General features: G+C 40.1%; 1 protein-coding gene and 1 pseudogene across 1 annotated transcript; one reads left to right on the forward strand and one right to left on the reverse strand.

Moving 5' to 3' along the window:
* Positions 1–9,724: 9,724 nt before the first annotated feature.
* LOC115760383 (cholesterol 7-desaturase) lies at positions 9,725–113,844 on the forward strand. The gene is made up of 6 exons (XM_030701677.1): positions 9,725–9,995; positions 84,033–84,426; positions 84,495–84,801; positions 113,260–113,365; positions 113,421–113,594; positions 113,662–113,844. The coding sequence occupies exons 1-6, from the start codon at positions 9,813–9,815 to the stop codon at positions 113,818–113,820; spliced, it is 1,323 nt and encodes a 440-aa protein (XP_030557537.1). The 5' UTR covers positions 9,725–9,812; the 3' UTR covers positions 113,821–113,844.
* LOC115760419 lies at positions 99,113–99,593 on the reverse strand (annotated as a pseudogene).
* Positions 113,845–144,179: the final 30,335 nt, after the last annotated feature.

Genomic DNA, 144,179 nt, shown 5'->3' on the forward strand with positions numbered 1-144,179 from the left:
TGCCGAAAATTTGACTTGCATAGCGCCAGACTGGGGCCAGGAGGGTTTTATAAAGCAGCACCTTATTGCTCAGAGAAAGCTTGCTGCTTGCCTTAAGGAGCCAATCCATACTTTTTAGTTTTTGACGTACGCTGTGGCATGTTGTTGCGATGTGTTTGCTCCAAGTGAGCCTGCGATCAAGGTAGACTCCCAGGTAGCGATGGCCGTCTTTATGATCAAGAAGTTCGCCTTGGAGGAATACTCCTGGCGAGGTATCTCTCCGGATCGCGAATGTGCAGCATATCGATTTTTGCTTGTTGATGGCAATTCGCCACTTTGATGCCCACGTCTCAAACTCGTGCAGGTATTCTTGTAGTTGGTCAGTGGCTTGGTAAACACAGCTGGCTTTTGAGAGGATTGATGTATCGTCGGCGAACGTGGCGAGGTTGAAGCTATCGGGATGCTCCAGTGTCGTCGGGTCCACCGTCGGCATGTCGGCTGTATAAACAGTGTAGGGCCACGGAGCAAGGACACTGCCCTGGGGACTCCAGCTTGGATTTCCTTGACTGCAGAGACCGTGCCGTCGACTACAACTACAAACTTTCTGTTTTTGAGGAAGCTGTGGATTATGTGAAAAAGAAAGGGAGGAAGCAAAGTTTTTATTTTGAACAGGAGTCCTTTGTGCCACACTCGGTCAAACGCTTGTTTGATATCAACAAATGCCACGACGCAGTACTCGAGGTTCTCGAAGCTGCCGAGGATGAAATCCACCACTCGGTGGAGCTGCTCCGGTGTCCCATGCCGTCTTCGAAATCCGAACTGATGCCTTGGTATGATGCGCTTAACACAATCCAGTTCCGACACTCTGACCATTAATGTTCTTTCGAATATTTTGGAGAGGTCACCTGGATATGAATACCAGTGGTTCAAAATTCTGTTGTTTTGATATGTCACTATATACTATTCTAGAAGCTACATGTTAAGTTTAGGACTCTAGCTCTAATTATTTACCAAAATTGGACAAAAAACATGATTTCGATATCGATTTTTATAGATTACTTGGAAACGGAGCAAGTTATCGAATATCGGAAACAAATTCGATCTGCGCAGGCAGAGCTATAAATCAAGTTAATAACCCAACTTTTATTGCCAACCAATTTAAGCCACAATTGAAATGCAATTGACTTTTTCAGAATACACATAAATTTTATGGTACAATAAAATATACTGTAGAAAATTTCATAAAGATCGGTTAAAAAATACCAAAGTTATATGCAACTGCACAATTGGCAGCAGCTTTTAGAATTTCTGTATACTTGTACACACACACACATTCATACGCGTCTGTTTCGCATTCTAGCAGCAGGTAATTGCGACTTTTTTCTGTAAAGCTATTTTAGTTCCATTTTTTATCATAAGCACTTAATTATTGGTGTGGCTGCTAAGTAGGGGCATAGCAAGTGGTGCGGTCTGTCGCGAGTTCGAGCCCTACCGGGGAAAGTATTTTTTTTATTTATTTTTTTTTTGCTGGTGTGGCTGTTGAGTAGAGTCGATAGCAAGTAATGCAGTCAGTTGCGAGGTCGAACCCTGTCAAGGGAACTTTTTTTTAAAATTTATTTCGTGTTGGAATAAGAGGATTCAGGGTATTCCCTAGTCGGGAGCTCCCGACTAGAACCTCTTACTTGTTTAAGCATGTACATATTTGAATTTTTTTTAAATTATGCTTCATGTTTTACTCAACCTTACACCCGACCGTTTTCGTGGGAGTTTACTTTTAAGTGATAGCCTTAGTTCACTTGAGCTTTATGTAAATTATGTTAGGAAAAGTGAAATTTTGTGTCATAATAAATAAGTTGAAGTGGAATTTTAACATGTAATAATTTGTTATCCATGAGCCATGCGTTACCGGAGTATTGAGGTATTGTAACCCATGTGTTCTAGTAATCACCGTCAAGCGGCCTCGGTGATGATGGTAGTGTGGGCAACCGATGTCGCATTAACATCAGCGCTGCAACAACTACATCATCCACTGACCTTTTTTGCAAACTAGTCTCTGTTCTGTAATTTTTTCAATCTTTCCTATTTATTTTATGTAATCGAGTAGGTAGCAAAGTGATACCTTATATATCCCACACCAGCTGACGTCATAGAGCCGGAACCAGCGCGTGCTTAGCTAGTAATTACACGACCATCAACTCGTGTTTCTATGAAAAATCGGAATTTCGTTGCTTTGCAAGTTTTACTATTAAACTTGTCCTTTATGACCTTTCGACCTTGAATATTAATGCGATGATGTTATAAAAACGGCTGCAAATCGGAGAGAACGCTTTGTGTTATTCGACAACTAAAATCGCTCTCAGATCGAATGACAAAAGCTTTTTTGAGCTCTTGCTCCGCCATCAACCTAGCTTACTCGTCGACGACCACCAGCTCTTCCGCGACGAAGTTTAGGAGGCGATGGTGCCACTTGTGCTCGCATAGCGCTTGAAAGGGCCTGGAATTAAGGGTGGCTTTCACTAGGACTAGAGTCGCCTGTAGCTCTTCGGTTGTTAGCAGCAGGCTGTCTATCTTTCGTAGAAGTAGATTTTTTAAAGACTTCAGACTTGCTTCCCATATACCCCCGAAGTGCGGAACTTTTTGTGGTATAAACGCAAATTCGCAGCCGCTTTTTTATGCCTCTTCCTTGATTCGAGCTCGTAACTCCCGAAACTGGCCACTTACTCCGACGAAGCTAGTCGCGTTGTCGCAATGGGCGGTCTATGGGACTCTTCGACGGCCGACGAGCCTTTGAATAGCCATTAAAAATGTATTGTGAATAAATCAGAAACTAGTTAATTGAATAGCTTTGGAGGAGTAGCAAACAAATAATGCTATGTACGACTTTTACGAAGGCTTTCCACGCATTCAAAAGGTCCTGCTAATTGGGTTATAAAAATCGACGCCACAAAGAGAAAACGGGCGGAGCGCGCCTAGTCAATCTGCTGATAAATTTTCCAGGAATACTCTTTGGCCAGCATAATAATGCAGCATACAAATGCAGGTATCTAATAAAGCTACTAGCAAACTACGAGCTTTTATTGAGAAGTAGCGGAAATTTGGCGTCATACGAAAGAGGAGCGATTGCAAGTCGTCCGCTACTCGAACAAAACTCTTCAGCGCGCGCGCCTTCGAATTCTCTCTATGTTATCTTTGAGTTGAAATTTTTGGATGACTTCGACTATTTTTTCAAATGCTTCTTTCATTTCGAAACTTACGAAACTTACATTTCTGCAAAGTTTTGTCTATCGAGTCATAAGACTCTTTTTGGCAACTTAGATTGACAGCAAGAGTTTTTTCATGACTTGTCGCAGTGTAACGCCCTAAAACAATCCAGCCAACAAAAGTTGATGGCAGAATTGGAAAATTCGGACATTGTTTCATATGACCGACAGAGAGAAGTTCAAAGTACTTTTCAGATCAACATGTCGACTTTCCTGTGGCTTGTGAAGATATGGATCAGCCAATTGCGGGATCTCAGCGATTTTCCAACCACTGACAATGACCTAATGGTCAGGCTATGTCCCGAAACGTTTCTCAATAAATACAGATCTAACGATCGCAGCAAGTGACTCGCAATTTTCCTACTATATGGATCTGTCTTTTTACGTAAGTATTTCATTGAACAATCGTTGTGGGAGCTCTAAGTAATGTTCGAGTACTGTTCTACCCAAAATTAATACGCATGAATAAGCATACGCTGCACTTATTTGCCTTACATCTGGCAAAAGTGTGCTCGTTCCAAAAGCTTTAACTGATTCTTCAGCAGAAATGTGTTGATACTTACGCAGTCACTCGATAATAAAATGATTGCGTAATCGAGTCGTCTATCCGTCAATCTCAAAACTTATAGGATGTACAGACATGAAAGGAACGTTAGTCCTCCTAGTGTCCCTGCAGTTCGCGTTTTTTCCGATAATCGATTGCTAGTCCTGTTTTTAAGCGATCGATAAAAATCTATACCAAATCCAATTTTTTGAGTAAATCTTTTAGGCTTTAAGAGCTTTAGCCACCAAACATAACATATAACATCTAAAAGAGTATATATTGCTACTTCCATGGGGGATTCAAAAAGTCCATTAAACCTTCCATTTTTTCGCAATACATCAGTGATTTACAATAAGAAATAATCAATCACATATAGTTATACCTTTACACTAATAACAAGGAAGAGTGCTCTTAGAGGGACCATGTATTTTCTTCTTTTAAATTGCTTCCAATTTGCGCTAGCTGCCGCCAGCACTTGACCTGCCAATATAAATAAAAGCACACGTTTTCTCTAATAACTTCTGTGTTTCTTATATCTGACCGGACGAATAAATACATGATGGAGCATTTGTATGTGTGTGTCTTTTGCTACCGCCGGCACAAAAATGTCTACCAAAAAAACCCGTAGGCAGCGCCAAACTATTGCAGAAAATATCTCTGGCTCGTGATAAACGCATTGATATACAGATCTTAGAGGCTCGGCGTTTATCTGACGCTCAACAGTCTCTCTCTGTGCAAATCAAAATAAACACAATATAGCTATAAATCAGATAAAGAAAACAATTGTAACTAATCACTAATTAAAGCCACTGTTATATTAGCTGTTGTCACTAAGCCCTACTGCGTCTCGCATTTTTTGTAAGCAGCGCTCGCTTCATACACTGGAAACGCACCGTTAGAATTAGTTTATACATACAAAAGTCGATCGCACCCAGCTGCACAATTTGCTTTTTCGTCGGGGTTCATTTTCGTTTTGTACTTGCAGCCGAGCAGAAGTGTAAGAGAACAGAAGCGCGGGTGGAGCACGAACGTATTTCTCATAAACTTGTAAAATATAGATTGCACATCGAATCGAATCGTACATCGAATTGAAGCGTACAGCGTACAGCGAACCATCAAAGGAGGAGAAGGAGCTGGGTGTAAGCTAATAGAAAGAGCTATTTGGTGGTCGTGCAACCCAACTGTGTCTTAAATGACCAAGAACGAACCTGAGTCAATGTCTGTGGCTGTGAGCATTTTAGTTCCAGAACATAATGCCGTACAGTATGCGTTAAAAAAGGGGAACTGTGCCGAACTTGGACTTACCAGAGCAAAGTATCGGGCCATAGTTGCTTTAGTCTTTAAATCATTTATCTATGTTTCCCATCCTACCGTATAGCAACGTAAAGGCTCAGCTTATCATTGGTTTAGACAATATCAAAATAACTGCACTCCTGGAGATAGGAGAAGTATAACCACTGAAAGAGTTCATCATGAACACGATGCATGACTACAAGCAGAAGGGGGAATTATCCGCCTGCTGAAGGATAGTGAGTTAGTAGCTAGCAAGACATCGTGGTTTCATCCTATCTTTACAGTCACCAATGCGAACAAGAAAATGACGCGCTTAAGGCACACAAGTTTTTCTGGCGTGATGGAGATGTGATGAGGAGGAGGAGCGTGGTCATGTCTATTTTCGACCCGTTTGGGCTGCTAGGATTCTGTAAAATGTGTGTCAAGATCGTCCTTCATAACATATAACGCTCCAACATCGAATGGGATGGCGATCTCACCAACGAAGACGAAGGCTAGATTTATTTTCAAAGTTGATTGCTATCCGCATTCCATGGTGTATGAAGTGGATGAGCCGATCCCAGACTGTTCAGATGCATATATTCGTGGACGTCATTATTAATGCTTACGCTACAGCTGTATTTTTCCGGGCTAAACTTGATGGCCAAGTACATTGCAGTTTGGCAGCCTTGAAAAGGAGAGTAGCACCCTTGAAGCCCGTGTCCATACCTCGCATGGAACTGATGGCCGCAGTCTTAGGTCTAAGACTGGCCAAATGCATCCAAAAGGAAATGTCGGTACGCATACATAGGCGAACATTCTGGACGGATTTAAAAGATGTGCTCTACTGGATCTGGTTCGATTATCGAAAGTTCCAACAATTCGTAGCACTTCCCAACGCATCTATTTTAGAAGAATCAGATTTGGACAGCTGGCGTTGGGTCCCATCAGCTTCAAACGTAGCAGACGATAGCACGAAATTCATAGCTCAACCAGGTGGTTCAATGGACCACCATTTTTGTATCTAGAAAAATCGCAGTGGCCACATACGGAAATAGGCTCTACAATAAGCATGTTGTATCATGCTGAAGAACAACCCAATTAACAACGGATCTGCAGCGCTTCAACAAACTAGAGAAATTGAGAGCCGTACAGCTATGCGTACTGGATTTCCATCTGATTGTTACTAAGAAGATCAGATTGGACAGAGGACTAGAGCTGCAGAAGATGATGCTCCTTAAGCGCAGCAATGAAATGGATGTGATTTTTATTTGGATATGCCAAGAAGAGGAGTTTTATAGTGAAAGTACCCTCTTAAAGTCGGGGCGCCGTTTTACCAACCGCAGAAGCCTGCTCTTCATAGATAACCCTTCTTATATAGATGACCCTAGCATTATACGTATTAAGGTAAGGATAGGCAATATAGACGGAAATGGAGTCTGCGTAAAACGCCCGATAATTCTGCCAAGACGATATAAATTGACGTATCTGCTGGGTCAGTTTTATCACCGTAGATATGCGAAACGAAATCTTCGTAAGTGAACTGTGTCAGCGGTACTGGGCTTGTGGCTTGCGAGCTTTGGTGAGATAAGTCTCCAATGCTTGCCCAGCGTGCCGCATACGACGCGCCCGCCCACATTCGCTAGAGATGGGCGACCTGCCAATTGGACGATTATTGCTCTTTACTCTACCGTTCACATATACTGGAGTGAATAACTTGGGACCCTACGACATTGTCGTTGCACGGCGTCTCGAGAAGCGCTGGGGTGTGCTGATTACATGCCTTACGGTGCGCGCCGTTCACCTAGATATAGTAAGAGAGTAAGATATACATTTGATTTGTGTAGTAGAACGGTATCGCTGTCTTTTTATTCGCTCACACTACGGGAAACTGCTTTGACTTACTCTCTTCCATATGATTTGTGCTATAGAAAATTATCGTTGTTTTTATCTCGCTTCCACAACAGGAAACTGCTTTGGCTTACTCTCCGTGCTCGAAATCGTGTGTGTATGTGTCCGCACATGCAAAAATGCGCACAAATTCAATTATTGCCATATGTCTTCCTTTCTGAAGGGACGAGTAATATGAAATAATGCATTTTATCAGTTTTTTGACTTGCTATTCACGCACACTTGCTTATTTTGTATCCGAGGTGTGCTCTACAAAGTAAATACTGTCGGAGATTCTGAAGCACTCTGGGCTACGAGAGAGGTGCGTACGGCGTACAGCGAACCATCAAAACCGTTGTTACTTTTCGACGCTAGAAATTCCTGGCAAATAGTCATTATATTATTGAAATTGTCGTCTTGATAATATACGAATATTTTAAAAATAATATATAGGCATAATTGCAAATTTCATCAAGATCGGTTAAGAAAAACAGAAGTTGTTAAAGAAAACATGTTCTTATATTGCCATATCTATCCCTATGTATGAACGCAAGGATCTCATAACCTATAAGAGATAGACACTTGAAATTTTAGATGTAGGTGCTCCTAGTGCCTGTGCAGATCGAGTTTGTTTCCGATAATCGATAACTTACTCCGTTTCCAAGCAATCGATAAAAATCGATATCGTTATTCTGTTTTTTGGGAAATTTTGGTAAATAATAAGAGCTAGAGTCACCAAACTTGACATATAGCTTCTAAAACAGAATATATATATGCATTTGATGCTGGAAGAAGAGGGTTCAGGGTATCCCCTGATCGGGAGCTCCCGACTAGAACCTCTTACTCGTTTTTACATCTATTTTTATTACTGCTCAAGCAAAAGAGCTCGTAGCTCGAGCTGCTTCTGGTCTTGGTAGTAGATTGATCATGGTTCCCCTAGAATTATCCCCCTTCCGAATTACTATCGTGGTAATGAGCCATATAAAATCGAACGACCTAAAATAAAAGTGCCCAAGTAACGGACGGAAAGTGCGTTTCGCAAAAGCTTTGAAATAATTTAAAGTTTAAGTAATAGGTGCGCTCGTTAAGCGAAAGTATCCGAATTCGATTTATATAAGTTTGATGTTGTAATATACATTGTTGTAATGACTTGAGACTTTACTAAATTGAGCATCTGAAGTCCATCATTTATATAATAATCTGCAAAATATTGTGTAATGTGAAGGAATCAAGAAGCCTGGGAGAAAATTAAAATAAACAAGTAAGACGTTTTAGTCGGGAGCTCCCGACTATTGTATACCCTGAACCCTCTTATACCAACATTAAAGGCAGTTCGCGCAACGCTCTCTTTTAAAGTAATAAAGAGATAGGTTCCCTTGGCAGGGTTCGAGCTCGCAACTGTCCGATTTACTTGCTGACGACTCTACTCAACAGTTTCCCCGGTAGTGCTCGATCTCGCGACTGAGCGCACCACTTGCTATTATGATAAAAAGGAACTAAAATAGCATTACAAAAAAAAAGGATTTACCATGCTGTTAGAATGCGAAGCAGACGCGCATGAATGTGTGTGTGTGTGTGTGTGTACAAGTATACAGAAATTCTAAAAGCTGATGCCCCATTCAATTGCGCAGTTGCATACAACTTTGTTTTTTTCTTAGCCGATTTTTTTAAATTTTCTACAGTATATCTTATTGTACCATAGAATATTTGTGTATTCTCAAAAAGTCAATTGCAGTTAAATTGTGGCTTAGGTTGGTTGGCAATAAAAGTTGGGTTATTAACTTGATTTATATATCTAGGGTGGTAGCGGGGAGGTGGCGATAGGTATAAAATGAAAGATACTTGACATATATATAATATTCTAGAAGCAACATATCATGTTTGGTGACTCTAGCTCTTATTATTTACCCAATTTGCTCAAAATACTGGATGTCGATATCGATTTTTATCGATTGCTTGGAAACGGAGTAAGTTATTGATTATCGGAAACAAACTCGATCTGCGCAGGCACTAGGAGCACCTACATCTAAAACTTCAAGGTCGGACGGACGGACGGGCGGACAGACAGACGGACGTGGCTAGATCGACTCGGCTATTGATGCTGATCAAGCATATATATACTTTATGGGGTCGGAGATAATTCCTTCTGCCTGTTACATACATTTGCATTTTGCACAAATACAATATACCCTTTTTACCCATTTTCAATGGGTTCAGGGTATAACAGGCCTTCAATTTAAGCGCGACAAATCAATTTTAATGTTATAGTAGATATTCACGGAATTTGCTAGTCGCTTAGAGTATAACCACTAACCATAGAACAATATTTTTGTCATGTAAACTGAAATTTTCACACAAAAACATTTTATTCTTTGTTCAATTCATTTAAGAGGTGTTTCACACTTTTCGAACAAATCCAATTCTCCTTGATAGACCTTAAATATATTTTCAATTTAAGCTCGAAACTGGTAGAGGCTTTCATCTTGAGCACTCCTAAATATACATATATGTATGTACATATGTATGTCTTACTTGTTTTTATAAGAATTCATATATTTAAGGTCGCTATCTGTAGAATTGCACAAACTTAAGTTCATTCCATTTAATAATGTTATAAAGGACCCGTTAAATACAACAAATGTTTTCTAGAGTATTACCTTTGCAGCTACCCAAGCAAAGAGACTTGCTTTATTTATTTTAATATAAACGTATGGTATTTATCCTACAATTGTATTTGTAACTTTCTATTATACTTGCAAACGACCTTTTCGGAGAACATCGCTATGCGCATTTCAATATTTGGTTTTTTATTTAAAGACAGACAGAAATGAAGCTTAAGCAAAGCAACAAGCAACAAAGATCTAAAAATGAATTATCTACAACACAAGTTTTTATTAGTTCTGTTTAAATTTAAATCGCTGCAAAATTATGATCAATCCCTAATAATAGTGTCAACCGTTTACTTGAAAAGTTTTGTAGTGATCAGCTTAGCAATTTTGCTAACATTTGTTTTTTACTGGGTTTTTTGTGTACCCATCAATTGGACTAAGGTATGTATGTACATACATACATATGTATGTATTTAACTCGATAAGGCTAATAAAAACTAAGATTGGGTATTTTATATTTCTCCGCTTCCAATGTTGATTTTCTCATATACATATGTATTTTCTCTGAAAAATGGCCATCGGTTTGTGTAAAAATCTTTCTGCAAACTGGTGTACTTGGTATCTCCAGATAAAAATGATTTTGCTCTAATAAAGAGTTGTTAAGTCCTGAACCCATAAAAAATGGGTTTGTGCAAATATTATTACAAAGTAGAGGCACCCATTCGGAGCCCTTGAAGTATGTACATATACATACATATGTATGTTCGGCATCAAAACCATGCTCGAGTGTCTGTCCATCTATTCTTATGAAAGAACGCATCCATCTCAGCATCTATAAGATCAACACATTAAATTTGGAATGCTCAGGTTGTTAATGTGTTACCGATATTAAAATCCTGTTTTTTGTACTTTTTTATACTTTTTACATCATTTTAAGTCAAGGGGAACAACTGACTGTTTAATACTGGCTTACAGCACTAACCATACAATGCATAGATATACCAAACTGCATTTTAATCGTATCAAGATTTATCGCAACGAGTGAGCCCTACGGACGTCTGAGACCATTTTAGTGTGCCCAGTAGAGTAAAACTGCTGAGAGTGGCAGCCGAACGCCGGCTTCGAAAGCCTAACGTTCAGTATGAAGCCGCATCTCGCTCAGCGGACAATGTCGCTGCGGCTGATACTATTTTTACCCTGAACCCATTAAATAGGGTATATTGTATTTGTGCAAAATCCAAATGTATGTAGCAGGCAGAATGAAGCATCTCCAACTAGATAAAGTATATATATTCTTGATCAGCATCAATAGCCGAGTCGATTTAGCCATGTCCGTCTGTCTGTCCGTCCGTCCGTCCGTCAGTCTGTATGAACGCAAGGATCTCAGAACCTATAAGAGCTAGAGACTTGAAATTTTAGATGTAGGCCCTCCTAGTGCCTGCGCAGATCGAGTTTGTTTCCGATAATCGATACCTTACTCCTTTTCCAAATCAATATCAACATCCTGTTTTTTGAGCAAATTGGGTAAATAATAAGAGCTTGAGTCACCAAACATGATATGTTGCTTCTAGAATATATATATGTCAAGTATCTTTCATTTTATACCTATCGCCACCTCCCCGCTACCACCCTAGAGCTATAAATCAAGTTAATAGCCCCACTTGTATTGCCAACCAATTTAAGCCACAATTTAAATGCAATTGACTTTTTGAGAATACACAAATATTCTATGATACAATTAGATATACTGTAGAAAATTGCATTATGATCAGTTAAGAAAAAACCAATGTTATATGTAACTGCGCAATTGGATGGGGCAGCTAGCGAATACTTCAAGAATTTCTGTATTCATCGGGAGCTCCCGACTAGAACCTCTTCCTCGTTTTAAAATATATGTATGATAGTTTTAAATCCTTACAGCCCAAAAACATATGTGTGTATGCATGTGCCTCGCTCTCACTCATTGCTTTGTGCACTTGTGTGCATCTCTTTCTCCCTGCATAGCTTCCCACAAAACCCCGAGATCTACAAATATACATATGTTTGTTTTGTCTGGATGTGCGCACAAGTAGATCACTTCAATTGTGTGCCTATTGTGCCTGTGGTCGCAAAAGGTACTCACATTCAAATACTCTATCATGTATTTTTTCGTCCAGTCATTCATAATCAGAAGAAGCTGATTTATATTTATTAAATAAACAATTAATTGACCTGAATGAAATATTTATATTTATTTTCTGTTTACTGTTGGGACCTATTTAACTTACCCTTACAACGAGCATGGAAAATATAAATGAACAGGCCAAACCCTTTGATAATATCACAGAACTGCTTACTTGAAAGAATGTGCGTCAATTTTTATTTTTTTCTTTAAATTCTTCAACAAGCCGACGATGAACCAGTCTTGCAGAAATACGACTTAGATATTTTTGTATTTTAAGCAAAATAGGTCCCTACAGTAAAAAGCAAATAAATATAAATATTTGGTTTAAGTCAATTAATTGTGTATTAAATAAAATTAGATCAAATTCTTCTCATTATTCCTGACAGGACGAAGAATTACATGATTTGAATGTGTGTGCCTATTGCTACCACAGGCAAAAAACGTACATAATTGAAGAAATAACCTCTGGCTCGCGAATAACGCCGTGATCTACTTGTGCGCGCACATTCACACAACACATATGTTTGTAGATCTCGGGGTTTTGAGGAAAGCTATGCAGGAAGAAAGAGATAAAGACAAGTGCGCAATGAGCTATAAGTGAGAGCGAGGCACACTCTGCACATGCAGAAACACATATGTTTTTGGGCTGTAAGGATTAAAAAATAGCATACATATATTTAAAAAAAAAACAACAGCCGCAGCGACGATGCGCGCTGAGCGAGATGCGGCTTCATTCTGAACGTGCGGCTTTCGAGGCCGGCGTTCGGCTGCCATTCTCAGCGGTCTTAATCTGTCTGGGACACTAAAATGGTCGCTGGCACCCTCGGGGTTCCCTCGTTGCAATTTATCGTCACCCGATAAAAAGGCTATTTGGTATGTCTATGCATTGAATTAGTGGTGATAGTCATATGTATGACTATCGATTTCCGATATGCCACGCCCTAATGAAAGTAGTTCAAATTGCATTCATCTTTTATTATTTTCACAGTCTATTCTAGCTTTTAAACTGTGAAAAGTATTGATTTCCTGATTCGCCACGCCCCAGTGGGTGTACCGATTGAATCTTAATACCTTTTCTATATAAACGATAATGTTACAGCCAATGGAAAATCTTGCAGAGCTCACAGCGTTAAGAAAAAGAGTACGCTTTTGGTTATGTATTTAGCGTTTGAAGTAAAAATAAACGATAAGCTGAGAATTTTGCACTTTAATGAATGGTATTGGCAATGAGCATTTGCATTTGGAAGGGACGCCTGTTTCGCCTTGTGAAGGTAAATATCTGTTGCCTACATATATGTAGATGAGAAAACCAGTAGAATTGCATATGGAAATTAATAATTTTTGGGACTAAATCGGCCATTGAGTTTGCTTGTTCAGTTACTCAGTCGAGACGATTCTAGAATAGAATATGTATGGTCTGTTACGAGTTCGAATACGACTATCACATCTGAACCTGTGTAGATAAGAAAATTTTTTCCTTATTTTGTATCTAGAATATATAGTCGATCAGAAGTTGTTATACTTTGAAAGCTTCTCTAAATAGAATAATGTTGCATGGCGTGAGCATGAAAGTTGCCAATTAAATAATCTTCGAAGGTTTTTGGTTTTTTTTTGGATCGTCATTATTTGTTTGATTAAAGAAACATGGTGCAATTCATTCATGCCTGTTATGATACCAGCTATGTTTATCTAATTCCGCATGTGTGATTTGTGTATTGTTTTGGTTACTAGTGATCGATTGCGATCGAGAGTATATCGATTTTCGTTGTTGTATTAGGCATCTAGACGCGACATTACACTTCGTCAACGCAACATGTTGTATTTGGTGAAGTCTCACGAATACCTGCGATGACGGCATGGTAGCATAGTCTTGCTGAAGTTGGCTGGGGTGGTAGCTTGGACATTCATCACCATCCAGTGGCAAGTTTAGCAAGGCATATTATCTTTAACTTATCGAGCTTTACAAGAATGGCTTTAAGGAAAAAACGTGCACTTGATCTAAATATTTGGAATCCGTATATATGATGATGGCTGCATATTTCTTGCGTCACCCATCCCTTTTAAGGAAACCAACATTCCAGCTACTTGAGGAAATAGCATATTGACAAATACAGAATTTACATTCCCAATCCCTGCAACTCCTGCATTTTTGTCGTTGGTTCATAATTTTCGGATAATCTTTTAATTCATATCCACAGATATGAATTTAAAAAATATCTTTGTCAAAATTAAAATTAAATAAAATAAAATAATAAATGCAGATACTCGACTTTTACAACATGTCTTTTATCTGGAAAGCAATAGCTAGATGCCTCACATTATTCTCTGGGGATAAAAGTGAAAGATTTCTATATGCGAAACACACCCCTGCGCCCAATTCACTATTATAGGTATAAGTAGGTGAAGCTCGGTTATTATCAACGATCACAGAACAACTTCGGCTACAGGCCGTATATTGGGCAACAACAGACTCCATTCAATCAACACCGTCACCCGCTACCAATAGGTCCACCAAATCAGACAGCAATAGAGTTATACCAAAGACAATATAAACACTAAGATGAGTAACGCCATACAACAAAATGCTACTATGCAGCTTGATTTTTGAAAATTGAGAACGAAAACGAAATCTGTAGCATTGCGCTATCACAGCCGAGAGAACGAAAAAGCTAAAAATAGAATGTGCTCTCAGCTTCGGCTCTATGAGGGCCGTGCAAGCAATTATGTTTGTATGCGCGTGAATATACATACATAGAAGCATATTTGAATGTGTTGCTTTCCACTGCTCTGGCAGTCTCTGGCTGGCAAAGAAACAATTTTCGTAGTTTTTAAGCACAGATCACGGCCTACCCAAAATATCTGTTGATATATGAATGCATTTTGTGTACTGAGGTTGGCTCCGTACAAAATATGTATTTTTAAGTCGATGCAAATATTTATGTAATTTTTTATATTTGAAATTATTAATTAAATTATTATTATTTTTAAGTAATACAAAAAAATTAAGGAAATAAAAGTGCAAATTTGTTGTTTTCAAAGATACATTTCGAATTATAAAGAACAAAGTCGCCGCTCGAATTAGCTACCGATGCAAAATCGGTACCCAGGGAACACCGCGAGGAGGCCATTATAATTATAATGGGGTCATAACTAAATATGACCTTCGAGTCGACTTGAAATTGTAGTGGCGCTTGAAGCAAGAACAATTTGTTTGAGTTTAAATAAACAGCCCAAAAATAGACAATGTAAATCCAGCCAACGTCTTGTACCTTGCTTCCCCTAGTAGATCTCGCCATCTATGGCTCAACCCGGGCGTAATATCGCTTGTAACGAGTGAAAGAGAAAAAAAATAGTAGAGAAATGTTAATTTGATAATTGGAAATGGCGTCTGTCCTGGTGTCGCTGTAAATAGCTTTCCTTAAGCCGATCGGAGCTCAGATCTTTCTTTTACCTTTGGTCCACCGTGGAGAATGGTTGACTCACAAAAAAAAAGTAAGAAAGTGCGCCTATTTACAATCACGCTTAACCTCTGAGAAACAGTATTTTCGGAAGCATCATTTTTAATAGAAGTAATTTAAAAAAAAACAAAAAAGAAAAAAATATTCTAAGTGCCCGCATTGATGAACCACTTCTCAGCCGCCAGTTGGTCGCAAATTAATTGAGAAAACAAAAAAATAAAAAGTGCCAGACCCAATCAGGGGTAAGTTAGATTTTTGCTAGACATTTTTTTTGTTGAACCAAAAGACTAAAAAGCACTCATATTTCAACCTGTCTATTGCAGGTATGGCGCTTCGTAATATTCTCATCAACAAAATATAATGAGATATTATAGTCTTTCGACTTTCTGCAAGTAGCAGCGGCAAACATTTCTTTTTTGCCTGCCGAAGCCCAAAATATGCAGAGCGTCTGTAATTGTCATCTTTAATTCGCCTTGTCGCAAATAGCTTAATCAGCTGCGTCCAGCTTTATCGCATCGTCAAATCTCGTTGCTTCGTTTCGTGCTCTCTAGCCTGCTCGAAAATGGGAGTTCGAAAGACGAATTAGTAAGAGACGATCGCCGTCGCCGAAACTCCAAAAATTAGTTGGAAATCGTTCCCTGGTGGCTGACGTCGTCAAAGCAAGCTACGTTTATCTTGGTCGCGCAATAATTTTTTTTATAGGCGAAACGAAATCTTATTTTTTTAGTGTTATATTTTTGATGGAAAAATGAATAATTAGCTTAGCTAACAAAAAAAAAGTGAAAAAAAACTGAATAAGTCCTATTGTGAACGCCATGGGCGTAGTCAAGTCGCCTTAAGCGCATAATTTAAAATTTTACATTAGGTATGTGCGAGTTTCTTTTTTTTCGGCAAAAGAGTGCAACCGCATGGTCAAATTCTTATTCCGCATTTTTTTTTCTTTAACTCCGTTTTTTTTCTTGCCCTACATATTCTTTCCATTGGCCTATTTTTATCTCTCCTTCTCTCCTTCCATGCTCCGAAATTCGGATCGCCATATTTCTGGTGAGAGCCAGATTTTAAAGAGAAAGAGAGAGAATACAAGTCACATGAAGTTCGAAAAATAATTTTGTTATCTAGTGCCTTCTTTTTTTATTTTTTTTCTAAATTTTTTTTTTGTGTGCAATTCGAAGTGATTTTTTTTCAGCAGATCATCGCACATTACATCGATGGAAGCGCTTTCGGAGATGGAGTGAATGCATGTAAGTGAAGCAAAAAATAAAAAAAAAAACTCTAAAATTTTTTTTTTCTTTGCACTTAATTTCCGAGAAAATCAAAAGAGAATGGCCTAATAATAATGTAATAGAAAATTTAATGCCGCGTTTAAAAGAAAAAAAAAATCGGTAAAGAGAAAACGTTAAGAGAATAATCTATTTCAAGTGAGCGTTACAGCTTTCGCTAAATGAATTAAAAATTTAAATGAATTTTTGTCGAACAAAAGGAAAAGTTGAAAGGAATAGTTTTTACTTTTACCAATTTGGGTCATAGACCAAATTAGAACCTCACCTAGAAAAATTCTTTATCTATGTGTAATATAAGTCTTTTATAATTTTTTTCTTTTTTTTCTATTATAAAAAAAAAATGTTTAATGGCTAAGAAAAATTTCGATTTAATTCCCCAATTCACCACAAAAATAAATATGTGTCACGAACTTATAATTATGCTAATTTGCCTTATTTATGTTGGAGCCATGCGTCGTCGGAATGTTAGGGTAATGTAATCTGTGTTGTTTTAGGGAACACCGACCATTTGTCTGGTCAAGCGGCCCCGGTGATCATGGTAGGGTGGGCAACAGCTGTCGCATTGATACCAGCGCAACATAATAACAACATATACAGCTACGGTCCCTAATCAATCTAATACAATTTCAGTAACTCTGTAGATTTTTTCCTAACCCCCGTAATTTTGTTTGTGCAATCGAACTAGACATTTTAATAGCACGCGAAATTTTTATATATAATTATAAGAGCTTGCGAGCAGGTAGCTTAGCCATTAATGAGTCAACTCAGCCCAGCCGACTTCACTGTGCCGGAACCAGCGCGTGCTTCGCTAGACGCTACACGGACATCAGCTCGCTTACATATGTTCTATGTTACAGTATATATCATATATTTATATATTTGGCGCCCAACTAAGGGGCATGAAGCAGCCACTCTGGCTGGTCCCGACTAACCATTATCTTTACATTTGTCAACAATACCTGATAATACACAGCTAGTTCGATTTGTTTCGTCACTACCCCTTATCGTGTTATTTGCAATACGTTTTTCTTTTGGATCAGCTACAGCTTTAAATTAGTGTAACTGCCAAGACTTATTATAGCGAATAACACATGTTTTGTTTAGAGTAACTGGATGCGTTTTAACTTTAAGTTGTTATAACTCCGTGATCTATAATTACAAAACAATGTAAATCCCAGTATGATTGTTTGGTCGTGCGTAGTAGACTTTGGATATTTGTTATACGCGGAGAAATGTGCAGCGGCAATCCCGATTACTGCTACACCGATTCAATTATACCCTTCTGTTGCGCTATGGAGTTAACACTACTTTCATATTAAGTCGTTACCTAGGCAACAGCTATCCCTTGCATCCTAATCTTTTTTTTCTTATGAGAGAGCTTCTGGAGCCTTAATGACGTGTGTTATACGAAGTGGATCAAACTTTTATCTTTTGCCTTTTTGATCTCGTACTGGTCACATCATAAGAGTAAGCCGGATCTCAACCTAACCATTATCTTTTGTTGAGAAAGCAAGAAGATTGTAGTTACTGCTGGAGACAAGTGTACTTGGTGTAGAACTGGCACTTGCCGCTTAATTATTAAATTTTTGTTTTCTCATCCCTATACCCTTCCTTGTATTAGTTGATCAGTTTTGAAGCTGATGCAGATTATAACCTTTCATGAAAACGACTGCATGGCATCCACACATTTTTATGAAATATTGTTCTATATTTTCGATCTGTTTATCGATCTTGCCCCTTTTATTTTTTTTTTATTTTTATTCTTGTTAGTATTTTATTTTAAGCGTAGGTCGGAAATGTCAATACATCGCAGTTGCGAAAACTTAGCAGCTGCTTCGATTAATAAGGAACAGTGCTATATTTGCCTTAAAACGATTAAGATTTCTACACAATTAGTAGCTACCAGTTGCGAGCACACATTCCATCGTGCAAGCTATAATACTAGAGTAGGAAAGAAAAATATTTGTCCTGTTTGCAAAACAACAATTTCACCGCCTAACCCAAGTGTGGTAGACGACGCCCTCGCAAAGCAACCGTCGATAGTTACTATGCCAATTGGAACCCGAAGTCAAGGGCCCCCAGAAGAGATTTTGTCCCAAGGCACCATGTCGAAGAATCCTCGTCCGCCAAGTGTCCCGCCTTTGGCAGCCGAGCCAGATGCATGCTCTCGTGTATCCCCCACGGTAAGCGAGATACAGCAGTCAATTTCTGATTCAATGGCAGCAGCCACAGAAAGACAAACAGCCTCCCTGACCTAAACTTTACAGTCAGGATTCCAAAATCTTTTGTCTGCTTTTACAGCTCAACTAGGCAGCTCCACAGCTCAGCAACCAACTTCGAACATGAGTATTGTCGATCATCCTCAGCCCAGACCGGCTAATTCTATACGAAACGAGTCTAGAACTAGGAGTTCTCCAATGTTAGAAAACTTGCGTCCAGACCGGCTTAGCCAAATAATCAGTAACTGGAAACTAAGATTTTCTGGTCGATCGGGCATGGGTATAGATGAGTTTGTCTATCGCGTCGAGGCGTTAACAGCCGAGACATTAGATGGAAATAATGAGTTGTTGGCTCGTCATATAAGCCATCTATTTGAAGGCAGAGCTAACGATTGGTTCTGGTGCTACCATAAGAGAGTCCCTATTATCGTATGGTCGGAATTATGTGTCGCTTTACGTGCTCAGTTCAAATAAGAGCGAACTGATGTTGACATACGTGCGGCAATTGATCGTCGTAAACAAAAAGAGGGTGAGTCTTTCGATGACTTTTACGATGCAATTATTATATTGACCGACAAACTGTCTCTACCCTTATCGAATTCCTCCTTGCTGGAATCGTTGCGCTCAAATTTGCTGCCAGAAATTCAGCACGAGCTTCTTTATGAGCCCATACATTCTATCGCGCAACTTAGACATTTAGTGCAAAAGCGGGAAGGTTTTATTCAGTCAATTTCTAAAGCTCGAGTGTTTGCACCCCGCCCTGCGCCTCGTCGCTCATTGCACGCTATAGAGGTACAAACTGAAAGTGAAGCAGAGTCCGATGCGATAGTCGTTCTCGATAATGATGTATCTGCCATCAATCTAGTCTGCTGGAACTGCAGGAAATCTGGCCATGGGTATCAAGATTGTGTCGCCGAACGCAAAGTGTTTTGCTATGGCTGTGGTCAGACAAACACATACAAGCCAACTTGTACCAAGTGTAACAATGTGCCAAAAAACTACCTGTCTCGTGTACCATTGACCGGTACACGCAAACCAGTTGCATCCAAGGAAACAAATACCGACTAGAGGGTGAAGTAGAATCCTCTAATCAATCTTTACCCGACTTGTCATTTAACCCAGAATTTACCTTACATACTCGTTTGAAATCTCAATCTGTTAATAAAAATACTTCTGTAAGTCGCAAGATATTACGAGCGCGATTACGTCGAATAAATTTCTTTAAGCGATGTAAGATCGAGAAACAAGCTCTCTTGTCAGCAATCATGTGCACCGATTCAAGGCCTTACGCTGAAGTAACCGTATTGGGAAAAACTGTTACAGGATTATTGGATACCGGTGCGTCGATAAGTTGTTTTGGTGGTAGTTTCGCTGTGGAATTGTTGAATACAAATGTATGGTATAAACCGATTACTTCACATGTGAAAGCCGCCGATGGAAAAACCCAACAAATATTGGGACGGTTACGCACAGAAGCTTATTATGGTGGAAAGGTTAAACGAATTACTTTTTATATAGTCCCTTCTCTTGTTCAACCGCTTTATTTGGGCATAGACTTTTGGTCAACGTTTGAGCTGTTGTCTCCATGCTTGTTAAGGCCAGCCTTGCAGCCAAGTATTGCATGCCTTGAGGATCCGCTGCGAGCTTTAACTGCACACCAACAGCAACGTTTTGCAGAAAGTGTGAAGCTATTTCCTTCATTCGCGGAAAAAGGGTAAGGAAAAACCACCTTACTGTTTCATGTCATAGATGTAGGTAACGCAATTCCTATCAAACAACGACACTATTCCGTATCTCCTCAAGGGAGAAATTAATGTTCAAAGAAATTGATCGTATGCTTTCCCTTGGCGTTATTGAACAATCGGAGAGTTCTTGGTCTTCCCCAGTAGTGCTCGTTTGTAAACCAGGAAAGCTTCGTCTCTGTATTGATTGCAGAAAAGTTAACGAGGTTACTCGAAAGGATGCTTATTCGATGCCCCTAATTGATGGAATTATAAGTCGTCTTCCTCAGGCTGAATATATTACCAGTCTCGACTTAGAGACCAGTTCTCGTGACAAAACAGCGTTTGTAGTACCAGGTAGACCCCTTTACCAATACACGGTAATGCCATTTGGTTTGTCTAACGCCCCTGCAACGATGTCCAAATTGATGGATAGGATAATTCCAGCTTACTTAAGAAATGAAGTGTTTATATATTTAGATGATCTTCTTATAGTGTCTGATACATTCGACCGTCATCTTGCCGTGTTAAGTGAACTAGCGGGAAAAATAAAGGATGCCGAGTTGACAATTAAAGTTGAAAAAAGCAAGTTTTGTCTAAAGGAAGTTAATTATCTTGGTCATGTTGTTGGTCAGGGTATTATTCGGATGAATGCTGGTAAAATAACTGCCATTACCGAATATCCAGCGCCTCGCTCGCTTAAACAATTGCGTCGCTTTCTCGGTATGACTGGGTGGTACCATAAGTTCATTCGAAATTACGCTTCTATAGTTTCGCCATTGACTGACGCCCTGACAACTCGAAAAAAGTTTGAATGGTCAGAAGCGGCAGAGCAAGCTTTCCAGGCGCTTAAAACTGTAATGTGCAAGGCCCCTGTGTTGCATACACCTAACTTTGAAGCTCCCTTCTATATACATTGTGATGCTAGTCACACTGGTATGGGTGGTGTTATCGTTCAAATTAATGATACAGGTGACGAGGTCCCCATAGCATTTATGTCGCGGAAGTTGAACAAGTGCCAACATAATTATTCAGTTACGGAGAAGGAATGTCTAGCAGTAATTTTAAGCATCCGCAAGTTTCGAGCTTACGTCGAAGGCCATCCATTTACTGTTATTACCGACCACGCATCCCTTAAATGGCTCATGAATCAACCAGATCTCAGTAGTCGTCTAGCTCGATGGGCTCTCAAGCTTCAAGGATATACATTTTCTATACAACATCGCAAGGCAGTAAGAATATTGTACCGGATGCTTTATCCCGTACTCACACGGAGGATTTATCGGCTTTAGATGTCGATGACTTTATTGATATGCAGTCTCCATATTTTAAATCCCAGGGTTATGAGTTGTTGAAGTCTAAAGTTTTGCAGAATCAGACTCAAATGCCGGACGTCAAAGTTATCGATGGCTTTATTTATCGAAGGTCCGAGCATGCCTCAGGAGACAGAGTTGCCGATGACATGGTTTGGAAATTATGGCTACCCAAAGAATTGGTTCCCCATGCTTTGAAATTAGCTCATGATGATCCCTTAGCGTCGCATTGTGGAATGAATAAGACACTAGAGAGATTACGACGATATTATTATTGGGCAAATTTAGTTTCAGACGTGAAAGAGTATATCAATAAATGTGAAATTTGCAAAGCGACTAAACATCCGAATCGTGTTTTGAGACCTCCTATGGGAAAAAGTGGAGAAACTTATCGATTCTTTCAAGAATTGTATGTTGATTATCTTGGACCGTATCCCCGTTCCAAGGCTGGTCATATTGGCATATTTATTGTGCTCGACCATTTCACAAAGTTTCCTTTTTTGAAACCGGTTCGCAAATTGACCGCAGATGCTATTCTACCGTTTTTGGAACAAGAGTTGTTTCACTGCTTCGGGGTCCCAGAAGTGATTGTGTCGGACAATGGTGTTCAATTTAAATCACAAGTGTTTATTGATTTACTTCAAAAGTATTCGATACACCACTCGTACACTGCAGTTCACGCACCTCAAGCAAACGCATCCGAGCGTGTCAATAGATCTGTTATAGTAGCCATGAAAGCTTATATAAATCCTAATCAATCTAATTGGGATGAAAAACTCAGCAGTATCTGTTGTTCACTGCGATCCAGTTGGCATTCAGCTATTACCCATAGTCCGTATCGCTTGGCTTTTGGTCAGAATATGATTACCAATGGGTCAACATATAAATTATTACGAGACTTGAATTTACTAGAAGATCGAACAGTGCAATTTAGCAGAGATGATTCCTTTGATTTAATGAGAAATCAGGCTGCCAAAGCTACACAAAAGCAGCACGTACGAAATGAAAACTCCTACAATCTAAGGTGTAGTCCAGTATTGTTTACTGTAGGACAAGAAGTTTTTCGAAGGAACTTCCAACAGAGCAATTTCTCTCAAGGTTTTAGTGCTAAGCTAGCTCCTACTTTTATCAAGGCAAGAATACGACGTAAGCTTGGTAATAGTTACTATGAGTTGGAGAACCTACAAGGGAAGATCGTGGGAAAATACCATGCGAAAGACATAAAACAATAATTAAATGGTGAACAAAATATTCGCTCCAAGCGCGGATCGCACTTTGGTGGTTTCAAATAAATAAATTATGTAAGCCCCCCAAAGTCCGATTTTGGCGGAGGGGAATTGTAGTGGCGCTTAAAGCAAGAACAATTTGTTTGAGTTTAAATAAACAGCCCAAAAATAGACAATGTAAATCCAGCCAACGTCTTGTACCTTGCTTCCCCTAGTAGATCTCGCCATCTATGGCTCAACCCGGGCGTAATATCGCTTGTAACGAGTGAAAGAGAAAAAAAATAGTAGAGAAATGTTAATTTGATAATTGGAAATGGCGTCTGTCCTGGTGTCGCTGTAAATAGCTTTCCTTAAGCCGATCGGAGCTCAGATCTTTCTTTTACCTTTGGTCCACCGTGGAGAATGGTTGACTCACAAAAAAAAAGTAAGAAAGTGCGCCTATTTACAATCGCGCTTAACCTCTGAGAAACAGTATTTTCGGAAGCATCATTTTTAATAGAAGTAATTTCAAAAAAAAAAAAGAAAAAAATATTCTAAGTGCCCGCATTGATGAACCACTTCTCAGCCGCCAGTTGGTCGCAAATTAATTGAGAAAACAAAAAAATAAAAAGTGCCAGACCCAATCAGGGGTAAGTTAGATTTTTGCTAGACATTTTTTTTGTTGAACCAAAAGACTAAAAAGCACTCATATTTCAACCTGTCTATTGCAGGTATGGCGCTTCGTAATATTCTCATCAACAAAATATAATGAGATATTATAGTCTTTCGACTTTCTGCAAGTAGCAGCGGCAAACATTTCTTTTTTGCCTGCCGAAGCCCAAAATATGCAGAGCGCCTGTAATTGTCATCTTTAATTCGCCTTATCGCAAATAGCTTAATCAGCTGCGTCCAGCTTTATCGCATCGTCAAATCTCGTTGCTTCGTTTCGTGCTCTCTAGCCTGCTCGAAAATGGGAGTTCGAAAGACGAATTAGTAAGAGACGATCGCCGTCGCCGAAACTCCAAAAATTAGTTGGAAATCGTTCCCTGGTGGCTGACGTCGTCAAAGCAAGCTCCGTTTATCTTGGTCGCGCAATAATTTTTTTTATAAGCGAAACGAAATCTTATTTTTTTAGTGTTATATTTTTGCTGGAAAAATGAATAATTAGCTTAGCTAACAAAAAAAAGTGAAAAAAAAAACTGAATAAGTCCTATTGTGAACGCCATGGGCGTAGTCAAGTCGCCTTAAGCGCATAATTTAAAATTTTACATTAGGTATGTGCGAGTTTCTTTTTTTTCTTTTTTTTCGGCAAAAGAGTGCAACCGCATGGTCAAATTCTTATTCCGCATTTTTTTTTCTTTAACTCCGTTTTTTTTTCTTGCCCTACATATTCTTTCCATTGGCCTATTTTTATCTCTCCTTCTCTCCTTCCATGCTCCGAAATTCGGATCGCCATATTGCTGGTGAGAGCCAGATTTTAAAGAGAAAGAGAGAGAATACAAGTCACATGAAGTTCGAAAAATAATTTTGTTATCTAGTGCCTTCTTTTTTTATTTTTTTTCTAAATTTTTTATTTTTGTGTGCAATTCGAAGTGATTTTTTTTTTTCAGCAGATCATCGCACATTACATCGATGGAAGCGCTTTCGGATATGGAGTGAATGCATGTAAGTGAAGCAACAATTTAAAAAAAAAAAAACTCTAAAATTTTTTTTTCCTTGCACTTAATTTCCGAGAAAATCAAAAGAGAATGGCCCAATAATAATTTAATAGAAAATTTAATGCCGCGTTTAAGAGAAAAAAAAATCGCAAAAGAGAAAACGTTAAGAGAATAATCTATTTCAAGTGAGCGTTACAGCTTTCGCAAAATGAATTAAAAATTTAAATGAATTTTTGTCGAACAAATAAAAAAGAAAGGAATAGTTTTTACTTTTACCAATTTGGGTCATAGACCAAACTAGAACCTCACCTAGAAAAATTCTTTATCTATGTGTAATATAAGTCTTTTATAAATTTTTTCTTTTTTTTCTTATTATAAAAAAAAATGTTTAATGGCTAAGAAAAATTTCGATTTAATTCCCCAATTCACCACAAAAATAAATATGTGTCATGAACTTATAATTATGTGCTAATTTGCCTTATTTATGTTGGAGCCATGCGTCGTCGGAATGTTAGGGTAATGTAATCTGTGTTGTTTTAGGGATCACCGACCATTTGTCTGGTCAAGCGGCCCCGGTGATCATGGTAGGGTGGGCAACAGCTGTAGCTACGGTCCCTAATCAATCTAATACAATTTCAGTAACTCTGTAGATTTTTTCCTAACCCCCGTAATTTTGTTTGTGCAATCGAACTACACATTTTAATAGCACGCGAAATTTTTTTATATAATTATAAGAGCTTGCGAGCAGGTAGCTTAGCCATTTATGAGTCAACTCACCCCAGCCGACTTTACTGTGCCGGAACCAGAGCGTGCTTCGCTAGACGCTACACGGACATCAGCTCGCTTATATACGTTGTATGTTACAAAATGTAATTGTAAATTTTAGCCCTCTTTTATTTCTTAATTGGAGAATAAAAATAATATTAATTTAATTTAAAGAAATTATGTAAATATTTGCATCGACTTAGAAATACATATTTTCTGCGGAGCCAACCTCAGTACACAAAATGCATTCATATATCAACACAAATTTGGGATAGGTCATGATCTGCGCTAGAAAACTAACAAAATTAATTTCTTGGCAGCTAAAGCCAGAGCAGTGAATAACAACACATACATACATACTTTATAGTTCTTATGCATGTATAATTCACGCATACAACGAAAGGTGCACGCACGCTATTGGCTGAGACAAGAACTTTTCTCGAGCATACACTGTTCAAAAAGAAGACTGAATTATAAAAGTTCTTCAATTTTCCTGTAAAATTATTTGTTAATATCTAGGGTAATATATAATTTAAATAAAGCATGCATTTCATGGATAAAGCACAAGCACTTTGCGTCGATCGTAAGCTCTAAACTTTTTCGCTCAATGTACTTCGAAAACGAAGCAACGCAAAGCAGCATCGACCAGCTTTGCTGAAGGCAGGCTGGCGACTAACTTCGTAGCTCGTGTCAGCATCAGCAAGCCGCGACTTCGGCATTCGTTCGTCTGGTCTTTGGAGAACGAACAACCAGTCGGCAGGCATGCCGTACGAAGCCTCAAAGGCCAGATGAAAGGCCAGGCTAGAAATTTTGCGTCGCATTCAAATGTATGGGCGTTACTCATCTTAGTGTTTATATTGTCTTTGGTTATACCGTAGCATGAAGTGGAGATGGGCAATATCCCGAAAGACTAAGGTATGAAGAGAGAGAGAATACCCAAGGCAATGAACGCCAGGAACAAGTGAAGCATGACTCTGCTGAAGCCTACGCCACGGCATCTTAATACGAAGAATACGAAAAGGCTGTCGCACAATATGAACCCTGTGTAACTATGATATGAACTGAGGAATACATTAAACGCACGGAAGTCAATGATTAAATATGGTATTATATATATTATTTTTTAGGAAATAAGCGACTCCACGCTGCCATTCTTCGAAGGCAACGTGGGGAGAAATCAATAATTCAAAATTGTTACCTTAAGTCATTCGACTCCATTCTAGGAAGCAAAAGGTTTCGTGACTTAGAGACCCTAATAGACTCACCTTAGAACGTGATGATAGTTAAAAATAAATAAAAATAACTATCAAAGAAAAAACAATTTGAGGCAGTACAGACAATTAAAAATCCGAACAGACCACTTAGATAGACAAAGATAGAATTAGAAAAACTTGAACTAGAACCAAGTATCTCGGAATTGTACTGGATAAGAGGCTCAGCTTTCGGGTGCACATCAACTACCTTCTCAAGCAGCTTCAAGATGGCCAAGGCCAACTGGCTGCTTAACTCCAACAGCCCATTGCCACTTTGCTGCGTCGTAGTGGCGCCACTTTGGAGATACTGCATCCAGGTTTGGAGTATTGCATCTCGGACAAATCGAAGACGGATTCAGAAACTCCAAAACTTGGCCTTGCGCGGAATGTCCGCTGCTGACTGGTACCACAGAAATTTAGCCTTGCACAAAGACCTCAAAATGGCGACCATAAACAGTCAAGTCGGAGCATTCGCCAACCGGTACAACGAACGCTTGCAGCGACACGGCAATCGGGTAGCAACATACCTAGCGTAGGGGTATGTAGTCAGGAGGCTCAAGACGCCCCAGAGTTTCTCGACTACCTACGTCACTAAGCAGCCTTATTCAAACAAGTCGTCTTTGATGTTTGTGCACGATAAAGCCTGATGAGCCAACCGGGCTTGGCGAAATATCACTAAAGCCAACTGTGTTATAGAAAATGTGTGCTATTTTTTATTCAATACAATAAAAAAATAAACAAAAAAAATTACTTTTCAAAAATGACCATTATTTGACAAATCGTCTCCAAATCAATCAAAATCGTTTATAGCGGGTATTGGTTTAATTAAACTTAATACAAGTAAACGAACTATATTTACTTGGATGATTGTATAAAAATTGTTAATAGATTTAAGCTCCTAATGGCTTCACAAACTGCTGGACATAGTCAACATAATAATGACAATTTATCGATATACTTCCAGTAATACGCTCACTTTCTGAGTTAGAACAAACAGATCTGCAAGCGAAAAATTATTGAATAAGTTTAGAATGATGAAAAATAGTACTTTCAATTTTAAAATGAGTATTGACCATTTTAGGCAATATTCCTCAAGTACAACAAGAGTACAATGCTGCTAATTAATTCAAAATATATTACATATATTAAAAGAGAGTTAAGAGCTACTAACTCATAATAAAGTTAATTCACTATAAAAATCTGTTAGCGACTGATTAAATAATGAAATTCCAAAGGAAATTCCAATGGAGTGATATATAATATATATAACAGTACGTTAGGCGTATCGAAGCTGATGTAGTATTTGAAAGTTGTCTAGTGCTATGTATAATGAAAATTTTTTAGGCGTGGTGGTAACTACTTGTAATGCTTAAGGGAGTCTCCAGTGCCTAAGAAGTCAACTACTTCTCCATTCAGCAATTCGAACTATCGTCAACGCTTCGGGATAAGCGAATGAGAGCTGCTAACTATCGATGATGAATCATTATAAATATCGAATTTTCAATTTAGCGGAGACAATGTTTATTTACAATTTATGAAACTCATAGCTTCTGTCCACTGAACACATTTCTTAAACATTTCTGAAAATCATGACCTATCTCAAATTTGTGTTGATATATGAATGCATTTTGTGTACTGAGGTTGGCTCCGTAGAAAATATGTATTTTTAAGTCGATGCAAATATTTATGTAATTTTTTATATTTGAAATTATTAATAATATTATTATTATTTTTATACCCGGAACCCATTAAATATGGGTATAAGGGTATATTGTATTTGTGCAAAATCCAAATGTATATAACAGGCAGAAGGAAGCTTCTCCGACCCCGTAAAGTATATATATTCTTGATCAGCATTAATAGCCGAGTCTATCTAGCCATGTCCGTCCGTCCGTATGTATGAACTCAAGGATCTCAGAACCTATAAGAGCTAGAGACTTGAAATTTTAGACGTAGGTGCTCTTAGTGCCAGCGCAGATCGAGTCTGTTTCCGATAATCGATAACTTACTCCGTTTCCAAGCAATCGATAAAAATCAATATCAACATCCTGTTTTTTGAGCAAATTGGGTAAATAATAAGAGCTAGAGTCACCGAACATGATATGTTGTTTCTAGAATTTTATATAAGTAACAAGATCCCGAGTTTCGATATAAAATATTTATTAGGCTCAACTGAGCACTTGAGTTTCAAATTAAGAACTAACTTAAACATAGTTCGGCTCCTGACAACGTAACCCATGGCTCGCGGCAGCGCTGGAGCATAGCCCATGGTTCGTGGCAGAGCCGGCAGCAGAACGCTGACTTGGCGCCTCGTGACCGTTCTTGCGGCGATCACTCGACGCAGGCATGCGGGTGTCAGGTTCCGTTGGCAACTTAGTTGCACAAGCGTCCGGTCCAATGACCTGGTCAGCACAATTTGTCTTGCGCTTGTTAACTCCTCCCGGGGCTAAGTGGGAGCCGTCCTCGGATTTCCCCAAATGTGCTGTTTGTTCTATTCGGCGTTTAAGGGCCAAGTGTCGACGAACTATCCAAAAGCCGAGATAACACAACAAGGCAAGGGCAAGAGTAAGACAGCAGCTCAACAGCGGCTTTGACATCAGCTCAGATTGGAGATCGCCGATTCGTTGAAGATTTCTCAGACTAAGGTCATGGAGGAAAGGCAAACTCAGGTGTTCTCGATGGCTGGTCACATTGATTTGAGACGTGACGGACACCGCAGGTTTTTTCCTGAGGACGCCTCGACGGTTTACGTATCGTGTGCCATTCAGGGTAATGTAGTCGTCGTAGGTTGCCAGGTGTGTGCCAGAAACCAGCTGACTGATGCCATTATTATCTTCGACCTTGATGGTTGCGTCATTGATAATAATAAGGCCCTCGTCAACCACTGTAATCGGTTCTAGATGTCCAGGGCGAGTGGCACAGTGTGCAATGGAGCCGGACACCAGTTGTTGGGCGCAAGTTGTGTTCTGCAACCTCTTGCAGTAAGTGGAGCTTGTAGCGGCTTTGCACCCAGAGACGGCGAAAGATTTGCACACCGCAATCGGCTACCGTGCTGTTTTCTAAATCTAAGATTATTTTTTTACGCTGAACGGGAAAAACATTAATTTTTTTGCAGACTAACTTAGGTTTAGGATATTTGATCAAAAAGTGTAACATATCGTTATTTTGAAAGGCTTTAATATTGGCTACACCTAAAATGTCTGCTACGCTAACATTTGTGAAGTGCTCATTTGCTATTTCTTTGACGTCTACGCTGTCCAGAATGAGGGGGCTAATTATATTTACTTTTGCTAGTGTTATGGATAATATTAGGTCTTCCAAGTTAGTAATAATTATTCTATTTTTCGCTAAAATGGTTGCATATAAATGTTCATAATCCGCGTCTTCCTTTTTATGAATTGAGTTCAAAGTCTTTGTAATTTCATTAAGTCGTGTTTGAAATTTGGTATTTATTTCAACTTGTCTGTTTTCGTTTTCTATTAACTGTCCTTGCCGAAACTTAATCTGTTCCCAGTCGTCAAAATCCGGTGTACCGGCCACTACCTTCAGTGCAGTTCCCAGCAAGTTTATGCTACGAGCGTGTCTGTGGTAAACCTTCAGTGTGTCTATTAGTGATTCTATATGTCCGAGGTCGGTGCTGAGTAGGTTTTTCATATGGTCCTTTCTAGTCTCGTCGGCGTAGGTTTCGTATGACGTAATGTTCGTTGTATGTCCTAGGTACTCGTCCCAAATAGTCACGTCTCCGTCCGTTACGGGAATGTAGTCAGCGTGAGAGTAGTCAGTAAGTCTTGATGTTGCAGTCGTTAAAGTCATTAACGTCAGTTTCAGTCCGAGCAAATATCCCAAGCTGTAACGAAATTAAAGTGTGATATATCTAAGTTTTAAACCAGGTAAGAATAAAATGTAAAATACAAAAAAAGTATTAGGTAGTCAAAATAAAAGGTAAAACCAAAAATATAAAGTAATTCCAAATAAAATGTAAAGTTTAAAAAAATATTAAGTACGGGGATTATTTTAGGCTGTCTTTATGGACCACCCTCCCTTTTATAAGAACCGTTGTGCCCAGATCTGCTTCTATTATTTCTTCTGAGCATAAGGGTGATAGTTTATTTCCTAATCTTTTATTTGATTTCAACAATACCTTCTCCCCTACTTGATAGGTTTTATGGGCTCTGTTTTTGTTCGTTTGTTCAAGACTTTTTTCCTGTGCTAATTTAATTTTGTTTTCAATGTGGGCTGCGAGTTCTATGGGAGTTGAGTGAATAACTTCTATTGGTTTTTTTCCTGTCACGGAGTGTATTGATCTGTTATATTTTATAGTCGCAAGGAGAATTATGTCCACAGTGTCTATTAACTGTTTTTCTAATTTCAGGCAACGACCTATTTCTCCAAGCGTACTATGAAAACGCTCGACCTGTCCGTTAGAGGTACTATGTAAGGGAGGCGCATTTGAAATCTGAATGTCAAAATTATTTGTTAGGACTGATCTAATAGTTTCCGAGTTCAGCGATTTTTCGTTATCGCAATATATTGTTTTTGTCTTCGGAAACAGGTTTACTAGTTGTAAAATCGGGGCTTTAATATCTACGATTGCGCGTGATTGAATAGCTTGCACCACTGCAAACTTAGAAAATTTGTCAACACAAGTCAAAAAGTATTTCCTATCTGTAGAATAAACATCAACATGCAGTATTTCGCCTGCATATGACGGTATTGGGTTTTGCCTATTGCTTGTTTGACGGGATGGCGGTTATATTTCCCTATAGCGCATATTCTGCAATTTGCGGCTATTTCTGTTGCTAATCGCCGCATTTTTGGGAAAAAATAATCCCGAAGTATCTGTTTCACATTTTCTTGGGCTGCGCGATGAGCTCGATTATGTTCTACAGTGGCGATTTCTCTTTGTTCTGTGTTGTTGGTAATATCTGTGACAATATTCTTGCAATATCTGAACACGGTGGAGGGAAACATTTCGACTAGCCTGTGTTGAATAAAAGCTAGTATAGGCAATTCACAAAGTATTGCATTGACGACATCTGCTTTTATTACGTCTTGCAAAGTTTGCAAGAGAGTGTTTCGGTCAGAGAAATTAACAATGTGCCTAACCTTTTCCTTGAAAAGAATAACCGTTTTTACTGTGGGTATGCTACTCTCTTCAATGATTATCTGATTCCGAAAGCAATTAACCGGTTTATCAGTTGCCTCGATAGTGTATGTCAGAGACTCTTCGCTGTGCATTGTGGCAGCGTCTGAATCTATAGAGTCTTCGAGGGAATTTACATTCTGGCGGGACAGGGCATCTGCCACGAAATTCTCTTTGCCTGGCTTGTAAATAATGTTGGTGTTATGCTCGTCAATAAAGGCTTTCCAGCGTTTTATTTTCGCATTTGGGTTTTTGTCTGACGCTGCGAATGTCAGGGGTTGGTGATCCGTGAAGATATTCAAGTTTCTGACTCCGTACAAATAATTTCGGAGGTTTTTTAAAGCCCATACAATGGCTAGAAGTTCTCTTTCGTTTGTGGCAAAGTTTTGTTCATTATCGCGCAATGTTCGCGAAATCAGTGTAATGGGGCGCCCGCCCTGAGACAACACAGCTCCGAGACCATGGCCTGACGCATCTGTCGCTAGGTCGAATGGCTTTTTGAAGTCAGGATACGTTAGTATCACATCTTCGGAAGCTAGTACTTCTTTCAGCCTGTTAAAAGCTTCGAGTTGGTTTGGTGCCAATTCAAGGTTAACTTTTCTTGAATGGTTGGCACTAATCTTGCCGTTTTCGCCTTTTAGGACGTCCGTTAGGGGTCTCGCGATAGAGGCAAATCCTGCTATAAAGCACCTATAATAACTAGCCAGTCCCAAAAATGACCTGAGACCGAACAGTGTTTTTGGGGGCTGAAAATCCTTAATGGCCTGTACCTTTGCAGGTGATGTTTGTATTCCACCTCTGCTCACAATGAATCCCAGATACTCTACGCTCTTTTTGAAGAACTTAGACTTTTCTTGGGAGACCCTCATGCCTGCGTCACGAAAGTTTCTCAAGACCCATTCAATGTGTTTTATGTGGTCTTCCTTATTTTTGGAGAAAATTATTACGTCATCTACATAGACGTAGCAAGTTTTCCCAATTTGATCCCGGAGAACATCATCTATTGCTCTCTGGAATATGCTTGGAGCATTTTTTAACCCAAAGGGGAGTCTGCAAAATTCATACTTCCCATTGTTGACAGAAAATGCAGTCTTCTCTCTGTCCTTTTCCTTTTGGTGGAAGCCCGATTTGAGGTCCAATGTTGTGAAATATTGGGCGTCACCCAAGTTAGACAGTATTGTCGAAATGGTTGGGATCGGGTACTTGTCGTCTGTTGTCTTTTGGTTCAATTTACGGAAATCGATTACTAATCGCTTGAGTTTATGGCCTGTTTCATCGACACCTTTTTTGTCGACGACACACAGAGGGTTGTTGTGAGGCGATTTGGACGGTCTTATAATGCCATTCGCTAGAAGTTGTTTAACTTCTGCATTGACAAATTCGGATACGCCCATTGGGTATGGATACAACTTGGAATACACTGGTTCGCCATCCGTACGGATAACGGCGACAGTGTTTATGTTGTAGGGTAGGGACTCATTAACGTCTGCAAATGCCATAATCGTCTGGTCTATCATTTTATTAAAAGATTCCCTGACTGCGGTGGGAACGTCCGCATCATCGATTTGTATAAAATTTACATTTTGGCATTTAGAGAAATTTATCGGTTCCGAACCGTGGTCGTACCTTAAAATATTTTTTGTAAGGTCGATATTTGCATTTACCTGTTTTAATAAATCGAGGCCAATTATGCCGTCGAATTCCTTAAGGTCTTTCAAAATAAAGAAATATGTCCTTACGTTAAATAAATGAATGGGCAATTTCTGCTCAATTTTTGTGTGTCCGTGTAAGGACTTTACTTGAAATGGTGTGTCAACGGGTACAAAATGTGATAATATGTTAAGGGGTTTTATATAATTTTTGGATGCGCCCGTATCAATAAGGAGCTTAATGGTATAACCTGCTACTGTACGTGTGATGTACGGAAGCAGGGAGCTACCCCTAAAAAAATTACAAGTTTCAGCCTCAGACAAATCATCGTCAACTGCTGTTGCTTCCAATTGTGAATGATTTTCGTAATCATCGTTACTTCTCTCTTGAGGCAAATGGTTTAATTTTTGCTGACTTCGCATTGATTGGTCACTATATTTTTGGGATTGTTTGCCATTCTGTGCCTGAGTTGGCTGCCTAAAACGCGAAGATGAGTCTACCTCCATCGGTTCAGGACCTTGTCCCTGTGTTTTCTGATTGTGAAAGCGTTGCTTTGAACTACCTGCTTTCTGTTGTCCCTGTTTTTCTTTTTGCCCTTTCTGGACTCTTTTCCTGAAAATTATAATCGTTTTCCTGCTGACGTGAGCCCTGGGAACGTTGGCCAATTGATTTGTGAGATTATTCCTCAGTGTGTTTTGCATAATTTGCCATAAAAATGCCTCGTTCGTTACTTGATTCTGCCTCCTGTGCTAATGCTAGGGCTGTTGGCAGATCGCGCGGCTGAGCCGGAAAAACGGCCCACTTAATTGACTTTCTAAGTCCCGAAACGAACGTGTGGAGCGCGTCGATTCTATATTTTTCGTTTAAAATCGTTGCTGAGGCTGGGTCATAAGTCATGAGTGTTTTGTTTGTTAGTAGAGTTAAGTTTCGTTCTACGTCCTCATAGTATTTCAAGAGGGGCAAATCACCCTGTCTTAGGATACTAAGGTTCTGTTGTATCACATGTACCGGTGTTTTGTCGGCATACGTGAAATCTAATCTTGCAATAATTGCTTTAAAATTAAGTACTGTGTTAAAAGATGCAAGCACTGCATCTGCTGGGCCTCTTATTTTGTTTCGAATAATGGCTATGGCTTGATAATGCCTAGAACTCCCATTGTAGGATTCAAAAACTTTGTAGGCTGTGATAGCCGCTTGTCTCCATGAGACGTAATTGTCCTGTTTCCCGTCAAATTCAGGAAGAGACTTTACTATGTCTAGCGGTTCGTCGCAACTTTTCCCTTGAATAATTTCGGTAGCTTGGTAAATTTCTACTTCTGGCGCGACCGCCCTAAGACTATTTAACTGTTGGGTGACTGCTGCTAATTTTTGCTCAAATAACTGTGCTTGACAGGCAAGGCTTGCACGCATCTGCTCTTCCATACTTTTTAGCTGTTGTTCACTCATATTGTTATTTGTCCTGTTTTCTCGGTATGAAGGTATCAGTTCTTCGTCGCTACTGTCTGTCCGTCTTCTAACTCTAAACATCAAGTCCCAGAATATTTGTCGAGCAGTGAACTTTTTATATGGTATTTTATATGTTTTTACGGGACTTGTAAAAATAATTTATTTATTTTTTTTCTATTTTTTGTATTTATAAAAATATGTACAAAAAAATTTTTTATTTATAAGAATTTTACACAAAAATTTTTTGGTTTATAAAAATTCTGCACAAATTTTTTGATTTATAAAAACCTTATGCAAATTTTTGATTTGTAAAAAATTTTACACACATCAAGTTTCTAACCAAGTTAAAATAAACAGAAAATTTTTTTTTCAACTGGTTCACCCTAATTCTGGACACACGTTGCTAGACAACTTTTATACTTTATTTTTAGCAGACAAAATGAGCACTCCACTTACATAAATTTCATATTTCCGCGTCTGACAAAATGCTAGCAGCTGTTGGTGGCCGATGCGGGGTGCAGCGCAGTTATGTAGTTTTTCGTTGATTATAGCTTTCGCTGGTCAAATGTTGAAATTTCCTTTAGTTTAGTTTTTTAGAGTTTGTATAGCGGCGTTTGCAATACGATTTTTTATTTATTTATTTAATTTAATTTTTTTGTGTTTATTTGTTAATTGTCACCGCGGCGTTGGCATCACGATGCAATTATTACTGATTTTCGATTTTAATCGCGGGTACTTCGACCGTTGGGCGCCACTAACAAGATCCCGAGTTTCGATATAAAATATTTATTAGGCTCAACTGAGCACTTGAGTTTCAAATTAAGAACTAACTTAAACATAGTTCGGCTCCTGACAACGTAACCCATGGCTCGCGGCAGCGCTGGAGCATAGCCCATGGTTCGTGGCAGAGCCGGCAGCAGAACGCTGACTTGGCGCCTCGTGACCGTTCTTGCGGCGATCACTCAAAGCAGGCATGCGGGTGTCAGGTTCCGTTGGCAACTTAGTTGCACAAGCGTCCGGTCCAATGACCTGGTCAGCACAATTTGTCTTGCGCGTGTTAACTTATATATGTCAAGTATCTTTCATTATATATCTATCGTCACCTCCCCACTATAACCCCAGAGCTTTAAATCAAGTTAATAACCCAACTTTTATTGCCAACCAATTTAAGCCACAATTTAAATGAAAATGACTTTTTCAGAATATACGGTTAAGAAAAAACCAAAGTTACATGAAACTACGCAATTGAATGGGGCAGCAGCTTGAAGAATTTCTGTATATGTATATGTACACACACACATTCATGCGCGTCTGCTTCGCATTCTAACAGCATGGTAATTGCGACTTTTTTCTGTAATACTATTTTAGTTTCTTTTTTTATCATAAGCACTTTATTATATTATTTTATTGCCAACCAATTTAAACGTAAATAACGGAGTGGAGATAGCCTGCAGAGAAAAATTTGCAATTAGAAATTTATATCAATTGTCTATAATTATAAGATAATACATACCTGTTAAAGTGAAGTTAATGAGATTGTCAATGGTTGAAAGATAAATGCAGTAAGAAATTAGATTAATTGTTATAAGTTTTAAAAAAACGCAACCAATTTTACGCACATACTGAAGAAAAGAATGTCCGGCTATGTTTTAATTGATGGGGAGAGTGGGCATAACAGCCGACACGGGCAATTGCATTCCTTCTTGTGGCCAAATTGAGGGAGACGAGTAGGTGATCATCTGATGGTAGGGCGGGTACGATGGGTCCGGAACCGGGACCCGATCTGGAGAAGTAAAGTGGATAAAAAGTGATGGAGGCAGAAAGATTATCAGAATGTCCATGAGCATGAGAAGTTTTTCTTGTAGTGGTTGAAGCGGTAAGTCACGTTCGCATGTTGGCGAAACGTTCGCGACCGTTCATCGTAGCCTGGTGGTAGCCGCAATCACAATATAACCTGTGATATAAGGTGATATTAGTGTAGGGGTTGTTGGAGTTTGTTTATTGTTTACTATTTGTTTTGTCTAACTCTGTGTGGCGTATGCTCGCCGTAGTTATATAAGCTTCGGAGCCAGGCTACCCAGGACGATATAGATTCTATCCTGCGCCTCACCTGTGAAACAGCATACATTGAGCGCCCAGAAGTGTGACAGAAGCCAAATAGACTTCAAGGTAGCGTTTTTTGAATGTCGTTCGTCAGTCAAACTGATAAACTGAGCATTTGACGAATACTCCACTGTCGAGATTATGCGTACACAAGTTAGCCTGTGTTAGGATTTGTCTTCTTACCCCCCCAAGTATTTGAAATTGATTAGAATAAAAAAACATAAACAAATTATTTTTGTGAGTTATTTTTGTGGTCGATGTGTATTTAGTTATTATTCATTATAAGTAAGATTTGTTAGTGAATGTTTAGTAATTAATTTATTTAATGGGGATTATTTGTAATTTTTTGTTTGTATTAGAATTAATAGAAGAGAGGGGTACAGTTTTTGAAGGGATTAGTATGGCTAAGGAACAGGTATCTGAATAGGGTTCAGAAGCTGTCGAAGCGTTGGCACTGCCACCGCCACATTCAGCAGGAGATCTGGTGAGACAGCCAATGAATTTCCGAAAATTTGCTGAGCGACAGATCCCGGGGGATGGATTTTGTTGACTTGGAGAACAAGGTAGACCTGCACGCAACCTGGAGTTCCCAAAACCGATGAAGGACTCAGTGCTCACATCGGCAGCGAACGTGGCTATATCTCAAGCCCACACGTATCTGCATGCTCTGCCATCTGGCATCAGCGAATCCATCCGCGAAGAGATGCGAACAGGCTTCATAGGGATGATGAAGGGCATCATTGACGTGCTTAAGCCACGCCGAGACATGTCGCGCCGGGACCACGAACGTGCGCCATCCCGAAAGAGCGAGAAGGGGTCCAGCGCGAGGCATTTCCACCGCCTGTACCAGGACCGGAGAGAAGGACCGGAGAGCGAATGACTTTCAGCCGGAGGAAGCGTATGCCAACGTACAAGAATCAGCGTACCTGAAGCTCGAGAGACGGAGCATGATGTGATGCAGGAGCTATAACAAACCAGAGAAGACCGCGACTGGTGAAAATTATAAAGCGTGGTTTGAAGGAGAGTCTGTCAAAATATATCTATGCTATGGATGTACTCACCGTGGATGAACTGCGCCAGCAGTGCCGAGAAGTGGAAAGGTACATTCGTCGAAGAAGCCGGACTGGGTACATGCAGCCGTCGCGTTACTCGCAAGGAGAAAAAGCCGAAAGTCCACGAGGTGGAGGAAGCATCAAATCGTGCGGAAACCCCGCCTAGAGATCTGGAGGAGGTCTTCGTGCGAGGCAGGACATCTTCCCGGCTAGTGTGCAGGTAGTTCGTAGGGACCAACTGGCACGAAAATGCATCATTTCATCGCATTGTACCAGCACTCGTTTATAGTCAGAAAAGTCACCGAAAAATTATGCATTCATCCCATCGTAGTCGCTATTTGCTTTCGCACGTTGCTGCATGATTTCGTTATCTCAGCGACGGTGCGTTTCTTCACTCGCATTTACGTGAGAATGAAGGAATGCTCTATAGATCAGGCCACAACATCGTTATAATTTAGATGTGGTGAATAATAAATGTGTTTGTATTTGTGTGTTTGCGGAAATTGAAGGAAGGTAGAAGGTTCGATTGCCACGCTGTGTTCTTTTCATATTCGACAGCAGAACAATCAAGACGCATATTTTGAGGGAACATAAATCATAGCAATTAAAAGTGAAGTGGCTGTACACAGTAGGGCACATCGAGCCAAACTCTATTTAAAAGTCTCCAGTGCTAATAGATTTCGCGATCAGCAGTGTTCCGCCACCAGGTGATATTCGCTTTTAATTAATCAAGTGCGTAATTCTTAATTAATCCTTTTTTAGTGGGTAAAATCTTAATTAGCTACCGGCCAGCCATTGCGCAACTACGCTTTCGTGTATTCATATATATATATACACATATTAACACTGAGGCGTCACCGGCACATTGCGACTGAGTCTACACCCCGCGACCGCGTGTTTAGCCATTGATAACCAAGCTAATTGCTGAATTATGAAAGTAATATTAAAGTTGCTGCATAAGAAACTTAATTTATTTAGCCAAATCAAGATAGTCAAGATCTATCGTATTTTGTAATTTTTGAAATCGACCATTTAAAGTAACTTAATAAAAAGGTAAGAATGTTATACTTAAGCTAAACGGAAAACTAAGTGCCATGACAATTAGGCAATGAGTGTACGGTATATCCCAAATTATTTGTGAATAGATAAAATAATTTGAATTGCTCCACAGAATTGGAATTGAATGAATTGGGCCCAACGTACGCATCGATGGATTTATTTGTTTAATTTTGTGAGTATGCAATGGCCACATAAGCCAGCTAAAGAGTTTGAAATATTGGATAATAATTGTAAATCGGCGACCTTCAGCACTAGCCGACATATGAAATGCATGTTATTTGAAACTACCGTCTCCACGGCCCATTATCTATTGTCAAGCAGCATGATTTCTGTTTTCGATCATCTATTAGGATTACGTTCAGTATATAGATTCTTTTGTAACCACGACACAGTGTCGACCGAGCGTTAGTGCTCTTAATATAAGTCTCTTTTTTATGATCTTTATACATTGGTTTCAAACACGTCCTATATGAAGCAAATAGGCAATAAATAATATGAAAATTGGAATTAATATGCTTAACTAAAACTTTCGTGGTTCGTCGCCAGTACCTTATGAAACTAAATATGTGCAAAACAATCAATTAACCGTCAAAATGTTCGAAGGGGTGGCCGTGACTTTCTCCGTGCCACCAAGGTAGGGTGGATACAGACCGTAGGGCAACTAACATCTTTGGTACCCTACAACCAAATCGAAACTCTTAACCGTCGACGACTGACATAGCACCCGTTACCATTCGCAGCTACGACATTGTTGGACTCTTAGTTTTTGACCCTTTCTTTTAGTTAAAGTGCACTTATCATTGTGGTAGTGTGTAGCATAGTAGGATGACGAAAGTACCCAGACCCCATCCGACAAGCTAAGTCTAAAGAAGATGACTAGAAGTGCACGACTTCTGATTCCACTATGCACAAGTAGACGAGATAAAGTCTATCTTCTCAGTACGCACACGCTTCATATGTCTTTAGAGACTGCCTATCTAAAGCGCGGAAGATAAAGGTGCGGAAAGCTGGACTCATTCCGCTGACAATGCGAAAATTGTCCGGGAAAACCAAGAGGGAGCGCCATGATGGCGGGACAGACGCGTTCGGGGATAGCGACCGCCTAGGCCAATAGTCAGTGAAAAGGACCAGGATAAGACTATTTATAAGGAGATGAACAAATGAAGAACATTAAGGTTCTTGCCATATGGAGAACAGTTTCGGGAGTCGGCTTAAAATAAAATGTTTGGTGAGAGACAGCTGGATGGGATTACGCTGGCCACCCGAAGGTGGTGAAGGCTAGGACGCGCTTTCGCAGACGCAGGATGAGGAGGCGCCAGGTCATTGAAGCTGTGAAACGGGAGGATAGCCTAGACCCTCGCATATTCGCCGAAGTGGAGGTCGTTGGGATCCAAATGAAAGGTTTGTGAGACACAGAAGCCTCAGTCAGTCTGCTAGGAAAAGGATGTCGAGATAAAGTAGAAGAATTAAGGCTTACAGCCTTATATTTCGGTAGTCACAACCGCTGAAAGCGAGGATAAATCGATCATAGGTAGGGTAGAACTCACAATCTCGTACAGGGCCAGCATAAAAAAATAACGTTTTTTATCTGCCCGTACTTTAAGCAGCGAGAATATTTTGGGATTGATCTCTGGCGAGCATTTAACCTGGCCATTGACATTTTGGGCCCCGAGAACCTAATCTGCACGGAACACCAAGGGGAATAGCTCTTGGCCGTGTCGATAACGCATAATACGGAAGAAGACGAAGAATTTGAATGAGAGCCGGCTTCATGGGAGTTGTTTTGGGAAGAAAGGATAGAATTGGAGGCGGTAAAGCGGGATTTTTTGTCTATTGAACGTAGAACGGATTAGGGGCGACGGACTTGGAGAAGCACACTATCGACTAAGTGGAAGGTGCCCAACCGTTCAAGGATAGACCCTACCCATTATCACCAGCGATGCAGAAAGTAGTGGATGACGAAGTGGACAAAGTGTTGAGTTTGGGGGTTATAGAAGAGTGCAACAGCCCATGGAGTAACCGCACAACAGTAGTACGCAGACCGGGGAAAAACTGTTTTTACCACAATCCACGCAAGCTTAACAATTTGACGGTGAAAGACGCGTGTCCACTACCCTGTATAGAAGGCATCCTCTCTAGAATAGACCAGACCCACTACATCTCCAATGTGGATCTGAAGTTCGCGTATTGGCAGGTCGAACTAGCCGACAAAATGCAAGATTTCTCATCCATGGCCGCACCACTGACCGAAATATAAAAAAAAAATGTTAGTATTGAGTGACGAGGCAACACAAGCCGTTGAACAGTTGAAGACCACACTGACCACGGCCCCGGTCCTCGAGCACGCGGATGACGCATCCAAAAGTTAAGAGGTGTTCAGGTCGTATTCGAAACGCAAACAAGTCTGAGTGTCTAGTAGTGGGTCGTCTTCTATCAAACATGACTTATCGAGGCACTACCAAAGCAATCGACTTTTACATAATACCTGACCTCAAGCAAGACGTATATCTTGGCGTCAATTTTTTGAGGTATTTTGGGTTGTTAAGTCAGATAATGGACGATAGGAAGGACATACAAAAGCTCGATGTTGGTAGAGATGATGAAGACATACCGGAAGTTCACATTTTGAACAAACATCAACAGCAAATTTTAATGAATGCTATACGCAATCGCTATGCTATCCCATAGTTTGAAAAGGAAGGATTAGGGCGTACTGATTTGATCGAACATACAATCGCTGTTGGCAACACCACCCCTATTAAGCAGCGTCATTGGCCAGTCTCTCCAGCCAAGGAGAAGGACATGTTTGTAGAGATTGAGCACATGTTGGCATTAGGTGTCATTGAGAAGTCCAAAAGTCCGTGGAGTAGCAACTGTGTTCTGGTTAAGAAAGGGTCTAAAGTTCGTCTATATTTAGATTCTAGGGAAGTCAAAAATTCACCCGAAAAGATGCATATCCGTTTCCGCATATCGACGGGATTCTAAGCAGACTTCCTCCTGCTCGTTTCATTACGGGGCTAGATATGAAGCATGCCTTTTGGCAGATCCATTTAGAGGAAAAGTCTCGCGAATATACGGCGTTCACTATTCCGAATCGTCCTCTGTATCAGTATAAAGTGATGCCGTTCGGATTGTGCAACGCCGCGCAGACGCTATGTCGTTTAATGGATCGTGTGATTCCACCCCACCTCCGAATGAGAGTTTATGTCTACTTAGACGATCTGCTCCTTTCAGATGATTTCGAGTCTCACATTATTCTCTTAGCCGAAGTGGCTCAGGGTTTCAGAAAAGCAAACCTGACATTGACATTGCTAAATCGAAATTTTGCATGAAAGAGATTAAATATCTGGATTTCATTATCGGCGATGGCAAGTTGGGTACTGATCCTGATAAGGTCAGCGCTATTCAGAACTTTCCAGTTCCCTTTCGGGATGGTACCGACTGTTCGTAGAAAACTATGCTAGCGATAGCGAGCTGACTGATTTATTGAGAAAAAGCAAGGCTTTTGTTTGGAATAGTTCAGCTCAGGCTGCATTCGACCACTTTAAGGCAAAGTTAACATCAGCTCCTGTCTTAAGTTCCCCAAACTTTTCTAAGCCATTTTTGCTAATATGTGATGCAAGTCTGCATGGGCTTGGATGCGTTTTTGCTCAAAAAAGCGAAGACGGCACGGAATTACCGATAGCATTCATGTCGGTGAAGTTGTCGAAAGCGCAGCGAAAATATACAGTGACAGAGCTAGAGTGCTTAGCGGTGATCAAAGGCATCCAAAAATTTCGAGCGTACATAGAAGGGCACTACCGATCATGTTTTGTTGTTACAGAAAGATCTTTCTGGCCGACTAGCGCAATGGACCATCCGTTTACAAGGATTTTCGTTTTTGATTAAACACCGTAAGAGCTCGCAAGACATCGTCGCCGACACCCTTTCGAGACGCGATAAAGATGCAGTCAATGAGCTTTCAAATCTTGGTCCCATCGTAGATTTATCGTCCGTTGAATTCAAGTCGTTGGAGTACAGTAAATTGATAGAGCAAATTAAGGCAAATAAATCGAGATTACCAGATCTTAAAATAGTAGACAAATTCGTGTATAAACGAATGAAACATGCGAAAGGAGATAAAGCTCAAGAATCTGATTCATGGAATCTTTGGATACCCTCTGGACCAGTGGCTGACGTTTTACGGCGCACCGCAGAACTGGGAAGATGATTGAATGTCTCAAACGATTTCTCTTTTGGCCTGGAATGGTGTCGCAAATCAGAAGTTATGTGTCAAATTGTACAGCTTGTCGTTTTACTAAAAACCCAAATAGTGTTTAGAGACCACCACTGGGTAAACCAATGTCATCAGAGAGACCCTTTCAGAAGTTGTATATAGATTTTTTGGGGCCGTACCCTCGCTCCAAGAACCGAATAATCGGACTCCTGATTGTGGTTGATCACCACACGAAATTTCACTTTTTGCACACTTTGAAGAAGTTTATTGCTCCTCAGATTTGTACATATTTGGAAAAGTTTATATTTTATACTTTCAGCGTCCCTGAATCTGTACTAACGGATAATGGATCACAATTTAAATCTGGATATTTTAAGGCATTCTTGACTCGGTTTGGTGTCTCGCATATTTGTACGGCTATACATTCGCCTCAAGCCAAAGCGTCTTAGCCGGTCGGTTTTGGCAGCCATTCAAGCGTACATAGGCACTGATCATTTAAGATGTGGGACCTTCATCTAGATGAGATAAGCGGATCCCTGAGAGCTTCCATCCATCGTAGCAATGGTTACTCGCCATACTTTTCATGTTTTGGCCAGAATATGATCCTCGACGGTAGTCGCGCCCTTTTGCGTAAGCTGAATCTGGTGAGCGACGATACCGTCTTAAATCGGCCTGATTTGATGCAGCTAGCGCGTAGAACAGCGAAAACAAAGATAGCCGAAACCCATGATGCAAATGCTCGGAAATATAACTTACGAAGTCGTGTTAAAGAAGTGAGGATCGGAGATAGTGTATAAGCGAGGAATTTTGCCCAGGGCGATGCCAAAAAGAAATTCAATAGCAGACTAGCACCTGTCTTTAATAGATGAGTCAGGAAAAATGTTGGGTGTATATCATCTTAAAGATATACAAACTTGAGTCGGGACTACCAGCTGTTCCTTTTTCAGTTAACGCATAAAAATTCATCATTTCATCCCATTGTAACAGCACTCGTTTATAGTCAGAAAAGTCAGCGAAAAATTATGCATTCATCCCATCGTAGTCGCTATTTGCTTTCGCGCGATGCTGCATGATTTCGCTATCATAGCGACGGTGCGTTTCTGCACTCGCACTTACGTGTGAATGAAGGAATACTCGATAGATCAGGCCACATCATCGTTACAATTTAGATGTGGTGAATAATAATTGTGTTTGTATTTGTGTGTTTGCTGAAATTGAAGGAAGGTAGAAGGTCCAATTGCCAATTTGGGAGTTGCAAAAGCTCTATGGGAGTGGAAAATATCAAAAGGGCCATGGACTTCTTAAGGATCACTACAAATTAACACTGAGGCGCCACCGGCACATTGCGGCTGAGTCTACACCATTGATAACCAAGCTAATTGCTGATCAACTTCTACTTTGGCGTCCCTTTTTGATCAACGGAGTGTCTCTAACAAGGAATGGGACCGCTTAAGTGTCCGCAGATCGAGATCGGATATAGGTTGATAGGCGATTGGTTGGAATTTTTGCGCACACGCTTCGATCTAAATGCTAATGCCTAAATATTTAAAAAGCTCTTTCGTTTTTCTTAAATTATGAAAGTAATATAAAAGTTGCTGCATAAGAAACTTCATTTATTTAACGAAATCAAGATAGTTTTTGAAATCGACCATTTAACTTAACTTAATAATGCTAGAATGGTATACTTAAACTAAACGGAAAAACTAAGTGCCATGTCAATTAGGCGATGAGTGTACGGTATATCCCAAATTATTTGTGAATAGATAAAATATTTTGAATTGCTCCACAGATATTACCACCATGCTAACGATGGACCCAACGTACGCATCGATGGATTTATTTGTTTAATTTTGTGAGTATGCAATGGTCACATAAGCCAGCTAAAGAGTTTGAAATATTGGATAATAATTGTAAATCGGCGAACCTTCAGCACTACCCGACATATGAAATGCATGTTATTTGAAACTACCGTCTCCACGGCCCATTATCTATTGTCAAGCAGCATGATTTCTGTTTTCGATCATCTATTAGGATTACGTTCAGTATATAGATTCTTTTGTAACCACGACACAGTGTCGACCGAGCGTTAGTGCTCTTAACATAAGTATCATTTTTATGATCTTTATACATTGGTTTCAAACACGTCCTATATGAAGCAAATATGCAATAAATAATATGAAAATGGGAATAAATTGGAATAAAACTTTCGTGGTTCGTAGCCAGTAGGGCAACTAACATCTTTGGTACCCTACAACCAAATCGAAACTCTTAACCGTCGACGACTGACATAGCACCCGTTACCATTCGCAGCCACGACATTGTTGGACTCTTAGTTTTTGACCCTTTCTTTTAGTTAAAGTGCACTTATCATTGTGGTAGTGTGTAGCATAGTAGGATGACGAAAGTACCCAGACCCCATCCGACAAGCTAAGTCTAAAGAAGATGAGTAGAAGTGCACGACTTCTGATTCCACTATGCACAAGTAGACGAGATAAAGTCTATCTTCTCAGTACGCACACGCGTCACATGTCTTTAGAGACTGCCTATCTAAAGAGCGGAAGATAAAGGTGCGGAAAGCCAGACTCATTCTGCTGACAATGCGAAAATTGTCCGGGAAAACCCAGAGGGAGCGCCATGATGGCGGGACAGACGCGTTCGGGGATAGCGACCGCAGAGAAGCAGCAGAGGGGCACCTACCTAGGCCAATAGTCAGTGAAAAGGACCAGGATAAGACTATTTATAAGGAGATGAACAAATGAAGAACATTAAGGTTCTTGCCATATGGAGAACAGTTTCGGGCGTCGGCTTAAAATAAAATGTTTGGTGAGAGACAGCTGGATGGGATTACGCTGGCCACCCGAAGGTGGTGAAGGCAAGGACGCGCTTTCGCAGATGCAGGATGAGGAGACGCCAGGTCATTGAAGCTGTGAAACGGGAGGATAGCCTAGACCCTCGCATATTCGCCGAAGTGGAGGTCGTTGGGATCCAAATGAAAGGTTTGTGAGACACAGAAGCCTCAGTCAGTCTGCTAGGAAAAGGATGTCGAGATAAAGTAGAAGAATTAAGGCTTACAGCCTTATATTTCGGTAGTCACAACCGCTGAAAGCGAGGATAAATCGATCATAGGTAGGGTAGAACTCACAATCTCGTACAGGGGCAGCATAAAAAAATAACGTTTTTTATCTGCCCGTACTTTAAAGCAGCGAGAATATTTTGGGATTGATTTCTGGTGAGCATTTAACCTGGCCATTGACATTTTGGGCCCCGAGAACCTAATCTGCACGGACACCAAGGGGAAAAGCTCTTGGCCGTGTCGATAACGCATAATACGGAAGAAGACAAAGAATTCGAATGTGAGCCGGCTTCATGGGAGTTGTTTTGGGAAGAAAGGATAGAATTGGAGGCGGTAAAGCAGGTTTTTTGTCTATTGAACGTAGAACGGATTAGGGGCGACGGACTTGGAGAAGCACACTATCGACTGGAAAGTGCCCAACCGTTCAAGGATAGACCCTATCCTTGTGGACAAAGTGTTGAGTTTGGGGGTTATAGAAGAGTGCAACAGCCCATGGAGTAACCGCACAACAGTAGTACGCAGACCGGGGAAAAACTGTTTTTACCACAATCCACGCAAGCTTAACAATTTGACGGTGAAAGACACGTATCCACTACCCTGTATAGAAGGCATCCTCTCTAGAATAGACCAGACCCACTACATCTCCAATGTGGATCTGAAGTTCGCCTATTGGTAGGTCGAACTAGCCGACAAAAGCTAGGGCTTGCTGCTTACTGCATTTACCATACCAAGTAGGCCACTATACCAGTTTCGCGTCATGCCATTTGGTTTATGCAATGCAGCCCAACGTCTGGTTCGTCTGATGGGCGAGGTAATTCCGAAAGAGTTACGGTCCAACATCTTTGTGTACTTAGACGATTTGTTAGTTATATCTCCAGATTTCTTAACGCAAATACTTAAGGGAAGCGAACCATTCAATCGGCACAAATCTAAGTTTTGCTTCAAAGCATTTAAATATCTAGGATTTACTATTGATGGAAACCGAACGGGTTTAAGCTATTAAACAAATCCCCGTGCCTCGGTCGCGCAAATAAGTTCGCTCATTTTTGGGTACATTAGGTTGGTACCGGCGCTTTATGCAAGATTTCTCGTCCATGGCCGCACCACTGACACAAATATTAAAAAAAGATAGCGGAAAGTTTGTATTGAGTGACGAGGCAACACAAGCCGTTGAACAGTTGAAGACCACACTGACCACGGCCCCAGTGCTCGTGTACGCGGATGACGCATCCAAAAGTTAAGAGGTGTTCAGGTCGTATTCGAAACGCAAACAAGTCTGAGTGCCTAGTAGTGGATCGTCTTCTATCCAACGTGACTTATCGAGGCACTTCCAAAGTAATCGACTTTTACATAATACCTGACCTCAAGCAAGACGTATATCTTGGCGTCGATTTTTTGAGGGATTTTGGGTTGTTAAGTCAGATAATGGACGATAGGAAGGACTTACAAAAGCTCGATGTTGGTAGAGATGATGAACACATACCGGAAGTTCACATTTTGAACAAACATCAACAGCAAATTTTAATGAATGCTATACGCAATCGCTATGCTATCCCATAGTTTGAAAAGGAAGGATTAGGGCTTACTAATTTGATCGAACATACAATCGCTGTTGGGAACACCACCCCTATTAAGCAGCGTCATTGGCCAGTCTTTCCTGCCAAGGAGAAGGACATGTTTGTAGAGATTGAGCACATGTTGGCATTAGGTGTCATTGAGAAGTCCAAAAGTCCGTGGAGTAGCAACTGTGTTCTGGTTAAGAAAGGGTCTAAAGTTCGTCTATATTTAGATTCTAGGGAAGTCAATAAATTCACCCGAAAAGATGCATATCCGTTTCCGCATATCGACGGGATTCTAAGCAGACTTCCTCCTGCTCGTTTCATTACGGGGCTAGATATGAAGCATGCCTTTTGGCAGATCCATTTAGAGGAAAAGTCTCGCGAATATACGGCGTTCACTATTCCGAATCGTCCTCTGTATCAGTATAAAGTGATGCCGTTCGGATTGTGCAACGCCGCGCAGACGCTATGTCGTTTAATGGATCGTGTGATTCCACCCCACCTCCGAATGAGAGTTTATGTCTACTTAGACGATCTGCTCCTTTCAGATGATTTCGAGTCTCACATTATTCTCTTAGCCGAAGTGGCTCAGTGTTTCAGAAAAGCAAACCTGACATTGACATTGCTAAATCGAAATTTTGCATGAAAGAGATTAAATATCTGGATTTCATTATCGGCGATGGCAAGTTGGGTACTGATCCTGATAAGGTCAGCGCTATTCAGAACTTTCCAGTTCCCTTTCGGGATGGTACCGACTGTTCGTAGAAAACTATGCTAGCGATAGCGAGCTGACTGATTTATTGAGAAAAAGCAAGGCTTTTGTTTGGAATAGTTCAACTCAGGCTGCATTCGACCACCTTAAGGCAAAGTTAACATCAGCTCCTGTCTTAAGTTCCCCAAACTTTTCTAAGCCATTTTTGTTAATATGTGATGCAAGTCTGCATGGGCTTGGATGCGTTTTTACTCAAGAAAACGAAGACGGCACGGAAATACCGATAGCATTCATGTCGGTGAAGTTGTCGAAAGCGCAGCGAAAATATACAGTGACAGAGCTAGAGTGCTTAGCGGTGATCAAAGGCATCCAAAAATTTCGAGCGTACATAGAAGGGTAAGACTTAATGGTCATTACCGATCATGCTTCGTTGTTACAGAAAGAACTTTCTGGCCGACTAGCGCGATGGACCATTCGTTTACAAGGATTTTCGTTTTTGATTAAACACCGTAAGAGCTCGCAAGACATCGTCGCCGACACCCTTTCGAGACGCGATAAAGATGCAGTCAATGAGCTTTCAAATCTTGGTCCCATCGTAGATTTATCGTCTGTTGAATTCAAGTCGTTGGAGTACAGTAAATTGATAGAGCAAATTAAGGCAAATAAATCGAGATTACCAGATCTTAAAATAGTAGACAAATTCGTGTATAAACGAATGAAACATGCGAAAGGAGATAAAGCTCAAGAATCTGGTTCATGGAAACTTTGGATACCCTCTGGACTAGTGGCTGACGTTTTCCGGCGCACCGCAGAACTGGGAAGATGATTGAATGTCTCAAACGATTTCTCTTTTGGCCTGGAATGGTGTCGCAAATCAGAATTTATGTGTCAAATTGTACAGCTTGTCGTTTTACTAAAAACCCAAATAGTGTTTAGAGACCACCACTGGGTAAACCAATGTCATCAGAGAGACCCTTTCAGAAGTTGTATATAGATTTTTTGGGGCTGTACCCTCGCTCCAAGAACGGAATAATCGGACTCATGGTTGTGGTTGATCACCACACGAAATTTCACTTTTTGCACACTTTGAAGAAGTTTATTGCTCCTCAGATTTGTACATATTTGGAAAAGTTTATATTTTATACTTTCCGCGTCCCTGAATCTGTACTAACGGATAATAGATCACAATTTAAATCTGGACATTTTAAGGCATTCTTGACTCGGTTTGGTGTCTCGCATATTTGTACGGCTATACATTTGCCTCAAGCCAAAGCGTCTGAGCCGGTCGGTTTTGGCAGCCATTCAAGCGTACATAGGCACTGATCATTCAAGATGTGGGACCTTCATCTAGATGAGATAAGCGGATCCTTGAGAACTTCCATCCATCGTAGCACTGGTTACTCGCCATACTTTTCATGTTTTGGCCAGAATATGATCCTCGACGGTAGTCGCGCTCTTTTGCGTAAGCTGAATCTGGTGAGCGACGATACCGTCTTAAATCGGCCTGATTTGATGCAGCTAGCGCGTAAAACAGCGAAAACAAAGAAAGCCGAAACCCATGATGCAAATGCTCGGAAATATAACTTACGAAGTCGTGTTAAAGAAGTGAGGATCGGAGATAGTGTATAAGCGAGGAATTTTGCCCAGGGCGATGCCAAAAAGAAATTCAATAGCAGACTAGCCCTGTCTTTAATAGATGAATCAGGAAAAATGTTGGGTGTATATCATCTTAAAGATATACAAACTTGAGTCGGGACTACCAGCTGTTCCTTTTTCAGTTAACGCATAAAAATTCATCACTTCATCCCATTGTACCAGCACTCGTTTATAGTCAGAAAAGTCAGCGAAAAATTATGCATTCATCCCATCGTAGTCGCTATTTGCTTTCGCGCGATGCTGCATGATTTCGCTATCATAGCGACGGTGCGTTTCTGCACTCGCACTTACGTGTGAATGAAGAAATACTCGATAGATCAGGCCACATCATCGTTATAATTTAGATGTGGTGAATAATAATTGTGTTTGTATTTGTGTGTTTGCTGAAATTGAAGGAAGGTGGAAGGTCCGATTGCCACGCTGTGTTCTTTTCAATTCGACAGCAGAACAAGCAAGACGCATATTTTGAGCGCACATAAATCATAGTAATTAAAAGTGCAGTGGCTGTACACAGCTTCGGATTTTTCAGGGCATATCGAGCTCAACTTTTTTCAAAGTCTCCAGTGCTAATAAATTTCGCGTTCAGCAGTGTTCCGCCACCAGGTGATATTCGCTTTAAATTAATCAGGTGCGTAATTCCTAATTAACCCTTTTGGTTAAAATCTTAATTAGCTACCGGCCAGCCATTGCGCAACTACGCTTTCGTGTATTCATATATATATACACATAAATTGAGCGTGGCTGGTCGGTCATAGCCAATTTGGGAGTTGCAAAAGCTCTATGGGAGTGGAAAATATCAAAAGCGCCACCGGCACATTGCGGCTGAGTCTACACCATTGATAACCAAGCTAATTGCTGATCAACTTCTACTTTGGCGTCCCTTTTTGATCAACGGAGTGTCTCTAACAAGGAATGGGACCGCTTAAGTGTCCGCAGATCGAGATCGGATATAGGTTGATAGGCGATTGGTTGAAATTTTTGCGCACACGCTTCGATCTAAATGCTAATGCCTAAATATTTAAAAAGCTCTTTCGTTTTTCTTAAATTATGAAAGTAATATAAAAGTTGCTGCATAAGAAACTTCATTTATTTAACGAAATCAAGATAGTTTTTGAAATCGACCATTTAACTTAACTTAATAATGCTAGAATGGTATACTTAAACTAAACGGAAAAACTAAGTGCCATGTCAATTAGGCGATGAGTGTACGGTATATCCCAAATTATTTGTGAATAGATAAAATATTTTGAATTGCTCCACAGATATTACCACCATGCTAACGATGGACCCAACGTACGCATCGATGGATTTATTTGTTTAATTTTGTGAGTATGCAATGGTCACATAAGCCAGCTAAAGAGTTTGAAATATTGGATAATAATTGTAAATCGGCGAGCCTTCAGCACTACCCGACATATGAAATGCATATTATTTGAAACTACCGTCACCACGGCCCATTATCTATTGTCAGCATGATTTCTGTTTTCGATCATCTATTAGGATTACGTTCAGTATATAGATTCTTTTGTAACCACGACACAGTGTCGACCGAGCGTTAGTGCTCTTAATATAAGTCTCCTTTTTATGATCTTTATACATTGGTTTCAAACACGTCCTATATGAAGCAAATATGCAATAAATAATATGAAAATTGGAATTAATATGCTTAACTAAAACTTTCGTGGTTCGTCGCCAGTACCTTATGAAACTAAATAAGTGCAAAACAATCAATTAACCGACAAAAGGTTCGAATAAGGGGTGGCCGTGACTTTCTCCGTGCCACCAAGGTATGGTGGGTACAGACCGTAGGGCAGCTAACATCTTTGGTACCCTACAACCAAATCGAAACTCTTAACCGTCGACGACTGACATAGCACCCGTTACCATTCGCAGCCACGACATTGTTGGACTCTTAGTTTTTGACCCTTTCTTTTAGTTAAAGTGCACTTATCATTGTGGTAGTGTGTAGCATAGTAGGATGACGAAAGTACCCAGACCCCATCCGACAAGCTAAGTCTAAAGAAGATGACTAGAAGTGCACGACTTCTGATTCCACTATGCACAAGTAGACGAGATAAAGTCTATCTTCTCAGTACGCACACGCTTCATATGTCTTTAGAGACTGCCTATCTAAAGCGCGGAAGATAAAGGTGCGGAAAGCCAGACTCATTCTGCTGACAATGCGAAAATTGTCCGGGAAAACCAAGAGGGAGCGCCATGATGGCGGGACAGAGGCGTTCGGGGATAGCGACCGCAGAGAAGCAGCAGAGGGGCACCTACCTAGGCCAATAGTTAGTGAAAGGGACCAGGATAAGACTATTTATAAAGAGATGGACAAATGAAGAACATTAAGGTTCTTGCCATTTGGAGAACAGTTTCGGGCGTCGGCTTAAAATAAAATGTTTGGTGAGAGACAGCTGGGTGGCATTACGCTGGCCACCCGAAGGTGGTGAAGGATGCGGAGGCGCCAGGTCATTGAAGCTGTGAAACGGGAGGATAGCCTAGACCCTCGCATATTCGCCGAAGTGGAGGTCGTTGGGATCCAAATGAAAGGTTTGTGAGACACAGAAGCCTCAGTCAGTCTGCTAGGAAAAGGATGTCGAAATTAAGTAGAAGAATTAAGGGTTACAACCTTATGTTTCGGTAGTCACAACCGCTGAAAGCGAGGATAAATCGATCATAGGTAGGGTAGAACTCACAATCTCTTACAGGGGCAGTATAAAAAATAACGTTTTTTATCTGCCCGTACTTTAAGCAGCGAGAATATTTTGGGATTGATTTCTGGCGAGCATTTAACCTGGCCATTGACATTTTGGGCCCCGAGAACCTAATCTGCACGGAACACCAAGAGGAATAGCTCTTGGCCGTGTCGATAACGCATAATACGGAAGAAGACGAAGAATTTGAATGAGAACCGGCTTCATGGGAGTTGTTTTGGGAAGAAAGGATAGAATTGGAGGCGGTAAAGCGGGATTTTTTGTCTATTGAACGTAGAACGAATTAGGGGCGACGGACTTGGAGAAGCACACTATCGACTTAGTGGAAGGTGCCCAACCGTTCAAGGATAGACCCTACCCATTATCACCAGCGATGCAGAAAGTAGTGGATGACGAAGTGGACAAAGTGTTGAGTTTGGGGGTTATAGAAGAGTGCAACAGCCCATGGAGTAACCGCACAACAGTAGTACGCAGACCGGGGAAAAACTGTTTTTACCTCAATGCGCGCAAGCTTAACAATTTGATAATGAAAGACGCGTGTCCACTACCCTGTATAGAAGGCATCCTCTCTAGAATAGACCAGACCCACTACATCTCCAATGTGGATCTGAAGTTCGCCTATTGGTAGGTCGAACTAGCCGACAAAAGCTAGGGCTTGCTGCTTACTGCATTTACCATACCAAGTAGGCCACTATACCAGTTTCGCGTCATGCCATTTGGTTTATGCAATGCAGCCCAACGTCTGGTTCGTCTGATGGGCGAGGTAATTCCGAAAGAGTTACGGTCCAACATCTTTGTGTACTTAGACGATTTGTTAGTTATATCTCCAGATTTCTTAACGCAAATACTTAAGGGAAGCGAACCATTCAATCGGCACAAATCTAAGTTTTGCTTCAAAGCATTTAAATATCTAGGATTTACTATTGATGGAAACCGAACGGGTTTAAGCTATTAAACAAATCCCCGTGCCTCGGTCGCGCAAATAAGTTCGCTCATTTTTGGGTACATTAGCTTGGTACCGGCGCTTTATGCAAGATTTCCACTGACACAAATATTAAAAAAAGATAGCGGAAAGTTTGTATTGAGTGACGAGGCAACACAAGCCGTTGAACAGTTGAAGGCCACACTGACCATGGCCCCAGTGCTCGTGTACGCGGATGACGCATCCAAAAGTTAAGAGGTGTTCAGGTCGTATTCGAAACGCAAACAAGTCTGAGTGCCTAGTAGTGGATCGTCTTCTATCCAACGTGACTTATCGAGGCACTTCCAAAGTAATCGACTTTTACATAATACCTGACCTCAAGCAAGACGTATATCTTGGCGTCGATTTTTTGAGGGATTTTGGGTTGTTAAGTCAGATAATGGACGATAGGAAGGACTTACAAAAGCTCGATGTTGGTAGAGATGATGAACACATACCGGAAGTTCACATTTTGAACAAACATCAAAAGCAAATTTTAATGAATGCTATACGCAATCGCTATGCTATCCCATCGTTTGAGAAGGAAGGATTAGGACGTACTGATTTGATCGAACATACAATTAATGTTGGCAACACCACCCCTATTAAGCAGCGTCATTGGCCAGTCTCTTCAGCCAAGGAGAAGGACATGTTTGTAGAGATTGAGCACATGTTGGCATTAGGTATCATTGAGAAGTCCAAAAGTCCGTGGAGTAGCAACTGTGTTCTGGTTAAGAAAGGGTCTAAAGTTCGTCTATATTTAGATTCTAGGGAAGTCAATAAATTCACACGAAAAGATGCATATCCGCTTCCGCATATCGACGGGATTCTAAGCAGACTTCCTCCTGCTCGTTTCATTACGGGGCTAGATATGAAGCATGCCTTTTGGCAGATCCATTTAGAGGAAAAGTCTCGCGAATATACGGCGTTCACTATTCCGAATCGTCCTCTGTATCAGTATAAAGTGATGCCGTTCGGATTGTGCAACGCCGCGCAGACGCTATGTCGTTTAATGGATCGTGTGATTCCACCCCACCTCCGAATGAGAGTTTATGTCTACTTAGACGATCTGCTCCTTTCAGATGATTTCGAGTCTCACATTATTCTCTTAGCCGAAGTGGCTCAGGGTTTCAGAAAAGCAAACCTGACATTGACATTGCTAAATCGAAATTTTGCATGAAAGAGATTAAATATCTGGATTTCATTATCGGCGATGGCAAGTTGGGTACTGATCCTGATAAGGTCAGCGCTATTCAGAACTTTCCAGTTCCCTTTCGGGATGGTACCGACTGTTCGTAGAAAACTATGCTAGCGATAGCGAGCTGACTGATTTATTGAGAAAAAGCAAGGCTTTTGTTTGGAATAGTTCAACTCAGGCTGCATTCGACCACCTTAAGGCAAAGTTAACATCAGCTCCTGTCTTAAGTTCCCCAAACTTTTCTAAGCCATTTTTGTTAATATGTGATGCAAGTCTGCATGGGCTTGGTTGCATTTTAGCTCAAGAAAACGAAGACGGCACGGAAATACCGATAGCATTCATGTCGGTGAAGTTGTCGAAAGCGCAGCGAAAATATACAGTGACAGAGCTAGAGTGCTTAGCGGTGTACAAAGGCATCCACATAGAAGGACAAGACTTTATACTCATTACCGATCATGCTTCGTTGTTATGGTTAATGAGACAGAAATATCTTTCTGGCCGACTAGCGCAATGGTCCATTCGTCTACAAGAATTTTCGTTTTTGATTAAACATCGTAAGAGCTCGCAAAACATAGTCGCCGACACCCTTTCGAGTCGCGATAAAGATGCAGTCAATGAGCTTTCAGATCTTGGTCCCATCGTAGATTTATCGTCTGTTTAATTCAAGTCGTTGGAGTACAGTAAATTGATAGTGCAAATTGAGGAAAAAAGCGAGATTACCAGATCTTAAAATAGTGGACAAATTCGTGTATAAACGAAGGAAGCATGCGAAAGGAGATGAAGCTCAAGAATCTGGTTCATGGAAACTTTGGATACCCTCTGGACTAGTGGCTGACGTTTTCCGGCGCACCGCAGAACTGGGAAGATGATTGAATGTCTCAAGCGATTTCTCTTTTGGCCTGGAATGGTGTCGCAAATCAGAATTTATGTGTCAAATTGTACAGCTTGTCGTTTTACTAAAAACCCAAATAGTGTTTAGAGACCACCACTGGGTAAACCAATGTCATCAGAGAGACCCTTTCAGAAGTTGTATATAGATTTTTTGGGGCTGTACCCTCGCTCCAAGAACGGAATAATCGGACTCATGGTTGTAGTTGATCACCACACGAAATTTCACTTTTTGCACACTTTGAAGAAGTTTATTGCTCCTCAGATTTGTACATATTTGGAAAAGTTTATATTTTATACTTTCCGCGTCCCTGAATCTGTACTAACGGATAAAAGATCACAATTTAAATCTGGATATTTTAAGGCATTCTTGACTCGGTTTGGTGTCTCGCATGTTTGTACGGCTATACATTCGCCTCAAGCCAAAGCGTCTTAGCCGGTCGGTTTTGGCAGCCATTCAAGCGTACATAGGCACTGATCATTCAAGATGTGGGACCTTAATCTAGATGAGATAAGCGGATCCTTGAGAGCTTCCATCCATTGTAGCACTGGTTACTCGGCATACTTTTTATGTTTTGGTCAGAATATGATCCTAGACGGTACTCGCGTTCTTTTGCGTAAGCTGAATCTGGTGAGCGACGATACCGTCTTAAATCGGCCTGATTTGATGCAGCTAGCGCGTAGAGCAGCGAAAACAAAGATAGACGAAGCCCATGATGCAAATGCTCGGAAAAATAACTTACGTAGTCGTGTTAAAGAACTGAGGATCGGAGATAGTGTATAAGCGAGGAATTTTGCCCAGAGCGATGACAAAAAGAAATTCAATAGCAAACTAGCTCCTGTCTTTAATAGAGCCACAGTTGTTCGAGAGCTTGGTCAGTCTTATTATGAATTAGCAAATGAGTCAGGAAAAATTTTGGGTGCTGTCAATTCGACAGCAAAACAAGCAATACGCATATTTTGAGCGCACATAAATCATAGTAATTAAAAGTGCAGTGGCTGTACACAGCTTCGGATTTTTCAGGGCATATTGAGCCCAACTCTTTTCAAAAGTCTCCAGTTCTAATAGATTTCGCGTTCAGCAGTGTTCCGCCACCAGGTAATATTCGCTTTTAATTAATCAAGTGCGTAATTCTTAATTAGTGGGTAAAATCTTAATGAGCCACCGGCCAGCCATTGCGCAACAACGCTTTCGTGTATTCATATATATATATACACATATAAATTCAGCGTGGCTGGTTGGTTGTAGCCAATTTGGGAGTTGCAACAGCTCTATGGGAGTGGAAAATATCAAAAGGGCCATGGATTTCTTAAGGATCACTACAGATTAACATTGAGGCGCCACCGGTATGTTGCGGCTGAGTCTATACCCCGCGACCGCGTGTTTAGACATCAAGAACCAAGCTAATTGCTGATCTACTTCTACTTTGGCGTTCCTTTTTGATCAATGGAGTGTCTCTTACAAGGAATGGGACCGCTTAAGTGTCCGCAGATCGAGATCGGATATAGGTTGATAGGTGATTGGTTGGAATTTTTGCGCACACTTCGATCTAAATTCTCATGCCTAAATATTTAAAAACCTCTTTAGTTTTGCTTAAATTATGAAAGTAATATAAAAGTTGCTGCATAAGAAACTTTATTTTTTTAACCAAATCAAGATAGTCAAGATCTATCGTATTTTGTAATTTTTGAAATCGACCATTTAAAGTAACTTAATAATGTTAGAATGTTATACTTAAACTAAACGGAAAACTAAGTGCCTTGACAATTAGGCGACGAGTGTACGGTATATCCCAAATTATTTGTAAATAGATGAAATAATTTGAATTGCTCCACAGATATTACCACCATATCACAACCGCTGAAAGCGAGGATAAATCGATCATAGGTAGGGTAGAACTCACAATCTCGTACAGGGGCAGCATAAAAAAATAACGTTTTTTATCTGCCCGTACATTAAGCAGCGAGAATATTTTGGGATTGATTTCTGGCGAGCATTTAACCTGGCCATTGACATTTTGGGCCCCGAGAACCTAATCTGCACGGAACACCAAGGGAATAGCTCTTGGCCGTGTCGATAACGCATAATACGGAGTTGTTTTGGGAAGAAAGCATAGAATTGGAGGCGGTAAAGCGGGATTTTTTGTCTATTGAACGTAGAACGAATTAGGGGCGACGGACTTGGAGAAGCACACTATCGACTTAGTGGAAGGTGCCCAACCGTTCAAGGATAGACCCTACCCATTATCACCAGCGATGCAGAAAGTAGTGGATGACGAAGTGGACAAAGTGTTGAGTTTGGGGGTTATAGAAGAGTGCAACAGCCCATGGTGGAACCGCACAACAGTAGTACGCAGACCGGGGAAAAACTGTTCTTACCTTAATGCATGCAAGCTTAACAATTTGACGGTGAAAGACGCGTGTCCACTACCCTGTATAGAAGGCATCCTCTTTAGAATAGACCAGACCCACTACATCTCCAATGTGGATCTGAAGTTCGCGTATTGGCAGGTCGAACTAGCCGACAAAAGCAAGCCCTTTACTGCATTTACCGTACCAGGTAGGCCACTATACCAGTTGCGTCATGCCATTTGGTTTATGCAATGCAACCCAACGTTTGGCTCGTCTGATGGACAAGGTAATTCCGAAGGAGTTACGGTCCAACGTCTTTGTGTACTTAGACGATTTGTTAGTTATATCTCCAGGTTTCTTAACGCAAATACTTAAGGGAAGCGAACCACTCAATCGGACTAAATTTTGCTACAATCTAAATTTTTCTTCAAAGCATTTCAATATCTAGGATTCATTATTAGTGGTCACACGCTTCGCATGGACCCCGAATGGGCTAAAGCTATTAAACAAATCCCCGTGCCTCGGTCGCGCAAATAAGTTCGCTCATTTTTGGGTAAATTAGGTTGGTACCGGCGCTTTATGCAAGATTTCTCGTCCATGGCCGCACCACTGACCGAAATATTAAATAAAGCCAAAATGAAATATTATTTTAAAAAAATGACAAAAAAAAACAAGTATGAGGTTGTAGTCGGGAGCTCCCGACTAGGGGATACCCTGAACCCTCTTCTTCCAACATCAAATGCATATATATATTCTATTTTAGAAGCTATATGTCAAGTTTGGTGACTCTAGCTCTTATTACTTACCAAAATTGTCCAAAAACAGGATATCGATATCGATTTTTATCGATTGCTTGGAAACGGAGTAAGTTATCGATTATCGGAAACAAACTCGATCTGCGCGGGAGCGAGGAGCATGTACGTTTAAAATTTCAAGTCTCTAGCTCTTATAGGTTCTGAGATCCTTGCGTTCATACATACGGACGGACGGACGGACGGACGGACAGACGGACAGACAGACGGACATGGCTAGATCGACTCGGCTATTTATGCTGATCAAGAATATATATAATTTATGGGGTGGGAGTTGCTTCCTTCTGCCTGTTACATACATTTGGCTTCCGCACAAATACAATATACCCTTATACCCATTTTTAATGGGTTCAGGGTATAAAAAAGATAGCGGAAAGTTTGTATTGAGTGACGAGGCAACACAAGCCGTTGAACAGTTGAAGACCACACTGACCACGGCCCCAGTGCTCGTGCACGCGGATTTTTTCAAGCCCTTCTTCGTGCAGTGCGATGTGTCTCAATTCGGTGTGGGGCCGGTGTTATTTTAAAAAGACATTGAGGATCAGGAACGACCCATAGTCTTTTTTATAGCCAAGTTGCACAAACACCAACGGAACTATTCCGTCGCTGAAAAGGAGTTCTTTGCGTCAATACTGGCCATAAAACAGTTCAGACCCTATATATATATATATATTCACATGCATCACTAACCACGCCTGCTTAAAATGGCTGATGTCCTTAGCGGGAGACTAGCTCGTTGGCCATTGCACCTGCAAGGCTATGACTTTACCATCAGCACCGTAAAGGCAGTGAGAACGTGGTAGCCGACACTCTATCGCGCAATGTCGTAGCAGTGGGAAAAGTTCCAGTTCGAATCCGAGGAATATCAGGCGTTGCTCGAGCAAGTACGTTCAAATCAGGACAAGCTACCAGTGCATGGGGTTCGTCAAATTGGAAGACAAGTTAGAAGGCACCGTGGGGCAGTTGAGGGTGCCAAGCTCGTTGACAGCCGGCTTAATAGCAAAGACTCATGTTGATGAGACGACTGGTCATGGGGATGTCGTGAAAACGATCGAGACCTTTCGTCGGCAGTTTTACTGGCCTGGCATGGCTAGTCAGGTAAGGGATTGTTTAAGACAGTGCATGACATGCAAGGAAGTCAAGGCACCGAAATTCCGCATGCAAGGGAGTGAACAGAAAGAGGTTATGACCGAGCGACCATTCGAAAAACTGTATATTGATTTCCTGGGATGCTTGGATCTAAGTGGTAGTCGACCATTCTTCAAAATTCACTTTCTTTAAAGCGTTGCGGGAGGCTACGGATCTTAACGTAGTTGATTTTTTAGTTAGCGAGGTTTTCTATAAGTTAGGAGAACCCGAGGTCATCTACTCTAACAACGGACGACAGTTCATATCAAGTACATTCCAAAACATGATCTCTTCGGCATCTCGCACATGCGCACTGCGAGCGAGTTAATCGCACCGTGTTGTCGGCGCTTCAGGCGTGTCTAGAGCAAGATCACCAGGAGTGGGACCTCTACCTTCCGGAAATAGAGGTGTCCATACGCAGTGCTACACGCACAGCGACAGGAGTGACTCCTTTTTTTGCCGTTTTCGGACATCATATGTTCCCAAACGGGGCATGCTACAAATTAGATCGTTAGTTAGATTCTCTGGGTGATCATGAGATTTCTCATTTGCCCCCAGCAGACAAAATGCACCTGATTAGACAGGGAGTTCAAAGCCCATACTACACCATGCTTACGCAAGAAGTCATGGCAGTACAACGCTCGAGCCCGAATGCTCAGGCGGAACCCGGCAAAAAAGTCTACCGAAGAAATTTTGTGCTGAGAAAGTTCCATAGTTCCAGAGAAGTGCGTCGAGTAAGCAACAGCTCGTACCTGCTGGAAGACTTGAAAGGGAAGCCCCTAGCAGTGTTGCATGCGAAGGACATACGGGTGTAGACCAAGGTCGTGGTGTGCCTCACGCTGGGGGCGGCTCAGTTTAGGGAAAGGGGTAGGCCTGCTAGGCTGAGCACAGACAAAGGCAGGAGATCCGACTCCGAGCCCATTGCTTTCAATGTCCCCGTCAGCGACTTTGTGTTATTGGGAATCCTTGGGTGATGTTGCATGGTGAATCGGGTATTGATGTATTGGTGCGAGCCCTCAACGCCTTAGAGTTCCCCAACTGTTGTTGCGGTGGCAACGCCAAACCTGCGATCCACGGCGCCAAAAGGGGCTTTTGCTATTGGCCACCCGATTAGCTCTTAAAGAGATTAAAGGGAGCGGGATCGCCTGGCCTTGGATATGCCCTTGGCCTTTGTTAGGGCCGTTGACCAAAGAAAATGCAGCTGTGCAGATAAGCAGCTCCGGTGCCCGCCTCGTAAATGCATGTGTGTGCCGCAATTCGGCACCGATTATGTTGCCTGCCAAATGTACAGCCAGGAGTTCGATTTGGTAAGCGGTGAACGACAAGAATTATGTGCGCAAGCGCAAGTTGGAAAGAAAAATTAAAACCTAATTTGAATAAATGAGCATTGTGTAAGGCCAAAAGAAATGGTACAGTCATTTTATTTTAAATTAATGGTATCGGAAAATTTTCGAAAAATTAAATCCTATATTATAAAATAATGCCATGCAACGTAGAGTATATATATATATAGAAATTTATATATAAATATATATATATATATAAACGGCCGACACGGGCTAATGCAGGCCTTCTAGTGGCCAAATTGAGGAACACGAATAGGTCATCGTCGCATGGAATGGCGGGTACGATGGGTACCATTGTTGTTTACATTACTTGTTGTCACAGCTGTTAGTATTTTTCATCTGTAACTGGTTCCGGCTGTTTAATGTTATCGATTTATGGTTCGTTTTGGATTGTATTTTTTTATTTATTTATTTATTAATGGTCGACAAAACGAGTGTCTTCCTCATTATTCAATAGATTATACAATAGATAATAGAATTATATGCTAAAAGCCTAGGTAAAGAATACAATTTTCTGAATAGCATCTCCGACCGATGGAGGTGTTTTATTTGCCAGTCCGGCCAGCTGTACTTCTTTTCACAGCTAATTTTGTCAGTGAAGCTATTAGAGCCTACATCTAAGCAGAAGGTTGTAAGTAGGAAAAAAGTGCTATTAAGTAAAATTAAAAATAATCTTAATTTGCTATATTAATAAAGAAAATACAATAAATAGGAAAAATGAAAGTAAGAAGATTGTTAATAAAGTAAAGCAATGTAAGTTAGATAAAGAGTGTTAAGTAGGTAGGACAAAGAGAAAAGTAATGGGAAATCAATGGTGAGGGAAAATTTTTTCAGCCTGTCCGGCAAGCTATGCCCCTGCTCATGGCACGGAATGGTCGGCGACTTCCCGAAGGTATCCTGAAAGCAACGATTTTATTAGGGGAAGAGAAAGTTCTGCTGAGAAAACGTGATGCAATTTGCAATGTGATCCCAATTTAAGCCTTGTAAGGCAAAAAGCAGAAATTGCTTCTGAACAGATTCAATACGATCCTGTCTATTGTTATACTGTGGAGACCAGATGCAAGAGCAGTATTCAAGGATAGGGCGAACAAGAGAGATGTACAAAAGTTTTGTTATAAAAGGTTGGTTAAACTCTTTAGACCATCGTTTAATGAATCCAAGTACACCTTTTGCCTCATTAACGATGGTATCTATGTGAAATTGAAACAGAGTTTAGAATCAAAAATAACGCCTAGATCCTTAACTGTTAGTATACGTTGCAAAGGGATATTGTCGATTGTATAAGTGACAAGATAAGGTGTAGAACGATTAAATGTCATAAACATACACTTTGAACAATTTAGATGTAATTGATTGGCCGAACACCAAAGTTGCATAGCGTTCAAATTGTCTTGAAGACGAGAATGATGTAGGGGATTAGTGTATGATAGAAAAAGTTTGACATCGTCCGCATACAAGAGTACACGGGCATGTGATATAAAACAGGGGAGAGGGGAGAAAGAGTAAAGAGTAAAGGTCCAAGATGACTACCTTGAGGAACACCAGAAGTAACGTGAACCCGTTTAGAGGTAGTCAGCCTCAGAATTACTCTTTGGGTCCTACCTTTTAAATAAGAATTAATCCAAAGCAAAAGAGACAGAGGGAAACCTATTCGGTCAAGTTTAAAAAGTAAAATGTCATGGTGCACAGTGTCAAACGCCTTACTGAAGTCAGTGTAAATGACATCAGTTTTCATTTTCGAAAGGAAAGCATAATTTTCCAAGGAAGCAAACTCAAGCAGATTGGTCGTAGTTGACCGATTCTTTACGAATCCATGTTGAACAGGTTAAACAACTGATTTGCAGAAATGCTGCAAATTCGAAGTGATTATTTTTATACCCCGAACCCATTAAAAATGGGTATATTGTATATTGTATTTGTGCAAAATCCAAATGTATGTAACAGGCAGAAGAAAGCATCTCCGACCCCATAAAGTATATATTTTCTTGATCAGCATCAATAGCCGAGTTGATATAGCCATGTCCGTCTGTCTGTCCGTCCGTCCGTATGTATGAACGCAAGGATCTCAGAACCTATAAGAGCTAGAGACTTGAAATTTTAGATGTAGGTGCTCCTAGTTCCCGCGCAGATCGTGATTATTTCCGATAATCGATAACTTACTCCGTTTCCAAGCAATCGATATCGAGATCCTGTTTTTTGGGCAATTTTGGTAAATAATAACAGCTAGAGTCACCAAACTTGACATAAAGCTTCTAAAATAAAAATATATAACATCATTTGATGTTTGACGAAGAGGGTTCAGGGTATCCCCTAGTCGGGAGCTTCCGACTATAACCTCTTTCTTGTTTCAAATAATTTAGGAATAGCGGACAGTTTTGCAATGCCCCTGTAATTTTGTATATCAGACTTCCCACCTTTCTTGTGAAGAGAAATGATATAAGATTCTTTCCAAAGAGATGGAAAGACAGAAGTTTCAAGGGATAGATTAAAAAGCTTTAGCAATGAATAAGGAAGGGAAGAACTACACTCCTTGAGTAAACAACTAGGAATATTGTCCGGCCCAGGAGAGTAAGAAGATTTTAAAGAGTTTATAGCTAATAGGAGAGAGCAGTGTGAAATAATGGAAGGAGGTATAGAACTAGCGGAAGAATTAGTATAAGGAGATAAGAATTAGTATTAGGACAGACTGAAGAGTAAGTTGATCGGAAAAAATTAGCAAAGTGGTTAGCAGAATCAGTGTCATTGCTAGCTTCATCCATCCCAAGAGAAAAGGAAGATGGCAAACTGGAAGTTTACAAAATTATAAAACTGTCTCGGATTTTGGTCAAATTGCCTTTTACAAAGAGTTAGATAATTCTCATAGCATTGAGAATTAAGAAAAAAGAGGTTCGACTTGGCTATGGAATATTTAGCCAAGTCTGTACACGAACCAGACTTTATAAACTCTTTTAAGTATTTAGATTTAACATTTTTTAGATGTGATAATCTGGGAGTAAACCAGGGTGATTTTGAAAAAGTAGTCGAAGGAATTGACTTAGGAATACACACATCTAAGAGGGAGTTTAGGGTGATAAAAAAAAAATTAATGGCAGTATTCATATCAACCGAGTCATATAAGAAGAACCAATTGGTTACATAAATAAGCTGATTCAGCAAAGAATAATTTCCTTTGCGAAAGCAACAGCGGGGCTTATTGGCTGATGAGCACGAAATGAAAGGATTACAATTAAGCATTGCAATCTCTAAAGTAGGATGATAGACATCCTCAGGAAGATATAAAGGAGGGGACCTAGACTCATTAGAAATAAGGTAGTCGTTAACAAATACAAGGTCAAGTGTTCTGTTCAAATGATTAGAAATTGAATTGATTTGAAACAACGAAAGATTAAGCATGCAGTCTACAAAATCGTGCTGTGCTGAGGGCACTAGATAATTTTCAGCAGTGAATAATGACCAAGAGATGTTCGGCAAATTAAAATCACCCAACACCAAAAATAGGTCATTATCACGCACATGTGAAGAAACTTCTTTAATACAGGTAATATGTTTCATATAAACTTGAATATCAGAAGAAGGAGGGACATAAGAGCATGTTACAAAGGTATTCCATGTAGGAAAAGACACCTTAAATGAGACAGTCTCAGCGTCAGTAGGCGTACTAAAACAGAAAAGTTCTGACTGGAGAGTGGCTTTGACAGCAATTAACACCCCACCACCTCGAGTCGGCCGATCATTTCTATACTAAATAAAGTTATTCGATAAAATCTCAAAATCAGATATGGTTGAGTTTACCCATGTTTCTGAAAATGCTATCCAATCCGAATCGAAGGAAGTGCTGGTCATGAAAAGATTTTTAAGCTTTGAAATGAGACCTCTAACATTCTGATAGTGAATAAAGCTTTGGTCAGAAGATGAAGCTAGTTTTTTGGGTAGAAATGGTAACCTGTATTGAAGGGATTGGAAGGGTGACAGGCTGGTTACGCTTTTTATACCCTGAACCCATTAAAAATGGGTATAAGGGTATATTGTATTTGTGCAAAATCCAAATGTATGTAACTGGCAGTAGGAAGTTTCTCCGACCCCATAAAGTATATATATTCTTGATCAGCATCAATAGCCGAGTCGATCTAGCCATGTCCGTCCGTCCGTATGTATGAACTCAAGGATCTCAGAACCTATAAGAGCTAGAGCCTTGAATTTTTCCATGTAGGTGCTCCTTGGGCCTGCGCAGATCGAGTTTTTTCCTATAACAATCGATAAAAATCGATATCGATATCCTGTTTTTTGGGCAATTTTGGTCACCAAACTTGACATATAGCTTCTAAAATAAAATATATATGTATATATATATATAGTGACATATCCATAGTCGCACCCACCCTTTAATACAACTTAGCTCATAAGCAGAAGTATAAACATTTCCAATTCTTGTAAACAAAGAGCCTGGCGATAGTATTGACATTGGGCAAGATCAAACTGTCTCCCTTTGGTAGACATAAACAATTCACCCTAAAATCACGCCACTGTCAATGTTCTCACCATAGCATTATCCCACGCATAATTGCTGACGCAGCTCAAACTACACTCAATTATGAGTCGAGCGAAGTTTGCTTAGCGACGGCAATGGTTAGATAAATTAATTCAGATTCGGTAACCAAAGCGGATTGTACTCAACAAAAGTAACCTTCAGTGAAAATAATAAAATGAAATATATTTTTTTACATTAACTGAACGCGTAAAACTTAATTGGCGCAGCCGGTAGGATACGTCAGAAAAAAGTGAAGATCGCTAAAGGATAATTAATTCCCAGATCTAACGCACAATCGCAACCGAAATTGTTGACGGTGTGTAATAAACGTTTTCTCGAATACGTATCCGCACAAGAACCTTCGGGTCACTAGTAGTCTAATAACATTGACCCTTTGGTCAATAAAGCTAATACAATAATAACGACTGGCTTTGCATATCTTTTGATCCCTGCAATACGTTATTACTAGGTCTTTTTAAGACACACACAAAAAAAAAAAACTTTTAAATCACATAACCAATCACAAACAATAAACTAAATTAAATGTACAAAGTACAAAAACAAAGTGCAAAGAAATAAAAGTGCAAAATCAAAGAACAAAAAAAAAACAAAAAAAAAAAAACTTCAAAACTACAAACTCAAAACTATTTAAAATCATCCAACAAATAAAAACAAAAAAAAGTGTATTACACTAAGATGACCATGGAATTATCAGAACAACACCTCAAGCAGGCGCTCTCACAACTGAGACAGGTGACAAGTCGTGACGGATCAACGGAAAATCTCAACGCTTTCATTAAGAGAATCGATTACATCCTACACCTTTATCCGACCCGAGATGTTAGACAACACAGCATCTTATACGGAGCCATCAAATTACAAGTCACTGGAGATGCCCAGAGAATTTCACAAAGGACAGCAGCCAACACTTGGCAGGAGCTGAGAAACGCATTGATTGAAGAGTATAAAGTGCAAACACCATTTGAAGAACTCCTTCGACGCTTATACAACACAAATTACCAGGGAAACGTCCGTAAGTTCATCGAGGATCTCGAAAATAAATCTTTTGTTATATTAAATAAGTTAGCATTAGAAAATATACCTAGCAAAACGACACTTTACACAAATGCCATGAATAGCACAATCAAAGATGTAATTACAAAATAATTACCAGATAGGCTTTTCATGATGTTAGCCACATACGACATTACGTCGACACAAAAATTAAAGCAAGTAGCTCAAAGAGAGGGATTATATGAAAACAGTGTAACTGATAAACCTAAAACTAGTAATGTTCAGGGAAATCAAAATAACAATCGTACGAACATGGGAAATTATCAACAAAATGCTAACCCAACCACCAGTTCAAGTGGCTATTCCAACACGAATCAGAGTTACCACGTACATAATAAACAGCATAATAATTCCGAAGACAATCAGAAAGCTCAACACGAGTTCCAACAGAAATGAAATCAAGGTAGATCCCAAAATCCCTTAAATTATCAAAATCAGTCCCATTCACTCTTGAATGCGTAACAGTGGGCAGATGAAAATGGATACATCCGAAAATTTTCATCAGCAAGCCTCGGAACAAACAGAAGAAATCCATTCATCAAATTGATAATGAATGACGAAGTTTTAAAATGTGTCATTGACACAGGTTCAACAATAAATCTAATGAAAACAAACCGCTTAAATTTTCCTATTTACAATGATACATTAAAGGTTCCCACCATAAATGGTGTTATCGAATTAAAACAAAGTATACGATTAGGAGCAAGCAAAATTTGTCCGAGTGAACAAAAATTTTATATTCACGACTTTTCAGAGCATTTTGATGTTCTGATTGGGAGAGAATACCTTGAAGCATGTCAAGCAAAAATGGACTATGCACAAGGATCCGTAACCTTAGGAGCATTTAACTTTTGTTTTAGCTATAATGACGAAGAGGTCGTAGAGGACATGACCGCACAAGAGTGTCTTTATCCGCCCTCAACAGAGGACAGACCATTTAATAACGAATTATTAGAAAACAATGAGTTTAGGCTAGAGCACCTAAACTAGAAGAAAAAGAAAAAATTAAAAAAAGTTTTACATGAATTTCGTGGTATCCAGTACCATGAAGGTGACAATTTGACTTTCACTAGTACAATTAAACACAAAATTCTAACAAAACATGAGGACCCAATTTACAAGCGTCCATACAAATATCCTCAAATATACGATGAGGAAGTAAATAAACAAATAAGCGATATGATAAAACAACGATATGATAAATTGTTCCAAAGAAAAACGATGCATCTGGAAAGCCAAAATTCCGATTAGTCATAGATTACCGCAATCTCAATGAACTAACTATAAATGATAAATACCCTATCCCGATCATGGATGAAATATTAGACAAAATTGGAAAATGTCAATATTTCACAACCATTGATCTAGCCAAAGGCTTCCACCAAATTCAAATGGATCCTGGTTCAATACCCAAGACCGCATTTTCGACTAAACGTGGCCATTATGAGTACACTCGCATGCCATTTGCTCTTAAGAATGCACCTGCAACGTTCCAACGTTGTATGAACAATCTCTTAGAAGATTTATATTTTAAGGATTGTCTGGTCTACTTAGACGACATTTACCATTTTTCCACTTCATTGGAGGAACACATTTTGTCCCTACAACAAGTATTTCAGAAGCTTATAAAAGCTAACTTAAAACAGTTGGATAAATGTGAGTTTATGAGAAAGGAAACTGAATTTCTCGGTCACATCATCACAACTGAGGGTATAAAACCAAATCCCAACAAAATACAAGCAATTGTCAAATTCCCAATTCCAAAAACCCCAAAAGAAATTAAATTATTTCTAGGATTATGTGGTTTCTATAGGAAATTTATACAAAATTTCGCTAATATAGTAAAACCATTAACACTTATATTAAAAAAAGGAACAAAAATCAATATAAATGACAAAGACTACATATTAGCGTTTGAAAAGGTAAAAGTACTCATAACATCCGACCCAATTTTAATATACCCTAATTTCGAAAAACCATTTTCATTAACTACCGACGCGAGTAATATGGCAATAAGGGCCGTCCTTTCGCAAGAACATAAGGCTATATGCTATGCAAGTAGAACTCTCAACGAGCATGAGATAAATTATTCAACGATTGAAAAAGTATTATTAGCAATCGTTTGGGCCACTAAATACTTTAGGTCCTACCTTTTTGGTCGACAATTTCAAATCCTTAGTGATCACAGACCACTCGTCTGGTTAAATAACATGAAAGAACCTAACATGAAATTACAACGATGGAAAATCAAGCTAAACGAGTTTGATTTCCAAATTAAATACGTTCCAGGAAAAGAAAATTATGTGGCAGATGCTCTGTCCAGAATACAATTAAACGAAAACTTCTTAGGCGAAGATACTATTAGCACAAGAGCAACCATACAAAGTGCTCAAGAAGACAACAGTAACCATTTACAAATCACAGATAGACCCCTTAATTACTATAATCGACAAATAGAATTTGAAAAAGGAACCGCGAACGAATCAAAAGTTACGAATTACTTTCATAAAACCAACATAAATATTACATACAAAGACATGACTAACGCGCATGCCAAAGAATTAATAAAAGTATTCTTATGCACAAAGAAAAGTGTGCTATACTTCCACAACGAAGCAGATTTTCCAATTTTTCATGAAGCCTACTTCGAAATAATAAGTCCAAATAATTCAACAAAGGCAATGAAAACTAGTAAAAAATTAATAGATCTTCAAACATTCGCAGAATTCAAAGAACTAATATTAAAAAAACACAAAGAATTATTACATCCAGGAATTGAAAAAACTATCAGTTGGTTCAAAGAAACCCACTATTTCCCACATTATCAAAATTTAATTCAAAATCTAATAAACGAATGTGAGATTTGCAACATTGCAAAAACAGAACACAGGGATACAAAATTAACTTTCGAAATAACTCCAGAAATCGCTAATATCCGAGAAAAATATGTAATGGATTTTTACATAGTAGGTGATAAACAATTTTTATCTTGCATTGATATCTATTCAAAATTTGCATCATTAATAGAAATAAAAAGTAGAGACTGGTTAGAAACCAAACGAGCTATAATACAAGTATTCAACCAAATGGGTAAACCCATCGAAATAAAAGCAGACAAAGACTCAGCTTTTATGTGCACAGCTTTACAATTATGGCTAAAATCAGAAGCAGTAAATATTAATATAACCACTAGTAAAAATGGCATATCCGACGTAGAACGATTTCATAAGACAGCTAACGAAAAATTAAGAATCATTAACAGCGACTCTGACGTCGAAAATAAACTTACAAAATTTGAAACTATACTCTACACGTACAATCATAAGACAAAGCACAAAACGACTAACAGAACACCAGCGGACATATTCATATACATACGCAGGTACACCAGAGTATGACACTCAAGCTAATAAAGAAAAACTAATAAATAACCTCAACAAAAAACGAACAAATTACGAAATTGACACGAGATACGAACATTCACCATTAGTTAAATCAAAGACGACAACCCCGTTCAAGAAGACAGGAGAACTAAGACAAATCGACGACAAACATTTTGAGGAAACAAACAGAGGCAGGAAGATAACACATTACAAAACCAAATTCGAAAAGAAATAGAAGTCTAATCAAAGCAAATATAACAATTACAGGTCAACAACAGATTAATGTTATTAATGCCCATAACGGCTATCTCATATTTAAAACAGGAACCATAGACATTCCGACAGATTGCGAATTCCACTGTTTAACGGTTAACATAACAAAAACCGAAGAAACTTTTAACAACTTAATTGAACAAAGTAAAGAATTTAATAACCTAATACAAATCGAATACCTAGTAGAAAAACTAAACAGAGAAATAAACGGCTTAAGAATAGCCAAACGCAGCAAAAGAGGTTTAGTTAACATAGTAGGAACAGAATATAAATACTTATTTGGAACATTAGACCAAGAAGACAAGATAGAAATTGAACAAAAAATAAGCAGCTTAACGAATTAAATCACATAATAGAAGCTATAAACAAAGGAATAGAAATTATGAACGAACTAGATCAAGAGAAACAAAAAGGAAAGAAATTAGATATCCTTATATTTAACTTACAACACATTACAGAATATATAGAAGACATTGAGATGGGTATGTAGCTCACAAGACTAGGCATTTTTAACCCGAAATTACTAAAACATGACTATTTGTTGCATGTTAATTCTGAGAAATTGTTGAATACAAAAACTTCTACTTGGTTTAAATCAGGTATTCCTTGAGAAATAATAAAGAGCACGGTACTCGAAATAATTCCATACCCGGATGATAATAATAACATTTTGACAGAAATAGCTCATGAAAAATATTTTACCCAAGACAAAAAAGTTTATAGCAAAGAAACAAAAAATTAAATAATAATGAATGTTTGACAGGAATTTTAAACCAAATAACATCAGAATGTAGTTATACTAAAACTTTACAATATTTTCAAATCAATATAAATATAATTCTAAATTGGAATTTACCAAAAACTATATTAAACCATAACTGTATAAATAACGAAATAACAATAGAAGGAAACAATATAATAAAAATCTTTAATTGTTCCCTGCAAATTAATGAAATTTCAATTTCAAACAAAATGTTAGATTATACTCAAAGCATTTACGTAAGCAATGATGTTATAAAATTAGAACCACTTTCGTTTGTACTTACAAACGAAACAAATTATAAATGAACAACAATGTATTCCAGATAATTACAATAACCATATTTGTAATCATATTAATAAGTTTAACACTGTATTTAGCATATAAGTTTAAAAGCATACCTAAGAAATTAATTATAAAATATAACAAACCAAAAGCAGAAGAAACACCTACAATAGTAGAAGATACACCAATTGTAAAAGAAGAAAATGTTGTACTATACCCAAACTTAAACACCTGAGGACAGGTTCTTTTCTAATGGTTGGGGGAGTGACCTATCCATAGTCGCACCCACCCTTTAATATAACTTAGCTCATAAGCACAAGTATAAACATTTCCAATTCTTGTAAACAAAGAGCCTGGCGATATCATTGAAATTGGGCAAGATCAAACTGTCTCCCTTTGGTAGACATAAACAATTCACCCTAAAATCACGCCACTATCAATGTTCTCACCATAGCAATATCCCACGCATAATTGCTGACGCAGCTCAAACTACACTCAATTATGAGTCGAGCGAAGTTTGCTAAGCGACGGCAATGGTTAGATAAATTAGTTCAGATTCGGTAACCAAAGCGGATTGTACACAACATAAGTAACCTTCAGTGAAAATAATAAATTGAAATATATTTTTTTACATTGACTGAACGCGTAAAACTTAATTATATATATATATATTTGATGTTGGAAGAAGAGGGTTCAGGGTATCCCCTAGTCGGGTGCTCCCGACTAGAACTTCTTACTTGTTATGCTTGAACTCGTGAACAATCATGTGTGGATGCCAAAATTTCGGATCACAAATGATTGGGGGGGACATATCATGAGAAACATTTATTTTGAATGATGATATTTCACTAGGGGTGGAGAAATTAAATATGGTTATCGACACGCTAGCAGAAGATTTGCTAGCAATATAGGCTGCCAATGACTCAGAAGTGGTGTCCGACGAAAGTCGAGACAAAAAAACTTACCTACGAGGGGTAACTACCGTTAAAGTAGGCGCTGATGGGGCTGCAGGTAATACAGGAGTTGGAGGAGCTAAAGAGGCACCATGATTGTTTTGCACAATCTGGCCAAGATTGCGCGCTGATCTACCTTAGCGGCCAGGAGCCGACGGGGCTGAGGCAGTTTGATTAATTGGGACGGGATCAGGTTCTGGCTCTACTGGGACTACTACAGGGGTTGAAATAGGGGTAATTGGACAGTCGGTTGGAGAAGGAGATAGGGACAACATTGGAGATACTTCCAAGTTGCTAGGATAGGACAAGAAAGGCGTAGGTGTCTGAACAGACGTAGAGGACAATTGCAAAAGTTGAAGCTCCAACCGGCGATTGGTTGGGGACTCGAATAATATTTGCCAAGCAACTCGAAACTCGAGTCAAAATTACTCGAGAGCTGCTTAGCCACATTATTCAATTTTAAGAATTGATTTCTCACAGAATTATACATTCTGGAGAAATCAATTTGCTTGTCGATGCATTCTGGGCACGACCAACGCAAGCCACCGTAGCCCTTCTTGGCAATTGCAGCGATCTTGTCGCAATCACGCCCAGTGCAACCTGCACATTTAGCATGCATCATATTCTCACACAGCCAGCAATTAACAAATTGCAGCAGTGCAGAATCATCAGCCTGCTTGAACGTGCACGGTTTCTTACAGCACGACATAATTATTAAATGCGTATGCAAGTTGGGAGAGCGCAGAGCAAAACGAAAACGGTGCACAAGATAGAGCAAGTCAACACTCAAAAAACAATTATTCGTACACAAACAAATTTTTTTGGAGCGAAAGCAATAGAAAAAATTTGCGAGAACGCGATGCACATGCAGAAAGTATGCAGCGAACACACACACAAACAAGTGTATGCACAGGGGCGCACCAAAGCAAAAGAATCAAAACAGGCAATAACAACAACACGGAACTGACGCCGCTTTTTATACCCTGAACCTATTAAAAATGGGTATAAGGGTATATTGTATTTGTGCAAAATCCAAATGTATGTAACAGGCAGAAGGAAGCATCTCCGACCCCATAAAGTATATATATTCTTGATCAGCACCAATAGCCGAGTCGATCTAGCCATGTCCGTCCGTCTGTCCGTCCGTCCGTATGAACGCAAGGATCTCAGAACCTATAAGAGCTAGAGACTTGAAATGTAGATGTTCCTAGTTCCCGCGCAGATCGAGTTTGTTTCCGATAATCAATAACTTTCTCCGTTTCTAAGCAATCGATAAAAACCGATATCGATATTCTGTTTTTTGGGCAATTTTGGTAAATAATAAGAGCTAGAGTCACCAAACTTGACATATAGCTTCTAAAATAGAATATATATATGCATTTGATGTTGGAAGAAGAGGGTTCAGGGTATCCCCTTGTCGGGAGCTCCCGACTAGAACCTCTTACTTGTTATAAATGCAATAATTAACAGACTTACGCTGCACAACAGATAACACTTTGCACAATTTATGAAAGCTTTTTAAATAAAGCACCGAAAAATGCAAAATTTTAAAACAAAAAGCAGGAGTAAAGCGCAAACATATATAAAAATCTTGGAGCACAATTAAAGCACGTCAATCACTCTAAACTGAGAACTCTCTCTTGTGTAGGTCTGTTTTGCTAAGTTAAATTAAGTTTATTTTGTAAAATCTTCACTCTTCTCTTATTCTTTTCTTATATCTTTATTTCAAAACTTTTCTTAATGTCCATTCAGTTCAACCACTCAAACATTACTGGCGTCTCTCCTCTTTTTATTGATGTTGTTCTCTTTCCAACATCTATACATTCACTTATTCTATCGATACATACATCGCTTAATTTTTAGAACTTAAGTATTTATTACAATCTTTACATTCGGCCAACCTGACGATATTACTTGATCTCGATTTACATACTAGCGGATAATACTATGTTTACACTACTAGCCCATGGTTTAAGCGGTACAGGCTCTACGACACTACGATATGGTAATTGAGTCATTTGGCAGTTGTCAATGTCCACTATTTCGTAACGATCATTTTCAAACACGCTACTGACCTTATATGGACCACGATATTTCGGAGCAAACTTTTTATTGTTACCAGGTGTTGTATCCACATTAAGAATTGCAACATGATCGGCTCTCTATAGGAACTCTATATTTTTTCTTATACATGTCCTCATCTCTCAATTGCGATTGAGCAATATTTTCACCTGCCATCTTTCCCATAGACCCCAAAGCTCGCTGCTCTATGCTATTGATCCATGTCTCCAAATATTCGGTAAGCTCATCTACGATGGGTTCTTTTTGATCGACTTCAAATAGTAGCATACTAGGCATTTTTTTGCGTACTACTGTGGACGGCGTTGTTAATGGCATATTCTACTCTATACATTAACCTACGTCAATCTGACTGAATCAGCGGCTCCGACAATTTTCCAAGCATGGGAGTCAATACACGGTTTACTCGCTCAACCGTTGCCACCTTAATATGCTCTATGTCCCGTTTTGTCAAAAATATACTAAACTCTTAAGAAGAAAAACACGTGCCACGATCCGATATTATTCATTTAGGGCGACTATAGAATTCAAAATATGTCGTCAATGAGTCTCTGGCCTCTCGTGTAATTGTGCTGTTCACCGGAAAGAGTTTGAAAAGCTTTGTAAATACGCCTACTATCACTAACAAGTGTTTTCTTTTAGAGTTTATACTCAGTTTATACTCGGTAAGGGCCCTAGGTGATCGATATGTAGGGTATGAAAGGGTCCGCAAGGTTTGGGTATACTATGCAGCGTCCTGTTGTGAATAGTCTCTGGCACCGAATGCAATATGCATCTATTTTGCATACAACACCGCCGACTAATTCGATACCAAGAACATCAACATTCTCTAACAACTCAAGGGTTCTTACTATGTCTGGGTCTCTCATCTGCTCAGATTGCAATATTAAATCAATGTCTCCTTTCGTCACGCCTACCACGCTAACAATTGGCAAAGCTTGCAGTATTGATTCTTCTTAAAACAATTTCAATTTTTTTCAATATGTCTGCTACTAACTTTTTGCTCTACATCTTTTTTTTTATTTTCCTCTCTCCCCAAGCCTCTTTAGTATCGATCATATGATCATTGTTATAGACATCACTCAAATTATCACTATGATCATCACTACTTTGTCTATATTCTCATTTCTATGGTCTCTACGGATAACTCTATGCTTGTTGCTACGGTTATCTCTACGGCTAATTCTATGCTTATCACTACATTCTTCAGTATGGCTTTCACTACTAAATCAGCTTGTCTACTCAATGCGTCCGCGTGCGACATTTTACTTCCGGGTATAGTGGGGATTTCTAGTTAAATTTTCTGAATAAGTTCACTCGTTCACTAAATCGGTCATTTAGTTCAGTTATTCAGTCGGTCTTGAATTGAATAGTTCAAGACCGACTGAATAGCTGAGCAGAATTCATAGTCGGTTGTGAGCTATTCGCTTAGTTCAGTTATGCAGTCAATCATGAACGATTATATTTCTGTTCAGTTATTTTTCATGTTTCATGAAAAAATATGTTATACTTTTTACTTATTATACTGTACCATTGACAATAGATACTTAAAAGTTCTAAGTTACAACTCAACAAATCAAAAGTGTAATTAAAATCCCGCTATCTTTTATGTTTATTAAGGACTAAACATCTCAAATGAATGTATCGTTCAGGAACGGCTGAACTACTGAGTTGCATACATCGTTCATGACCGACTGAACGAGTATCAAGAGCATGAACGATCATGACCGACTAAACGAGTACAGAATACATCGTTCATGTCCGACTGAATAGCTGAACTAGTGAACCAAATGACCGATTAAGTTCAGTAATCACTTAAAAAGTTCAGTAGTTTATTTTAATGACCCGCTCAATCAAACTTGGTCTGAACTAAACGACACATCTCTACTCCCGCGTCTATGCTCGATATGGTAGTCATAATTTTCCAATTCCAGAGACCAACGAGCTATCTTTGGATTAATAGCTTTTCGACTACGGGCTTACACTAAGGAATTGCAATCAGTGACTATCTTAAAGGATCTATGCTCTAGATAAACCCTGAAAAGGCGTAATGCATAAATAATGGCAAGACTTTCACAGCGATTGTCCCAGATTTGGATTCCTCTTGCGGCATTTCTGTGTAGCCATTAACCCCTAGCCGCGGGCACTGTCGATACGGTGCTCCAACAATTGAAGCAGGCTCCATCGGGTCTTTTGGGCTGCTTTCAATCAGATATCCAATGCCCCAACTGACGGCAGTTAAAGCACCTTATTTCTTTTTGAACCAAAGATGTCCTCGGCTTAGGATTTCTGGTACCTTCAGCTCGAGCAATAACAACTGCTGGCAATTCTCGAAACTGATCGTAGATGAGGAGCTTTTTACGAACTTCATCCAGCAATGTACAATACCTCATTGATGCAGTGGCGCCTGTTTTATCTTGCAGACCGTTGACAATGAACTGAATGACGTCACTCGTTGCCAACTCAGAGAAGAAGAGTGCTTTCTCCTTTTTTATTTTTCTTGCCTTCATCTGCTTTCCAATGTCCCAAGCTGGCACTCTATGGATTAACTCCTCTCTCATGTCCTTCCAAGTTAATATTCCAGTATTGTGCATATATAATTGGGCAGATCCGGCCAGTAAATGTTTAGCGTAAATAAATCGCTTCATCGAGTATACATTTTAGAGGTCTATAATATCCTCGAAACCACGTGTTAACATTGACACAGGGTAGTTATTGTCACCAGAGAAAGAACGTACCAAAGCTTCAACATCTTTGATACTCAAAGCATCTATTTGCACTGGATCAGTGCGAATTGCGGTGGTTTCCAGTTTCTGTACTGCCATCTGCAGCTCGGCAACTCGCTTTCTAGCAGAAAAAAGTTTTTCCAAACGGTCCAAATGTTGCTTCTCGGTCTCATAGTTTTCCGTTATTCCGCATAATTGGTTTGCATTTGCGTAGTTCAAGTTTTGTGCTGTACATAACAGTTGTTCTTCCATTTTGTTTCTTCCCAGAATTTCATCGGCCGGCGCCAAGTTGTCGGCGTTGCTTGTCTCGAAATCTGGCAACAAGGCCGCATCGATCTGACTGAATGATTGATAATCACACACAGCCCATACCGTAAAAGCTGGGCAGCTTTTACTGTATTATTACATTGTAATTACTGTAATTACCATATGTGAAATTCCACCCGCATGTGAGAAAAAAACGTGAAAACTGTGGGTCAAAAATTTGGTGGGTGACCTAACGCGCTTAAAATAATATCCAAAGATGACGTGTTTCACATTTTTCGCTCGGTGGATAGTGCGATTCAAGGATTTTTTAGATTCAGTTAAAAGTTTTGTCTGATTTGCTTCAAATTTTTTTTTAAAGCTCTACATTATTTTTGTTGCAGTTTTAAGTTGTGTACGATTTGATGCAAACTTATTTTAAAAACTCCACATAAAAACTTATAAAGTACGTGTTTTGGCGATTTGTGAAATCCCACCCACGACAGTGGTTAATTAGCAAGAAACGGTTGTATAAACCATTTTTGTTTACCATTGCCTCATTTCATAGATCTTTGTTCAAATTAACTTGACTGGTGTTTCACACTTTTCGAAAAATCCATTCCTCCTTAGTGGTAATGGGGGTCAAATATTTGGTGGGTGACATTCCTGTTCAAATTTATTTCCAAAGATCGAAGAATCACTTGAGACGTGTTTTTCGCAGAATCCAAACTACTTCGGTAGAAATCCGATTCAAAGATTTTTTGATGAAGTTTTAAGTTATGTCCGATTTGCTTTAAACTCATTATCAAAACTCTATTAAAAAAATTATTGAGTACGTGTTTCAAAGATTTGAGAAATTTCACCCACAACAGTAGCTACTTCACGAAATACCTTTGTATAAAGTCTATTGTTTAGCATTCTATCGGCTACAAAAATATTTTTAAAGATCCAAAAATCATCTGATAGATACTTCAATCTTTTTGGAAAATGCATTCCTACTTGGTTTAAATGGGGGTCAAAGATTGTGTGGTTGACCTTTCGTGTTCAAATTTCTTTCCAAAGATCATTTGATGTGTGTTTCACACTTTTCGCAGAATTCAAGCTTCCTCGGAAGAGATGCGATTCCAAGATTATTTGGGCGACGTTTTAAGTTCTGTCCGATTTGCATCAAATCGTAACAGTGTTTACTGACATTTTCAAATTAATTTTCAGAACTTATTTGAGACCCCTTCGCAAAGTTCAACGCTATTGGATCAAAAATGCGGGTCAAAGGTTTAATAAACAAAAGTTTTTTATTCAGCCTCAAGATTGTTACCACTAGCTTTCTTAAACATATTTTTAAATTTAAGTGGAGATCAGGATGGGTAGATTTCAATTTTTAGCAAATAACGTTCCACGGACAAGGCCGGGAAATACCCGCTAGTGCTGTTCCTATAACAGGCTATAACGGCCTTCCCGCCGTCACGAATAATCGCGTAACACTACACTAAATCTGCACATCTAAACAGCTAACTAAGTTTACTAATATTAAGCCGGGGCGAATAATTTCTTTGCACCTCACCACCTTTTTTTGCTCAAGGTCATGGATTCTGAGAATGGCGTTACGTCTCCTGCAATATGTGGGGCACAGAAAGGTATCTAAGGGTCCTAGTCGAAACCCGACCTGGACTATGGGATTGCTCTTAAACTGCCCATGCGATCCTGTGTCTAAAAGACCTTATGAGCTGTGTCCCCGGTTTTTTCGCCTCTTTTAACCACGTCTGCAGCCTGTTTCTTCACAACGGGACTTCTACGAAAGCGGTCTAGTGCCTTATTAATAGCGCTCGTCACTATACGTATCCCATCTAATTGCCTAGCATTAAACATCTCATATTTCTATATAATTCTTTCATCTTTCTTCAGGAGCTTAGTGCTTGAATAAATTTATATTCTTATTCCTACAAAGTTCTTCCGGCCTATTGGCTATTCCTTCTTTTGGGCGCACCGCATCCCTGCGAGTTGCCTTCCGTTTTACGCTCCTCCAACCGTCTTCCGAGTATTTAAGACATTTGCGAGATATTTTGTCTGAATATTAAACTAAGCACTTTACATTCCTTGGATGGACAGTGTCTAAAATCGTGGCTTGTGCGGCGCAGTCCCACAGTTCCAGCAGACGGGCCAGTTAGAGCGTCTATGATCAGAGTGTACCTCTTCCACGATTTCTTCGATCTCCTCTTCTAGCGCACCATCGGCTTTTGTCCTAAACCTTATCGGCGATGACACTCGTCAAAACGGGCTTTCACTTAATTGGCCTTATACCACAGCTAGTCGACTGTGAAAATGTATATAATCTTCCGCCACCTTCTACAGGCTTTTAATCGCATTGACCACGGACCATGAAACCAAGCCCTTCGCATAAAAGGCCGCTCCCCTCCCTCGCCTCAACTACCTCCCCAGCGTAGGGGAAATTACATAAGATTATCTAGATCACAATCCGTCTCGGGGCTGTTCATTCCATACTCTGGCCTACTATGCGCTGGCTTAGGTGAAAGAGGTAGCCCTTTTAATTGAGTGATATTTACATTGCGCTTGGGTATGGATTAACGAAGGTTGGCCGTTGTGATTTACCCTACCCGATGGAGTTTCCGAGTGCTCAACTTTTGTGCGGCTGAAACTCTTAGACGAAGCTTTTTTAATCCCATGTCTTGGTAGTAATGCCATCTAGTCTGAGCTACGCCATCCAAACGAATACCGACTCCTAGGTTTGATAGCCGATTGCTCAGGTAATCCCTCTCATGAACGACCGGCATCCTAGAATCATTAATCATTTATCTACCAATCCTTGGCGTAGACTTAAAGCTTAACGCAGAATGACAACAGAGTTGTCCCTGTTGTTCATATCACAGATTATTACCAGGCAGGCAAATCGCTAACAATAAACAAGTAAGAGGTTCTAGTCGGGAGCTCCCGACTAGGGGATACCCTGAACCCTCCTTTTCCAACATCAAATGAATATATATATTCTATTTTAGAAGCTATATGCCAAGTTTGGTGACACTAGCTCTTATTATTCACCAAAATTGCCCAAAAAACAGGATATCGATATCGATTTTTATCGATTGCTTGGAAACGGAGTAAGTTATCGATTATCGGAAACAAACTCGATCTGCGCAGGCACTAGGAGCACCTACATGTAAAAGGATCAAGGATCTAGCTCTTATAGGTTCTGAGATCCTTGCGTTCATACATACGGACAGACGGACGGACGGACAGACAGACGGACATGGCTAGATCGACTTGGCTATTGATGCTGATCCAGAATATATATACTTTATGGGGTCGGCGATGCTTCCTTTTACCTTTTACATACATTTGGCTTTCGCACAAATACAATATACCCTTATACCCATTTTTAATGGGTTCAGGGTATAAATAGTGATGACTCAAAAGCCCCTCTACGACAAGAATGCTTCTGGATAAACCATGAGCCGCTTAAGCCTTCAGATACTAAACTATTTTACAATAAGCGAATGCCCCGGTCATTGATTAAATTGATCAGCATTTTAATGTGACATGTTAGAATCAAACAACTTTTAATAATTTTGCAATTGCGTATGGACACCACTTCAAAAGTTATTTCGCCAAGTTTTTGAAGGTTTTCCGTTCTCCAGTATAAGTTTTAAAAGTCCAACTTTTCACATGGTGCTCCATTTCCAAAATACTATTTATTTTGTAAATCAGAAAAATCTATTTCCTGTAGCTGTATATCATGAAGTTCGATGTATTCCGAGAGTTTCTGGGCATGTACATCTTAAGCGTCTTGTCCTCACATTGGCCACCACCACATTATCGAATTAAATTAATTTATTGATATCATCATTCATTAACCCTTCTACTTGGTTCATAATTAATAAAGAGTACCATTATACGCGAGTACGATAGAAAAGTAATAAAAAGCTTCTTACATTGTTACAAAAGTAAGTGAAATTAAAACAAACGGCAACAAAAAATAAATAAACATATAATACACAAAATACACGTCAAAATATACACAAGGACGTCTCTAATGATAGAATTGATATGATATCGATTTTTGTTTCTCACTTTTCGCAGAATACAACCTTCTTCCGTAGAAATGCGATTCAAAGATTTTTTTTGTAAAGCTTTAAGTGGTATCCGATTTGCTTTAAACTTATTTTCAATGCTCTACATAAGAACTTAATGAATACGTACTGTAGCGATAGAGCGAAATGTCACCCTTCAAATGTTTGCCCCCATTTCCACCAAGGAGGGATGGGGTTTCCCAAAAGTGCGAAACACCCCTCAAATAAATTTGAACAAAGATCTTTGAAATTGAGTTTGAGGCCGATCGGAAGGTTAACAAAAAAGTTTCATATTCAGCGTTTTCGACCTGTACTATTCTCTCATATCTTCAAAAGTTAAATGTTGGAAAGGGTATTAAATCTTCGGCGTACCGAAGATATCTTAACTTTCGAATATTCGTTGGCTGGCTCGATATCCGGGCTTAAAACAATTTTATTTAATTTTTGTTTCCGATATATTTCGGTTACACATCGGCAAACCGTCTTCAGGGCACTAGCACCACGATACAGAAAACAATTAACAATTAGATTACAGATAAACATTAATTTGAACATTTTACATACAATTTTTTACACGCTGCGCTTTTGGACGTGGAGATTCAAACTGAGGCTGTTTGGCTGTTCAAAAGATGTCTGTACAAGTGAGCGCAATTTTCTGTGTCTGTCTTGTAGTTTAGTCGTTTGTTGGTGGGTGTGTTAATTATGTGTAGCCTTTCCCATTGCTGTAAGATTGTTGTATCCTCACAATTTGGCGTGCGATTGCTTCTCATGCAGTGGGTCATTAGTGCTGTTTTCTGTATATTATTTTGATGTCTTAATTTGAAGTCCAATTTATGTTGACTGATCCTTGTTTTTAGTTTCGATTTTGTTGTACCTATGTAAACACTATTGCACTTGTTGTTGTTTTCCCTGCCACATCGTATTTTATAAATGACGTTACTTTTGTTAATCATGGGGATTTTATCTTGTTGAAGATCTTCTATAATGTGTTCGTAGGTTTGTGTGCTACTTTTATTTCTTCTTTGTTGTAAAAGTCTGAGTTTGTGAGACGTTCTGATCGTCGTGGAACATACATTAGGGATTTGTATATTTTGTCAGGTTCTCTTGGCTTATTCCTTTCAATTTGTCGTCTTTATAATAAAGTTTTGGTTACGTTTTGTGGGAAGTCATTTTACGTCAAGAGCTTATTAATTTCATGTTCAATTTCTTTGTGATATGTGGTGTCCGATATGTTAATCATTCTTTTTATACAGCCTTGAGCTGTATTGATTATCATACTCTTTGTGTGGTTTGAATTGAAGTTAAGTAATCGTCCGGAGGCTATGGGTTTCTTACATCACTTGATTTTGAGTGTGTTGTCCAATCTGTTAACTATAGAGTCCAAGAATGGTAATATTCCGTCCTTTTTAAATTCCATGGTAAATTTTATATGTTTGTGAAAGGAATTCAATTTTTTTAGAGTTTTGTGTGTTTTTTCTGTTATGGCAAAAAGGTCATCTACATATTTAGTCAAAAGTCTTGGTTTGATTATTAATCTATCTGTAATGTTGTCCAATAGTTCCTCCATTATTATGTCTGCGATTAATGGGGAGGCCGGTGATCCCATTGGCATTCCTTTAAGTTGTGTGTATATTTTTTCCTCGTATTTGAAATAACGGGTTTCCTGAATGCAGAATCTTACTATGTCCATAAATAGTTGTTTTGGTATACTGGTGTGTTCTTGTAGGTTGCTCTATTTTTTCTTATTGTGTCAAGCGCTAATTCCTTCGGTATGCTGGGAAGGAGACTACGGCGAATGATACTAATGTTTCTTCTTCTCTGATGTGGGAATTTTGAACTTTGTCTTTGAAATCTACCGCGTTTTTAATGTTGTATCTTTTTGTAACTTTCTCGATAATATTAATTTTGATATGCATCTGTTTATATGGAAGAACCAGGCGTGCAAGTTCAAGATTTTTATTTTTATTTTTATGTATATATGGAAGCATATGGATAATATTACAGACTGGCAAGTATTATACACTAGCAAAAATATGCGTTGTAAAAGTAAACGAGCAGGAGTAAACCAGATTAGAAATTCACGGCTAATTGGGGCAAAGGAATTACCCCCTCCATATCCAAATGGTTGGTATGGGATTCTTGAATCATCGAAACTTAAAGCTGGAGAATCAACACATATATCTTGTCTGGGAGAACATCTTATAATCTATCGATCTCAAGGAAATAAAATTTATATTTTGGATGCGTATTGCCCTCACTTAGGAGCTAATTTGGGCATTGGCGGGCGAGTTGTTGGGGATGATATCGAATGTCCCTTTCATCAATGGAGTTTTAGAGGGAGTGACGGAGTGTGTACCAATATTCCGTATAGTTCTTGTGGTAAGTCAAATACAGAAAACATGTTACTGCTCTAGAACAAGTGAATGTTATTTATTTATACATTTCAGTTCCGCAGGCTGCAAAAATAAAGAAATGGACCTCCACAGAAGTAAATGGATTTGTATTTGTTTGGTATAGTGTCGAAGGATCAGAAATTCCGTGGACTATTCCAAAATCAGTCGAAGTTGAAAGCAAAAAATTGATTTACCACGGGCGGAATGAGTTTTATGTACACTGTCATATTCAAGAGATACCAGAAAATGGTGCTGATCTGGCACATTTCGGAGCGATTCACAATGATAATATTGTAGCTAAATACCGCAATCGAATACAAAATATTCTTCGCTGGATTGGATATCATCAATGGCAAGCAAGGTACATTTTACTATAGAAAAAATATTTTTAGTCGAAAGCTTCATTCACATCGTACTAAACATGAAATAAGTTGAATACGGTTTTTAATGGGGAAGGCATTTTGTTTTGGTTGTTCTTATCGTTGGTTTTATATTTTAAGGGTGATAAAATGCTGGGTGAGCAAATAATCGAATTTTGAAAAAGCTTACATAATGCAGAATTGAAAGTTTCCAAATTACAATGCTGTTTTTTTTTATTAATCAACTAGTTCACAAAGTCCAAAATAAAATGTTCAAGCTTAAGATAAAATTATGCACTTTCTTCATTTTTTGTATCCATTTAATGGTAAAGGTAAAGGTAAAGAAAGGAACACAAAACGAAAAACTAAGAATATCTTCGTCACGCATCAAAAGATTGTGCTGTGACTACATTCGTTTAAACGAAAAGATCGCGAGGGGCAATTTATTAATGTCCTTAATGGACGATGTGATTGAGAGATTGCAGGGCCAAAGAGTGTTTACTACACTCGATCTTGCAAACGGATTTTTTCATGTTACAATTGAGCCCAGTTCGATAAAATTTACATCATTTGTAACAAGTTGAGGGCAATATGAATTTCGGTTTGTTCCTTTTGGAATATCGAACCCCACAGATGTATTTTCTAGATTCATTCACGGAAATCTAGGAGATCTTGTACTGGATGGTGCAATCGTAGCTTATATGGATGATCTTAAAATTCCCACCAAAAATATAAACGATGGTATCCAAAAGTGGAGCAAGTGTCAGTTTCTTTTGAAGGAAGTTGACTTTTTAGGGTATGTTAGGGAGGTAGGGAGGCACAATAAAACCATCTGTGAAAAAAACCCAGGCAGTTCAAAATATTTCTATACAGCATGACCTAAAAAGTTTGCAGCGTTTTCTGGAATTATCGTCGTACTTTAGGCGCTTTGTAGAAAACTATGCGCTGAAGATGATGAAGAGCAACTCGTCCCATTCAGGCAATTGAAATCAGCTTTTTCTCCAGTATTACGTTTATATAATCCGAAAGCTCAGACTGAAGTACATATGGACGCTTCAATGAATGTTTATAGTGGTGTACTCCTGAAAAAAGACTCAGATGATCAACTTATCCATCCAATTCATTTAACTAACCCTCAAAGGAAAAATATCGTTCTTACGAGCTTGAAGTGTTGGCTATAGTCCGAGCTTTGATAAAATGGTGCGTTTATTTACTAACCATAAAATTTAAGATCGTTACCAATTGTAGAGCTTTCGCTTTGACCATTAAGAAACGTTTCGCGTTGGGCATCATTCCTTCAAGATTTTGACTACAGCATTGAGCATCGAAATGGCATCAAAATGAGGCTTGTTGATGCTTTGGCCCGCGTATCCCGTCTTATGCTTAAGGACTCACTGCAGCATAAATTGCAGCAAGCACAAGCGAGAGATGATTGGGTCCGAACTTTGCTAGCTGTCTTGTGTTGTAGCACATACCAAGATTTGGCATCAGGTATGGCATTTTATACAGGGATCCCACCGCTATTATCGCATTTTGAAGACGAATTCATTAGAATTGCGCACAAGTAAGGGCATTTCTAAGCAAAACGAACTCAAAAAGCAATCGAGAAGACATTCTATATTTCGCAGCTATCGTCAGAGCAAATTAGGCAAGTAGAAGGTTTTTTTGGCAGCAATCGACAAAAATGAGTGTTTAGGTACGTACCATGTGAACCATGTCGATCCAATAGAGCAGACTAGTAAAAATTATAACTAAATTTGGCTGATAGTCGACGCAGTTGTCTACTAAGATAACTGCTGCAGGCAGCAGTGTTTGGATATCCTTATCGCATAATATCGGATAGAGATACAGCTTTCGTTTCAAATTTGTTCAAGGAGTACTGTGAAGCAGAAGGTATACAACATCATACGATTGCTACAGGAGTTCCAAGAGGAAAAGGTCAGGTAGAACGTATACACAAAATTGTAATACCAATGTTGCCGAAACTATGTTATGAAAATCCTTGTAGCTGCTATAAACATATTGATGTCGTTCAACAGACAATCAGCAAAACGCCGCCAAGAAGCACTCAAGTTTTACCATTGAGATTGTTGACTGGTGTGGAGATGAAACTGAAAAGAATATCGGAATTACACAGATTATAAGAAGAAGCTGCTATTGAGGAGTTCAGTACTGAAAGAGAAGAAATTTGAAATAAGAAAACTATTGCGAAAATACAACAGGAAAAAAATCTTTAAACTTAACATCGCAAAAAAAAAGGCTGAAATTTAAAAGAAACGACCACAATATGGCACTGGGTTACAACTTAAGCCTAAAATCTTTGGTCCACATAAAATAGTGAAGATTCAAAACCATGGAAGATATGACTTAGAAAAGGTAGGCGACTTAAGGTCCAGGGAAAACTACAACTGTAGCAGAATATATGAAACAGTGGGAGCCCAATGTTAGTATAGCCGAGCGCAGAAGTTGTAAATAGAACTAGAAGTGGTGGAAGTTATAATATGTTAAATTAAATAGGCGAGTATAATGTTGACATTATACTCATTTCGTTATATCATTAAACAAACAACATATAGACTGGACATCACATAGAAGGAAATTGGGCACAAAAATATCGGTGGCATCTGGTCCAAAATCGCGAGCAAGGGAGTAATATATATATATATTATCACTAACCAAACAACATATAGACTGGACATCACATACTAGGAAAGTGGGCAAAAAAATATTCGTGGCATCTGGCCCAAATCGCGAGTAAGGGAGTAAGATATACATATGACGTATTTTTTATTCGCTTACACTACAGGAAACTGCTTGGCGCATTCTCTTCCATATGATTTGTGCGATAGAACGGCAACGCTGTTTATTTTTATCTGGCTCGCACTTACTCTCAGTGCTCTCTCATGTTTAGGAATAGTTTAAATGTGTGTGTGTGTGTGTGTGTGTGTGTGTGTGTGTGTGTGTGTGTCCGACAAGCATAAATGCGCTCAAATTCAACCACCGATATTTTTGTGCCCAATTTCCTTAGTAGGAGAAGAGATGTGTTCGCTGTTACTCGTTGTTTTTTGAAATACATATTGGAAAATTTAAAATAAATATAAGTTTACGTTTATTCGCCAATTTCAATCAATAAAATAATAAGAACTTAAAGTGCTTGTGAAATCCATCGAATGGCCGTCCATACAAATTTGGTGTCAGGAGTGGGATTGACAGAAATTGTGAAATACTAAAATTGATGATCGAGTACAAACGTATGCAAGACTACTAAATCGAAGCATGACGAGAAAGAAAGGCTATCTTCGACATGCCGAAGATCTGATACCCTTGCAGACCCAGCCTTTTCATAATGCTTATAGAGCTTTGCCCGTATCTAAGAAGCACAGGGAAAATAGTGAATGCCGAGTTTGGTCAAGATATCTAGATAAACAAAAAAGGTTTTTATTAAAAACCAAGTTTTCGACCGATCGTTGCTAAGGCAGATATAAGATATAGAAGTCCGATGTAAATAAGATTTTGCAAAAATGAAGGGAGCATAGTGAAATCTTTAAATACCGTGTTTAATTAAAATATCATGAATGACAAAAAAGTTAAAAGATATCTTGAAAACCAAAATGTTTTTTCATACAACAACTTAATTTTCGACCGATCGTTCCTATGGCAGCTATATGATATAGTGCTTCGATGCATCTGGTTTTGACATATGTACTGCGTGCAACAGAAAAATGGACCTCTGCAAAGTTTCATTAAGACGGACAGACGGACATGGCTATATCGACTCGGCTGTTGATGCTGATCAAGAATATATATACTTATTGGGGTCGGAAATGTCTCCTTCTACGCGTTACACATTTCACGTCAAAATTATAATACCCTCTGCAAGGGTATAAAAATAGTTTCCCCGGTAGGTCTCGAACTCGCGACAGACAACATCACTTGCCACCGCCTCTACTTAACTGCCACTCCAATAATTGAGTCTTAATGAGAAAAATACCAATCAAAATAGTAGCACAGAAAACAATACAATCGCAATTATAATGCTGTTGATGAATACGAAGCAGTCGCGCATGAATGTGTGTGAATTTGCGCTGGTACCGCAAACACGTGTTTCTTAACCGATCTTCATGCACGAAATGAAAGGATTCCAATTGAGCATTGCAGTCTGTAAAGTAGGATGATAGACATCCTCAGGAAGATATAAAGGAGGGACAGAGACATTAGAAGTAAGGTAGTCGTTAACAAATACAAGGTCATGTGTTTTGTTCAGATGATTAGAAATTTAATTGTACGAAAGATCAAGCATGCAGTCTATAAAATCGTGCTGTGCTGAGGGCACTAGATAATTTTCGGCAGTGAATAGTGACCAAGAGATGTTCGGCAAATTAAAATCACTCAACACCATAAATAGGTCACTATCACGCACGTGTGAAGAAACTTATTTAATACAAGTAATATGATTCATATAAACATGAATATCAGAAGAAGGAGGGACATAAGAGCATGTTATATAGATATTCCGTGTAGGAAAAGATACCTTAACTGAGACAATCACAGCGTCACTAGGCATACTAAAACAAAAAATTTCAGACTGGAGAGTGGCTTTAACGGCAATTAACACCCCTCTACCTCGAGTCGGCCGATCATTTGTATCCCAAATAGAATTTTTCGAAAAAACCTCAAAATCAGATATGGTTGAATTTAACCATGTTTCTGAAAATACTTTTTTATCCGAGTCGAAGGAAGTGCTGGTCATGATGATATTGCACGGGGGGAGGAGAAATTAAATTAGGTTATTGACACACTAGCAGAAGATTTGCTAGCAATACAGGCTACCAATGACTCAGAAGTGGTGTCCGACGAAAGTCGAGACAAAAAAACTTGCCTACGAGGGGCAACAACCGTTAGAGTAGGCGCTGATGGGGCTGCAGGTAAAACAGGAGTTGGAGGAGCTAAAGAGGCACCATGATTGCTTTTAACAATCTGGGTAAGATTGCGCGCAGGTCTATCTTTGCCGCCAGGAGCTGACGGGGCTGAGGCAGTTTGGATAACTGGGACAGGATCAGGTATGGGCTCTACTGGAACTACTACAGGCGTTGAAACAGGGGTAATTGGGCAGTCGCTCGGAGAAGGCGATAAAGACAACATTGGAGATAAATCCAATTTGCTAGGTAGCAACAAGAAAGGCGAAGGTGTCTGAACAGACGTAGAGGGCAGACGAATTTATATTTGCCGAGCAACTCAAAACTCGAGTCAAAATTACTCGAGAGCTGCTAAGCCACATTATTCAATTTTGATTTGATTGAATTATACATTCTGGAGAAATCAATTTGCTTGTCGATGCAAGCGCAAGCCGCCGCAGCCCTTCGTGGCAAGTGCAGCGATCTTATCGCAATCACGCCAAGTGAGACCTGCACACAGCAATTAAAAAATTGCGGCAAAGCAGATTCATCAGCCTTCTTGAACATGCAAGGTTTCTTACAGCACCACACAATTACTACAAGAGTATGAATGCAGCAGCGAACACACACACAAACAAGTGTAAGCACAGGGGAGCACCAAAGCAAAATAATCAAAAGAGGTAATAACAGCAACACGGAACTGACGCGGCGCTTAATAAATTCAATAATTAACAGACTTACGCTGCTCAACAGATAACACTTTGCACAGTTTATAAAAGCTTTTTCAATAAAGCACCGAAATATGCAAAATTTTGAAATAAAAAGCAGGGTTAAAGCGCAAAAATATACAAAAATCTTGGAGCACAAGTAAAACACGTCAATCACTCTCAACTGAGAACTCTCTATCCTGAAAAATGAAATTTTCTACTGTATATCTTATTGTACTATAGAATATTTGTGTATTCTCAAAAAGTCAATTGCATTAAAATTGTAGCTTAAATTGGTGAGCAATTTATAGAAACTTATAGCTATGTGGTAGTGGCGAGGAGGTGGCGATAGGTATAAAATTAAAGATACTTGACATTTATATAATATTCTAGAAGCAACATATCATACTTGATGACTCTAGCTCTTATTATTTACCCATTTACCCAAAAAAGCAGGATTTCAACATAGATTTTTATCGATTGCTTGGAAACGGAGTAAGTAATCGATTATCGGAAACAAACTCAATCTGCGCAGGCACTAAGAGGACAGCTAAAATAGCAAGTCTCTAGCTCTTATAGGTTTTGATATCCTTGCGATCATACATAAGAGCAGACAGACAGACGGACACACTGACGGACGGACAGACGGATAGACGGACAGACAGACTCACATGGCTAGATCGACTCGGGAGTTGGTGCTGATCAAGAATATATATACTTTATGGGGTCGGAGATGATCCCTTCTGCCTGTTACATACATTTACATTATTCACAAATACAATATACTCTTTTTACCCATGTTTAATGGGCTCAGGGTATAAAAAGTTGCAGATCTAAGTGGCGGAGAGCGAAGAGCGTACAATAAAGAGATCATAGCGTGTGACTGAAACGTGCGTCAACACATCAACGATGGTAACAGGGTGCATAAACTTGCAGACCAATAACAGAGTGTTATGTTGTTATTATATGAAAATAATAGCCTTATTTCACTATGCTCAAAAAATTTCACAATTTAAAACTTCATTTTTCCATAGGCATGAGTCGGTTGTCGGTAACATACGCGTGGCAAAAGGACCGCTTCTTTAAATGAACTGCTGATCGGTTTGCTTTGATTTACCTAGGCGCCGCAAACAAATTCCTTCCAAAAGTCAAATATTACGACTTAAGAAATGTGAACAGTGGAATTCGTCTATATGTAACTAGTTATTGAGTAAGGAGTGACAGAGCGGTGTGAATTTGATCGGTTAATTGAACGCGGGGCAAGTTATCAAATATCGGAAACAAACGTGTACTGCGCGGGCACTAGTCGGACCTAAGTCTCAAACAGGACGGACAGATGGTCGGACAGACGGACTCATTTTGGTCAAATTTCAATACACGCACGAGCACCAAGCTTAAGTATTCTATCACCATTAAAATGAGTAATGAAAGAAATGGCTAAAATTGAAGCTTATAAGGATGCAGGTCTCCCAATAAGTAAAATAGCCAAAAAGAAAAATACTTAGAAGCCGAAAAGTTATATCCGTATTCCTGCGAAATAAGTTAGGCTATGGTAGAACTAATAAAAAAAAAATTATAGAATAACCATTTTTGTTTTATGTAACTCAGAATTAAACAGATTTGTTCGGTTTGACTTAAATTGAGCGTTAACCACTGACGACGAGGGGTGTGCTAACCTGATGACGAGCAGCATATATACTTAATGTGGTAGGAAATGCATCCTCCTGCCTGTTACATACATTTGCAAAAATACATAATACTCTTTATACCCATTTTAGTTGGGTTCAGGGTAAAAATAAAAATTAAGTTGCGACTGATCACTAACGCAACTATTTGATACAGAGATGCTATCCGGCCGGTTCCATTATAAGTATGTATTGCCTGCGACAGAAGATGGAGCTATGCAAGGCTTAACGACGATTTTAAAAGTGAGAGACAAGTTCGTATAGAATTAGACAGGCGGACGGACGGACATGTCTAAGCTGAGCAATTTATATATCATGGTGTCGAAGATGTCACCTTCCATGCGTTACATGTTTCATGATAACATCTTAAATCCCTCTAAAAGGGTTATAAAGTAAATACCCTTTGCTGGATTCGAGCAAGCATCCCCATCAACCTGACGTACTACTACCGCTGAATTAAAATAGTAACTCTCTTATATGAAATAATAGTATAATAGATTTAGAAAAGGAAGAAACGCCCTAGAAGGAACTTAACCACACTAGCTACAGGAATTTGTCCTTCGACCACTGTTCTTCAATTGCATTTTGTCGGACATATTCTTAAAATTAATAATCATGGAAGGATTGAAAATTGAATTAAAAAATAAGCTCGTCGAGTCGAGAAGTCTTCAGTATTTTGCCTTTGTTCCGTCTAAACTTCGTCTTGTCTTCGAGATTTATTTTCTTATTAATTTTCTAAATTTCTCTAACGTTTTCCATACTCTTTCGTTGTGACTCTATGCTATTAATCCTCTCCTGCACAGCTTATTCAGAATTAAAGCTACTGATTTCTACCTTTCTGTCTTTGAGACTTATAAAAAACTAACAAATTTTTGTCCCTATAGTTTTACTTAACTTTAAAATTGTGATACAAATAAGAATGATTTTTAAAATATTTAATAAAAATTACAGAAAAAGTTTTATAAATTTAAAATTTTTAAAATTATATTACTTTAAATTATATTTCACATTGAACGTTTTGAAATCTACCCGTTCTATCTTGAACATCATTTCTATTAAAAAATATGTTTATAGTGCATCGAAAGAAGAACCAAATTTTGGAATCACAGGTTTCCAACCTTTTTTGAAGCCGAATAAAAAACGTGCGTTTACAGAACAGCATTGTCGATCGATGAATTTTGCGAAGGATGAATTTGTCAAATAATAGCCTCTGTCCACTGGTTTAAGAAATGATCAGCCAAACTGCAAACAAAAAAGTTGTTTTTCCATTTTTGTTTTGATATTTAAAAAAAAATGTTTTTTTTGAGTTGGGTATGATGTGTTATAGCCTCTGTCCAATGGTTTAAGAAATGTCACATTTTCCGATTTCACATATTGGTGTTCCACCGGTAGGCGGTAGCATGTGAGAATCATAAGTATCGCTTCTTTAAATAAACAGCTGATCGAGTTGCTTTAATTTACATAAAGTTGAAGTGAAGTTTTTCTTCCAAAACTCAAAAATTGCGCTCTCGAAGTTAGGGCTCCATTTTAGGTACTCTTTTCGAGATTTCGCCATGTTTAAATTCTAAAAACTGTGGGATTATTCTAATTTTAAATTTCTTATTTAAAGCTGCCGCTTGCCTTCGTTGATATATAAGCTGTTAATATTTACGATACTTTCACATTTTTCACAACATCGATAGAAATCTCGATTAATCATCGCAAAAAACACGAAATGTTCGGGGCGAATTTACACACTTTTTAAAAATGTGCCTTTTTTGAAAGATGTGTGAAATGTGTTTTCTTATGGGGAAACGCACAGGGCGCATTTCACACATTTTGCATGAATGTCACATTTTCAGAAATGGCTGGCTGGCTAACGCGTTGGCAAAGGACTGCTGACCGGGAACGCAGCTGTGGGCAGGACACGCCGCTGGGGGCGGCTTGCGTCTCTGTAATTTGCGTTGTGCTGATTTTTTTGCTGGAAAGCGCACTGCAGGTATTTTTCTCAGATATTGGATCAAAATTTTATATAGGAAGGTTTTTGGTATTTGGTTACAGCACTGATCAAAAGTTAAAATATCCTATTTTGAGAAAGGGTGCTTTGTTGGTCGAAAAATAAAAGATTATAAAAATAAATAAATAAAATTTCATTGTCGAGTTGTTTGTTTTGATTATTTTTGTTTTTGGTTCTTATGGAAAATGTTCTGAAGTAGTCTTTGATTTTTTGGGCAACGGCAGAAGTAGCTGCAGGCTGCCGGGTGTTGTGTTAGCAATTTGTGTTTGCAACCTCGATATCGCTCTTGAAGTACTTTGAAAAAGAGCTTTTTATTCAAATACCTCCTCTATTTGTTTCTAACTCAATGAAACATTGCTAAAGCTTGTCCTTTTTCGCTCGAATGCGGTTGCCCTTTTGTAAAATAAACAAAAATGTATATTCGGCACTTTGACAGCCATTTCTAATTTTTCGCTCTCGACAGGCGCAATTTATTTGTTAAGCCCTGGGGCGGGCTTGTTTAGTGTCACCATTACTGTTAGTGTTCATTTCTTGCCTGGGAAGCCCTGAACATACACAGGAATGCACAAAAACAAGACCGTTATTCGTGGTAGTTCAAGGCGGGCTGAATGAGAATGAGAAAGGGTGAGAATCTGAAAGCCGAAAAATAAACTTTCGCTTATTTAACCTTTGAGCCGCATAGTCCATTCAAGAGCTTTGCGATAACGTATTAAATAAATTCTACCCAAGATCTATTAAAATTAATTAAAAATTGATAATAAACAAGTAGGTACAAAATTGTCGCCAAATTTTCACAGTTTCCGATGGGATGTCCAAAACTTTGTAAACTCATTGAAAATGGGTAATGTATTTGTGCAAATGTATATAACAGGCAGAAGGAAGATAATCCGACCCCATAAAGAATATATATATTCTTGATCAGCATCAATAGCCGAGTCGATCTAGCCATGTCCATCTGTCTGTTTCTATGCGAACTAGTCCCTCAGTTTTAAAGCTATCTTTAAGAAACTTTTCAGAAGTCCCTCTTTCTGTTGCACGCAGCACATGTCAAAACCAGCTGGATCAGACCACTATATCATATAGCTGCCATAGGAGCGATCGGTCGAAAGTTAAAGTTGTTGTATGGAAAACTTTTTTGTCAATCATGATATTTTAATTAATTTAATAAACTATTTTCCATGTGCTTCTTAGTTATGGGCAAAGCACTATGAAAAGGTTGGGTCTTCAAGGGTATTAAATCTTTGGCGTGCCGAAGTAGCCTTTCTTTCTCGTTCATATTATAAACTGTGGAATAATTACAAATTCGTGCTCTATCATATGCTTGTTGTATGAAAATGGGTAAAAAGAGGTAATTCAGCATTGAACAAATAGCTGTTACTGGCAGAAAGAGTCATTTCTGAGTCCATAAAATATTTTTTGGGTTATAAAGAATTTTGTGGTTTAAGGTCTCTGAATAGTTTAATTTCCGAGGCTGATTTATTTTATACCCTTGTTGTAGGTTCCTGCTCCATAAAATTTCTATTTTCTTTATCAGTTTGGCGTATGTTTGATTCTATGCCAACTTGCGTCTTGTTGTTGCAGGGAGAACATATGTCAGAAACGGTCGAATACGATCCCTATATATATCTATCACGGGAACGCTCGGTAAAAAAGGGTTTTTGTTTATCATCAAATCGTGCGTGTCGGCATTTATTTTATTAGTTTTAATATGCTCCTTACAATTAGTTGGGATACGAGGTAGCATCTGGGCATGTGTTTGCTTCCCATCTGAGACTAGAGCATCTGTTAACTTTAATTTTAGTAAGCCCCTTACATATTAGTAAAATCTTGTCAAAATCGGTCAAGTATATCATATAACCGGCATAGGAACAATAAGTAAAAGATCTCCGCTTCACGCAATAGTAAAAAAAAAAGAACTGCATTTGTGGTGAAGGTGAGATGTTACAAAAGCTTAAGGAATATCAATCTGGTTATACCAATGCATCAAGTATTAATATAAAACTCGATATGTTTTAAGGTAGGTTTACAGTGATATGTTTTAAGGTAGGTTTATATACCTTCGCACACTGTATAAGCACACTTCTTAAATACACAAGCGGGACACCATCGGGACCGAGTGTATATATTTTCTATTAAGGTCAGTTAATTTAGGTTCCTGCAAATCTAGCTTCATTTAAGTGATTTTTGAATTTGCGTCAACCATTCAAAATTAGAATGTAAATGGCCTATGTTCTGTTTAGAGAACCAAATATCTCAAATATATATTGACCCACTTAATTCATTAACTAGGATTTTAGATTCCTGCCTAATGTAGAGTGATTATCTATTATATATTGAACTGCAACATCTGGAATTGTGAATAATAATTTACCTTTTCGAGTCTTATTGCAATAATTTCATGTTCTAGCATATTTAAGGTCTTTTTAAAAATCCGGGACTTCTATCAAACTCGCCTACTTCCTGGATACCTAATTCAATGCCTAAAACTGTTGAGCGTAAACAACTTTTAATGGCTTGCCACTGACAAGTATACTTCAGCTTGTAGATAAGAGGTCTGCCATGGACACAAGTTAAAAGTTGAAAGGGAAAACACGGCCTCCAATTTTTATATCACCTCAATAATATAGTAGTTAAACATTTGTTGCTGCGTCAATAACTAACTACATTTCATGGGCTTGCCCATCAAAATGTTATTGATCTTTCATATTAGCTGTCTTACCTTTACTTGGATTCTCTTGTTCTCGATTTCGATATTATCGGCTTAACCAGACGCCTTAGATTCTTCAAGAGTTGCCTTTAAATACAGTAATATTAGTATAAATAGCAGCTAAGTTTGCTCTTTGTTAGAAACATATTAATCATCCCATCCGGAGATCTATTTGATGTGTTTAAAAGTTTCATATAGTAATCATTGGTCGTACTTGGCAACTTCAGTATTCCATATGTTGATTCATCCTCGCCAATGATCTCTTCATTTGATTTTTTTTTTTACATTCATTCAGAAGTATTGTGCACAAGAATGATTTCTTATTGAACTATCAGTCCATGTGCCTATCAAGGCATTAAAACCAGCTAATTCAAACTTCCGCAATGCTGATATTTAAAAGCTCAACGATGTGTGGTGTGTGTTGCTGAACGGGAAGAGCTTAGTCATATTATTGGGAGACCTTTTATAGTCATCGACTTAATAGATATTCTACTAAGCTCGCAAAACTATTGGATTGATATTAGCAGACAGTGGCAGTGATAATCAAATCCTTGCTTCGCACTGGACCACAGTGCAATCGTTAATCATAGATGAAGTGATACCCATCGGTGCTGCCATGAGAGGGATACGGAGAGTAGGTGGGTTTTTAGTGTATGGATTAGCTGGGATAAAGCTGGACAAATGGCGAAAACTTGGCATGGTTGGCAGGGTGGTGAACGTTATTGTTTTGCATGATCCTCATTCGTTGGCTGGGAGGTGAGATGCATTTCCTGGCCTTAAGGCTCTCAACCCCCAACAAAGATAGGTTCAGACCGTTGAGGATTGATGATGTGTGTTTTTCATGATGTGTCATTCGCTTTCAAGGCAGAGTCTGTACGTGTCATTTATTACAGTTTTAAGCACAACCTTAAAGGTACTTGCATAATCTTCAATTTCCTGATAGAAAATTTGCGACAATCTGATGTGTGTTTTGGTCATGCACAGACATTCGTCAGTTATTTTCTAGTCATAGCCACTTAGCTATCATTTGCTTTGCTTTTCTCTTATGGCATCGCGTTGCTAGCTCTATGCTAGTCGGTACATGGCTTGGCACCCAATTGACAATGCAACACAAAAGAATTTTTATAACATTATAACAAATTAGAAATTTAAAAAATCATTAAATATGTAATATATATTTGTAGATTTACAAATATTTTAAATTAATTGTTCCGACAATTGCACAATTCTATATATAAAACTGTTTGTCCTGACTTTGCATTGACTGATTGACTTATTGACTGACAGATTGGTAATCAACGCGCAGTCCCCACCGTAAGAGCTAAGAAGCTGAAATTTTCACTCTAGTTACCTTATGTGATGAAGGTGCACGTTACGACGAGGTTTCGGAAAATTCCACGCGCTGGTAAGGTAAAATCGCAAAAAACATTTGTATGAACATTTTTTTTTACCATCCAATCGGCCTTCAACTCATTTTCAAACATCTTTATTCGAATTTATTTAAGGGGTGTTTTGCACTTTTTTTTTTTAATTCATGGTTTTTTGGTGGAAATGGGGTCAAAGATTTGGTGGATGACGTTTTGTCCCCAAATTCATTTCCAAGGATCTGAATAAAAAATCATTTAAGACGTGTTTCACATTTTTCGTAAAATCTAAACGGTGGAATGGGCATTTCAAAGATTTTTTTGGTGAATTTTAAGTTTTGTCCGATTTGCAAAAAACTAATTTTCAAAGCTGTACATAAGAATACAATGAATACGTATTTCACCGATTTGGGTGTGTGGTAAATTGGCGGAAATCGTTTTAATGAAACTTGTTTGTTAACCGTCTGATCAGTTTCAAAAGCCGGGTCATACTCGCTAATTGTCTATATACATATATATATGTATATATATATACATCTAACTGGTATTTCCCGGACTTCCCCGGCTAAAACTTTGTGGTTCAAATTTTTAAATATCAATTGATCCTTTTTTTCCATGGATTAGTTAACTTTACCTTATGATCTTAAACCTCACATCCATAGTTATTTCTTACACAGAAATTTTAATTCCGTGCTGAGAGGCTTGAAACACGTAACAGATTAATTCTCACAAAGATCATTGAAAATGAATTAAGGGCCGCTCAGAAGATAAAAATCTTTCATGCCACCGTTTTCTCCAATTTTTATTGAGAGGCTTATGAAGGACTTCGAAAATAAGTTTAAATCCGATCGGACAAACTTTAAACTTCACTCAACAAATTGTTGATCTGCATTTTCCACTGAGGAATCTTGGATTGTACGATAGTGTAAAACATGGCTCAAAAGAATTTTCATATAGATCTACAGAAATAAATTCAAACCCGAAGCTGTACCCACCAAATCTCTGACCCCCTTTCCAACAGTACACAGTACTTGTGCATACTTGAGAATAAAACGTGAGCTGAGGGTGGCACCAATACTGGTACCTACAGTGTTTAAAGGGCTTATTGGTCAACGCAAATTTATCCAAATAGTCGTCAACTATTTCTGGCTTATTTTATACACTTATCACGGAGCTGGTCAGCTCGGGCACAATGATCATGTTTCTCAGATAGGTCTTCTCTCTGGATTAATGGAGTCTCCTTCTTGACTTTGCGCAGCTTCATAATCAGATATTGACTTACTCTTTAGACCGCAAGAGAAACGCCGGCGGGAATGGCTGTGCATCTCGTTCATTAACTGGCTGCTTGGCATATCTGACAGCTTACCCAACTAAAGGGAAGGTGAACTTCTTGAAGCGGTTCTTCTTGAGTTCTTTTCTTCTTCTTTTATTTATCAACATTTTCAAATAAATCTTTATCAGTTTTTTGGCATCGTCAATGGCAAAGCCAGTTCAGCCACCGCAAAGCGTTTCGGTCGTTTATATAAACACTAACTCTAACAAACAGCAATATTAGGTAAAAACAGCTTCAGGAATTTCACTAACTAAATTAAGTTGAAAAATAAGAGTTAATTGTCGCCCGGAATGTTGTTGCTGATTGGCTCATTGCAAACCCGGATTCAGGATTAAGATTATGAGATTATTATTGTGCGTAAGAACCACACGTTGCCTGAATCAAGCTTGCCAGTTATTAAGCTCCTTCAGAAACTTTAGATCTGGAGGGAAGATGGGGAGACCAATAAAAAGAAATAACACTGTAGTATGGTCTGTGTTGTGTTGGTACAGCTCTGCAAAAGGTTTGGGGTGGACTTGTCGACTAGAGTCAATGTCTTAAGCAGGAGCTTTGAGAATAAAATCATCAGGAAAATACGCAGATATTTTTAGCGGACAGATTCCCGGTTCGGCAACCCCTTAATTTTGACCTTAAGAGTCTTAACTTCTCTTATAAACTTATATTTTGTCGCTAAAAATAAGTTTTTGTAACGACCTTCATATGACAAGTATCCCAAATCAAAATCCCATATAGCCTACTACTTTATTTCACATCAATATGTCAGAGCACACAGTTGTGAATTGTCTATGCCGCTTCATTCCGTACGTCGGCACAGTTGCGTTGAATGACACTGGACTCTGCTTCGGATTCACTTTGCATACTTTATCCTTGCGGTAGTTATAAATATAGCTCAATTACAATTCTATTTGTGTGTATGCATGTGTGTGTATGTCTGAACATGTATACAGAAATGCTTGTGCTGTGCGCTTGTAACTTCGTGGACTGCCAATAATAATTTTTTAACTTCTGTCTTTCTTAACCGATTTTGATGACATTTTCAGCAGAAAATTTTATTGTGCGACAGAATATTCGTATGGCTTCCAAAAGATAACACCATTTAAATTTTACAGTAAATTGGTGGGGATTTTTATTTGAAGTATTTATTTGATTTATAGCTGTGTGGTGGAGTCGGAGGGCTCTCAAATTAAAAATAATCGATGTGTAAATACTGTTCTAGAAACGATATCTCAAGTTTTATCAAACTTTGCCCAAAGCAACACATTTTAAACAATCGCAAGGTTCTAATTGGGAGCTCCCGACTATGGAATACCTGAACCCTCTTATTTCAACACCAAATGCAGCTCGCGCAACGCGCTCATTTGCTTTACTAATAACAAAGATAAATTTAGGAAAAAAAGTACCCTTGGCAGGGTTGGAACTCTGCCCGACAGCCACACCTATAATAAAATCTTAGTGAGAAAAAGACATTTAAATAGCAGCACAGAACACAATACAATCGCAATTGCAATGCTATTGGTAGAATTCGATGCAGAAGCGCATGAATTAGCGTGTGTACATGTATACAGAAATTCTTGAAATTTGCGCTACCTGCCGCAAACACGTGCATAGTCAAAACACATAACACCGATCTTAATGAAATTTTCTGCACATATCTTATTGTACCATAGAATATTTGCGTATTCTCAAAAAGTCAATTGCATTTTAAATTGAGGCTTATTAAATTGTGGCGACTAAATAAAAGAAACTCGAAATGTGTATACTATTCTAAAAGCAACATATCAAGTTTGGTGACTCTAGCTTGTAAGGAAGCTTCTGGCCGGGGTATAAATCCCGGTCTCGCCAGGTTCAGCAAGCCTACAAGACATTTGTTAGTTGCTGGAGTAGAGGGTTTAGGGAGAGGGGAAGTGTTACACACACAAACTACCGCTGGAAAGGTACCGTGAGTGACGTAACGTAGCCTCGTCTCTCTCGATACCCTACACTTTAGGTTAGGAAAAGGGGTGTTGCGGCGAGCGACGGAATGAAGCCTCGTCTCTCGATACTTCAATTTAGATAGGAAATGGGTTATGTCGAGTGGCGTTATGAAGCCTAGTCCCTCTGTATTACGCTTTGCGTTAGGAAAGGGTTATGGCGAGCGACCTAATGAAGTCTCTCGATACTACGCTTTAAGTTAGGTAGGGAAAGTTACGTTGAGTACCGGTTAGCCACGGTACCCAAGGTTAAAGTTAAATAAAGATGGTAACGATTAGCAACTTCTTTACGAGTATTATTTTATTCACTTAATCTTATCCTTATAAATGTTCAACACCACCCTACTATTTCCTGGGGATTTGTATCCCGCTCTGCTACTCCGACACACGTCAACTTACTGTGAAGGTCTCCCAAAAAGTGCCGGCACGCTCGCAAGCGAGCCGTGCCCTTGCCTCGGCCGCTCAACTTCGCCGCGAGCTTTCGCAGCCTCGCTTCGGAGCTTTCGCTCTACGCCGCCGAATCGAAGCTGCGCTCCCGAGGGTGGTGATGAGCAACCGATCAGTAACGCACGGTTTCTGCGGCGGCCGGCGGCTAAGCTCAAATTCAAATATATTCTATTCTATTCCTTATTTGAATAAATGTTTAAGAATACTGATGTTAGAAACGGCTCCTTGCCTTCTTTACTACTAACTGACAAAATAATAAACTATAAATTTAACGGCTCCTTGCTTTCCTACTACTAATACTTATGCTACTTAAAACTGACAAAACAATAAAACTACAAATCTAACGGCTCCCTGCCTTTTTTACTACTAATACTTATGCTACCTAAAATTATCAAAACAATAAAACTACAAATCTAACGGCTCCTTGCCGCGAAACAGAATTTTGGGATGGCCATTCTGGGTACCCGCCTCACAAGCCCTTATTATTTACCCAATTGTTTAAGAAAACTGGATTTCGATTCTTATCGATTACTTGGAAACGGGAAATATTGGCCACCCTCCACTTTCGTTCGGCTGGGTTTGCCACGCGCAATATGTTGCGCACGATGCTAGGGGATACGAACATGACGATCCGATAGGGACCGTCAAATTTGGGTGCCAATTTGGCGGCGGAGCCTTCAGCCGCGTTGGACAGCTTGTGTTGCCGTAGCAATACCATTGAACCCAATGAAGGTTGCCACTCTCGTCTCCGCAAGTTGTAGTGCCTGCCCTGGTCCTTTGATGCCCGCTGGAGGTTGGTATAAAAGATTTCTTTTAGCCTGTCCGCCTTCGTCCTAGGGTCGAGCGCTCTAGTAGCGGACCCCGGAGTCACCTGATCGTATAAAGCATCCGGCAACCGCATATCCCTTCCCTGCATCAGGAAAGCGGGACTGAATACTGTCGAGTCCGCCACACTTGTGATGACCGCTAGCGGTATCTCCGGCAAGTGCTCGTCCCACAAACTCTGATGGCCTTCGATAAACGGCGCTATCATGGTCTTCACTGTCCTGTTTGTCATCTCGGTAGGATTCTTTTGCGATCAGTATGGGGCTGTATATTGGACCTCTACACCCAGGGACTCCAGAAAAGCCTTGAAACTGCGGCTTGTAAGCTGTACCCCATTATCGCCAACTTTTTAGCCACCTCGAATCGGCTCAGAATCCTCTCTCGGAACGCTGTTTGCAGGTGCGCCGCCGTGGGTCTCCTGAGAGGGACCAATTCCACCCGCTTCGAAAAGGCATCATGGAACACCAGTAACATTGTGCTGCCATGTTTCGAGAGTGGAAGGGGACCGACAAAATCCGCGCAGAGTACCGCCATCGGCTCTGCTACCTGCCTCGTTAGCATACGTTTAGCCGGCTTGAGTTGCTCGCTCTTGAACTTCTGGCAGATTTCGTAGCATTTTACGAACTTGGCGGCGTCGACACGGTTTTCCTGACGCCTTGATGCCCGGCCGTGGGAGCATCATGGCGCTCTTGCAATACCCTCTGTCGCTGATCATTAGCCACACATAACTTCCAGGGAATGTAGTCCTCGTCATCCGTCCGGTGGCTCAAATGCCTGTATAACTGCCCATTTTCTTCTGTGTAGTCTGGGAACTTAGATGGCTCTTCGGCGATTCTACCACGCATACTCGCGAACCACATGCAGGGTGACTCGGCAATCACTGCTTGCTGACAGGTCTCTAGAGAATATTTTGATTGTGCGTCGGCCACGACGTTGAGCTTTCCTCGACGGAAGTGAACGTCAAATTGGATCTGTTGAAGTTCCAATGCCCATCATCAGTCTGCAAGATGAATTTGGCGGAAAAGTTCGGGCAAGCCAACACAGAGGCAGTCATCAAGCTATTCTTCAATTGACGCAATGCCTCCTCCTGTTCCCATGCCCAAATCCGCACCTTCTTTAAGAGCGCTGTGAGCGGCTGTACCTGAGTCGTTGGGAACGAAGCGCCTGTACCAGGACGCCATCCGGAGACACTGCCGCAATTCCTTACAATTTGTCGGGGCCCTCAGAATACGTATCGCCTCCACCTTCTCAGGATCGGTACGTATTTCCTTCCCCACAAATGACATGTCCTAGGTAGACCAACCTCTCCCGGAAGAAACTGCATTTCATCCTATTCAGTCTGAGACTGGCCGCTCCTAACCGGCGGAGCACCTCCCTCAAATTCATTACATGTTGTTCTTTCGTTGCCCCTATTACCATGATGTCGTCTAGGTAGGCGAACGCATTAGGCTCCATTTCCAGCCCTATTACTGTATCCAAGGCTCGCTAAAAGGTCGCACACACCGACTGTTAGCCAAATGGCATCAGCCGCCATTGGAAAATACCTCTTCCAGGGTCTGTGAACGCCATACACTCCCGACTATCGGCTGCCATTGGTATCTGCTAGTACCAGTGTTTTAAGTCCTGAGTCGAGATGAACCGGGTGTGACGCAACCGCTCAAGGAAGTGATTAATCCTGGGAACAGGATAATCATCTGGGATGGAATGCGCGTTGAGTTGCCGGTAGTCGATGCTCATGCGCCATTCGCCAGTCTTTTTTTTGACTAAGACGACTAGGGCGCTGTGCAGACTACGCCATGGCTCGATGGCACCTGCCTGGATCAGCTCATCCTGTTTGTCAGTCAACCTTTGGCCGGATTCTTCGGATAATATCGCTGTTTTAATGGCTTGTCGTCCTTTAGCCGGACTCTGTGCTCCGCGATATGCAAGACTTCCTGCAGCCCCTCGAAGAGTGTCAGTTCCGACTCCAGGAACTCCTTTAGTTCCGGATCCAGATCCGCTGGCTACTCTGGCTCTTCGATGCTGGGCTCGTTTTGCGTCTCGCCTCCTTCGGGCACTACTCCAACCCCAGATAGAGCTCCATGATCGCTCCCCTCTTTCAGTCGCTCCTGATCCCCTGCGTCCGTATGGATTCTAGCCATTGCTCCTAATCCCTCCGTTATCCGGCAGCTTTCCGCCGTGCCGCCTCCATGACCAGCGTAGATCTGCCTTTGCAGCTCTACACGCCGCCTTTTGGGCTCTCCTAGCTCTCGATCCAATCCCGATAAAGACTCTTCCCTCACCACCTCCGTGAGGCCTTCTTTCGACTTCTCTCTACTCTGTTGCCGAGCAGGTGCTCCCTTTTCGTGACCTGGGAGACCTTCCTTCGGTTCCATCCTCATCTCTTCTCCATCCTGTCGCCAAGCAGGCACTCCCGCATTTTGACGGGTGAGGCCTTCTTTCGGCTCTTCGGTTGCTCCGGGCCTCCGGACGGCACCGTTCACCGTCACCGTCCTAAGTCCAGTTTTGCATTGCCTCAACGGATTGTAGTGCCCATCGCACCCAAGAAATCCATCCCCAGGATGACGTGGTCTAGCATCGAGGGCATGAAGAGCATCAGCATGCTCCCCTCTTCCCCGAATCGCCCACTTGCGGACGCAATTTCGCTTATGAAGCTGCAAGTGGCCCCGATATCGATGGTGGCAGGCATCGCTCGCCCGCCAATCTCCACCGTAGCGACGATTCGGCCACCGTCCACCTTAAGTGGGTGTTCTATTTCAGAGTCCCGTGTGGGTCGGCGCCGACCCAATCCTGTCCTGGGTGGCGTCCGTTTCCCGCGACAACAATTCTGGCTACTTTTGCCCGGTTCCCACATATCCAACAGAACAAGACGGGTGCGTTGGGGCATTCTCTGACGAAGTGCCCCCCTGCTCGTCGCCTTTTGGCTCATCATTTGATGAGCGACTTCCGCAGGGGCCGTTTGCGGCGGGGCGGAAACCTTTCTATCCACAACGGTTTCTCCGGTTCTGATGAGAGTAGACCGGAATGGGTTGAGGTGTTCCCCCGGGGGCTGTGCCGTCCTCGCCCACTCTGCGCTACTCGAACTCGTGACCATCTGACTCCCAGACCTGCTCCCCAAGTATTCCGTTCTCTGCCTTATCACTGTCGTACTCCACAGCCAGCCAGGTGGAAAAATGTGGCCGCCGTATGTAAGGCCTGTATTCGGGGGCGGCATTTTCATGTATCCAGTGCAACTGCTGCGCCGGCTCATATATGGCATGGTGCATCAAGGCCCTCAGCTCTATTAGGTACTTTTTAAGCTCCTCTCCCACGCGCTGTCGGCGAGCCCGGACTTCGTCCTCTAGCCTCTTAAAGTAGCGCGGTGGTAGGAAGAATTCTAAGAAGCCCCTCCTAAACACTGGCCATGCCACATCCCTTAGTCCGCTACTCAAAAACCAACGAGCGGCGCGGTCGCAGAATACTTCGCTCATGGCCCAGGGCAATTGATCGAGGGCTATACCATACGTAATGGCGCGCTCTTCTAGGTCCTCTAGGAACCCAAGGGGATCGGAGCGGCCATCGTACCTTATGCCCCACTTTCCAACTAGTTCCGGAATGTGTGCGAGAGGATTGGCCTCCGACTGAGAAAATGGCCGGGGAATATAAGAGCTATTATTCGTTTCGTAAGGGCCCCTCTCTCTGATCCTTCTAACCTCATGTTGGAATCTGCAGACGCTCGTATAGTTGCGAGCTCCTCAGGTCTGGTTCAGATCTGACGCATTCGTCCGCCCACGTCGGGTGAAACGCCCTAGGATGGCGGCTCTAACGTTTTGGCAAACTGCGTTTCTAACTCGGCAAGCCGAGCCCAAATTTCGGGTGTATGGCCGCCATCCTGTATGAAAGTGGATATCCGCTTGCGCAACTCCACCACGCGCCCCTCCTTGTTCAGCCTGAACTCATCGGCGATTGCCACCAATTCCTATTTGCGTCGCTGGATCCAGCGCACGCCTTCACCCGGATTTTGGCACTCACCTGGCTGGAATCTGAGTTTTATTACTCACTCAAGGTTCGATTTTCGTGTTTGGCGCCTTGGCAGCTCTCGTTCCGTTGATTCAACGCAATTCACTTTTGTTCATCTTTTTTTTTTCTCTCTTTTCTTTCGGCAGGTTTATATATAATTTTATTTGTTTTCTTCTCTCCCTTTTTCCTCTTTTATCTTTCTTTCTAAGTATTTCTCCGTTTATTGCACCAATTTGAACAACAAAAAAATTAAAAAATAGAATAAAACTAAATTTAATGGTTTGGTTGCTTTTTTTTAATTTTTTTATACTTTGTTTTCTCTTTTCTTTTCGCCTTTGTCACTTAAGGTTTCACTTTTCTCGGATCTTGGTATTGTTTCTCTTTTATAATCTTCTTGCACAATTTTTTTTCTTAAATTTTTTTCACTTCACAAAAAATAGTTAAACAAAATTGCTTCACTTTAATCCTCGTTTATTTAACCTTTTTTTGCTTCGCACAAGGAAATTAATTCTTATCGTTCACTTTTTTTACTAAGCAGTAACCGCGCGTGAACTGAATTCGTCCCACTGTACAGCCGCTGTCGCGCCGCCTTAACGGCCCTTCGACGCCGACGTCGACTGCAGCGCGCGTTTGTGCACAATTGTGCAAGCGTGGTTTCGACGTCAACCGTCTGTCTCGCGCGCGCTGTACCTTTTTCAAACGACCGCTATATTTTTGTTCTACGCTTTGTGAACTCGCCTTTGCACACATTTTTTGGCCTAAATCTTGCAGGTGTTCATTTTTGTCGCCTGACATAGGGTATGAAATGCACTTACTAAGGTATGTGCGACTATCTAATACCCTATATTTGCATTTCACCCATATGTAATGTCTTCCCTTTCTCTTATCCTCTGCTAGGCTGCATACATTCTAGGGTATGCCCGACTCCAAAATACCATATAGGCAACCATTCGTTTTTTTTTTTTTTTTGTAAAAGACTTATTCGGGCATATTTGCGGGACTTTAATCCGCAAACATGCCACGCCCCTTAACGCCTCTACGTCCCTGATTAGGCGCCACTTATACGGAAGCTACTGGCTGGGGTACAAATCTCGGTCTCGCTAGGCTCAGCAAGCCTACAAGACATTTGCTTGTTGCTGGAGTAGAGGGTTTAGAGAAGTGTTACACACACAAACTACCGCTGGGAAGGTTCCGTGAGTGACGGAATGAAGCCTCCTCTCTCGATACTACGCCTTAGATTAGAAAAGGTTTATGTTGAGCGACGTAATGAAGCCTCGCCTCTCTATACTACGCTTTAAGTTAGGTAGGGAAAGTTACGTTGAGTACCGGCTAGCCACGGTACCCAAGGTTAAAGTTAAATAAAGATGGTAACGATTAGCAACTTCTTTACGAGTATTATTTTATTCACTTAATCTTATCCTTATAATTGTTCAACACCACCCTACTATTTCCTGGGGATTTGTATCCCGCTCTGCTACTCCGACACACGTCAACTTACTGTGAAGGTCTCCCAAAAAGTGCCGGCACGCTCGCTAGCGAGCCGTGCCCTTGCCTCGGCCGCTCAACTTCGCCGCGATCTTTCGCAGCCTCGCTTCGGAGATTTCGCTCTACGCCGCCGAATCGAAGCTGCGCTCCCGAGGGCGTTGTTGAGCAACTGATCAGCAACGCACGTTTGCTGCGGCGGCCGGCGGCTAAGTTCAAATTCAAATATATTATATTCTATTCCTTATTTGAATAAATGTTTAATAATACTGATGTTAGAAACGGCTCCTAGCCTTCTTTACTACTAACTGACAAAGCAATAAATTATAAATCTAACGGCTCCTTGCCTTTCCTACTACTAATACTTATGCTACTTAAAACTAACAAAACAATGAAACTATTAATCTAACGGCTCCTTGCCACGAAACAGAATTTTGGGGTGGCCATTCTGGGTAGCCGCCTCACAAGCCCTTAATATTTACCCAATTGTTTAAGAAAACAGGATTTCGATTCTTATCGATTCCTTGGAAACGGGGCAAGTTATTGAATATCGGAAACAAACTCGATCTGCGCGGGCACATTTATCAGGAGCTAAAATTTCTCTAGTTATTAAAGGTTCTGATATCCTTGCGTTCATACATACGGACGGGCGGTCGGAGAGCCGGGCGGACGGAGGGACAGACAGAGGGACATGGCTAGGTCGACCTGGCTATTCATGCTGAAATTCGACACCAGGTTATTTCCCGATGAGTTTCGTTGTCTTTTTCAATTTCGGTCGGCCGGACGTCGTCTGGTTCTATTTCTATTATTATTTTTATTTTTATTTCTATTTTTATTAAAGAACTTGAGAGCGCAAATGAATTGGTAGCAACAGTTGGATGAAACAAATTTTGTGGGGGTGCAGCAAAACACTTGATCGCTGGCATAACTGTTTTAATTGGAGCGCTTAGATATTTACACAATGAATAGCGTGAAAAAGATATCCTGGTCTTTTGAAGTTTTATTTATTTATATTTGTTTTATAGTAGTTGCATAAGTTGAAGTTTGTACCGAGAAACTCTATGTTGTTGCCTCAAAGCTATTATGTGGATTTTGACGATAGGGATCAAGTAAGTAATTGTACTATTAGCATATTTTGGTTTTAAATCAGTTCTTGCAAAAATGTCAAAATCTCTTTCATTATTTTTTTAACATCACAACTTCAATGTAAGTCAGTTGTTGCAGCTTCAGATGTATGTTCCCCTTTTTTGAGGAATTAGGAAATCTTACCACCAATTATTGCTACTAGTTTATTCATTATTGCACTTAAGCTTTGCTCTTGTATGTACGTATATTGGTGTATGCTTTAATTTTAAAGCTCCCCTTCTATTATTTGGCGTGTCGCTTAGAGGGTGCCTCAAGTGCTTCGCTATCATCATTGCTACGGTTATTTTTTGGCTGATTACCAGCCTTTTAGCTTCGTGTACTAAGTTTATCCTTTGCACGAGCCTTGTCCGCCTTTTATTTTGTTTTGGTTCCTCTTTTTGTATATGGTTGTAAAAGCCGGCATTGGAACTGGAGCTTGTATTTGATATTTCCGCCGAAAATTAATCTGCATGTGTTATTTCCGTAAAGGTTGAATGCTATTTTTGCTGTCAAAAGTGTTTGCATAATGTACTAACTCAATTGTACATAAGTCTTTAAAAAGATGATTTTCGTTGGAATGCCATAAGCGGATATGAAATTTGTAATAGAGCTTACAATATTTATTGTGTGTCTAATCAAAATGTTATAATCTGTTGTATTTTCTATATAAGAAGTTTGTGAGTGTTGAAATTTTATATTTTGGGGATGTAGACCTATTTGAGAACTGAGCAGATTGACTTATTGTCTGCGGATTTTTGTGTTTCATGTAAGGCAATTTTTTTTTTCTTTTAAATGGACTTTCATTTTGTCGATACTCCTATTTTTGAATTCTCCATAGTATTTTTATATCCTGAACCCATTGAAAATGGAAAAAAATCGTGTAATGGTTTTGTGTAAGTGTATATAACAGGCAGAGGGATGCATCTCCTCCCCATAAAATATATATAATAATACTCAGGACCATAAGTAACTGGCAGCCCCGGGTGATTGGGCAGATTTGATATGAATAAGCAGCCACATATTACGAGTGAACGCGCCTCAATCAAGATTTATTGTGATATTCGATAGGTTTTTTTTCTGGGGGTTTTGGCTGTTAAATTTCTGGTAATAACATGGTGGCTCTGGCTTATACCGACATGCGGATATAGCGAAACAGCTAGTCGGATGTTTTGCAATCAATTAGTACTAATGGGATTGTTCTGCTTATGCATGTCTTTGTGGGGTGATAGTCTGGCTTATAGCACTTTATTTCACTTGTGGCATTATATGTGCAGGGTCAACGTCTCGTTGAAGAAAATTATTTATTACATGCCCTCTTTGGTGAATGTACTCCCAATTCGTTATCTATTGTGCAGCTCAAGTCTTTTAATTATTGCATTTATTAAACGCCGCGTCAGTTCCGTGTTGTTGTTATTACCTCTTTTGATTATTTTGCTTTGGTGCTCCCCTGTGCTTACACTTGTTTGTGTGTGTTTTCGCTGCTGCATTCATAGTCTTGTAGTAATTGTGTGGTGCTGTAAGAAACCTTGCATGTTCATGAAGGCTGATGAATTTGCTTTGCCGCAATTTTTTAATTGCTGGCTGTGTGCAGGTCTCACTTGGCGTGATTGCGACAAGATCGCTGCACTTGCCAAGAAGGGCTGCGGCGGCTTGCGCTTGCATCGACAAGCAAATTGATTTCTCCAGAATGTATAATTCAATCAAATCAAAATTGAATAATGTGGCTAAGCAGCTCTCGAGTAATTTTGACTCGAGTTTTGAGTTGCTTGGCAAATATAAATTCGTCTGCCCTCTACGTCTGTTCAGACACCTTCGCCTTTCTTGTTCCTACCTAGCAAATTGGATTTATCTCCAATGTTGTCTTTATCGCCTTCTCCGAGCGACTGCCCAATTACCCCTGTTTCAACGCCTGTAGTAGTTCCAGTAGAGCCCATAGCTGATCCTGTCCCAGTTATCCAAACTGCCTCAGACCCGTCAGCTCCTGGCGGCAAAGATAGACCTGCGCGCAATCTTACCCAGATTGTTAATTTCTCCTCCCCCCGTGCAATATCATCATGACCAGCACTTCCTTCGACTCGGATAAAAAAGTATTTTCAGAAACATGGTTAAATTCAACCATATCTGATTTGGAGGTTTTTTCGAAAATTTCTATTTGGGATACAAATGATCGGCCGACTCGAGGTGGTGGGGTGTTAATTGCCGTTAAAGCCACTCTCCAGTCTGAACTTTTCTGTTTTAGTACACCTACTGACGCTGAGATTATCTCAGTTAAGGTGTCTTTTCCTACACGGAATGTCTATGTAACATGCTCTTATGTCCCACCTTCTTCTGATATTCAAGTTTATATGAAACATATTACTTGTATTGAAGAAGTTTCTTCACACGTGCGTGATAATGACCTATTTATTGTGTTGGGTGATTTTAATTTGCCTAACATCTCTTGGTCATTATTTACTGCCACAAATTATCTAGTGCCCTCAGCACAGCACGATTTTATAGACTGCATGCTTGATCTTTCATACAATTAAATTTCTAATCATCTGAACAAAACACATGACCTTGTATTTGTTAACGACTACCTTACTTCTAATGTCTCTGTCCCTCCTTTATTTCTTCCTGAGGATGTATATGATCCTGCTTTAGAGGTTGCAATGTTCAATTGTAATCCTCTCATTTCGTGCTCATCAGCCAATAAGCCCCGCAGTTGCTTTCGCCGTTGCTTTCATTGCTGAATCAGCGTATTTATGCAACCGATTGGTCTTTCTTATATGACTTGGTTGATATGAATACTGCAATTATCTGTTTTTATAACACCCTATACTCCCTCTTAGATATGTGTATTCCCTGGTTTACTTCCAGATTGTCAAATCTAAAAAATTTAAAATCTAAATATTTTAAATATTTAAAAAGTCTGGTTCGTGTACAGACTTGGCTAAGTATTCCATAGCCAAGTCGAACTACTTTCTTCTGAATTCTCACTGCTATGAAAATTATCTAACTAACTAACTAACAAAAGGCAATTTGCCCAAAATCCGAGGCATTTTTACAATTTTGTAAACTTAAAAGCTAGCATTGACTCTGATTCCGCTAATTTTTTCCAATCAACTTACTCTTCAATCTGTACTAATAATATTTCTTACCATTATACTATTACTTCCTCTAGTTCCATATCTCCTCCTATTATTTCACACTCTTCTCTCCTTTTAGCTATAAATTCCTTAAAATCTTCTTACTCTCCTGGGCCTGACAATATTCCTAGTTTCCTAACCAAGGAATGTAGTTCTTCCATTGTTCATCCATTGCTAAAGCTTTTTTATCTATCCTATGAATCTTCTGTCTTTCCATCTCTTTGGAAATAATCTTATATCATTCCTTTTCACAAGAAACTTGGAAAGTCTGATATACAATACGAATAGAGTATCCCTAATAAAATCTTTGCTTTCAGGATACCTTCGGGAAGTCACTGACCATTCCCAGCTAAGAGCAGGGGCATAGCTTGTCGGACAGGCTGTAAATTTTCCCCCACTGGGTCGGTGATTTCCCATTACTTTTCTCGTTGTCCTATCGACTTAACACTCTATGTATCTAGCTTACATTTCTTTACTTTATTAACAATCTTCTCACTTGATTTTTTCCTATTTATTGTATTTTCCCTATTAATATAGCAAATTAAGATTATTTTTAATTTTGCTTAAGAACGCTTTTTCCCATTCACACTACAAATAAAACACCTCCATCGGTCGGTGATGCTATTTAGAAAACTGTGTTCTCCAACTAGACTTTTAGCATATAATTACATTATGTATTGTATTGAATAATGAGGAAGACACTCGTTTTGTCGACCATTAATAAAAAATAAATAAATTCCCGAATAAAGTACCAAGACTTATTTACAAAATCTTGTATTATTTATTTTTTATTTTAGTTGGAGCCCATTAGAAGACAAGCACATAGCTGAAACAAGATTGAATCATATATTCAAGTTATTTGGAAAAATTCAGTGCTTTTCAATGGATGTTATCGGAAAACAGGTTATTTTTTCAGTGATATTGGAAAAAATCAGTTAAAATTTATATATTTTTGCAGATTGGACCCGCCTACGTTCATCTCGTTTTGCACTCACCCACATTTGGAAATTTTCAAATATTTCAAACCATTACTCCAGTAGAACCACTATTACAAAAAGTAGTACACAGATTTTACGCTTCCAGATTAATGGCACCAATTATGAAGTTTTTAATTTTTGGAGAAACCGTTATGGTATATAAATTATTTTTAAATTTTGAACTACATATTCATATTACTACTTATATTTTTTTACATCAAGTTTGAGCGGGATTTGCATATATGGAATCATAAAATGTACCGGAATAACCCTATGCTTCTAATGGAAGAATCCTCCCTAAAAAAATTTAGGAAATGGTATGCACAGTTCTACACGGTAAACAGTAAGCCATTTCAATTAGAAACCAATAAAAATTGGTAGTAAACAAAAAAACAATAATACCGAATATGTCAATATCCTATAATAAATTCAAAACTGTTTGATTACAAAAATATCTGTTTTGATATAATAAACATGACGAAAAAATAAAAACGGATCCTAAGCGGATCAACAGACGATCCCCAAGCAAAGTCTCATAATATTCAACAGCATCACGAATGCAAGAGAGAGCGGAAGACCGAGAAGGAGATACTAAAAATAGTCCGTGCCTTTGGAAGTTATAAATTCCTAAATATTCCTTGCTTTAGTGGTTAAGATTTTCCGTTGTACTCTTTTCTTTTGTTCGCCAAAGCTTGCAGACGCGTGCTTTCAAGTGATATAAATTGCAAATAAATTGAAAAATAAAATAAAGTAATACATAAATAAATAGACAAGTATGTAATGAAAAGAGTTTATTAATATTTGAAATGTTTTCTTTTTTTCTTATTAATACTTTTTTGTGCTTCCTCAGTAATGAAGCAGATTTTTTGAGGAGGACAAATAGAGAGTAAAGATTTTGGATTAGTAACTTCTATAAAGACAGTAAAAATGTCTTTGAAATTGAAAAACCGCCAATATATTTGCGAAGCTCTGCATGTAAGACGAGGCGCAGATAAAAATCATAGCGTTAATAAAATTAGTAGCAAAAATAATGTAGTAAATACAATTTAATTGTTGAATGAGAACTTGAAGAATTTTTCAAGGATGCTATCTCACCAGAAGTTATTAACAAGTAAGGGGTTCTAGTCGGAAGCGCCCGAGCCCGCATTACTTGCTGACGACTCCACTCAAAAGCCACGCCAGCCAAAAAGAAACAAATAAGAGGTTCTAGTCGGGAGCTCCCGACTAGGGGATACCCTGAACCCTCTTATTCCGACACCAAAAAAATTAATAAAAAAAAAGGTCCCTTGGCAGGGCTCGAACTCGCGACAGACCGCACCACTTGCTATGCCTCTACTCAACAGCCACACCAGCAATTAAGTACTTATGAGAAAAAAAAGGAACTATAATAACATTACAAATAAAAGATGCAATTACCATGCTATTAGAATGCGAAGCAGACGCGCATGAATGTGTGTGTGTACATGTATACAGAAGTTCTTAAAGCTGCTGCCCCATTCAATTGCGCAGTTGCATATAACTTTGGTTTTTCTTAACCGATCTTTATGAAATTTTCTACAGTATATCTTATTGTACCATAGAATATTTGTGTATTCTGAAAAAGTCAATTGCATTTAAATTGTGGTTTAAATTGGTTGGCAATAAAAGTTGGGTTATTAACTTGATTTATAGCTCTGCGGTGGAAGCGGGGAGGTGGCGATAGGTATGAAATGAAAGATACTTGAAATATCTATAATATTCTAGAAGCCTAACATCAAGTTTGATGACTCTTGCTCTTCGTATTTACCCAATTTGCTCAAAAAAAAGGGTGTCGATATCGATATTTATCGATTGCTTTGAAACTGAGTAAGTTATCGATTATCCGAAACAAATTGGAGCACTAGCTAAAATTTCAAGTCTCTAGCTCTGATAGGTTCTGAGATCCTTGCGTTTATACATACGGACAGACGAACGGACGGTCAGGCGGTCGGACAAGCAGACAGTCGGACATGGCTAGATCGACTCGGCTATTGATGCTGTTGTTATTGCTATTTCTGGCTGTTACATAATACATAATACCCTTTTTACCCATTTTCAATGGGCTCAGGGTATAATAATAAAGCTCATTTACCATAGGAAGCAACAACAAATCAGCTGCAAAACAACAACAGTGCGCATGAAAAACGATTTTTTCCTCGTAGTCTGTTTTGATTGTTAAACATTTTGTGCAAGGTTTTGAATGCATATAAATCTCAGTGCAAAGAAAAGGGGCAGATAATGCCACTGTATTTGTTGAAAGTTTATCTGTTGTTGCTACAAGGCAGCGCGTAGAAACAACAGCAATACAATTTGGGTACCTAATTGTTGTTGCCGTGCCGAGTTCCGGCTCATGTAGGTAGCAAATTCGCATGCCAACAGGCCATGGCATTCAAAACAATTACGCACACGGCGGATTAACACAACAAATATGACGTCAGTGTATATACAGAATTTCTAGCAATTTGCGCTTGCTGCCAGCCAAAGCACGGTTTTCTTTTATAGCTTCTGTGTTTCTCAACCGATCTTGGGAAATTGTTCTACGGTAGATCTTATTGTGCTAAAGGTTATTTGTACTTTGTAAGGAAGCTACTGTCCGGGGTAGAAAACTCGGCCTCGCCAGGTTCAGCAAGCCTACAAGACATTTGTTAGTTGCTGTGATGGAGGTTTTAGGGAGAGAGGAAGTGTTACAAATATTGCTACTCTGACGACCGTGCTGACCTTCGGCATTCGATGGATAGCCCAGCGTTCTCTGCCGGACTCCGTCTCAGTCCACACGCACACAACTGCTGGGTTAATTACCATGAAGTTACGCTCTCGAAGACGGTGTTGAGCAACCGATCAGCAATGCAAGGTTGCTACGACTGCCGGCGGTTAAATTTAAACTTCAAACTATGCCTTTGATGGCTACATGGCTCTTTGCCCTTCGTACCTACTCTCTTATCTCAATAAATGTTTGACAATACTGATACTAGGAATGGCTCCTTGCCTTCTTAACTATCGATACTTATGACTAACAGAACAAAGAAACTATGTATCTAGCGGCTCCTTGCCTTTCTTATTACTAATACTTATGTTACTTAAAACTAGCGAAACAATGAAACTATGGATCTGGCGGCTCCTTGCCTTTCTTACTACTAATACTTATGCTACTGAAAAATAGCAAAACAATGAAAATACAGGTCTTGCGGCTCCTTGTCGCGAAACAAGATTGTGGGGTGGCCACTTTGGGTAGCCGCCTACGTCGCCCTTCACGTTCACCGCGACGATGTAATCTTCACTGCCATCTGTTACCCGGAAACGGGTTCGACGATATCGACTCAGGCGAATTTTTATTTCCCCTTCAATGAGATCCACTAAGGCCGCTGACAGAGGCATCCCATGGGGAAACACCCTCCACCCCAAGGGGTCGAAATTGGAGGCGGGGCTTCCGACGGTGCCTGTCGGCGTGAGATTTCTTGGCGCGTACTTGGGACTGGCAGTTAGCGGGACTGCCTCCGAACTCGGGTCCGCTTCCTCGTGGAGCACCGATTCCAGGCTCGTGTCCCACCCGTCAATTCCCACCCGTCAATCCACGATGACCCCCACAGTTCACTATCTGAGGGGGCTTGGGGGCAACTGCGGGTAAAACGGGCGCCTCAGGCGCCGGGCCAAACCTTTTGAGGATAGGACTTCCTCCCCGTCCGCTTGGGCGTCCACCTCGTCGGTTGTTGTCGGGACCGTCCTCTCAGGCGACATTGTCGAGGAGGATGCCAACGGGGTCTCTTCTGCGTAAGGTGGCAAATTTCACGAGAACGGAGCTTCAACGAACATGGTCGTCACTTCGACGACGACTGAATTGTACCCCGTTGTCACACACGAACTTCTTAGGTACGCCGAACCTCCTCAAAATCATTTCTCGGAACGCTGTTTGCAGATGCGCGGCTGTGGCCCTCCTGAGAGGGACCAATTCCACCAACTTCGAAAAGGCATCATGGAACACCAGTAACATTGTGTTGCCATGTTTCGAGCGTGGAAGTTGACCGACAAAATCCGTGCAGAGTACTGCCATCGGCTCTGATACCTGCCTCGTTAGCATACTTTCAGCCGGCTTGAGTTGCTCGCTCTTGAACTTCTGGCAGATTTCGTAGCACTTTACGTACTTGGCGGCGTCGCGGAACATACCCGGCCAGTAGTATCTCTGGGCCAACCTCGACACGGTTTTCCTCACGCCTTGATGCCCGGCCGTGGGAGCATCATGGAACTCTTGCAATACCCTCTGTCGCTGATCATTAGTCACACATAACTTCCAGGTAATGTTGTCGTCGTCGTCCGTCCAGTGTCCCAAATGCCTGTATAACTGCCCATTTTCTTCTATGTAGTCTGAGAACTTGGCTGGGTCTTCGGCGATTCTAGCACGCATAGTCGCGACCCACATGCAGGGTGACTCGGCAATCACTGCTTGCTGACAGGTCTCTAGAGGATGTCTTGATTGTGCGTAGGCCACGACGGAAGTGAACGTCAAATTGGAACTGTTGCAGTTCCAATGCCCATCGCGCAATTCTTCCTAAAAGGCTCCCGGTACCCTTCTAGGTAGCAGCACAACTTCCGGATCGACCATACTATTGCCAGGCACTCTTTCTCGGTGGCGGAATAGTTCACCTCAGCCTTCAGAAACTTTCGGTTCGCCTACGCTATCACCCGCTCCTGTTCCTCAATCGTCTGCGTCAGCACTGCGCCGAGGCCATACTCACTCGCGTCAGTCTGCAAGACGAATTTGGCGGAAAAGTCCGGACAAGCCAACACAGGGGCAGTCGTCAAGCTATTCTTCAATTGGCGCGATGCCTCCTCCTGTTCTTGACCCCAAGCCCATTTTCGCCCCTTCTGTAAGAGCGCTGTGAGCGGCTGTACCTGAGTCGCGAAGTTGGGAACGAAGCGCCAGTACCATGACGCTATCCCGAGACATTGCCGCAACTCCTTACAATTTGTCGGGGCCTTCAATGACATGTCCTAGGTAGACCAACCTCTGCCGGAAGAAGCTGCACTTCTTCCTATTCAGCCTGAGATTGGCGGAATACTTCTCGCAAATTCTCTACATGCTGTTCTTTCCTTGCCCCTATTACCACGATGACGACTAGGTAGGCGAACGCATTATGCGCCACTTCCGGCCCGATTCCCGTGTCCAAGGCTCGCGGAAAGGTCACATACGCCGAATGTAAGCCAAATGGCATCACCCGCCATTGGAAAAGACCTCTCCCATGGACTGTGAACGCCGTACACTCCCGACTATCGGCTGCCATTGGTATCTGCCTATACCCGTGCTTCAAATCCAGAGCGGAGATGAACCAGGCGTGACGCAACCTCTCAAGGATGCGGTTGATACGGGGGACGGGATAAGCGGAATGCGCATTAAGCTGCCGGCAGTCGATGCACATGCGCCACTCGCCAGTCTTCTTCTTTGCTAAGACGATCGGGGCGCTGTGCGGACTACGCGATGGTTCGATGGCACCTGCCTGGATCAGCTCGTCTACATAAACGTCGATCACCCTCTGCATGACCGGATTCTTCGGGTAATTTCTCTGCTTCAAAGGCTTGTCATCTTTCAACCGGATCCGGTGCTCCGCGATGTGCGAGACTTCCTGCAGCCCCTCGAAGAGTGCCAGCTCCGACTCCAGGAACTTCCTACGTTCCGGATCCAGATCCGCTGGCCACTCTGCCTCTTCGGAGCTGGGCTCGCCTGGTCTCGCCTACTCCGTGCACCATTCCGATTCCAGATAGAGCTGCCTGATCGCTCCGCTCTGGCAATCGCTCCTGATCACCTGCGTCCGTGTGGATCCTAGCCATTGCTCCTAATCCCTCCGTTCTCTGACACCTTTCTGCCGTGCCGCCTGGAAGGCCTTCCTTCGGTTCCTCTCTAATCTGTTGCAGAGCAGGTGCTCCCCTTTCATGACCTGGGAGGACTTCCTTCGGTTCCTCTCTAATCTGTTGCAGAGCAGGTGCTCCCCTTTCATGACCTGGGAGGACTTCCTTCGGTTCCTCTCAAATCTGTTGCCGAGAAGGTGCTCCCTTTTCATGACCTGGGAGGCCTTCCTTCGGTTCCATCTTCATCTATTCTCCATTCTGTTGCCGAGCAGGTGTTTCCCTTTCATGACCTGGGACGCCTTCCTTCGGCTTCTCGCCCGTATCCTTACCCTTTGGTTGCCGAGCAGGCACTCCCGCTTCATGACGCGTGAGGCCTTCTTTCGGCTCTTCCCTTGCCCCAGGCCTTGCGAACGGTGCCGTCACCGTCTCTAGGTCCAGCCTTGCATTGCCGCAGCGGATTGTAGTGCCCATCGCACCCAAGTAATCCATCCCCAGGATGATGTGGTCTAGCATTGAGGGCATGCTGAGCATCAACATGCTGATCGCTTTCCCCGCTAGGCCAACGTCTAACCTCAATGCCTTCCCCACTTCGAGGGCGGTCCCATCTGCCAGCCGCATGCGCGCCTGTACGTCATCCGCTCTTCCCCGAATCGCCCACCTGCGTACTCAATCTTCGCTCGATGGTGGCAGGCATCGTTCGCCCGCCAATCTCCACCGTAGCGACGATTCAGCCACAGTCCACCTTCAGTGGGTGTTCTACTTCCAAGTCCCGTGTGTGTCATATCTGGCATGGTGCATCAAGCCCCTCAGCTCTATTAGGTACTCTTTAAACTCCTCTCCCACGCGCTGTCGGCGGGACCGGATTTCGTCCTCTAGCCTCTCAAAGTAGCGCGGTGGCAGAAAGAATTCGCGAGAAGCTTGGCCTCCAACCGAGAATATGGCCGGGGAATATAAGAGCCACTATTCGCTTCGTAAGGGGTTCGTCCTAGCTCTGTGCCAATCGCTGTCGCACGGACGGCTCCGGTTCTTCTAACTTCATGATTCTCCCCTAAGCCCGTAACGGCCACGCTAGGGGTCGGAATCTGCAGACATTCATACAGTTGCGAGCTCCCCAGGACTGGTTCCGATTTCTGACTCATTTGTCCGCCTACGTCGGGTGAAACGCCCCAGGATGGCGGCTCTAACGTTTTGGCAAACTAACGTTTTGGCCATCCTGTATGAAAGTGAATGGCCGCTTGCGCAACTCCTCCACGTTCAGGCTGAACTCATCGGTGATCGCCACCAATTCCTCTTTGCGCCACTGGTGGATCCAGCGCACACCTAAACCCGGATTCTGCCACTCACCTGGTTCCATTCTGTATTTTATTACTCACTCAAGGCTCGACTGTCGTGTTTGGCGTCTGGGCAGTTCTCGTTCCGTTGATTTAATGCAATTTACTTTTGTTCGTTGTTTTTTTCCAGGTTTATATTTATTTTTATTTGCTTTCCTTTTTTCGTTCTTGTATTCCTTCGATTATCGCACAAATTTGAATAAAAAAAATCAAATAAAAACAAGTAAGAGGTTCTACTCGGGAGCTCCCGACTAGGGGATACCCTGAACTCTCTTATTCCAACACTAAATTCAGCTCACCCTACGCGCTCTTTTGCTTTAGTGGCAACAAAGATAAATTAAAAAAAAAAAAAATAGCCTTGGTAGGGTTCGAATTCGCAACTAACCGCACTACTTGCCGCCGTCTCTACTCAACAGCCACACCAGCCACAAAAACAGAGAAAATAGTTTCCTCGGTAGGTCTCGAACTCGCGACAGACAACACCAACACCAGAGCTACACCCATATTTAAATCCTTTTGAGAGAAAAACGAAATAAAATAGCAGCACATAAAGCAATACAATCGCAATTGCAGAGCTTTTGATATAATTCGAAGCAGACGCACATGAATGTGTGTGTGTTCATGTATACAGAAATTCTTGCAATTTGCGCTGGTGCCGCAAACACGTGTTTCTTAACCAATCTTCATGAAATTTTCTACAGTATATCTTATTGTACCATTGAATATTTGTGTATTCTCAAAAAGTCAATTGCATTAATAATTGGTGGGCAATATAAGTTGGGTTATTTGACTTGATTTATAGCTCTGCGGTGGTAGCGAAAGATATAAAATAAACGATACTTGATATATATACTATTCTGGAGTAAACATATCACTTTTAATGGCTCTAGCTCTTATTATTTACCCTAGGAGGACCTACAGCTAAAATTTCAAGTGCCTAGGGAATACCCTGAACCCTCTTATTCCAACACCAAATAATTAAAAAACAAGTAAGAGGTTCTAGTCGGGAGCTCCCGACTAGGGGATACCCTGAACCCTCTTATTCCAACACCAAATAAATTAATAAAAAAAAGTTCCCTTGGCAGGGCTCGAATTTGCAACTGACCGCATTACTTACTGTCGACTCTACTCAACAGCCACACCAGCAAAAAAAAAATAATAATACTTTCCCCGATAGGGCTCGGACTCGCGACAGACAGCACCACTTGCTATGCCTCTACTCAGCAGCGCCACCAACAATGAAGTACTTATGATAAAAAAAGGAACTAAAATAGCATAACAGAAACAAGTCGCAATTAACATGCTGTTAGAATGCGAAGCAAACGCGCATGAATGTGTATGTGTACATGTATACAGAAATTCTTAAAGCTGCTGCCCCATTCAATTGCGCAGTTGCATATAATTTTGGTTTTTCTTAACCGATCTTTATGAAATTTTCCACAGTATAACTTATTGTACCATAGAATATTTGTGTATTCCGAAAAAATCAATTGCATTTAAATTGTGGTTTAAATTGGTTGGCAATAAAAGTTGGGTTATTAACTTGATTTATAGCTCTGCGGTGGAAGCAGGGAAGTGGCGATAGGTATGAAATGAAAGATACTTGAAATATCTATAATATTCTAGAAGCAACATATCATGTTTGGTGGCTCTAGCTCTTATTATTTACCCAATTTGCTCAAAAAACAGGATGTCGATATCGATTTTTATCGATTGATTGAAAACGGAGTAAGTTATCGATTATTTGAAACAAACTCGATCTGCACAGGCACTAGGAACAGCTACATCTAATTTCAAGTCTTTAGCTCTTAAAGGTTCTGATATCCTTGCGTTCATACATACGGACAAACGGACGGACGGACGGTGGGACGGACAGACAGACGGAGATAGCTAGATCGACTCGGCTATTGATGCTGATCAAGAATATATACTTTATGGGGTCTGAGAAGCTTCCTTCTGCCTGTTACATACATTTGGATTTTGCACAAATACAATATACCCTTATACCCATTTTTAATGGGTTCAGGGTATAAAAAAAGTTCCCTTGGCATGGCACGAGCTCGCGACAGACCGCACCACTTGATATGCCTCATCAGCCACACCAACAATTAAGTACTTATGATAAAAAAAGGAACTAAAATAACATTACAAAAAAAAAGATGTAATTACCATGCTATTAGAATGCGAGGCAGACGCGTATGAATGTGTGTGTGTAGATGTATACAGAAGTTCTTACAGCTGCTGCCCCATTCAATTGCGCAGTTGCATATAACTTTGGTTTTTCTTAACCGATCTTTATGAAATTTTCTACAGTATATCTTATTGGACCACAGAATATTTGTGTATTCTGAAAAATTCAATTGCATTTAAATTGTTGCTTAAATTGTTTGGCAATAAAAGTTGGGTTATTAACTTGATTTATAGCTCTGCGGTGGAAGCGGGGAGGTGGCGATAGGTATGAAATGAAAGATACTTGAAATATCTATAATATTCTAGAAGCAACATATCATGTTCGGTGGCTCTAGCTCTTATTATTTACAAAATTTGCTTATAAAAACAGGATGTAAATATAGATTTTTATCGATTGCTAGCAAACGGAGTAAGTTATCGATTATCGGAAACAAACTCGATCTGCGCGGGAACTAGGAGCATCTACATCTAAATTTCAAGTCTTTAGCTCTTAAAGGTTCTGATATCCTTGCGTTCATACATACGGACAAATGGACGGACGGACGGTGGGACGGACAGACAGACGGCGATGGCTAGATCGACTCGGCTATTGATGCTGATCAAGAATATATATACTTAATGGGGTCGGAAATGGTTCCTTCTGCCTGTTACATACATTTACATTTGCATAAAAACATTATACCATTTTTACACATTTTTAATGGGTTCAGGGTATAAAAATAAAAGAAAGCTGCACTTAGTGTTCGTCTAAGTCTCGACCAACCCTCACTTCGGTCCTTGTTTGTTTTTGCCTTTGTCACTTATTATTTTACTTTTCTTGCATATCGATTTTGTTTCTTATATATTTTCCTTGCGTTCACTTCACAGAAAATTTAAACAGAAATTAATTCACTTTAATACTTGTTTACTTATTTTGTTGTTGTTTTGCACCAAGCAATTAATTCTTATTGTTCACTTCTTTTATTAAGCACACCCGTTTGCATCGTTCTCTCCGACTGTACTGACGAATTCAGTTTTCACCACGCGTGGACTGAATTCATCCCACAGTACAGTCGCTGTCACGACGCCTTAACGGCCCTTTGACGCCGGCGCCGACGTCGACTGCGGCGCACGTTGGTCCACACTGTTCAAACGTGGTTTCGACGTCGCCCGTCTGTCGCGCGCTCGCGCTCTGCTTTTTTCGACCGAACGTTATCTTTTTACTCTCCCTTTGCACACATTTTTGCCCCCCAAATCTTGCAGGTGTTCATTCTCGTCGCCTAAAATAGGGTATGAAATACACTTGCTAGGGTATGCTCGGCTATCTAATACCCTAGATTTGCCTTTTACCCATATATAACTTATTCCTTTCTCTTCTCCTCTGCTAGGGTACATACATTCTAGGGAATGCCCGACTCCAAAATACCCTAGTCAACCTTTGTTTGTGAAACACTTATTTGTGCATATTTTTCCGGGGTTTTAATCCGCAAACATGCCACGCCCCTAAACGCCTCTACGTCACTGCTTAGGCGCCACTTGTAAGGAAGCTACTGGCCGGGGTACAAATTTCGGTCTCGCCAGGTTCAGCAAGTAAGCAAGTTTAGGGAGAGAGGAAGTGTTACAAATGTTGCTACTCTGCCTTCGATCCTCCTAGCAGAAGAGCCTGCGCACATCCGGAACAACCGAGCTAACCTTCGGCGTTCGATGGATAGCCCAACGTTCTCTGCCGGACTCCGTCTCAGTCCTCACGCACACTACTGCTGGGTTAATTACCATGAGCGACGTAACGAAGCCGCGTCTCTCACGATACCCTACACTTTAGGTTAGGAAAGAGGTTATGTCGAGCGACGTAATGAAGCCTCGTCTCTTGATCTACATTTCAACTTTAAACTATGCCCTTGATGGCTACAAGGCTCCTTGCCCTTCGTACCTACTCTCTTATCTCAATAAATGTTTAACAATACTGATACTAGGAATGGCTCCTTGCCTTCTTAACTATCGATACTTATGACTAACAAAACAAAGAAACTATGGATCTAGCGGCTCCTTGCCTTTCTTATTACTAATACTTATGTTACTTAAAACTAGCGAAACAATGAAACTATGGATGTAGCGTCTACTTGCCTTTCTTACTAATAATATTTATGATACTTAAAACTAACATAACAATGAAACTACAGGTCTAGCGGCTCCTTGCCGCGAAACAAGATTGTGGGGTGGCCACTTTTGGCTAGCCACCTCACAACTTATATTCAAAGAGTCAATTGCATTTTAATTGTGGTTTAAATTGGTTGGCAACAAAAGTTGGGTTATTAACTTGATTTATAGCTCTAAACTGGTAGAGGGGATGTGGCGATAGGTATAAAATCGATATCTTACTCCGTTTCAAAGCAATCAATAAAAATCGATATCGACATCATGTTTTTTGAGCAAATTGTGTCGAATAATAAGAGCTAGAGTCACCAAACATGATATGTTGCTTCTAGAATATTATGTATATGTCATATATATAATATTCTAGAATATGTCATATATATAATATTCTAGAAGCAACATATCATGTTTGGTGATATATGCTCAAAAAACAGGATGTCGATATCGATTTTTATTAATTGCTTTGAAACGGAGTAAGATATCGATTATCGGAAACAAACTCAATCTGCGGAGGCACTAGGAGCACCTTCAGCTTAAATTTCAAGTCTCTAGCTCTTACAGGTTCTGATATCCTTGCGTTCATGCATACGGACGGTGGGACGGACAGACAGACGGACATGGCTAGATCCACTCGGCAGCTGATCAAGAATATACATACGTTTTGGGGTCGGAGATGCTAGCTTCTGCCTGTTACATACATTTGCATTTTGCACAAATAGGGTATAAAAAAAAAGGTCCCTTGGCAAACAAACCAGCAAAAAAAAATAGTTTTCTGGAAAAAAATAGTTTTCCTACCTGGGTAGGGCTCGAACTCGCGACAGACCGCAACACTTGCTATGCCTCTACTCAACAGCCACACCAATAATTAAGTATTATTGAAAAAACAAGTAAGAGGTTCTAGTCGGGAGCTCCCGACTAGGGGTTACCCTAAACCCTCTAATTCCAACACCAAATAAATTAATAAAAAAAAGTTGCCTTGGCAGGACTCGAACTCGCAACTGACCGCATTACTTGCTGTCGACTCTACTCAACAGCCACACCAGCAAAAAAAAAAAAATAAATAATACTTTCCCCGGTAGGGCTCGAACTCGCTACAGACAACTAAGAGGTTCTAGTCGTGAGCTCCCGACTAGGGGATACCCTGAACCCTCTTATTCCAACACCAAATAAATTAATAAACAAGTAAGAGGTTCTAGTCGGGAGCTCCCGGCTAGGGGATACCCTGAACCCTCTTCTTCCAACATCAAATGCATACATATATCTATATATATTATATTTTAGAAGCTATAAGTCAAGTTTGGTGACTCTAGCTCTTATTATTTACGAAAATGCCCAAAAACAGGATATCGATATAGATTTTTAGCGATTGCTTGGAAACAGAGGAAGTTACCGATTATCGGAAAGAATCTCGATCTGCGCGGGAACTAGGAGCATCTACATCTAAAATTTCAAGGCTCTAGCTTTTATAGGTTCTGAGATCCGTGCGTTCATACATACGGACGGACGGGCGGACGGACAGACAGACGGACATGGCTAGATCGACTCGGCTATTGATGCTGATCAAGAATATATACTTTATGGGGTCTGAGAAGCTTCCTTCTGCCTGTTACATACATTTGGATTTTGCACAAATACAATATACCCTTATACCCATTTTTAATGGGTTCAGGGTATAAAAAAAGTTCCCTTGGCATGGCACGAGCTCGCGACAGACCGCACCACTTGATATGCCTCATCAGCCACACCAACAATTAAGTACTTATGATAAAAAAAGGAACTAAAATAACATTACAAAAAAAAAGATGTAATTACCATGCTATTAGAATGCGAGGCAGACGCGTATGAATGTGTGTGTGTAGATGTATACAGAAGTTCTTACAGCTGCTGCCCCATTCAATTGCGCAGTTGCATATAACTTTGGTTTTTCTTAACCGATCTTTATGAAATTTTCTACAGTATATCTTATTGGACCACAGAATATTTGTGTATTCTGAAAAATTCAATTGCATTTAAATTGTTGCTTAAATTGTTTGGCAATAAAAGTTGGGTTATTAACTTGATTTATAGCTCTGCGGTGGAAGCGGGGAGGTGGCGATAGGTATGAAATGAAAGATACTTGAAATATCTATAATATTCTAGAAGCAACATATCATGTTCGGTGGCTCTAGCTCTTATTATTTACAAAATTTGCTTATAAAAACAGGATGTAAATATAGATTTTTATCGATTGCTAGCAAACGGAGTAAGTTATCGATTATCGGAAACAAACTCGATCTGCGCGGGAACTAGGAGCATCTACATCTAAATTTCAAGTCTTTAGCTCTTAAAGGTTCTGATATCCTTGCGTTCATACATACGGACAAATGGACGGACGGACGGTGGGACGGACAGACAGACGGAGATGGCTAGATCGACTCGGCTATTGATGCTGATCAAGAATATATATACTTAATGGGGTCGGAAATGGTTCCTTCTGCCTGTTACATACATTTACATTTGCACAAAAACATTATACCATTTTTACACATTTTTAATGGGTTCAGGGTATAAAAATAAAAGAAAGCTGCACTTAGTGTTCGTCTAAGTCTCGACCAACCCTCACTTCGGTCCTTGTTTGTTTTTGCCTTTGTCACTTATTATTTTACTTTTCTTGCATATCGATTTTGTTTCTTATATATTTTCCTTGCGTTCACTTCACAGAAAATTTAAACAGAAATCAATTCACTTTAATACTTGTTTACTTATTTTGTTGTTGTTTTGCACCAAGCAATTAATTCTTATTGTTCACTTCTTTTATTAAGCACACCCGTTTGCATCGTTCTCCCCGACTGTACTGACGAATTCAGTTTTCAGCACGCGTGGACTGAATACAGTACAGCCGCTGTCACGACGCCTTAACGTCGCCCGTCTGTCGCGCGCTCGCGCTCTGCTTTTTTCGACCGAACGTTATCTTTTTACTCTCCGCTTTGTGTGCTCGCCTTTGCACACATTTTAGTCCTCCCAAATCTTGCAGGTGTTCATTCTCGTCGCCTAAAATAGGGTATGAAATACACTTGCTAGGGTATGCTCGACTATCTAATACCCTAGATTTGCATTTTACCCATATATAACTTATTCCTTTCTCTTCTCCTCTGTTAGGGTACATACATTCTAGGGTATGCCCGATTCCAAAATACCCTAGTCAACCTTTGCTTGTGAAACACTTATTTGAGCATATTTTTCCGGGGTTTTAATCCGCAAACATGCCACGCCCCTAAACGCCTCTACGTCCCTGCTTAGGCGCCACTTGTAAGGAAGCTACTGGCCGGGGTACAAATCTCGGTCTCGCCAGGTTCAGCAAGTAAGCAAGTTTAGGGAGAGAGGAAGTGTTACAAATGTTGCTACTCTGCCTTCGATCCTCCTAGCAGAAGAGCCTGCGCACATCCGGAACAACCGAGCTAACCTTCGGCGTTCGATGGATAGCCCAACGTTCTCTGCCGGACTCCGTCTCAGTCCTCACGCACACTACTGCTGGGTTAATTACCATGAGCGACGCAACGAAGCCGCGTCTCGCACGATACCTTACACTTTAGGTTAGGAAAGGGTTACGTCGAGCGACGTAATGCGGCCTCGTTTCTCGATGTACACTTTAGGTTAGGAAAGAGGTATGAAGTAGTCCTTCACCCTTACCCGACTTGGGGGCGAAAGCAATGCATTTTAATTTTGTTCTATATTCATTCTTGCGTTTCCTATATGCTTCATTGCTTTTTCCTTCATATATGGGAACAAATAACTCTTTCCAATAGCATCAATATTCTCATCTCTTTCTGCATGTCCCAACTCATCATGATATTTGTAAAGGACACGTTCTTCCATATCCGTTGGTACATAAAAACTAATCTGCTATCATTTGTCTTTCTGTAAATGACCCTATTTCTCATTTCAAATAGCTTATGCTCTTCTTTTTCTAACATCTTTCTAATATCCACTAGTTAATCATCTTTGCCTTGGCAAACAACCAAGTTATCCTCAAAACTATTAGATTCAATAACTAAAATATTCTCATATCATCAGTTTAATGCATCCACATATTGCATTTGTTTGCCCGATCTATGCACTAATTCAAAATCAAAATTTTTTAGCTCAAACGCCCATCTACCAATCCTCGGATTTAAATCTATTTTGTTAAGCGTTAAAGTTAAATAGTTGCAATCTGTCATTACTTTAAATGGTTTTCCCTAAAGATATATACTAAATCTACGTAATGCATAAATGATAGCTAGCGTTTCTAACTCCAAACTATAATATTAAGACTCAACCTCTGTTGTCCTTTTAGAAAAATAAAAACCGGATGTAACTTTCTATCTTCTTTCTTTAAAATAATACGCCCTTACTATCCACCAAAAATCCTAAATATTTAACGCTGCTTTTAAAAAATGCACACTTGTCTAATTTCAACTCTAGTTTGTTTTTAACCAGTCTTATAAAAACTTCCTTTAAAGTCTCGATGTGTTCCTTTGTGTTTCTACTTGCTATCATAATATCATCCATATAAACCATTACTTTATTATCTCTTATCATATCACAAAATATGCGGCGCAGCTCTCAGCCCCATGGGCATCCTAAGAAATTCATATTGCCTCAAAGGGGTAACAAATGAAGTATATTTAATAGATTGCTCATTAACAAAAACATGAAAATACCCATTTTTTATGTCCAACTTTGTAAAAACTGTTTTTTCAAATAGCCTATCTAACAAATCATCGATCAATGGTAACGGGTAGTTGTCCCTAAATATAATATTGTTCAGTCTTCTAAAATCAATACATAACCTCATGTCTCCCGTTTTTTTCTTCACTAGCACTATAGGCGATGCACACTCTGAACAACTAGGCCTAATGATTCCCTCTTTCAAGTAATCGTCCAATAAGTTTTGTAACTTTTCTTTTTTCAAATAAGATAGCTACTAAAAATTTCCTCTTTATCAGGTTCAAACCTAACCCCTCCATCACTTACTATCTCAACACTAACAGTTTCGATACTAATCACTTCATTGCTAACTATTTCATCACTAATTATTTTATTACTAACTATCTCATCACTAACAACTTTATCACTTAGAGTTTTGGTATTAACAGTTTTATCACTAACTAATTCATCACTAACAGTGTCGTTACCAACTATTTCATCATTGAAAAATTTATATTAATTTTGCTCATAGTTTGTAACTTCATCTTTCACTTCATTTTCCTCTTTCTTGTAGCTTGTAGCTATGTTATCATTTTTATACCCTAAACCCATTAAAAATGGGTATGAGGGTATATTGTATTTGTGCAAAATCCAAATGTATGTAACAGGCAGAAGGAAGCATCTCCGACCCCATAAAGTATATATATTCTTGATCAGCATCAATAGGCGAGCTTTGTCCGTCTGTCTGCTGTCCGTCTGTCTGGCCGTCCGTCTGTCCGTATATATGAACGCAAGGATCTCAGAACCTATAAGAGCTAGATACCTGAAATTTTAGATGTAGGTCCTTCTAGTAGAGATGAGCGATATGTACTCAACCTGTTACAAGTAACAAGTATTTAAAAGTAACTAGTTACTGCTGTTACACCTTTCAAGAGTAACAGCGACAAAAGTCATCCTATGACATGCACGGTTAGTCGTTGTGTACTCAAAAGATTGACATAGAAAATTTCACTAAGAGTTTACTACGTCGATATAACAAATGACTGGATAATATTGATAGCTAAATTTGCATTCACTTTACACAATGATATACTTTTCAGTACATATCAAAAACTTGCACAGTTTTTAATTTTATGTTTGCTGTCTGATCTGATCTCAGGTTGTTACATTCGTACTCGACGAAGAGCTGAGTACTCTGTCACAGGCCTGTACTCGGGTTGTTCCTTTCGTACTCGACGGAGAGCTGAGTACTCTGAAACAGGCCTGTACTCAGGTTGTTCCTTTCGTACTCGACGAAGAGCTGAGTACTCGGTCACAGGCCGGTACTCAGGTTGTTCCTTTCGTACTCGACGAAGATCTGAGTACTTTGTCACAGGCCTGTACTCAGGTTGTCACCTTCGTACTAGCTACAAAGCTAAGAACTATGAAAATGATAAGTGCTTGGCTGTTATTTTGAGCTTGCAACTTTACGGCCTCACTTACAAAAGCCGTTTAAATTTGTACGTACGTTTATACCTTATCATAAAATGAATAAAAAAACGAGTGAAATTTGGTCCCTATTTTACGGCTGTCGACGACAATTTTACAAGATGCAATATTTGCAAGGAAAAGTACTCCTATAAAACTTCTACAAGCAATTTGCACAAGCACATTATGCGCAAGCATCCAACATGTATTGTGCCAAAAAAGGTACGTACTTGCGCACATGTTTATTTTGTTAACTTATTACAAAACAAATTTCGAAAATATATTTATTAGAAGACAAATGTAGCTGCAACAGCAAATCCTGCGTTTGAAATGATTCAAATCAATTCAAATGCAGAAAATGATCCGGAAAACAGGGAAGAAAAAGATTGTGCAGAGCAAGAGCAAATGTGCCATCAACCAACAATCAAAACTCTATTTGGTGCTCAAGAGATTACGCCAAAACAAAGGCAATATATAGACTCCGTTTTATGCCAAATGTTTTACAAAGACTTGCAGCCATTCAACATAATGGACAACCAAGGAATTGCAAACTTATTGGTGTGCTCAACCCAAAATATGAGCTGCCTAGTCGCAAAAAAATGTCGCGCTTCATAATTTCGGCTTTATGAAGAGTGTAAGCTGAGAGTCCAAAAATTACTTGCCAATGAGGAGTTCTTTTGCCTGACTACAGACTGCTGGACGTCCCGTAGGAATCAAAGTTTTATTGGAATCACTGTCCACTTTGTATATAAGAGTTTTGAGCTAAAATCAGTGTTGCTTGAATGTAGCCCGTTAACTGAAGCACACACTGCAATCAATTTGGCTGAAGCTTTGGAAAACATTACGAAGACCAGGAATATTTTTGATAAAATTGTACTTCCTGTATCAGACAATGCTTTAAATATAAAAAGTGCTATAATTGACCATGTAAAATGGAAACATTTTTGTTGTTTGGCGCAGTCATTCAACTTGCTAGTATAGGACGCACTAAAAAATAAGACTGTGCAAGGCATTATTGATAATGTCAAAAGCACCAGAGCAAACAACAAATTCTTGGCGTACCAGCGTAACGACGGAATCGAGCCTTTTCGCTTAATACAATACATTGAAACCAGGTGGAGTTGCACATTTTATATGCTGGAACGTTTTTTAAAGGTACATTATAATGTTTGTTTTGTATTTAGTTTTATATATTAATATCTTATTTTGGTAAATATTAAGAGCTAGAGTCACCAAACTTGACATATAGCTTCTAAAATAGAATATATATATGCATTTGATGTTGGAAGAAGAGGGTTCAGGGTATCCCCTAGTCGGGAGCTCCCGACAAGAACCTCTTACTTGTTTGTAACTGTCACAGTTGTCACTGTGACACAGAAATAACACTATCGATCATCCCTACCTCCTAGTGCCTGCGCAGATCGAGTTTGTTTCCGTTTTGGTAAGTATTAAGAGCTAGAGTCACCAAACATGATATGTTGCTTCTAGAATATTATATATATATCAAGTATCTTTAATTTTATAACTATCGCCACCTCCCCGCTAACACCGCAAAGCTATAAATCAAGTTAATAACCCAACTTACATTGCCAACCAATCAAAAACACAATTTAAATGCAATTGACTTTTTGAGAATGCACAAAAATTCTATGCAACAATTAGATATACTATGGAAAAATTCATTAAGATCGGTTAAGAAAAAAACCAAAGTTATATACAACTGCGCAATTGGATGGGCAGCTAGCGGCAAAATCAATGCATTAACTGTATTTAGTATTAGAATAAGAGGGTTCAGGGTATTCCCTAGTCGAGAGCTCCCGACCGGAACCTCTTACTTGTTAACATTATCCTGATAATCAACTTTATCCACATTCACAATTTTCAATGTTCTTAAATCAATATTCAAATCAAAAGCATCTATGAAATCTCTGCCAAGCACTGCGTCATACCTTATAGACTCATTTGCCACAACTATAACATTAAAATAAACATTTATTAACTTTTTCTTCATACATACGACTTTCATACAACATACGATTTTTCCAACATTTCTTAGGTTACTTCCATTTAAACCTACCGCATTTAAAATAGGATGCCAGAGTCTATGAGGCATTCAGCAATTATTGATTTCTTAAATGAGTTACTAAAATGAATTCGTAGGTATTATACATATTTGTTTTCCACAACAGGCTTCTTATTTTGACATCCTGCTATTAGGTGATCCTTTGAACCGCACGCATACCAAGATCCTGGCTCCTGTTTAGGATTTAAACAATCTTTAGCCCAATGGCCCTTGACATTGCAATTGTAGCAACGTTGTTGTTTGTCCGCTTGTGCTTTCTGTGTAGCTTGTCTCACCACATTGTTTCGTGTCCGTTTAATTGGTAATTTTATAGATGCAAACGCACGTAAAATTTGAGTCGGATTGGTAAAACAATACATACTAGCTTGAATGCGCAAGTTTTCGCAAGGTATCCCTTCATTTCCTCCTCTATATCTATATTAATGTCCTGTGCCAATATGTTTTTTTTTGCTAAAGTATGTGGCGAACCCATCATCTGGTTTCCAAACCTGATACTCAAACTTCTGTCGTAGTTCCGACTTTAAAAATCCTCCACCGAACGCCATCAGCATCTGGTCAATCGGAGCAATGATGCGCATAGGGTCTGCATGCAACCACTTCAAAGCAACACCTTTCAATTTACTTATACAAAGCAAGTGCTGTTGCATCTCATTTAGCTTGTAGATTTTGGCCACATTGGAGAGATGCATTACCCATTTACGTACCCCACTTTCTCCAGTAAATTCTAATAAGATTTCCTTGGCAAAATTCATCGCTCCAGTTTGAATGCAAGCATTTAAATTGTCTCCGATAGCGTTGCCAATTTCGTTGATTCTTCCAGCGGGCGCTCCAGCGTGGTAAGCTGCTACAGCGCTGCCAGCTGTACCCGCGTGATCAGCTGCACCAGCGTTGCCATCTGGCGACCGTGGTCTTTCTTCAGTGTTACCATCTTCTAGCTGCAACAAATCGCCGACATCACTTTCCTGCTCCTCCCCGTTGCTCCCGTCGATTTGCTGGTTGTTGCTCACCGTTACTTGTTCTTCTAGGAATTTTCGTGTCAATTTTCTTCTTCAATTTCGAGGCGCATCGATTTCAGCAACTCGGCGCCATTTGTTATTTCATCACGCTGCTGTTTTATTGCGATTTTCAACGCATTTTGGGCATCAATTGCCTGCTCCCGGTTTATTTGAACTCAAAGTTCCTCTGCAGCAACATCTCGCATATCCACTGGAATTGATTGATTAACATAGCCATCAGCTCCGTTTTTGTACCCTCTGTTGGCAAATTTAATAATGCCAACCAAATTTTCAATGTCGCTATTGATACTTCCTTTATATTTATTTTTACAATTTTTATTATTATTAGTTAATTGAGTTAATCCCACTTCTGATTTTGTAATAGTAATGATTTATTTATTTAGTTAAGTTGTTGGGGGTTTGTTCCTTTCTCACCATAACGTCTTCTTTACTCTGCGACTTATCGATATTACATTTATTTTCTTATCCATGTATACTTATGATGCTGTTATACTTAACACAGGCACACATGATGATCTTATCCTATTTGACTACCTTCCAACCGAAACTGTTTTCGATACTGATACGTTTTCGTACATTCGCAGTCGCCCTCGCAGGCGACATATGCAAAATGTACCGATGCGTACGAGTCGAACCAGCAGACAGCTAACTTCAATATATCCTGTGGCGTGATTCTCAGCATCAAAAGTTACAGATTTACAAACTAGACACCGTCACCTACGCCACAAAACCAGCATCGTTTCTCTCAGTGCGGGCTATGCACCAACTGGTCATGGATGAGCAGAAATCATTCCTTATTGGCCATAATATTGTTAAAATCTGATCTGGTGGTAGCTGTGTTTCAGAAGCAGTTGAGATATTAAAGCAAACGTGTGGACTACTCGCCAAGAGAAACTTTAAGCTGCTACTGTACTCCCAATCATACCGGATGAGGATAGAGAATCGCTGCTTAAGTTCAACGATGGCAGCGATATTACGAAAACATTAAGCCTCGCTTGGGATCCCGCCTCAGACTGTTTTCTTTTTCTCCACTGAGGCTACCCTGCAGCCTGACCAAACGATCAATCCTCTCTTTTTTACGACACGCAATTCCAGTGTCCCCGTCGTGCACTCTCATCAGACAAGACAGTTGAGATTCACGGTTTTGTGATGCCAGCCTGGGCGCTCATGGAGCACGCGTCTATACAGTTTCAAAGTGACATGGCAACACAAGCGTACGTCTCTTGTGTTCCAAGTCGCGTGTCGCGCCTGTGAAAACCATCACTGTACCAAAGCTGGAACTCTGCGGAGCTGCATTATTGGCTCAACTTCTGTGCGAAATATACTTTAACTGTCGTTATTACTGCTGGTCAGACTCTGCTGTAGTTTTGGCTTGGACTCGTTATGATGCTACAAAATTCAATATTTTCATTGCCAATCAGGTCACAGCCATCCAAGAGCTCACCACTAGCATTGAATAGGATCATATTCCCACTGAATTAAGCCCGGCGGATATAATTTTACGAGGAGCGCTGCGCAGTGAGCTCTCCAGGTCTCCTTTATGGGCCCATGGCTCATGTTTTCTCAGCAAAGAAAAGGAAGAGTGGCCTGCCTCCTTTGTACCCGTCGAATCTTTGCCAGAACTTCGACACAAGGTATTACTCGGAACTGCAGCAAGTTCATCATCTCGTTCTCCAAGCTGCAACGCGTCTATGCTTACATTTACAAGTTTGTAAATCGAATCCGAGGAACTGAAGTAACTGTAAGCCACGTCAGTCATGGCAACATCTGTTGCTGCGGTCAGTGAAAATGTCTACTCTTGGCGATGACTACAAGGCACTGATGGAAGAAAAGCTTGTCAAACCGTCTAGCTCAATGGCCTCTCTCGCTCTATTCCTTGTCGACTTCGGCCTACTCCGCATCGGTGAACGGTTGGAAAATTGCTTCTATTCGGCTCCAAAACTGTCCCATTTTCGGTCGTAAAACAGTCTCCAGTATTGTTGCCAAATGCGCAATCTGTTTTCGTGCCAAGCCACGATTGGCAGAGCACATAATGGTAGACCTACCAGCTGATCATCTCGACACATCGTATCCTTTTATGGTCACTGGAGTTGATAACTGTGGACCATTTTTCTACAAGAGCGAATTGCGCAACAGAACACTCATGAAATGCTACATTACCCTGTTCATATGCTTCGCTACAAAGGCAGTGCACTTAGAGCTTGTAAAGGTTTGTCTACAATATCGTTTCTAAACGCCCTAAACGGTTCATCCTGACTCACACTCGACCTTCAAGGATCTGGTCTGACAAAGCGACAAACTTCGTAGGCGCTAAGAATGAGCTGGCCTATCTCAGCCGCCTGTTCCTGGGTGACGAGCATGTCAAGACTGTTCACGAGTTTTGCCTATCCGACTCAATTGAATGGTCGTTCATCCCTCCTCGCCCTCCGCACTTTGGCGGACTATGGTAAGCCGCTATGAAGACTGCGAAGCACCATTTTTATCGTCTGCCACATCACGGCAATTAATTATTCTCGACCATTACTTTCACTTTCAGAGCATCCCGATGATCTTGATGTTTTGACACACACACTTCCTGGGTACAGCGCCATCTTCGTCATATATTGAGCCTGATCTAAGGAAGCTTAATTTCAATCAGCTTAACTACTTTCAACGCGTCACATATCTTCAACAAGTATTTTGGGCCCGTTGGCGCGAAGAGTATTTAACGCTTCTTCAATAGTGCTCCAAATGGCGCACTCCTCAGCCATGACTCTCCATCAACGATGTCGTCCTTGTAAAAAATGAGAACCAGAGCCGTACGAAAGCTGCATTTGGTCAAGTGTCCGGTAGAGATAACAGCGACGGCTGCATGCAGTAACAGCAGAAAACAATAATCATAATAACAGCTTAAGAGCAAATAATATTTTCTCTTTGTAAGTTGCTGCCTAATCACTTTCATCGGCCTTTTGCCTCCTGCATGGACGCCCGCTGCCCATCGTTCTGAGCGGAGCTCAATTTCGTTCGTTTTGCATATAACTAGTTTTTCGTTTGATCGCAAGCGAGGCACAACTACTTCGAGTTGGCTGCCAAGCAACAATATAAAATTTCATAAATTATAATAAATGCCCTGTGCGGCAAATAAATACATTCGAAACAAAATATAATTCTTTAAATTTCGCTGCACACAAGCAGTGATAGTTAATTAGTTGCAAAAAGGCTTGTAACTACATAAACACCATTTTCTATTTTTAAGAATACACGAATATTCTATAGTACAATAATATCTACTGCTGATTTCATCAAGATTGGTTGAGAAACACAAAAGTTATTGAAGAAAATGTGTTTAGGCTGCCCACATGGTTTGGGAAGCTAGCGCAAAGCGTAAGAATATCTAGGTTTACACACATACATTAACTAACGTCTTTATAGAATTCTTGCAATTCTTGCATTGCAATTATGACTGTATTGTATTCTGTGCTGTGCGTATGTGCTGTCAGTTTAATTCGTCTTCTTTCTCAATGAAAAGGATTTGTTTGTGTTAAAAATAATAATCATATACAACTCTCAACTCTCAGCGCACATTTCTGCTCTGATTCGCAGATAGTTTTGCACTGGCTGCAACAACACTCTATCACATTGTCGACATTTGTTGGAAATAGAGTATCCAAGATCAGACAGCAGATGTAAAGTGGAGACATGTATCGTCAAAATTAAACTCTACTGGCATCGTGTCACGTGGATGTCCAGCTAATGAGCTCCTGCAATCAATTTGGCTTACAGGACCTGCGTTTCTGCGTGATTCCGAGACTCAATGGCCCTGCCAACAATTCGACAAAGATTTGGACATGGACATTATCGATGCTGAAAAAGTAATCGAAAGTAATTATATTCTGGACTGGCTGAACGGAACTAGTTCATACATTCGGGCCCTTCGAGTTATGTCACATATATTTCGGTTTTACCATATTGCCAAAAAGGAACACCCTGTCGAAAGTTCGCTCTCACCCCCAGAAGAACTTCGCACGCGTTGCACTGCATCATCTGGATCATCCAACAGAACTATTTCAAAGAAGATTTGCAATTGCTAAGAAAACGAAGAGATTTGAAAAGCAATCAGAAATATCTCAGCCCGTTCATAGATGACTCTTCTGGACACGAGCTCATCAAGGTTGGCGGCAGACTCGAGCATGCTGATATCCCCTCTCGTCAAAGGCATCCTTTACTCGTTCCCAAGGAATCGCAATTTGTCCAAAATTATGCTCGGCATCTTCACTTGCGCAATTACCATGCAGGACCAAAGGCATTTGTTGGACTGCTGCGGCTTCAACTCTGGGTCGTAAACGCAAGGGCTTTAGCCCGCAGCATTGTACGTTCTTGTATACACTGTATCAGATATAGTCCAGTTTTACTTCGTCAAGTCATGGGTTACCTGCCACCTGAGCGCTTGTCCACAGGTAAACCATTTCGCCAAGTTGGAGTCGACTTCTGCGGTCCAGTGAGCACCTATCTTCGAATACGTGGCACGGGTCCCACAAAATCGTATATTGCCTTATTTGTCTGCATGGCCGTAAAGGCCGTTCACATTGAAATCATATCAGATCTTTCAACGAACAAGTTTTTGAAATCGTTGAAATGCATGGCTGCCCGTCGTGGACCAGTATCGCACATCTATTGTGACAACTCCACAAATTTTGTCAGAGCATCCAAAAAGCTAGTCGAGTTGAAGAAGTTCATGTTCAACTCTAGCACTTAAGATGCTATCCTATCATATTGTTCATCTGAAGAAATAACCTTTCATTTCATTTCACCTAGGGCTCCTCACCTTGGCGGCCTTTGGGAGGCCGCTGTCAAGAGCGCAAAGGGTCTACTTGAGGAGCTGAACACCGCAGTTGTTGAGATAGAAGAAGTACTCAACTCTCGCCGCTCACCGCTATCATCTGATCCCAACGACTTTAGCGCTTTCACTGGAGATGCACCGCGCGCTTTGCCCGAGCATGAGATTATCACCAACAACATCTCCAACTAAGATCGTTACGAGCAGATCACAGCTGTCAAACAGCAATTCTGGCGTCGTTGGTCTGCGGAGTATGTGAACGAGCTTAGAGCTAGGACAAAGTGGACTTCGGCTTCCCCAAATCTCACGGATGGCTCTATTGGTCATCATACATGAGGACAAAACACCACCATTACACTGGAAATTAGGGCGTGTTGAGTCTGTTGTGAGTGTCAAAGATGACCGTGTTCGTGTCGCATATATTCGCACTGCCTCTGGACGCTGTTGCCGGCTGGCTGGCTGTTCTACCTGTCTCTTGAAAGACAATTCTTCCAAGGCGGCCGGTATGTTTGGTCATATACTTCATACATACATTAGTTAGGGTATAAATAGCAATGTCAAAGCAGATTATGTTAAGATTATGCTAACTCTCCTCTATTTGAATGCCATGAGTAATCATACACATGTACGAAGTCTCGCTCTTTTTCGAACTCTGTAATTGCTCGGTCCCTTTGATCTTAAGTTATGTTAAGAAATCAGTTCTGTAAGCAACATCAACAAGTCAGCCATGTTGGTCAACAGTTTATTAAAGCTTCATTAAAATTTCATATCATCCACACACACCCACTTGAGATAAGATTCTTCAAGGTACAAAAAAAACGGTTTTGATGCAACACACAACAAAAATCTAATTTTTTTTATTTATATGGCAGACGCAATAGCCTTTGGGGACCTTCCCTTCACTGATCGCACTTTAGTAATTCTTTTTTAAGTAGAACTCGTCGTAAGTACATACGTAATGCACCAAAAAAAAATAAATTTAATAACTGCGAAAATCTTTGCTCAGTCGGGGGTCACGAACATGAGTCTGCGTATGACTCTACCTGCTACTCGGTGACGGCATGGAACTGGCTCACTCGGCTGGTGTGGGCGTGGTCTCGCACGTGGCCGCTTCTTGGCCTATCCTTCTGGATAGCGTCGGGGAAAAGTGCGCCGAGGGTATGGCTGACGTGTGCCGTTGAGCCGAAACCTGGACGAGGTGTTAAGCTGTTGGCCTCTCTGGACCAAGAGCTGGTCCGTTCGTTGCCGAAATCGTAGGTCGTTTCTTTTATTTATTTTCTTCTCTTTTATTTGTTCATCTCGTGTCGCATGTAAGTTTAAGTATTATTAATTTTTGTATATCTCGGAACAATGTTTAAATTAAAGTTTCATTATTAATCAGCAACAAACATTTACCTTAAATTTGACCAGTTAGAAATTTTTTTTCGACTACTTTTTGTACGGGGCCGACATGATGAGGATGGCACACCCGCCGTTGACCGCTCACAAAATCGAACTTCCCAGCTGTACATTTGGGCAGCAACATCATAGGTGCTGAAATTCGGCACACGCATACATACATGGCATACATGGTCACCGTTGCTACCCTAATGCACAGCTGCAAGTTTGGGTCAACGGTCCAGATGAAGGCCAAGGGCATTAGCATTAGGTATGCGATCCACTCTCCTAATCTCTCTCTGAGCGAAATGGGTGCCCAATCACGGTACGGCCAATCAATCTAGATTGTTCAAAGTGTATGTTTATGACCTTCGGACGTACTACAACTTATCTTGTCAATTATACAATCGACTACTCAATTGCAACGTTAAAAACAGTTAAGGATCTAGGTGTTCTTTTTGATTCTAAACTCTGATTCAATCTTCGGCATAGATTCCTAATTTCTGTTAGGGCGTCTTTAATTCTCTGTTCCGTCTATAACTACCAGGAATTTTCGACCCTATTATTACCTACGTGCACAACAGACCACGCTATGCACAATTCTATTCGCGTCTTATGCAAAAATTACACTAGTTTGTATCACGTTTTCTCCGCCAAACTTTCTCTACCTCTAATAGTCTGATAGTCCTCAAACTCATTTTCTTTATTGATTTTTTTTTCAAATTAATTTGGGAGGTGTTTCATAACATTTCGCAAAATTCATTCCTCCAAAAATCTTATTGAAAAATCAGTTGAGATATGTAATCCAGAACTATTAGAGCGAAGCTGCTCGCAACCTTGGTAAGTTGGCGTAAAAATGTTTTATGTCACTTTTTTTTTACACCCGATCGTCTTCAAAACCATTTTAAAAAATCTTTATGAAACTTAATGGTCAAACCAATGGGTTGAAATATTAGGTTTCCACCATTCTTTAAATATCTTTATTTAGGAAAATGGCCCCGAAATATTAATAATTAACTTAAATAATAAAAATATTATATTATTTTTAGTGGCTTGTCAGGTCCATTTCTCAAATCAAAATGAGGAAACCCAATTTCAAATATTGCCAGCTTTTTTTGTTAGGCATCGCTATAAAAAAATATTGCCACCATTTAGTAGAAATATGTTAAAATATTGCCGCCATTTTGATGAATAAAAAAGCTAAGTATATATTGCCAGCTAGTCATTTCCTGAAATACTACCACCTTTTTTGTGCAGAATGCTAATGTATGTAACAGGCAGAAGGAAGCATCTCCGACTCCATAAAGATCAACCGAGTCGATCTAGCCATGTTCGTCTGCCTGTCCGTCCGTCCGTCTGTCCGTATGTATGAACGCAAGGATATCAGAACCAACAAGAACTAGAGACTTGAAATTTTAGCTGTAGGTTCTCCCTGTGCCTGCGCAGATCGAGCTTGTTTCCTATAATCGATAACTTACTTCGTTTCCAAGCTGTTGCATTTGACGTTATCGGTAGCACCGAGGGCTTACCTAGTTGGTTGCGTGTGATATTATCGGCCACGCCGATATCTTTTCGTCATACGATCAGAGTATGCGGGGTGAAGCTGCGCCCACGGCGGAGCCCAAATTTTTGAAGGGTGGCAACGCCAGACTTGCGATTCACGGCGCCAAAAGCGACGATTGCTATTGGCCGCCCGGTTCGCTCGTAAAGAGAATATAAATAGAGTGGATCGCATGCCCTTGGATATGCCCTTGGTCGTCATTTGGGCCATTGACCCAAAAAAAATGCAGCTGTGCAGATGTGCAGCAACGGTGCCTGCCTCGCAAATGTATGCGTGTGCCGAAATTCGGCACCGATGATGTTGCTGCCCAAATGTAAAGAGAGTTCGATTTTATCAGCGGTCCACAGCGAACGTACCGGCTCGTAGTTAAGAATTTTGGGATGTTGGATATGTTTTTTTGCCGGCCACGAAGCATGTGCTTAACCAAAAAGAAAAAAATCAAGGTACATACATTTGTTTTTGACGGTGTTTCTTTATTAGTCAATTGCTTAATAAGTATGTGCTAACGTATTGCAAAAGAAAAACTTAAAACTTAAGTGCGACGAAACGAACAAAAAAAAAAGGAAATAAAAATTAATGGCTCCGGCAACAAAAGGACCAGCTCCCGCACCAGAGAAGCCCACGAACATACCAAAAGCCAGGAATCGGCTCAGCAGCGCACACCAGCCATATCCGCGACGCCGCCAGCCAAGCGTCGGCGCAACCCTGAAGGCGACGAGACGAGCCACCAACGATCAGACGCCAACAACGAAGAAGCGGCCGCAGGCGAGACCACGCCCACATCCTCCGAGTGAGTCCGTTCCATTTTGCCCATCCTCGTTTGAGCCCTTGGCAGAGAAATGATGGAGACTCCTGACCGTACTCCCTGAAAAAGAACAGATTTTTTTTGTCGTTAAATTTAGTTTTTTTTGTATTTATAAATCATATCTATACATACATAGGCACTTACGCCGAGTTTCACTTTATAGTGCGAACGGTGAAGGAAACTCCAAAGGTGATGCATCAGCGCCTGTAAAAGATAAAAATTTAAAATTAACACTTGCGCGAACTATGCTCACATACTTACCTAATTGGAATTACCCATTTATATCGCCCCTTACCACCCCTAGAGAGCTCTTTAGGCAGAGTAAGCGATTTAATACAATTTATATCACCTACCTGTTGCACGACTGATTATCGTGGCATACCCAGTCTTACGTAGTTGTGTGTGCACATTGTTCCTAAATTGGCGCAACGATTGCCTCTAAATTGCCTCCGTGCATGTTTTCATTTGCGGCGACTAGCAATATCTTTGTAGAATTTCGTCGCCTGTTCCATTTAGTGCTGTTAAAAATAAAAAAAAAGGAATTCTAGAAGATAAGAGAAAAATTTAGGCATTAATACACCTTGTCCATAAGTATAAATAAAAATATGCAACATTATTACGCACCCGGGGAAGAAACGTTCACGTGCATGAATATTATTTCATCTGAACGGATACCTCGTGCAAATTAGAAAGAAATAAAAGAAATATTTATGCCAATAATTATAAAAATGCACAAACCATTATACGCACCTGTGAAGCTAACCAAATATCCACTCGTATGAGACTCGAAATAGCTGCAAAGCTAAATGCCATAAGCAATGATAATTGTTATACACTTTAAGAAAACGCAAGCAATTATATACCGTATCTGATGAGAGAAGTGTCCGGTTAAATTTTCTTCGTTGGGGAGAGTTGGCATAACAGCCGGCACAGGCTGATGGCCATCTAATGGACAAAATGTGGGAGACGAGTAGGGGATCGTCTCATGGTTGGGCGGGTACGCTGGGTCCGGAACCGGGGCCCGATCTGGAAAAGTAAGGTGGATAAATAGTGTTTTTTTGTTAATTTATATTGAGTGTCTCACCTTTGTTGTTTACATTTTTATAGTTGTTACAGCTGTTTATTTTGTTCATGAGTTAGAAGTTCCGATTGTTTGACGTTATCGATTTGTGGTTCGTTTTGCATAGTGTTGTGAAAGTCTGTTTTGCTACAGACGTATAGCACTAACAATGTATAGACATACCAAACTTTGGGCGACTGGCACGGTTTTTGTTTTTTTGGCATGCCTGCAGTGGGCTTGAATGAAACAGGTGGATCGCACTTGTCACTCGTTTGGACTTTGATATGGAAAAAATGCAAGTAATCTTTTATTGGCATTATTATAATCTTAGGTTAAAGGGTCTTATGACGTGCAATTAACGATCAGAATGTATAGCA

Source organism: Drosophila novamexicana, unplaced genomic scaffold, assembly GCF_003285875.2.
Source record: "Drosophila novamexicana strain 15010-1031.04,08,12 unplaced genomic scaffold, DnovRS2.1 tig00000434-arrow-pilon, whole genome shotgun sequence".
NCBI classification, from domain to species: Eukaryota; Metazoa; Arthropoda; class Insecta; order Diptera; family Drosophilidae; genus Drosophila; species Drosophila novamexicana.

Excerpts from the sequence above, each read along its gene's own strand:
- LOC115760383 (XM_030701677.1), top strand. The coding sequence starts at position 9,813 with ATGAATTATCTACAACACAAGTTTTTATTAGTTCTGTTTAAATTTAAA. Across the intron at positions 9,996-84,032 it reads TACCCATCAATTGGACTAAG|CATATGGATAATATTACAGA; the intron begins GTATGTATGTAC and ends TATATATGGAAG. Across the intron at positions 84,427-84,494 it reads TATTCCGTATAGTTCTTGTG|TTCCGCAGGCTGCAAAAATA; the intron begins GTAAGTCAAATA and ends TATACATTTCAG.